Here is a 128,734-nt window from a genome sequence, read left to right on the forward strand (position 1 = left end):
CGTTCAGTCCTGTTTCTGTCCGTACCACTAGCATTTGTGTAGGTGATTAGCTTTGTTCAGTTCACATATGACACTCGGGTAAAAGCTGTTCTTTAGTCTATTTTGTCCGTGATGCAATGGACCTGAACTGTCTACCAGAGGGCAGTGGTTCAAGAAGCTGGTGTCCAGGGTGGGAAGGGTCTTTTAAGATGTTGGTGGCTCTGCTGAGGCAACAGGTGGTGTAGAGTTGCTTTAGAGGGGGCAGACAATGATCTTCTGTGCAGAGTCGATGACTCTTTGAAGGGCTTTCTTGTCTGCCACAGAGCTGTTGGTGTACCACGTAGTGATGCAGTATGTCAGCACACTCTCGATCAAGCAACAGTAGAAGCAACAGCAGTAGCAGCTGCTCATGGAGGTTGTTCTTCTTGAGGATCCTCAGGAAGTACAGTCGCTGCTGTGCCTTTTTCACTGCCACTATGGAGTTCGTGGTCCAGGTGAGGTCCTTTGCAATGTGTGTGCCCAGGAACTTGAAAGTGGGCACTCTTTCCACTCTGACCCCCCTGATTAGCAATGGAGTGTAGTCCTTGTTGTGTTTTCGGAAGTCTATTATAAGTTCTTTTGTTTTTGATGGGTTCAGGGCTAGGCTGTTTTCTTCACACCACCTTGTCAGCTTTTGGACATCATCCCTGTAAGCTGTCTCGTCATCTCTTGAGATAAGTCCAACCACAGTAGTGTCGTCCGTGAACTTGATTGTGTTGGTAGGGTGGATGGGAGTGCAGTCGTGGGTGTAGAGGGCATAGAGGAGGGGGCTCAGCACACAGCCCTATGGGGCTCCAATGCTAAGTATGAGGGTGGATGAGATGTGGGGGCCTAGTCTTACCATCTGGGAGCAGTTGGTGAGGAAGTCCTTGATCCAGTGGCAGATGGTTTGAGAGAGTCCTAGGTCAGACAGTTTGGGAATCAGTCTGTCTGGGATGACTGTATTGAATGCTAAGGCTAAGTGGATATACAAATATCCAGCTTCAAATTCCTGGGGATCCATATCTCGTAGGACCTCACCTGGACAACCGACTGCTCCAACCTAGTTAAAAAGACTCACCAGCATCTCTTTTTCTTGAGGACTCTGAAGAAAAACCACCTCTCTTCAGACATCCTGGTGAGCTTCTACTGCTGTACCATCGAGAGCATCCTAACCAACTGTATTACAGTCTGGTATGGGAACTGCTCTGTCTCGGACCGGAAGGCACTACAGAAGGTGGTGAAGATCACCCAGCATGTCGTGGGAGCCTCACTTCCTGCTATTGAGGACATCTACAGGAAGTGATGTCCTCAATAGGAAGAAGCCATAAACATCAACAAAGACTCCTGCCACCCAGCGTACAAACTGTTCACTCTCCTGCCCTCTGGAAGGCGCTACAGGAGCCTTCGGACCAAAACCACCAGGTTCAGGAACAGTTTTTTCCTTCAGCTGTTTCACTGCTGAACTCCACTCTCCGATGGCTCCCCCTCACACAAACATTCACCAACCATCCTGACCAAACTGAATTGACTTGAACTGACTTCACTGCACAATCACTGCACTATTATTATTTATTCATACCACATTTTGTATATACTGCAAATATTTATATCATACCATTGCACTATAGTACATTCATATCGCGCATTTGTACATACTGTAAATATCTATATCATGATAGCATTCCATACCCTGTAATTTCTGTACATTTATATTTATGTATATTACACTTGTGTTATTTATTGCTATGCATGTCTGGTTAGATTTCTGCATTTTGTTGCCTTGTATCTGTGACATGTGCAATGGCAAAGTTTAATCTAATCTAATCTAATCTAATCTAATCTAATCTAATCTAATCTAATCTAATCTAATCTAATCTAATCTAATCCATCCATCCATCATCTGTAGCCACTTATCCTGTCCTACAGGGTCGCAGGCAAGCTGGAGCCTATCCCAGCTAACTATGGGCGAGAGGCAGGGTACACCCTGGACGAGTCGCCAGGTCATTGCAGGGCTGACACAGAGACAAACAACCATTCACACTCACATTCACACCTACGGTCAATTCAGAGCCACCAATTAGCCTAACCTGTGTGTCTTTGAACATTAAAGGGTTCATTCATTCATTCTTTGGACTGTGGGGGAAACTGGAACACCCAGAGGAAACCCACGCAGACACGGCGAGAACATGCAAACTCCACACAGAAAGGCCCTCGTCGGCCGCTGGACTCGAATCCAGGACCTTGTTGTGAGGCGACAGCGCTAACCACTACACTACACCACCGTGCCACCCTAATCTCATCTCATCTCATTATCTCTAGCCGCTTTATCCTGTTCTACAGGGTCGCAGGCAAGCTGGAGCCTATCCCAGCTGACTACGGGCGAAAGGCGGGGTACACCCTGGACAAGTCGCCAGGTCATCACAGGGCTGACACATAGACACAGACAACCATTCACACTCACATTCACACCTACGGTCAATTTAGAGTCACCAGTTAACCTAACCTGCATGTCTTTGGACTGTGGGGGAAACCAGAGCACCCGGAGGAAACCCACGCGGACACGGGGAGAACATGCAAACTCCGCACAGAAAGGCCCTCGCCGACCCCGGGGCTCGAACCCGGACCTTCTTGCTGTGAGGCGACAGCGCCAACCACTACACCACCGTGCCGCCCCCGCCCTAATCTAATCTAATCTAATCATTTCAAAATATATAAATACAGACTGTTACATTATATTACATTATATGCACCTGTTTTTTATGAGGACATTTAATCCATGCTGTTTCTTTTCTCCACAACTATAATATTCACCATATGGACCACAAAATAAACTGCACTGTTTTTCTTTCTGTAATATGTGGCAATGCATCATTAGGTTTGAGAGCCATGCAGTTATGTACAGCTATAGCACCCCATGAACAAGGCATATAATTGGTGATTTGTTGCCACAAAGCAGCCTTCAGTGCAGTGTCACGCTTGAGATCCTTTTGCACTTCATTAATTCTTCACCCACATGAACACCCTGAAGATTTGTGCAATCATAAACCGTATATACCCAGGTCTCACTCTTGCATCAGTGTACTCTTGCATCCCCTGTAGCTGATACTGGTAGATTTGTCCTCAGGAACTGCTGCTGCACTCATAAAACACTCTCACATGCTCATCCCAGGACTGTTTTTTCATAATTTGTGCATACCGAATATCTCTTTTACACTTATTCGCCTGCTGTTTGTCTTTACTCTTCTATACCTGTTTACTGTAATGGTGTTAATCTTCCTTACATTGTCTCTGGTTTGCTCATTAGGGATCTAAATCTACAGTCGGATTTCTGTAATGCTGCTTTGTGTCACTGTGTTGTTAATGTATTGTTAAAAGCACTATACAAAGAACATATATTGTATCAAGATAAGAGTTTGTGTGTTCAAGCAGCTGGAAGTTCAAAAGTCAGGAACTAAATCTGGCTAAACTGATCATGAATGAAAGATTTAGTCATCGGCTCGAAATCTATATACAACACCAGTATTGGAAAGCCAATATTGATTAATTGTAATTGGTAGATAATTAACAGTTATTCCACCAAATTGAGTCATACAGGAGTTGACAGCCGACGAGGCGCGTAGCACCAACTTGGCTATAAGCGATGCACGATGAGATTGAGTGGAATAACGGTTTTATTATTTCCACATTCACTGGATTTTGAGAAACAGAACATTTTTTTTTGCAAACTCTATCAATAAAAACTTTATACAAAACGTCCGATAAACTCATTTCTGCTTAGAATGGAAACAAACTGGCGAAATGACAGGAGCAATTTGTGAAAAATGCTATAAAAATAATTCTTGGGGAAAAAAAAAAAGATACGTTCTTATCGTCATATACTTGCCTTCCGTATTTTGTTGCTTTTTTTGTATTTTGGGGGGTTTTGTTTTCGAGTAGAGTTTTTATTTCATCCTCTGCTGCTTCAGCAACATACTCCGCCATTTTGCTTTTCTCTCCTCGTGGTATATGAGCCAATATCCTAGTAGTAGAGTAGCCAATCAGAGCGCACGATTGCTCATATCCAGTGACTGTGGATAGAATAATACACCTTATATCATACATCATGACACACACACACAGGAACATAGTGACTAAGTGATGAGTGCTGGAGAGATAGAGGCATTAGTGCTGAGGGAACAGAGTGGTGTAATATTGTTTAGATGTTGCTCTCTGTGTCCCTGGCTAACCTTCATTCAGTTCTATCACCCAGCTGCCTATATTGATCTACACTCTCTCTCTCTCTCTCTCTCTCTCTCTCTCTCGGTAGAAAAACAGAACACAAGCTTTGTTTTGAGTCTGTGCCATCTTATTAGTGGGAGTTTCATTAAGTTATATAAGCCCATGGCACTCTCTCTCTCTCTCTCTCTCTCTCTCTCTCTCTCTCACACACACACACACACTGTACACCAGGGGCAGCTGGTATAAATGGGGTAGTTGTGCTACATGCCTCCTCTTTCAAAGATAAAAAGATATCAGTAAAGGATTTCATTTTTGGCATCCAGATTAGTTTATGTGCTGTTATTATCTGTTAACAATTGATTTAAAGTGGATCATTTCGGATTTCTGTGGAACCAAAAAGCACAACAGCTCCTCCAGAGAAGATGGGTGGTTTGCAAGAGGTGTTAAAGAGGCCATTTATATCAAAGTGGAGCGGCCCTTACTAAACAGAGGAGGGGGTTTGAGACACTACCTGTCTCCAGCTTACAATGCTGTGTTAAAAACTGTACAGTGGTGCTTGAAAGTTTGTGAATCTTTTAGTATTTTCTATATTTCTGCATAAATGTGACCTAAAACATCATCAGATTTTCACACAAGTTCTGAAAGTAGATAAAGAGAACCCAGTTAAACAAATGAGACAAAAAATTATACTTGGTGACTGAGGAAAATGATCCAATATTACATATCTGTGAGTGGCAAAAGTATGTGAACCTTTGCTTTCAGTATCTGGTGTGACCCCCTTGTGCAGCAATAACTGCTACGAAATGTTTCCGGTAACTGTTGATCAGTCCTGCACACCGGCTTGGAGGAATTTTAGCCCATTCCTCCATACAGAACAGCTTCAACTCTGGGATGTTGGTGGGTTTCCTCACATGAACTGCTCGCTTCAGGTCCTTCCACAACATTTCCATTGGATTAAGGTCAGGACTTTGACTTGGCCATTCCAAAACATTAACTTTATTCTTCTTTAACCATTCTTTGGGAGAACAATTTGTGTGCTTAGGGTCATTGTCTTGCTGCATGACCCACCTTCTCTTGAGATTCAGTTCATGGACAGATGCCCTGACATTTTCCTTTAGAATTCACTGGTATAATTCAGAATTCGTTGTTCCATCAATGATGGCAAGTCATCCTGGCCCAGATGCAGCAAAACAGGCCCAAACCATGATACTACCACCAGCTCAGCATGTTTCACAGATGGGATAAGGTTCTTATGCTGGAATGTAGTGCTTTCCTTTCTCCAAACATAACGCTTCTCATTTAAACCAAAATTCTATTTTGGTCTCATCCGTCCACAAAACATTTTTCCAATAGCCTTCTGGCTTGTCCACATGATCTTTTGCAAACTGTTCTCCTGATAGTGGACTCATGAACATTAACATTAGCAAATGTGAAAGAGGCCTTCAGTTGCTTAGAAGTTACCCTGGGGTCCTTTGTGACTTCGCCGAGTATTACACGCCTTTCTCTTGAAGTGATCTTTGTTGGTCGACCACTCCTGGGGAGGGGAACAATGGTCTTGAATTTCCTCCATTTGTACACAATCTGTCTGAGTGTGGATTGGTGGAGTCCAAACTCTTTAGAGATGGTTTTGTAACCTTTTCCAGCCTGATGAGCATCACCAACGCTTTTTCTGAGGTCCTCAGAAATCTCCTTTGTTCGTGCCATGATACACTTCCACAAACATGTGTTGTGAAGATCAGACTTTGATAGATCCCTGTTCTTTAAATAAAACAGGGTGCCCACTCACACCTGATTGTCATCCCATTGATTGAAAACACCCAACTCTAATTTCACCTTCAAATTAACTGCTAATCCTAGAGGTTCATATACTTTTGCCATTCACAGATATGTAATATTGGATCATTTTCTTCAATAAATAAATGACCAAGTTTAATATTTTTGTCTCATTTGTTTAACTGGGAAGGGCAGAACACTAGACCAGGTCTACACCAACATTTCTATAGCCTACAAAGTCTGCCCCTCCCCTCACCTCAGACCATCTTTCACTGTTCCTGACACTAGCTTACGAGCCCCTCCTCTGCAGGTCTAAGCCACAGTAAAAGTCCATGCAGTGCTGGACTGAGGAGGCCACACTATCCTTGCAGGACTGTTTTGAGGACACCATATGGGAGCTCTTTGAGGAATCAGACATTGAGCTCCACACCTCCTCTGTACTGTCATACATCAGTTTCTGCATGGACAATGTAACAACAAGGAAACGGGTGAAAATATTCCCCAACCAGAAACCCTGGTTTAACACCAATATCAGAGCATTACTCCAGGCCAGGGATTCAGCACTGAGGTCAGGAGACAGGGAGGCCTACAGGAAGGCTAGAGTGGACCTGAACAGAGGTATCAAGGCTGCTAAAACAAAACACACACTACGTTTACATGCACATAGAGAGAATCGAATTTCTGCCGTTGCTCGACTGAAATCGAAGTTCAAAATGCCATGTATACACCTTAATTCGGCTGAAATTGAACCGAACTTGATTTCTCGGAATCGAGCTACACAACCTAGTTTATGCGATTTCTGCCAAGCTACTTTGTGCATGTATACCCTATCGAGCTAGTTGTCGAGCTACTTCCGGAAATGACGAGTGACGAGACCACAAGCGGGAAACACAACAGCCTCGGTCGGCATGACAACAGTAGTAGCGAGCAGCAGAAGAGGTCAGGAGGAACAAACGAAGAAGAGAAAATGGCAATGTAGAGCTCTCTGAAGTGTGGGTGGAGCACAGAGGATGGCAGGACAAAACTTCTGGTACTAATAGGCTTTTTATTGTCAAACTTTTCAGTTTAACAGCCTACTTTTATTCTTGAGAGAAAAACACACACGCGCGCGCTGTGTTCTAGTCCCGGGATGAGCTCTCCCCTCTACTCTCCCTCTGCCTCCTTAAATAGGGCGCGGTTACTGGGAAGACACACAAACACAGGTTAATTACCGTCAGGTGTAGTTATTCTGCCACTCACCTTCCCTGGCTCCGCCCTCCTGTCACAGACCGGCGCTTGACCACGCCCCCACTGCTACAGGCAAGCAGAAATGTGCACTTCTGGAGCAATGAGGAGACAGAGTTCATGCTCATTCAGCTTAAGGAGTTGAATATATTAAAATTCATGGACGGGAGAAAAACGCGCAATGGAGAACACGGAACTGATAACTTTGTTTACACTCTTGAATAGCTCTTCTTCATGATGACAACCGGAAGTGTACCAACACGATGGGGCGTGTTGCGCCACCTGTGGCTCGGGTGCACAATGCACCTCACACAATAGCCCAATTTCAGTTGTGTGCATGTATGATTGGATTTCTCTGGCACCCTGCTGGGACCTTCAGCTCGATTACCGACAGCAGCTCGATTTGGATGTGCATGTAAACGTAGTCACAGAGAGCAGATAGAGGCCAATTTCAGGGAAAAAAAACCCCACTCCATGTGGAAAGGCATCCAGAACATTACAGACTACAAAATGCCACAACACCCCCTCCCCCACTGACATTTCTCTTCCAGACCAACTTAACACCTTTTTCTCCCGCTTTGAAGAGGACAGCAAACAGGCAGAGGACACACAGCTGACACCATCAGAGGATGACCAGCCCCCCACCATCCAACAACACCAGGTACTGCGAGTCCTGCGAGGCATCGACACCAGCAAAGCACCAGGACCGGATGGAGTACCAGGGAGGGTGCTGAAATCATGTGCCCATCAGCTTACTGCTGTATTTACTAACATCTTTAACTGTTTGCTGCAGCAAGCTACAGTCCCCACCTGCCTGAAAACTGCCACCATAATCCCCATGCCCAAATCCTCTGCCATCACAGGGTTGAATGATTACCGGCCTGTGGCCCTGACACCGGTGATTATGAAACGTATGGAGAGACTGGTGTTACAGCATGTCAAGGCCCATATTCCACCTGGCTTTGACCAACATCAGTTCGCCTACAGGTCCAACAGATCCACAGATGACTCCATCTCCATCGCCCTCCACACCGCTCTCAGCAACATTGAAAGTCCCAAAACATACATCAGGATGCTGTTTGTTGACTTCAGTTCGGCATTTAACTCCATCAGCCCCAGCCGACTGATCACCAAACTGCAGACACTGCAACTTGGAACCTCCGTCTGTCTGTGGATCAAGGACTTCCTGACTAACAGACCCCAGCATGTCAGGATGGGCACCTCCACATCCTCCACCATCATCCTCAATACTGGTGTTCCTCAGGGCTGTGTTCTGAGTCCAGTCTTGTACATGCTGTACACCTATGACTGTCACCACTCATGGCTCCAACACCCTCATTAAATTTGCAGACGATACAACCATTGTTGGATTAATCAACAATGATGATGAGGCACCATACAGGGAGGAGGTCCGAGCACTTGCAGCCTGGTGCAGTGACAACCACCTCAACCTCAACACCAAGAAGACAAAAGAACTCATCATTGACTTCCGGAAGACAAGGCCCACACATCAATGGGGAAGAAGTGGAGCGGGTCAAAAACTTCAAGTTTCTTGGACTGCACATCTCAGAGGACCTAGGCTGGACTGTGAACACCACCCACATTATTAAAAAGGCCCAGCAGCGTCTCTTTTTCCTGAGAATGCTGAAAAGGAACAAACTCCCTCCATCTCTGCTGAAAAACTTTTATCACTGCACAAAAGAGAGTGTCCTGACCTATGGATGTACGGTGTGGTATGCCAGCTGCACTGCATCTGGGAAGAAACAACTGCAGCGGGTCATCAAGACTGCTCAGTAGATCATCGGCTCCCCACTCCTACGCCTAGAGGAGATCTACTCAAGCTGGCTCCTCTGATGGGCCACAAAGATCCAGGATGACCCCACCCACCCAGGACACTATTTTCCAACCTCCCCTCTGGCAGACTCAGAGTCATGAGAGCCCGCACCAACAGACTGAAGAACAGCTTCTTCCCCATGGCTATGAAGAGATTGCTGCAGGAATCATGACCCCCCCCCCCCCCACACACAGAACTACCTCCCAGTCAATGGACAACAACTCTTGCACCTCAAATATAGACTGCAACTTTAATACAGACTATTTATATATAACATTTTATCTGCACTTTACTGTTTTTACTATTTAGTGATGCAGTGCTTGCAAAGTACAGCATGACTATTGTTCTTCTGCGTGTTTCTTCTTCTTATTCATCTTCCATACAAATTTCGATTCTTAATAACCCAATAACCGTACATCGCACACAGACAAGCAATATATCAAAATGTGCGGCTCAATCGGACTCGGTGTGCTATTACTTTGTTCATCAAGATACGATTTTTTCGCGACGTAGTTGCGAAAAAATCGTCCAAAAAACCCCATTCATTTCTATGGAATTAATTGAAAAACAACCACTTTTTCAAACATCCACTGCTCTGGCATGCTTTCACCTAAAGACATGAGTCAAACTTCAAAACGTAGGAAAACTTCTCCTCTGTGGATCTGGCATTCAACTTTTTTGCTAGGGTCTCTACTTTTGGATCAGTCCCAGCTCAAACACTATGTGGGTGCCTGGACAAAAATCAGGCTTTATAATGGGTGTCTATTGCGTTAAACACCAGTGGAGCTCAGGAATTTAGAGTGTAGGCAGCCTGAAAAAAAAAGCTCAAACTTTCTCTTTTAAACTGTGATTGCAGCCACAATTCTCACTCTACACATATAATTTTCTCAAAAGTAGTAGCCACACTTGTCCTGATTCACACAATGTGTCTACCTACACGACAGGATTTACAGTTTTTGAATGAGAAGCCTGAAAGTAAGGAGAGGACAGGCGCGCTTCCCCATTGACTACCATTATAAACGTGGCAGAAAAGTCACTCGTCTTTACCTCGCTCTAGTGACCTCATTTTTTTACACTACAGACAAAACAATTACATGTGTGTTCAGGAGAGCCTTGTGGCGCTCACTGTGAAAGAATTTTGTGAATATCTCCTTCCGTTTTCGTGTAAATCCCCGTTGTTTGGGGGGTCCCCCCTGAGGAAAAACTGCCCTTTTTGTGTGCTTCTCTGTCTCTCTGTTCGCAGCGCGCGGGTGGGGGAGGGGATGCTCACTCTCTCACACACACACACACACACACACACACACACACACACACACACGGGAGGGAGGGGCTGCTCCCTCTCAGAGAGACACAGGCTTGAAGCATAATGGCAAGTCACACATTCACACAGTACAGCTCAGCTCCAGCGACTGTGACTGCCACGCGTACTGCATCACTCTCACAATTTCCCCTGGGGGAATTGATTCTAGTTATGTTTAATATATTTTCTTGTGACTGTGACATGTAGCTGCTATAAGATATTGCCGCTTTTCCACTACCAACGCGGATGAGTCGGGCTGAGCCGTGCCGTGCTGAGTTGGGCTGAGTCAAGCTGAGCGGGGCTGTTGGAGTTGCATTTCGACTACAACCGCGCTGAACCGTGCTGGCTGGAAGTGGGTGGACACATTGGGTGGAGTTAGCGAAAGTGGGTGGACATCACATGATGTCGTTAGGCGGCGCAAACAGTGACATCAGTGACCTTTTAAGCGGTAGTCTCACGACCCGGATAGTAAACAATAAACATGGAGGACATGGTGTCGTTAGTGTTGCTGGTCTTGGTGCTGTGGCTTGTTGTCACCGACAACACCAACAGATACTGGCAAGAGCGTATAGATGAGGCGAGGCGCATAAGGCTTCATAATTCTCGTAATTCTCCTTCTTCCGGGTTTACGGTGTTTACAGATCCCAGCGTGCTCGCGGGGCGTGTGTGGGCATGTGAGGACACTCCTCCTCACCAATCAGTGCACAGGGGAGTGTCTGCTCACGCCCCTAGCCTCACTCAGCTCGGTTTGGCTCGCTTCAGCCCCACTCCAAAACAGTGCGAGTTTTGGGTGCTAAGCAGGGCTGAAGCGAGCTGAGTCGTGCTGTTCTTAGATAGTCGAAACGCGAGCCTTGTCGGGCTGAAGTGAGCTGAAGTGAGCTGAAAAAGGGTAGTGGAAAAGGGCCATATAAGACAGATGCTGCCAAACGGAATTTTGTTGTATTCTTGTACAATGACAATAAAGTTTCTTCTTCTTCATCATCTACTTTTAGGACTTGTGTGAAAATCTGATGATGTTTTAGGTCATATTTATGCAGAAATATAGAAAATTCTAAAGGGTTCACAAACTTTCAAGCACCACTGTACTTCAGCACTTTATGGACAAACCAGCTTGCTCCACCTCGCAAGTGGGAAGATGGGCACCACCATAAGTGGTTGGGAACACCATTTTTTCTGGCAGCACAACTCAGTGACATTTTAAGTAGGCATGTGCTGATCATGATCACACTCTCATCGGTATTTTTGCCAGAGTTACTTCCTGTTACACTTTTACAACTGATGATAGTTTTTGGTTGAACACTGAAACACCTGTTTTCCAAATAAACATTTATAAACACTTCCAAGAGTTGTAATAAAAAATACAGAGTGCTAGAAGAAGTGATGCTGGGGCTGATTTCATTCTAACCCAGACTGTAGCTTCATGCAGCCGATCAGTAACAGTCATCAGGTGATTACACAGAGTGACATGCCCCTGAGATTTGATCGCCATTTGGGCTGACGTTTTTCAGACAGCTTTGCTGATTTATCCATAACACGTCAATGAGAAGGCGTCATCGATGAGACCTTGAAATAGAATTCTTTGCACCAGATATCCTAAGTTTGATTGTTTAGTTGTTGATTTTTATTAGATTGTAGCCTCCTATCTAATATTACCACCAGCCGTCACTGGTGTACACTATTAGAAAAACTGTGCTCTGATGTTTCTAAAAATTCTGTGCTAGGTTTTGAGAAAGAATGCATAGAGTAGATTGTTATTACCTTCGCCAACTGTGTTGGAAGAGGTTATGTTTTCGCCTCCATTTGTTACTTGCAAAAATCAGAGATTTTCGCAAGTATGTTGATCTGTCCGTTTGTTTGTTTGTTGGTGCTCTAGTGTCGGCATTTCTTGACCAATATTCACCAAAATGCACAGGACAACTACTAGGGTCACACAAAGACATTTTGGTGGGTCAAAGTCAAAGGTCAAGGTTACCAAGGTCAAATCTTGTAAAAACACCTAATCGGCCATAACTTCTGCTTCTTTGTGATTTTCGCAAGTATTGTGCTCTGCATGACTTTTCATTTGTTTGTTCCCTATATATTATAGGGGTGGAACTCTTGTTATGGGGTGGAACTCTTGTACAAGCCCTTCGGGCTTCATTCCCTCCCTGCACCATTGTTCTTATGAGTGCTAAATAAATAAACCTAACTCAAAGTAGTGAACGGATTTTGATGAAATTTTAAGGAAAGGTGAACCATGGGACAAGGAACAGTTGATTAGATTTTGATGCAAATCCGGATATGTATGTGGATCCTGGATTTTTTTTTTGTCTGCTCCCAATGTAACTCAAAAAGTAGTGAACGGATTTTGATGAAATTTTAAGGAAAGGTGAACCATGGGGCAAGGAACAGTTGATTAGATTTTGATGCAAATCCGGATATGTATGTGGATCCTGGATTTTTTTTTTGTCTGCTCCCAACGTAACTCAAAAAGTAGTGAACGGATTTTGATGAAATTTTAAGGAAAGGTGAACCATGGGGCAAGGAACAGTTGATTAGATTTTGATGCAAATCCGGATATGTATGTGGATCCTGGATTTTTTTTTTGTCTGCTCCCAACGTAACTCAAAAAGTAGTGAACGGATTTTGATGAAATTTGGTGTACAGCTTTAGTACTATCCTAGGTTCAAGTGATTTGATCGTGATGATGATATGTGGCTTGGAGGAGGTATTCACTCTACCAAGTGCCCTTCTAGTTGAGAAAGCACATATTACACTGATCAGCCATAAAATTAAAAACACTGACAGGTGAAGTGAATAACATTGATTAATTGATTACCTCATTACTATGGCATCTGTCAAGGGGTGGGATATATTATTAGGCAGCAAGAGAACAGACAGTTCTTGAAGTTGATGTGTTGGAAGCAGGAAAAATGGGCAAGCGTAAAGTGGATCTGAGTGACTTTGACAAGGGCCAAATTGTGATGGCTAGATGACTGGGTCTGAGCATCTCCAAAACGGTACATCTTGTAGGGTGTTCCTGGTATGCAGGGGTTAGTACTGAACAAAAGTGGTCCAAGGAAGGACAACCGCTGAACCAGCAACAGGGTCATGGGTGTCGAAGGCTCATTGATTCGCATGGGGCACGAAGGCTAGCCCATATGGTCCAATCCCACAGAAGAGCTACTGTAGCACAACTTGCTGAAAAAGTTAATGCTGCCTAAAACAGAAAGATGTCAGCGTTAAAGAAGTAGCCATTAGCTCATACATCTTTCTGTCTGTGCTAATGATCAGAATGATCCCTAGTGCTCCCATTTGCATGGGATGTTGATAGTTTCAGTAAAACACCCAGAGAAACTGTAGCAGATGGTCTCATAACTGTAATAAATCACAGTCTTTTCCTATCATACTGTGAGACATATTGGTCTGAATTAATCTAGTTTATGACAGCTGACTGACAGCAGTCTTCCTTTCTGATCTTTTCTCGGTTTTTGAAGAAATGTATGATCTTAATGAATAGACTGATTTCCTTATAGGGGAAATGAATATAATTCGTACTTGATTGCGAGTTTTCTGCTGTAATCATAAGGATTTTCCTGTGCTCATCCCAGGACACTTATTCCCAATGTGTTCATAATGAACATCCTGCAAACACACTGTCTACACTGCTATACTGTAATGATTTATAATGGCACTATCCAGTGTAACCCAGAAGAGGATGGGGTCCTGTGAGTTCCTGTGATGGGTTCCCTTATGAGTTTGTTTTAGTTTTTGTTTGTTTGTACTGTAAGAAATGATAACTAGCTGACTAGAAGCGAGCAAATTAGCTTGGATTAGTCACATGTCGACCTGATGGGTATTTCAGAAGCCTATCTGACTCTCAGTGGTTTATTCAGCAGGAGCCAGACCTATTGAAATATGTCATTACAATCAAAACTATTTTTTAATAACTTATATTAGCTAGCCCATATGGTCCAATCCCACAGAAGAGCTACTGTAGCACCCTTAACGAAGAGACAGGAGGCAAAGTTGGAGGTGGCGGAGTTGTGGATGTTAAGGTTTGCGATGGGGGGTTGGACAGGATAAGGAACGAGCACATCAGAGGGACAGCACATGTGGAGAGCTTAGGAATTAAGCTAAGAGAGATGAGACTGAGATGGTGTGGGCACAGAGATGCAGAGCATGTTGGAAGGAGAATGTTGAGGATGGAGTTGCCAGGCAAACGAAAACGAGGAAGGCCAAAGAAGAGATACATGGATGTGGTGAGAGAGGACATGAAAGTGGCAGGTGTGGTAGAGAAGGATGTGGAAGACAGGGAGCAATGGAGACGAAAAATCTGCTGTGGCGACCCCTAATTGGGAGCAGCCAAAAGAAGAAGAAGACATTAGCTAGCATCAAGCGATGTGCCTTTTGTGACTGAGTCAACTCTTTAAACCAGCTCTTTTAGGTGAAGTGTGGGCCTAGAGCCCACGATGCCTCCAGAAGCACGTAGAGCCAGTTCTTCTGGTAAACGTGTGATACGCGTTTGCAGTCTGAGGGTCCGACTACAGTTGCTCCTCGTTGTAATAATTTGTTTAGCGTAGTGCTTCGGGGAGGTGAATAGCAGGTTAAATGGATAGGAATCTAATTTAATTTCTATACATTTAAGAAAACGTCCCACAGTAGCCACAAAAGGACAGTATTAATACAAGGACGCTTATTGTATTTGTCCAAGTCAGTATATAGTATTGTTCTTTTATTTTACATTCCTTTGAATAGAGTTTATAACTAACTCCATGCAAATTAGCAAATCCTTATGCTGTTTTCATAATCACAAGATAGAGAAGGGTTTCTGGGAACAATTTAAATGATTGATAGATATAGACCAATAACTGGCTATTTGTTTTAGAGCAATTAGTCAGTTGGGAAACAAAAGGTTTGACGTTTATTGATGGACAGAGCTGAGGGCATTTCATTATTATTATTATTATTATTATTATTATAAGATTCTAAAATCATGCATTGGTGTGTAGGGATATTTTCAAAGTCTTACTCAAGGGCTCAGTCACCTCTGTATATGTGTAGTCAAGGGCAATAATGTGGAAAAAGTGACAGCATTGTGATGCAGCGCCCCTCTCTGGACACTGAAATTGTGCAACTGTTAATGCAGCTCAATATTCCAAAACTCATGACTGGAAGAATCATGACAAATGCTAGTCCACCCTTGGTCCACACACACACACACACACACACACACACACACACACACACACACACACACACACACCCCTTATGCAACCTCCATCTATCCATCCATTATCCGTAACCGCTTATCCTGTACAGGGTTGTGGGCGAGCTGGAGCCTATCCCAGCTGACTATGGGCGAGAGGCAGGGTACACCCTGGACAAGTCGCCAGATCATCACAGGGCTGACACATAGAGACAAAACCATTCACACTCACATTCACACCTACGGTCAATTTAGAGCCACCGATTAGCCTAACATGCATGTCTTTGGACTGTGGGGGAAACCGGAGCACCCGGAGGAAACCCACGGGGAGAACATGCAAACTCCACACAGAAAGACCCCTGTCAGCCACTGGACTTGAACCCAGAACCTTCTTGCTGTGAGGCGACAGTGCTAACTGCTACACTACCATGCTGCCGCTTATGTAAGCTGACTAAGGTAAATGTAAGCAAAACAGGCAAAGCAGATGTGCACAGTGTTTCACTTTCAGAAAGGTTGATTATAAAGTTATCCTTCAATGGATTTGTTCTCCAGCCTAGGACATGTCATAGTATCCTTTTTATTAAAATTGATTGATCAGGTGATCAATATTTTGGCAACAAGGATGTAAAGAAACAGTCTGGGCCACATGGAAGAAAGTAAGTACAAGGTATTAAAAAGGAAGGAAGGAAGGAAGGGATGAAGTCTCTTCTTCCAGTGAGACTGAAGGCATTTTACATGTGGACTATTAAAAATCAAGACACGGCAGGACAAAGAAGCCACTGTAAAATAAACCTGCATTAATCTTCAGTAACTTCTTGTAGATCTGGAATCTATGGATCCCCTATACGTAGATACACCCTGGATAAAATTCCAGTCCATCACATGACCAAAATGACATTTCTGAAAGAAAATAATGGTTCCTTTTTCACAAATGTGGCATATTTTGTAGCTCCAGGGTTCCCAATTTGATCCTGATCTCAGGTTATTGTTAATGTGCATGTTCTTCTCATGTCCCTGTGGGTTTCCTTTGGGTTCTCCAGTTTCCTCTGATCTCCCAAAAACATACCATAAGGTGCACTGGCAACTCTAAATTGCTGCTTATGTTTGAATGTGTGTGCATGATGACCTGGTGTGTTCCCACCTCTTGTCCTGAGCCAGGCTTCAGATCCACCAAACCCTTTCCACATCATTACACACTGGCCTCCAGTAAAACCATTTTTTACTCAACAGTTTCATAAAATATCACAAAGTCTAGTGCCATTGTTCTTAACTGTTTTTCTGGGGTCCATGACGGACACATCCAGAAGGCCCCTGACAGCACTGCTTGGGAGGAAATTGATTAATCTAAAACTCAGTCTGATGCTGTGTTGGATGGCAGCAAAACAAGATGACTACTATTACTTTTTTTTTTAGCTCTGTAAAATCAATTTGGAGATAGCAGTGTTTTACAATTTGACACTTAAATACAAACATTTGCAACCAAAGTAGCTCTGTGTGTACAAACTGATTATTATTATTATTATTATTATTATTACAGAATAATCTGAATAAGTTGAATAATTATTATATCACATCTTATTTCCAGCTGAGTGAGTGAAAGAAATCTCACAATACTTCAGTTGAGTTCATTTTTAGTCTTTTCACAGACAGGAGAAGAGTTTAGCAGTTTTGTACCACTAGGTGGCAGCAGTGATAAACCTTCCTTTTTCCCCTCATTCATGTCTACTCTCTTGATTTTTATTTTTAATTTTTCTAAATATCCTTTATGCAGAAATTGACCTTTCAAATAAATGTGTATACTTTATTTTGTGTCCTGTATTTTATATATTGTATTTTTAATTGATATTTGAAACTGCATTAAATGGAACTATACGGTACATATGAGTTGACTATTTTGGGAGGAAAAAAGCAGCTCTGTTTAAATTGCATGGAAGTGAAACTCATTTCCGGTTGGAAAACTGTTTTAAGACACCTAAAATAAAGAAACACGCCAAATTCCGGTGCACTGAGGTTAATTTTTTAATCCTTTACTGTAATTATTACCAACACAAGGGCTGTACAATATAAAACAAACAATAAATACAGTATAGTGCATGGAGAGTGAAGAAAATATGGTGTAATAAACAAATGTAAAAAAGTAGATTTTTCAAGTCCAAACTATATTTAAGCAACAACTGAAAAGTCCTTAAGTGATTTAGACAGCATGGGTGATTTGTAGGATATACAGAGTTCCAGTCAAAAGTTTGTACACCCCTACTCATTCATAGGTTTTTCTGTATTATGACTATTTTCTATATTGCAGAATAATACTGAAGACATCAAAACTAATACAATAAGTAGTTTTCCGGAAGTTTTTTTTTTTTTTGAAATGCATCAATACACATCAACAACAGTAAGTTGGATTTTTTTAAATCTCAGTTTTGTTATTTATGTTTGCAGTAAGTGTAAAGTGTAAGCTCTGTCTGTCTGTGAGTGAGTGAGTGAGTGAGTGAATTACTACCTGTCCACTAGGCGCGCGCACGGTCCTGCTGAGCGACCCTGCGCTCGCGCTCTGTAATCCTCTCCCGTGAGTGACGTCGCGAGCAATGGCGGAGCGCGAGGGAGCCGCGGAGTGTCGGAGCCCCAGCCAGGGTGAGTGAGGGACGGAGGGACTGACTGAGGGAGAGAGTGACTGACGGTTAAATACTAACCTTTAGTAGGTTTTTGCTAACAAGAACAATAAACACTGTTTTAAGCTGAGCGGCTGTAAACACCGACAGAAAAACACCGAGCCAGGTGAGTTTATTCGTTTTCACCGCGCGAGCCGGCCGGTCACAGGAACCGGATTAGACCTGAAAGAGATTTATTATTATTATTATTGACCACCAACTGGTGTGAATTTCACTTAAAGTGCACTTTGTAACACTTTTCCACACTATTCCAGCTTTATTCTGCTCCAGTATGAAGCTACATCCGGGTATTTAAACTTATCGCGCGACCTGAAACACCTGTTTGAGTTTGTGTTTTTGCACTGAGAGGAAACCGGGACACTACACACACTGCTACACACACACACCATAACACACACACACAAAACACTGCAACTCACACACTACAACAACACGCACTGCAACACACTACAACCTACACACACACACCATACACACACTATACACGCACAGCAACACACACACACACACTGCAACACACACACACACACACACACACACAACACTGCAACACACACTACAACAACACGCACTGCAACACACACTACACACACACACACACTACACGCACTGCAACACACTACAACCTACACACGCACTGCAACACACACTGCAACACACTACACACTACAACAACACGCACTGCAACACACTACAACCTACACACGCACTGCAACACACACAACACTGCAACTCACACACTGCAATACACACTACACTGCAACTCACACACTGCAACACACACTACACACTACAACAACACGCACTGCAACACACTACAACCTACACACACACTGCAACACACACTACACACTACAACAACACGCACTGCAACACACTACAACCTACACACACTGCAACACACACTACACACTACAACACGCACTGCAACACACTACAACCTACACACACTGCAACACACACTACACACTACAACACGCACTGCAACACACTACAACCTACACACACTGCAACACACACTACACACTACAACAACACGCACTGCAACACACTACAACCTACACACACTGCAACACACACTACACACTACAACAACACGCACTGCAACACACTACAACCTACACACACACTGCAACACACACCATACACACACTGCAACTCACACACTGCAACACACTACAACACGCACTGCAACACACCACAACCTACACACACGCACTGCAACACACCACAACCTACACACACGCACTTTCACTTTCTTCAGTATTCAACATTAAGCAGGTGAACAGCCATTTTAAGTGTTGTTGTGTAATGTTTTGGAGTGTCTGTGCACCTGTTCTCACAGACAAATAAAGGCCTCAGTGTTGAACCCAGTGTTTGTATTGGATTAACACTGAGGGAGTCAAATAATAAGAGCTGACTCAATGATTCATTCCTAGTAGTCATGGAAATGTGTGTTTTCCAGCTTTTTCTACAGTCCTGTAGACACTAATAACCAGAGGTGGACAGTAATGAAGTACATTTACTTGAGTACTGTACTTAAGTACACTTTTTGAGTATCTGTACTGAGGGAGTCAAATAAGAGTTGACTCGATGATTCATTTCTAGTAGTCATGGAAATGTGTGTTTTCCGGCTTTTTCTACAATCCTGTAGACACTAATAACCAGATGTGGACAGTAACAAAGTACATTTACTTGAGTACTGTACTTAAGTACACTTTTTGAGTATCTGTACTGAGGGAGTCAAATAAGAGTTGACTCGATGATTCATTTCTAGTGGTCATGGAAATGTGTTTTCCGGCTTTTTCTACAGTCCTGTAGACACTAATAACCAGAGGTGGACAGTAACAAAGTACATTTATTTGAGTACTGTACTTAAGTACACTTTTTGAGTATCTGTACTTGACTTGAGTATTTATGTATTTATTTATTTTTTAAAACTTATGACTTCACTACATTTGAAAGACAAATCATACTTTTCACTCCACTGCATTTCTATCAAGGTCCTTGTTACTATGAAGCTGCTTTGAAAGTGAATGTTTTTTCTTCTTTTCTTTTCTAAAATGTGATTGTGACACTGAGAGCCTATCAGTAATCACTAGGGTCATGTTATGTCCGTAGACTGGATAAAATCAAGTTCAATGATTTCTCAACAGCATTATTTAGCACAATCAGTTGATGGTAGAATGGAAGGAGGCGGTTCTTCTGGAGAGTGAACGCACTCACGGCCCATGAACCCATGTTTCAGTTTTCTGAAAGGATTCAAGCTTCATTTCGTTTTAAATGTTTGCTTTGTTTGCTGAAAATGAACCACATCACGGCCTACAAAAACTCACCATCCAATCTGCGGAAGCATATTGAGGTCTGTAAACGGTTTATTCCAAGAGAAAGCTTGTAATGAAGTTGTCTGTGCTTTTAGAGCTAGCGATAATGTTGCAATAGCTATGCAGTCTGGTTAGTCAAATGACTTTCTATGGATTTGCCCGCCAAGTTGCTGTCGCCTTGTCCACGGCTAACATTTACACATGGCTAGTTAACTTAGACGCTGTTAGTTAGCATGTAAAAACGGAGTTACGCTAACACGAATAACGTTAACTTATCTGAAGTCCTTTCAGAAATATGTTTTAGCATAATCTTGCCAAATAAACAATGTAGAAATCTTTCTTTTCTAGTAACGGTAGCTACCCAATATGATTTGGAGTTTGAAAAGAGTTTGCTAGCATGTCAGGTGGCGCTTCACTGACTAGCTAGCTTAACGTTAAACCACCATGATGGCACAGCATGCGTTCGTTTTGTGAATTCACATTTCTGTCTTTGGTAACGGCATTAGGTTTTGTAAGCATTGTGGCAATAATACAACAATACATTGACAGAAAATGTATTTTTAATACTTAAGTATTTTTAAAAGCAAGTACTTCAGTACTTTAACTTAAGTAAAAACTTGACTGGACAACTTTCACTTGTATCGGAGTAACATTTGATCAGTGGGATTTGTACTTTGACTTAAGTAATGAAGTTGGGTACTTTGTCCACCCCTGCGAATAACAAAGTACAAATATTTAAAGTGTTTTGTGATAATTCATTTTAGAGTTTCATTTGCAAGAAAATTATGAACACTTTTTAATGATTCAACATGTATTCGTTCAATTTGTATCGAATTAAAAAAAAAAGCTCTCCAGAACACATTGGCCCCGCCCCTAAAACACCTGGGGTGTGCTGCGTTCAAGTCAGCTTCGGGAGCTCATACGGTATGTATGAGTTCAAAGGTTGTGAGGGCTCTGTGTGTGTGTGTGTTCAAGTGGTTTTGGTTAAAAAGGAAAAAAAAAAGCATGGTGTGAGGAAAATGTAGGATTTTTATTTATTTTTGTATCTTCATTGATAAATTTGTTTAGCCTCATGAAAAGCTGAACAGTTAACGTTCAAAATGACCAATTAAATATTACCTTCTGTGAATTCATATCAGGGGCTGACATGATGTAATCCTGCGTTCAAATCCTGCTGGAAATATTGTAACTGTAAGCTGAATGTGTGTACAGTTATGGTCAGAAGTTACATACTATACATGAACATGAATGTCATTGCAAAACTGGTTTCTTTGGACTTTTTTTTTTCCTTCCTGTGGGAGAATGATTGTATAACATACAGCTTTAAGAGGGGAAAAAAGCCTTCTGGAGGAAAAGTTTTATGCATAGATTGAGTCATGTGGCCACAATGACCAGAGGAACGCTACCAAATGTTAAGCATGGTGGTGGTAGCATCTTACTCTGGAGCTGTTTTGCTGTGCATTGCACAAAGTGAATGGAGTAATGAAGGCTATTGACTTCAGAATTCATCATAACTTCAATCAGTAACTTGGATACATTTGGGCTGTCCAACAGAACAGTGAGCCCAAATACACATCAAAGCTGGTTGTGGGATGGATGACGCAGGCTAGCATTAAGTTTAAAACAAGTCCTGATGTCAACCCTAATGAAAATATGTGGACTGTGATTAAAAGTTGGGTTTGTGCCAGGAAAGCACAAATTTAATCGAACTCTACTAATTCTGCCAGAAGCTTGTTGATGACCAAAAGCACCTGGTAAAGGTTAAACTTCTTAAGGGAAGTTCATGTCCATGATGAGACTTTTTTTTTTTTTTAATGAGATTGACATGTCTCAAACGATGAGTCGTGGGGGCCACCAATATGATTGTGACGTCTGTAGCAGATGGTATGGTAATTATGCATGCTAACCAGTGTTGTAGTCGAGTCACTAAACTCCAAGTCCAATCTCGAGTCCCCAGTGTTCAAGTCCAAGTCATTAAAGAAAATTTTGAGTCGAGTCCAAGTTGAGTCCACTATTGAGTCGAGTTCGAGAACAAGACTCCAACTGCACCATTTGATGGTGGCTGTTTTAGCGCCATTAACATTAGTTTGTTCCTGAACATGACGTATGAACAGGTGAATGTGCTTCTCTTTGTCAGGGAGCGTGAAGTATTCTGTGAGAGATGGTTGGGAGACGGATGTAAGTGCAGAAGGTGTGTTTATTAATACAAGTGAAGATGGTAAACAATCCAGAACAGCAGGCAAAATCGCGAAACAGGCAATAGGCCAAGCGAGAGACAAACAGCCTATCGTAGACTCAGCAGAGTCAAACACGAGAAACAGGAAATCAGGAAACCAAACAGGGAGTAAGGCTCAGTAATGTGTCATCAACGCAACTCAATACTTCGCAAAGGAAGGCGTGTGTTTTTTTACAGTTTTTATATAGGCGTGTTGATTGCACCTTAATCCTGTGCAGGTGTGAGTCGTTTCGCACTCTTGCACGAAATTAGTATAAAACTAATGCAGATATAAATATCTCATGCCAAATTATTATGGCATGTTACAAAAAATAAAGAAAAAAATCCAAGTCCTCGTCTCCAATTTACGAGTCCGAATGCAGTTAATGCACAGGTCCAAGTCCGAGCCATCAGTGCTCAAGTCCAAGTGAAGTCACGAGTCCTTAAAATTAGGGCACGAGTCAGACTCAAGTACTACAAGCCTGATGTTAATGCTTCAGTTGATTTGATGAAACAATAAATTAAAAAAAAAAAAATTCTCAAAGTTTTTCTCTGATTAAAATCACTTGAACATTGTAATTACCACCTCCAGATTGGTACACGCAAACTTCCAAGAATGACTCGAAGGCAGCATTTTTGTTATTGACGTACCCCCAAGTCAGAACATCAGAGCTCATAGAAAAATGAGTAATTGTGGCGCTCGCCTCGTATTTACAGTATTTCTGACTGGACTTGAACACGGCATTAGGCTCTACAGAAACAGTAAGTTAGCATTAAACATGGGTTTTTTTGTGTAGTCATGTTTGTGCAGATTCCAGCATGTTATTCTCTTTCTAAACCCCTGTGTGTTTTAAAAGATGGATGGAATTCCGCTTTTGTTGTCCATTTTGTGTAATTTCTGCTTTGATTGGATAAAAGGAGCTTTTTTCCTCCAAAATGGGGGGGGGGGGGGGGGAGAAAAACGTTGGTTTGAGTAAATCTGTTTTGTTCCCCATTTTAATCACAACTGCGTTTCATGTATGTTTTACAGATGTGTCTGAAAAACATCAGCCCAAATGAAGAGCATATCTAGGGTGCGTGTCACTCTGTGTAATGACACAACTTGTCATAGGCTGTAATGAATCGACAGTCGGGGCTGGAAAGAACTCAGCCCCAGTCTCGCTTCTTCACTGTCCTCTGTTTTTATCCTAACAGACAAATATTTTAATGCTTCCTGTAATGTTTTATCGTTTAATGGCCTAAAATTGCGACGTTGTAGTGGACTGTGGGGTATAATAAGACGAAATTAATTTGGGGGATTTGTGTATTTGTTGTAGGAAAGTCTAACTTTTTGTTCTTGCACTACTGAGGCAGGTTAAAGAGTAAAGTTGTGCTTAAACTTTGGGCATAGGTCAAGATTGCTCAAGTCTTAGCCCTTACTCGCTGGTGTGAATAACGAGCAACATCTTCAGTGTCATTCATTTTTTTTATACACACGCGCGCATGCATCCAGTATGTGAAAGTCATGGTATGGTTTCCTCACTACAAACGGTGTGTGTTCTGCTTTGATCATAATAACCAGTGAAAATGACGAAAGGCCCCGAAGGCTTTATTAATGTCCTCACAGTCGCCGAGCCTGCTGATGGAGAGAACATGGTGCTTCAGCAAGTACACGCTCATGATCTATACGAGATGCTCCTTGTCATGAGATGAGAGTCTCTGGAGCGACACACCGTCAAATTTGATGCCTACGCGTCCTTGATGTGTGATATGTAATGGAGCAGAGATCTGGAACACCATATGGTGTGTATTGATAAATAATGGACGTTTGCTTGTTCAGCAGGTTTATGGTTTTATGAGGGATGGTAAACTTGGGTGCATTTCCTGCATGTGCTAGGAATAGAAGTGAAGAGGAAAAGATTAATCATTTAAAAAAAAAGTGAACACCACCTTCTGGAGTATGACGGACGGGAAAAGCTTTCAACAAAAGGATGTTGTTGCATCTCTGGACATTTTGTATTTATGGTTTTATGAGAATAGCCATAATGGAGCTTTGTGTGTGTGGAATAGGGAAACTGAAAGGGATTTGTCCCAGGAGTGATTACAGGCTCCTGTGTGCTGTTGAACTGAATCCTTATTGCCCCAGTGCTTGCTTACACTGCATATCTATATTACACACCGAGACTAGGCTCTGTGTGTGAGAACACCAGGAGTAATTGCACTATTTGTGTTGCGATTGTTTCAATAACCCTGCCTTTCTTTAGTAAAACACTTTTTTTTTTTTTTTTTAAATAAGGCTGCACAAAAACTATAAATAAAGCCTATAAGTGGCTCTTATTGGTAGCTTAGTAAACTAGACCCACCCGCCTAGCGGCCAAAAATATTTTTGCCTAGCGAATGGGTCTAGCCTCGCACCATATAAACAAAAACACCCCGGGCATCAAATCGTGCCCGCCAATCACAACGCAAGGTTTTTGTTTGGATTCTTTGGGCGGGCTTTTGCAGGAGTGACGACAAGGCTGCACGACGCTGGAGAAAGCACAGCAGGAAAGATGGCTACGGGCTAGTGAACAGCGCACGTTTGACTCCGCTTTGGAATCAGTTTTAGAAGAATTAGACTTGGAGTTTTCGTTGAAACATGAGCAGGAAGAGGCTCTCCGCTCATTCCTTTTCAAGAAGGACGTTTTCGCTGTTTTGCCGACCGGCTATGGCAAAAGTCTGATCTACCAGCTGGCTCCGCTCGTAGCCAAAAGGATGGGGCTAGTTTGTGCAGTACGAAGAATTAATAAACAGCTTTGAAACATTACTTTTTGATTGTTTCTTATTTTCCCGTTATTTTAAATTTAAGGGAAATTATTTCACCAAACACCACTAAATAAAAACTCTCAGAAACAGTTTAAGCAAACCCTTGAAAAAAATAAGTGTATGTTAAGTATGTGGTACAGACTCCAAACTTGTGGTCATTATCTCCAAACTTCTTAATATCTAGAACCTGTTTATTAATTAATACGCATTTTGAAAAATTATTTATTTCAAGGCCTCCCCCACTGCGCGCTCTGACTACGTCACAGTCACTGTTGCACTGATTGGTCAGAGCGTTGGCCTATACGCACAGAGACAGTTTGAAAGACAGCAGTTTGTTCCTCCTACACCCGTCGGAAATGTCTACGGATCGAGGCCAGACTAAATATTCACATTTAGTCTGGCTTGCCAGGCTATCTTATTGGTGCTTTGTGAGAGATTAAAATGAATTTTATAATTTTGCCAGACAATATTTTTCCCATCTTTAACTATCTCGTTTTGGTGAAAATGTGCCCGTTGTGGCCACAGGACTGAAACCTGATGCGGTCTTTTGCTGTTGTAGCTGATCCTCCTCGAAGGTTGACGTGCTTTGAGATGCTTTTCTGCTCACCACAGTGGTAAAGAGTGGTCGAGTTGCTGTAATTGTCTTGCAAACACCTTTGAAAATGTTGTTCTGTTCGTTCATCAATAAGCAGCAGAACTGCGATTTCCTGGATGTTTTTTGTTTTTCGCGCCATACTGTGTAAACTCTGTGGATGGAAAATCCCAAGAGAGGCAGTTCTGCGTCAGTCTCGTGTTATTTTAGAAGGAGGCCTGCACTGCATCCGTCAGTCCGTCCGTCAAGCCGTCATTCCTCTTTTTCAGCTGTGAGATGTTATACAGCGATTGTTAGCTGCCTGGCTCACCTTGCTCGGTTTCCCTCCATACTGAATATTTCAGTAGGAAATAGAGAAGGGTGTGTGTGAGAGAGAGAGAGGGAGAGAGAGAGAGAGAGCAGTACAGTAGCAGTACAGACCTTGAGAGAAAGTGGTAGCATCTCTGTGGCTTAGAGACAGATGAAAGAGAAGAAAAGAGGAAAGTGAGGATTGTGATCTTCTGTAACGTTCAGCAGCATGTGGTATCTTCACTGAGCAGTTTACCTCTGCATTGGCAGATTTCCTTTTTTTTTGCCAATTGCTTTAGTCATCTTTCTGGATCTTTCTGATTTTAGTCACTTCTTGTCCTGCTTTCTCACTTATCGCACACTGCCTCTTTCTCTTGCTGTCTGAGTGCACTTGGATCAGATGAGCAGCCTGAGCGCTAGTAGTTAGCATTAGCGTGAGTAAGCGTACCGGACAGGAGCGCACAGAGAGAGAGAGGAAAACGACGAGGGCTGTGCAGAAGGAGGGAGGATGCTGTTGCCCCCCAGGCTGAGGAAGGGGGGCAGCAGGTCGGTCATCACCTCCCTCACCACCATCACAGAGGAAGATGAGGAGCAGTGGAGCCAGCGCAAGAAACGCAGGAGAGGAGGTGAGGAGGAGGAAGAAAGCAGGTCACAAAGTGACGGCCGGGTAGGGGACAGGAAGAGGAAATTGAGATCGGTAGTCATACAGGAATCAGTTGTGGCTCTAATCTGGGTCTGAGCCGGCTAATCAAATAGACTGATTATCTTTAGCAGGCGATATGGATTAGAGCTGCAGCTACATTCTGGAGAGCACAAGAACCGGGGTTGGGGATCAGTGGTGTAGGCTAAAGTTGGGTTGAGTAGACGGCCTTAGAGATTTGTGAAGTTGCACAACGAAACTCCAAATTTAAGCCTGTGTGTGTTTCATTGGTTTGTACAGTTGAATATGAAATATATAAATAAATTATTCCACAAAATCGAGTCGTATATGAGCTGATCACCAATGAGGCGTGTAGTGGCGAGTTGGCTATAAACCGTGTACTGCGGTTGAGTGGAATAACTGTATTACTATGTCCACATTCACTGGGTTTTGAGAAACGGGGCTTTTTTTTTTTTTTTCAAGCAAATTCGATCAATAAAAACTTTCTACAAAATGTCTGACAGTCATTTCTGCTTAGAATGTAAACAAACCGGTGAAATGGCAGTAGCAATATGTGAAAAATGCAATAATAATTCTTGAAAAAATAAAGATACGTTCTTACCATCAAATACTGATATTTCATGTTTTGTTGCCTTTTTTTTTTTGGTGTGTGTTTTGGGGTTTTGTTTTCAAGTAGTTTTTATTTCGTCCTCAGTTGGTTCAGTAACACGCCCACCATTTTCTCTTCTTTAGGGTTTTTTGGCGGTTGGCAAACCAACTTAAAGGTGCATTACTGCCACCGACTGGGTTGGATTGTGGAACAGGAGATTTTATTTATTTATTTATTTATTTATTTATTTTGGAGGGGGGAGAGAAACTATATTCTTGATCACAAAGTGATATCGCTGATGTGTGCCGCCATTTTGTTTTTCTCTACTCATAGTATATGAGCTGATAGCCTAGTTGTAGAGTAGCCAATGGGAGCGCGCGATTGCTCATATCCAGTGAATGTGGATAGAAAAAAATATATATATATATATATATATATATATATATATATATATATATATATATATATATATACTGGGTGCGATTTGATGGGAGGGGGATCATCCCCCCCCTCCCTGGTTTTTATCTCTGCTGAAAAAAAATCCTCGGAGACAACCCCGTCAATAAAACAAACAAACCAAAAAAAAAGTTGCCATGACAGGCATGTTGTGACACAGTTTTCTATGGTCTACATTGCACTCACTTTCAAAATGACCCGAAGTGGCAGCTTTGATGTTCACGAACGTCCCCAGCAAATAGATACATTGTAGATAATAACAATATCTTTGCGTTCTATGCAGGGATGCAAACAGCGCGCCTTTTGGCGGATGCCGCCTTTTTCACGGCCGTTTTTTTTTTTTTTTTTTTTTAGGGGGGGCGTTGGAGTGTCTGATTATAGTTTCAAAGTAAATTCTGTATTAAAATTACTAAATAAGCAAATCCGTTACAGTCCATGAAACAGGAAGTATAAGGATGAGAAAAAAACAGTTTAAATCGGAAAGCTGGGCACAATGTGAACTGCACCATCAGAGCAAACTGTTCATTTAGTATTCATGTATTTTAGTGATTTTCGAGTCACTGTCCATTTAATCCAGAGGGAGAGAAACATCACAGCAACGTGACAAGCAATGCGAACTTTGTTGTGTTAGTGTTCGTGTATTTAGTCAGAGAGATAGGAAGATGAATTTACTATCTCTGGTTTAGTGTTCGTTTTCATTTAGTGTTATTCATTTGATATCATCGGTAGGGATGTCCCGATCCGATCACGTGATCGGAAATCGGGCCCGATCACATGGTTTCAGACTCGATCGGAATCGGGCATTGCCTCCCGATCAGGGATCGGATATATATCTATATAATATATTCTCATTTTTAACACATCAATAGCTATGTGTTGGCACAGAGTGAGACCAGACCTCTTGTCTCAACACAGCAACATCAACGCGTGCGGCATGACATCACTTTGTAGCGGAGACGCTATTGGTTATTGGCTGCCTGTTGCCGGCAAAGTTGAACACGGAAGCAGTTCGAAGCGGAAAGCAAAGCATGAGATCATTTTTTTTTCTGTTGGATGACAAAAGAAACGGGCTCAAACCTGAAAGGGTAGAAATGCTTGTTTTCATCAAGAAAAACGTTCATTTCCTTAATTGAAATTACTGTACACCACTGTGAGATGCGTTCTTAAAAGCAAATTACCGGCACTGTGGCACTTTATTTTTTTTATTTGTTTACATTCCTGCCAGGTATTTTAAGGTTATTTTTTAAAAATTTATTTATTGTTCAAACTGCCTCACGTAAGTGCTCTGTTTGCTAACGGAGTTGTTGGATGTTAAAATAAGGTGTTAAATAAAAAATGAGGAACATCCTGGATCCGTTTCTTTCCTTGTCTTTATTTTTTATGGATTATAAGAAGTATCGGATCGGGACTCGGTATCGGCAGATACTCAAAATCAAATGATCGGTATCGGATCGGAGGGCAAAAAAACCTGATCGGGACATCCCTAATCATCGGATGTTATTGAGCTGTTAGCCTATTGTTACCTTAATTTTGTGACATTTCATGATTTAAAAAAAAACATCTCCCCCCTTCTGGTTTTTTGACAAATCGCACCCTGTGTGTGTGTGTGTGTGTGTGTGTATGCGCGCAAATGTATGTACAGTTTGAAAATTTCATCATAACCTAGTCTAAAACTGTCATAGTATTAATCAGCCATTTAAAAACACACAAGCCTGTGATAAAAATGAAAGGAAACGTGTATTACAGAATATTTGGACAGTGATGTGCTGTGTGTGAGAGATATATAAAAAGATCAAATCCTCTAATTGTTTCTTTCCCCCCTTTTTTCTTAGATAGTTTTGAGAACGACTTCTCCAATAAATCTCCTATGCAGTCAGCATTGACCACGTTGTTATTGTTGTAAGCTGAAAGAGTCAAAAACAGATCCGCAGTGCCATGTTGTGTGTATTCGATGGTCGTCGGGTATGGTAAAGTTGCCAACATGCTCAGAGTGGCAGCGAAGGTGGTCGTGTTTACCCCATAACCCTTTGATGCAAAACATATGCACACCCCTTCTAATGCACAACATGGGTCAAAAATGACCCGCATTCATTTTCCAGGTTATTTCATGCTGACTGAGTTTTTCTTTGCTCTATCTTTTGAAATCAATTTATTTTATGATTGAATATTCCAAGTATTCTTTAAATATCTTGTTTTTAATTACCACAAATCATTAATTTAATTTTTTTCTTTCCTACTTTATGAACAAAAATACTTTTTATATTACTACACATGGGTCATCCAAGTGTGATTTAAAATTAAATGTCTTAATACTATAATAATAATTTGTTTCAAGTAATTACTTTAGCAGTGAATGGGGCCAGTTATTTATTTATTAACTATGTAGTTAGCTAAGCCAACTACAGTAAAATTAGCTAACTAAAGTAGAATATGTCAACAGCTCGGTAGCTAATAGTAATTACTTGTAACTTTCTGACAAGTAATCTACTCACTCTCAAGGGAACCTAAACATAATCAATTTTTTTCTAAGGTAATGTTAGAACAATTGAAAAACATTACTTCCATGTATTAGATGGGCAAAGGGCGCTGTGCTGAGCTGTGAAATGTCTGACACAAGCACAATTCACAGTTCCCACCAAACGCTGTAGTAAATGCATGCGGGTCGTTTCTGACCCATGTGTGTAAACTTGATGTAGAATTACAAAAGCTGTGCTTGTTCATAACTTAAGAAAGGAAAAATAAAAATGATGATTTGTGCTGAACAAAAACAAGATATTTACTGCATATTTGGAAAAGTAAATGACAAAATGAATTTATTTCAAAAGTATATCATAGAAACACTCAGCCATACATGAAATAACCTGGAAAATGAATGCAGGTCGTTTTTGACCCATGTTGTGCATTAGAAGGGTAGTGATACAAAAAGGGTTTTTATTCAAAAAGTAAGAAAGGAAAAAATAAAATAAGGATGTATGATGATCAAAAAGTTAATTGAGGAATACCTTGAATACTGAATGATGGAATTAATTTATTGCAAAGATATAGAAGATAAAAACTCAGCCGGGTCACTTTTGACCCATGTTTTGCATAAAAGGGTTAATATGATGTAAGAAAGCAACTTTTCTGTCTTTAGTATTAGTTGAATGGCAATCTATTATTCTTGAGTATCCATGGTTAAATGAGCGAGGGTACATATCTTTTCTCCAGAAAGTTTCAGTGTGGTATAATTGTGAGGTTTGGCGTGTGTGCGCTCGCAGGAGTACCTGTGGGATGGCCTGAGGTTTTATCTTGCCTTTATGCCAGATGTGCATGACCGAGAACTGTTTGTTTTTGTGACCCACCCAAGTTTTGTATATGATTTCACCCTTTCAAATAAGTTTTGAGTTTATTCTTTTATTCATTGCTGCTATTGTTAAAATGATCATTGGTGTTTATTCAATTCATAAACCAACTTCCGAAGTAAAACCTGGTCCCATTTGGCTATTGGGAGTGGCAACGTGAGTCATTAATAAGTGACATGCTCACATCAGCTCACATGACCCGAGGGTGGAGGATGTCAGTAGTAATGACGTGAGATCAGGTGAACATGCCATCTCCTGGGTGGCAGACAAACTGGATTTTTCAAATCCACATGCCAAAAATATTTAAGCCTTCAAGCCATGTTACGGCATGAACTCTGAACTTGCTTTCAGCTTTAATGTAGCTGTGCATGCAGACTAGATTTTTCACATAATTAACTCCTACTGGATGTTTGCTGTTTGGTTATAATTCTTAATTTCTTATTTTTCGTTGAAACCAAGACTTTCTCAGGACTTTAAACTAAGAAGGTATGAGTGCCGTGTGTGGTGTGACGTCATCAGCTTGAGCCTATCGCGTACAACATGCAGACTATTTCATGATAAATTTCCAGGTACCATGAAGTCATTCTGGTGTTTGACATTTTGGAAACTTGCATATTCAAATGTCCGTGCATTTTAAACTGGAGTGTAAAAGTGTAGAAAGAAATTTTATTTCACTAATTTATTTTTACTGTAAATAAGTGACCATCTGCGTGGAGTTTTGCATGTTCAGCCCACGACCGTGTGGGTTTCCTCCGGGTTCTCTGGTTTCATCCCACCTCATGAAAGCATGCCAGTGAGTGGACTGGTAACTCCTTATTGCCCCTCAAGTCTGAATGTTTGCATGTTGCCCTGCAGTGGTCTGGCATCCACTCTAAGGTCTATTCCTGGACATTCCCACCACCCTGATGAGAAGTGAGTGCTTCCTAAAGACGAGATCATTGAGCACTTTGATTTTCGGCTTGGTTCAAGAGCCGAATCTTCTCCAGAAATCTGATTCTTTGAGCAAAATGATTCACAGCTGTATTTAACGGTACTCAATATCTCACTTTAGACCCTTTCGAATTAAGAGTTGTGCACTCTGAGTCATTCTCCAGGAAATAGCGTTCACAAAGTGCTTCAATGTTCTAATCATGGATTCATGGGAGAATGAAAATTGATACTTGCTCCCCCTTTTTTTTAGGAGTAAAGATTTGATATGAAGAAATCCCTGAGGGTTTGATGTGTATGTGAGCAGTCTTTTGTGCTTGATTGAGCAAGCGTTCTCTTGCATTCTTTCTCAGATTAGCATAAGGTGATGCTAAGCTGCTTAGGTCTGGACTTATCCTTCTGCTTAAACGCACGCCACGCACGTACTCACAGGTTGGTGCTCGGTAGACATGAATCTCCATCTCTGGAATGATCGCTTCTCTCTTATTAATCCATTCATAACGCACATATACACACTAATATTAACCCCGCACATTAGGGTGTGTATAAAGAATCACTTTCCAGCAGCACTGTGGTGTAGAAATTCTTGAATCTGATTGGTTAGTGTTGGTAAGCGCTGATTAATTTTTCATAATAGCAAGGCGAATCGCAATTTTATATTAATTCACGCATGTGCAATGTGCTTTTATAGTAGCAGCTACTCCCCTGTGATTTGTATGATGGAACTTGTATACCTTGTTTCAAAGATGTTTCACAACACTAAATGCAACTATAAATGGATAAAAAGTCCAAGGTGTTATTCTTTAATGCATGTTTAAAAAAAATGTTGTCGGGGATGAGTATGAGAAGAATATGGTCACTTCAGGACCATGCCATTGTAGGAAAATAATCAACTTCGCATCAGTCCATGTCACACCGCCCTGTCATATTTTATTCCCTTCTTAGCAAGTGTTAGCTGTCGAGCTTGTCATGAGAACAGTCACGATGAGATCTAGATTACTAATAATCACTAGTCAGGCCTTCTGCAGCCCTTTGGAGGTTTTATTCTGAAAGGTTGAAGACCAAAGATTTAAAATGAAAAGAACTTGTTTGTTTACATGTGAAGTATTTGGAGGCACATGATGCGAAGAAGGTTGAGCAAGAGTCGCGATATGAGAGGTTTGGTCATATGGTTGAGTTTAGTGGGCTAAACACTAGCATGGAGGCATGGCGCGGCGTAGAGATCGTCTACTCTGACCTTGTTCAGTGGTCAAAAGTCAAAGGCCGTGAGGTGAGAAATGCAGCTAAACAGCACGTTTTCAGTGAATGTACCATGAAGGTTTTAGATGAAGAAAAGAAATGCAGAAATGAATAGAGATTGTTGAGAGCAGATATCTGGGTCAATTGTGTGTTTTTTTTTTTTAATATCCATCTCAGAAACTGGTCTCTCATTTGGGACGTTATGGTCAAAAAATAAATTTTCTAATTTTACTATTTTTTTTTGCATTAACCTAACACTCAATGTTTCTTTTGTCATGTTTAATAAGAATAAAGATAGCATCTTGCTTTATCTGGCCTCCACTGTGGAAATTTTTTTTTATTACAATTCAAATGCTTTTGTAAAATTGATTTGCGTATAAAATAACTCCATCATGAAGAATTAAAGCCCCTCCTTCACAGATGAGTGAAAATATTGAATAAATTTCCTCTTTTTGAGTGCTTGGGTTAAAAATGCCAAGTTATGATGACTGAATTGATTATTCACTTAAATCTGAATATGATGATACATTTTGGGTATTTGATATGGCGAAATAGGACACAATGGAAAAATCAAGAACACACCGGAAAGATGAGAATAACGGCGGTGGTAAAAGAACAGCGACTGTACCGACTGAAGGTCGCATGGGTCTCTGCTGCGGCGCGCGAGCAACGGGACATCACTACCGCACCGGACGGAGCGCGAGGCGGGGGCGGGGCAAAATGACTGGCCGTAGATTCTATCAAAAGTTCGATCTAAATTGACCATGGTTGCAAAATATTGGCCAAAAATACGCAAACACTACGAAATGTGAAAGTAAGATGAAAAAGAAACATTCTGTTGCAGGGCTTTTCAAAGTGTGGGGCGCTCCCCCCCCTGGGGGGGCGCCAGAGTTCTTCGGGGGGGGGGCGCAACGTGAGAGACAAAATGGATCGGTTTTTAGTACCTAAAGCTACAGTGAGTGAGGAGACAAAGTCTGGGCTAAGCAAAAAAAATAGAGCTTCCAGGATGTTGCGATTTGCAACTTCAGCGCAAATTCAACCAATCCCCGCGAATTCAGGGCGGTGTTGCAATTATATCCAATCACCGCAACTTTCCCGCAAATTTGACCAATCGTTGGCGTCGTCTTGAGGTGACGTCGACAAACTACCTTCTGCCTTACTTCCGTGTGTTCAAGAGAAGCAGCATGCACGTCGTGTTGCCAGATTGGACGATTTCAAGTGCATTTTGGCGGGTTTTGAACATATTTTGGACTGGAAAACGTCAGCAGTATCTGGCAACACTGAAAGTGTGTTATGTTTACAGTGAAGGACTGTGTGCACTTTATTATTTTTTTTACTTAATACAAGAAGTTAATGGATGCCAACATTTTTGCCAAAATGGTATTTTATTTTCCATTGTTTAGGCAGCTTCAGCATCATACTGTGAGATTCTGTTCAAATTGTTTTTTTTCTTCTATGAAGCCTGAGCCATTTATTTTATTAGTTTATAATTATTGTTTAATTTAGTCTTCAGGAGAGACTGCCTGCACACAGAACTAGTATTAATAGGTTTTTTTTTCTTACATGAAAGCTGAGGCATTTATATTATATTTTAAGGTAACTTCATGTTGTGCTGTGAGGTTCTATGCACTTTAACTTTTGAACCAACAGGAGCATTTGGATAAGTAAAGCCTATTTTTCTGCATTTTTGTAGTCCTGGTAATCTTTTATATTGGTAAAGTTGTTTATAGGACCATTTCTGTTTTTTTTAATCAATAGTTTTTCAGTAATAACTTAATATTTAACATATCACTCAATTTTAATCACAAAGAGAAAATCGCAACAATTTCTCGCAACTTTCACTTCCTCCCGCAATGTAATCGCAACAAAAACCTAAAAAACACCGCAACTTTCATCGCAATTTTTTTGGAAAACCCCCGCAACATCAGACATTTTAGCCCACAACAATCACAAAAAAGGCCCGCGGAATCCTGGGGGACTGGAAAAAGAAGGAAGTATGACCACGATTATTTAAAGTTTGGATTTTCATGGACTGGATCTGAAGATGCTCCACTGCCACAGTGTGTTGTCTGCCAAGAGATGCTACCTAACGATGCTATGGGATGTTTAAAATGTGTAAAACAAGATGTTTTAAAAAGCACAGATGTTTAAAATGTGAAAAAGAAAAAAAATAATGTGTACAACAACCATTTTTTTTTTAAAATACGAATGGAACATTAAGTATAGCAACAACAAAAATTGTAAGGGGGGGGGCGCTGTTGTTTATTTGCTCTCCAAGGGGGGGCTGACTCTCCCACACTTTTTGAAAACCCCTGTTCTATTGCCTTTATACTGCAAGACTAAAACAAAATAAAACTGTCAACTCACCTTTTCAGTGATAACGTCCGAACAGATCACCCGCGTAACAGAAAGACTGCAAATGGAAGCACGATCAACTTCTAACTGTTGGAGTGGAAAATTCCATTCTACACATGCAGATTGTTAATGTGTGTCCTTCCCCGCACACAAATAGCACATTACGGTAAAAAATAGACCACAACATGGCGTAGTGATTTTAAGTTACTACTTTTGGTGAGGTAGCGACCTTGACCCCGAGGCTTTCCGTTTAGATCAAAACTCACGATCGTATTGGTTTTGGGTATGCGGAAAATGGAGTTACGACGGTGATCAAATATTTTGCATGATGTTTTATTACGGTTATGATTATTCTGTGAGTGCACCAATCCTTAGGTGTATAAAGTTACAACTTAAAATAAAATTAGTGATAACTGTAGACTTTTCAGTGGACTACAACCTTTTTAAGGGAATGCGATGTAGTCAACCATTTATCATGTCCCAGATCAAGCCGCCATTTTTCCACAAATTTCCAGAATTTTTGCCAAATTCTGAATAGAGTGTTCACATCAAAGATTTAGTTTTATCTGTATTATTTCTTTCATCATTTTATTTCAAATTAAAACCAACATCACCATTCAAAACCATATAGTTTATTGACTGTGAGTATATTTAGTGGGGTACCCCCACACTACCCAGTTTCTGAGACAGACCCAGATATATACACGAGAGAGCCCCTGAGAGTTGCAATTTTAACAACAGACATGGTCACAATGCCACTTGGCAGAAATTCTGATCACAAATAAGCAAACCAGAGGCGACAGCAGTGAGGAAAATGTCCTTGGATGATGCAAGCAAGAAACCTTGGGAAGGCACCAGCCGTCTTCTGGCTTACACAGTGGCATTAACCCCTTGGCTGCCACCCATAATTAATTGCAATGTGCCAGGCATATAGGACAAAAATAGGTCCAAGTTTCCATTAATGAAGAGTTTATAACATCAACGAAACTGACTTCATGATAAAACTGTGAATGTTATAGTCATGTTGTCTGTTGTTGTCCAGGTGAGGATGGGTTCCCTTTTGGGTCTGGTTCCTCCCTCGTGTCATCTGAGGGAGTTTTTCCTTGCCACTGTCGCCATGGGCTTGCTCATTGGGGATAGATTAGGGATAAAATTGGCTCATGTCTTGGGTCATTCAGATTCTGTAAAGCTGCTTTGGGACAATGTCTATTGTTAAAAGCGCTATACAAACAAACTTGACTTGAAAATTGGGATAGTTTGATAATCTTTCTCTAACTTGTTCAGAACTTTATATTTTTAATATTTGTACAGAAAAATCACAAAAAACACTGTTGTAGAGTAAAAATAACTTTTTAGTAATCAAAAACATCCGGAAAAAACCAAGACAACTGGTCTTGTTAATGAGAACCTGTCCATAAACATGAATTACTAGTACTTGAAAACACAATGGACACCAAGGGTCCATGTATTCCAAGTCACTGAGTGCCGTTTTTAATTATGGTCTTTAGTACGACCCGACCGTGAATAGAACTCGCAATCTCCCGATCGAGAGGCGGACACGCTAACCACTAGGCCAACTCGCGGTAATGTGCCATTTAAGGTACATAAAAGGAGGTGTTTTATTACATAGTGTATGTCATAAGGCACAGCGGTAAAAGATTTCATGACGTATGTGACTTGTCCAAGGGTATAGACCCTTTTCACTCACGTGACCTTCGTAAACGTGACCGCCATTTTGGACATGAAGAAATAATGGTTTATGGCACAGACCCTTTCGGTTCTCGCTCATCTAGCTGCTACAATGACTGCTTAGACTGCAACAATAATACCTAACACACATTTAAGTATCCGTCGTAAAGACGTGAAACTCGTCGAGTGACGAGTGTGTTCATTGATAAGCTAACACAATCTAAAAGTAGACATACCATCACACTGCCCTGGCGCTGTGTACAGTTTACCTTCTATGGTTTGTGCACTCACTATTTGCCATTACTTTCTCCAACCCAGTGTTCGAACTATGCCGATATTTTCGGGGGTCCCCTTTTTTTTTTCCCTGGGGGGGAGGGGGGTGCTTGCGCTTGTCTCAGAGCGCGGATCTCCAAACACATGAGAAGCCTATCTTACGCACATATCACGCAGACTCCACACATGCATCGCGTCTGAAGTCATAACTCATCAGGGGAAATCGTGTCCGCATTGGCATGTTCAAAAAACAACCTCGCTTCAACAATGATACCACACGCAAGAAAAAAAAAAAACAGTCAGGCTACTCAACACATCTGATCCACAGCAGCACCAAAGCATCACTGGAAATCATGTCAACAACCAATCTTCCATTTCAACACGCGTCAACAAACAAATGGCACCACAAACATGAACGAATCGCTCAGGCTACCGATTCCAAACCCACAGCAGACGAATAATTAAATGCATCTTACCTTAAAGCAGAATCGACCACTAAGGAAGTCTGTTGGCACACTTCCTTTCTACTAGTTTGTGTCCCCAACCTGGCAGCAGCAGTCGTTGTCATATCGGTTTATTTTATCTTTGATGTAAACACAACACTTCAGATATGCAAACGCTTCCCATTACACATGATTGCTATGTCAGTAAACATCATTTTGCCAATATTTTAGAGATCATCCAATTTCTCCGTCGGTCAGCATCTGTCGGGATCCGATAAAATGATAAATCTTGCCTTGTGTGTTGATGGTTACTACATCCAGGTGCACAACAATATAATGGCATGATGGAAGTCTTGCTGAAAGTAAAAACTTTCTTTGATGGCTATATTCCTTTCGATGCTTTGCCGTCGTTCCTCGTTGTTGGCTGTGGTAGACTACTGGTAGTTCATGTCCAAAATGGCGGCCGCGTTTTTCGTGACGTCACGTGGGAAGGGTCCATAGTCCACTTGCATGTGACGTCACAGCCGATCCAGATTGTAAACAGACGCCATCTTGTCGGTCAAACGCCATATTTCCGCCATCGCAATTTACCGACACTGACTTTGGTTGTTTTTCACCCAAATCTGCAAATATTACCGTGCCACAATGCCGGAGAGTTGTATGGCATATAAATGCCACAACAGGAGAGGTCAGAAATCAAGAAGAAAGTTTCATAGGCTGCCACAGGACCCTGACAGGCGTGCAAAATGGATCGCTGCTATCAGGTATACCATATATACAGTAATAGTGATAGACTACTGATACTTGATCTAACTGATAATGTAAAATATTCAACCATAATCGGCTGGTCAGTGCTATACTAGATACTACTGATATATCTAGTATCAGTACTAGTACTCAATACTTAAGTGACTTACCCGTCCAATGAGGATTGTTATTTTCTTGTTTACAAGATGCCACATCTGAGGGCGGCTGACAAATCCTGAATTTCTGTAAAGACAACTGTCCAGAGATTTATAAGCACGCAGTGCTTCACCACTGAACAGCAAGGGAAAGTTAAGGAGATAATTATACACATCTGGGTATTCCACCTCTGGCAGTTCAATATCCACTGACACGGTCGTGAAAACTACGTCCAGTAATCGATAAGGGTCACTAATCTGTAGGTCGTTTATTTTAGACATGCATCTAATTATCTGTTCATTAGAAAAATGAGCCGTGTAGTCCGTCGGTTGAAATTGATCCATTTTGTATACGAGTGCAACAATATTCAGCTGTGTTGTTGATCGACAAGATGGCGGCTGTTTACATACCAGCCGGGATTCGGTCACGTGACTGCAAGAGCTCCATTGAAGGGGTTAAAAATCATTACAGTAAATGGGTGCAACAGTTTGCGAATAAGAGTGCTGTGTTCTGTAGAGTTGGTTGGTATACTGTAAGGTTAGAGTCCCGGTGAAATTATCTCTCGAAGTACGTTTTCACTACGTCAGAATCCCTCGTTGTCAATGACCGCTAGTCGGCAATCAACAAGAACAACATCCTGGATAAGAGCTGTTTATTTTCATTCACCTAGGCTTGTCTGTGGACGCTTTTCCTACGGCTAGCAAAGAATTCCTTACAAGTTTTATGGTCATTTCACGAATAAAACAAGCATGGTGTCAGACGGATACCTGATTCTTTTATTGGCACTGATGCCTAGTTAATCTCTGGCTAGTTTATAGATACCGATAATGGACAAGCACCAAACAAACCGACTATTTTATTGTGTGCTGAATAACCGTTAGTTAGCGTTAGGGGATTAGTAGTTTATCAGCACAAGCAAGATGTATTAGATTTCTACCAATAATGGGCCTCATTTATCAAGCTGGATATTAATAGATTTATGCATAAATCGTTTGTACAAGAATTTGCACAAAAAAATCTGGTAATCATGAAAATCCTGTAAAGCAGAAGAACTTTCATATCGTACCCCTGCTCTCGAGTGTGTCTAAATTTATGCAGAAGATCACCAGCTTAATATAAATCTTGGTTTGAATCTTTGAATCTTTTCGCTTGTGATGAGTTACTGCATTTATTTCAAATATGCGCAAATTAAATATTTTTTAAAACCCATCATTTCATATTGGCTTAAATGCCATTGAGGAAACATGTAGGCATGTAACGCTTCATGATACTGGGTTCACATTTCAATTTTCCCACGATGTTTTTTTTTGGGGGAAAAAAAAAACCTGGGAAATTTTATCATCAAAAAAGTGCAACATTTTCATGTACTGTATGGCCTTGAATTGTTCTGAAATAAAAATAAAAAATCTTAACTAAAAATATTTAACCACATTTGTAAAGGTTGGAGTAAAATATATTAGCCTATTAGGCCCCCGTCACACTTATTCGGAATTGGCAGGAATCAAGCAGAACCAGACGGAATAAAATTTTTTTTTAAAAATTTGTGCCACATTTGGGCAGGAATTTCAAACTGACCAACATTCTTAGAGTTTTGTAAGAATGCCGTTCGAATACTTAGAATGCGCTTCGAACCCGCCTCGAATGATTCTTGCACATCCCGGGTGTATTAGCTTTCAAATGCAGTTCAGATGTAGTTGGAATACAGTAGGAATACCTAGAATGCAGTAAGAATATTAAGAATGCACTTCGAATGCCGTACGAGTGCGGTTCGATTGCTGCCCGAATACCACCCGAAGTCTGGTCGGAAGGCGCCTTGAATGCTGTACGAATTCACCTCAAATGCAGTCAGAGCGCTCCCGGAATCGCCGCCGAATATGTTTCGAACGTCTAAGAATTCAAAGAGAATGCAGCTCGAATACTTAGAATGTACTTCGAATATCCCGGAATATACGAAGAATTTTCATTCCAACGGCATTCCGGCACATTTGGGACATTCTGGCAGGATTTGAAGTGGCTTGCCGTTTCGATTTTTTCCCTCAAACGCCATCAGAATGTTTTGAATGCTGTTGGAATGCCGTAAGAATATTTAGAATGCAGTTAGAATACACTGCAAATGCCGTTCGATATTTCTCCTCTTCGAATGCACCTCAAATGTTTTGAGCATGAGCAAAACATTCGGGCCGGCCACAAGAATGGGCCTGAATGTTTGGAACGCACTCAGAATGCAGTCAGAATTTTTAGAATGCACTTCGAATATCCCGGAATATACAAAGAATTTTCATTCCGACGGCATTCCGGCTCATTCCGCCTCTAGTGTGACTACCCTATTAACTAAAGTATTCCTTTTTGTCAAAAATGAAAACACAAAGACCTTAAACTTTTTTATGAACATTTGTATTACTTCCATTTTCTTCTTTTCTTTAGCTTTCAGCAGTCTGTGAAGAAAGCTGACTTCTTGTTAAATCTCTTTGGACAGTCGCACAATCGCTTTCCCATTTTAGATTTTTTTTTTTTTGAGTTTTTGTAGCATTAGACCTGTGTTACTTCCACATGAGGTGGTCATGTGTTTTCTTGTTATTGTGCCCTCTGCTGTCTAGACAATGTAATTACATTTAGGAAAAACTAATCGCAGCCTGATGACGGTGATTCGTTTTGTTTTGTTTTTAATCGATTTGAATTGTCGGAGTTTGCATGTTCTCGCCGTGTCCGCGTGGGTTTCCTCCGGGTGCTCCGGTTTCCCCTGCAGTCCAAAGACATGCAGGTTAGGTTAACTGGTGACTCTAAATTGACCGTAGGTGTGAATGTGAGTGTGAATGGTTGTCTGTGTCTATGTGTCAGCCCTGTGATGACCTGGCGACTTGTCCAGGGTGTACCCCGCCTTTCGCCCGTAGTCAGCTGGGATAGGCTCCAGCTTGCCTGCGACCCTGTAGAAGGATAAAGCGGCTAGAGATAATGAGATGAGATGAGAATTTGTCACAACATATGTCTAGAAATATTATATATGAATATAGCGGCTAGTCAACCCAAGGCTAGTTGTTATCTTAAGATGAAATTCCACCATGTAAGGAGGATATATTGAGCTGGATGGTTGACTCCCAGTTCACTTCTGTAATTTCTCTCCTTTATTTTTATTATTATTATTATTTTTGATTTTATCTTCCACTTGGCCTTTTATGGAGTTTTGTGGCCGTCAGCAAGCACAAATTGTCTATGGCGTGCACAATGTTTAGTACTTTATAGGTGATTGACATTTATCAGCATATATGAATATGAAGAAAATTGGTGCTTGCATATTATTTATTTATTTATTTATTTTTTTTAAGTCCCATGTAAACATTTGGTTTGGTTAGCTTGTGCACACGTTTGCATAACTTTACTCAAAGGTTGATGAACGGGGCCCATTGATTGCTAGCTGCAAAAAAAGCAACTGACTTGTGTTTGTAAACACAGTCCTCAGCCAGAGCACTAGTTTTAACTGCGAACAGAAATCTGCGATTGTTTAGACTGAAAAGACTTAATTCAACGTTCTCTAGCAGTCCAAAAGAAGGAAAACCTAGAGAGCAACTGCTTTTTGAATATCGCAGCCCTCAGAAGCGTAAGAACGCTGCACGTGATGGTAGTTACCATCTGTAAAACTCAACATTTTTACATGTGTGTGTACAGTCACTGACAGCAATTTGAGGGCACTGAGAGAGGATGTTCTGCTAAATCCTCCTTAACCCAGTTAGCCTGCACCAGGAATAGATCCCTCAATGTAATGTAATATTGGACTACATTTTTAATCTGGCACAGTGCTAAGATCTCATGTGTAGTGTCCAGTTTGGCGCCGTTTTGAGTTCCTCGTTTCTTTCTGGCATAACTGTCTGTCCGACTATTTTTCTGCACCTTCTGCTTGTCGTAGACTCAATGGTGCATATTTAATTCTTAATCATTGGAATAAATGGTGTAATCCTAGACCCAAGCAAGTGCTGGAAAGAGGATGAGGTTGTGGCTTTTTTTTTTTTTTTAAATTGATTTTCAGTTTGTCTGAGAGAATTTGAGAGCTATTGGTTGTGGTTATCACAACCACATTTCAGCTCAAACTGAAGAATGTGTTAAGATAATATAGTGTTCATTTTGTTATTTATTCTTAGGGAAACGGAAATGTCTTAATTTAAAGCTAGTCATTATTCTAATGTGTAAAGCACAGTGTGTGTGGATTTTTTTTTTTATTTTTACTTTTCCCCAACTTACTAGCATTGAGTCAGGGGGACAAAATAACTGTCGAACCCAGGGTTATTCAACTAAAATTTCTAAAGGTCCAGTTACATACGATTCTTTGCATAAGTGACTAACAACTGAATGGCGATCGTAGCTGGGTCCGTCTCAGAAACTGGTCTCTCATTTGGGACGTTATGGTCAAAAAATACATTTTCTAATTTTACTATTTTTTTTGCATTTACCTAACACTCAATGTTTCTTTTGTCATGTTTAATAAGAATAAAGATAGCATCTTGCTTTATCTGGCCTCCACTGTGGAAATTTTTTTTTAAATTACAATTTAAATGCTTTTGTAAAATTGATTTACATATAAAATAACTCCATCATGAAGAATTAAAGCCCCTCCTTCACAGATGAGTGAAAATATTGAATAAATTTCCTCTTTTTGATTGCTTTGGTTAAAAATGCCAAGTTATGATGACTGAATTGATTATTCACTTAAATATGAATAATATGATGCATTTTGGGTATTTGATATGGCAAAACAGGACACAATGAAAAACTCAAGACCACACCGGAAAGATGAGAATAACGGCGGTGGTAAAAGAACAGCGACTGTACCGGCTGAAGGTCGCATGGGTCTCTGCTGCGGCGTGCGAGCAACGGGACATCACTACCGCACCGGACGGAGCGCGAGGCGGGGGCGGGGCAAAATGACTGGCCGTAGATTCTATCAAAAGTTCGATCTAAATTGACCATGGTTGCAAAATATTGACCAAAAATACGCAAACACTATGAAATGTGAAAGTAAGATGAAAAAGAAACATTCTATTGCCTTATACTGCAAGACTAAAACAAAATAAAACTGTCAAAACTCACCTTTTCAGTGATAACGTCCGAACAGATCACCCGCGTAACAGAAAGACCGCAAATGGAAGCATGATCAACTTCTAAATGCTGGAGTGGAAAATTCAATTCTACACATGCAGATTGTTAATGTGTGTCCTTCCCCGCACACAAATAACACGCTACGGTAAAAAATAGACCACAACTCATTTTATAGCTCAGAAATTCATACAAGACCAGCTACCATTGTAACATATTCTGTAAGAAACATATTCTATACCTAACTTTCAGCTTTCATTTTAAAAAACAAAATCGCAGATTTATAACTAAATTTTTATATGGCGTAGTGATTTTAAGTTACTACTTTTGGTGAGGTAGTGACCTTGACCCTGAGGCTTTCCGTTTAGATCAAAACACACGATCGTATTGGTTTTGGGTATGCAGAAAATGGAGTTACAATGGTGATCAGATATTTTGCATGATGTTTTATGACGGTTATGATTATTCTGTGAGCGCACCAATCCTTAGGTGGATAAACTTACAACTTAAAATACAATTAGTGATAACTGTAGACTTTTCAGTGGACTACAACCTTTTTAAGTGAATGTGGTGTAGTCAACCGTTTATCATGTCCCAGATCAAGCCGCCATTTTTCTACAAATTTGCAGAATTTTTGCCAAATTCTGAATATTCACATCAAAGGTTTAGTTTTATCTGTATTATTTCTTTCATCATTTTATTTCAAATTAAAACCAACATCACCATTCAAAACCGTATAGTTTATTGACTGTGAGTATATTTAGGGGGGTATCCCCACTGTACCCAGTTTCTGAGACAGACCCAGCTACCTTTTAATAGTTAACCTTGAATGATTAGTTTGCAATAACAATGCTGATACAGAAACATAAAGCATCAGCTCATATAGGTACTCTTATCTATAAATCAATATAGAGACTTTTTTTTTTAAAACAAAATTTCTGAAGGAATTAAAAATGCAGTAAAAATTACATACAGAGAGTGATTTGCACAAAATGTTAGGGTAGTATCTCACTGGGCTGCGACAGCCCGTGACTAGTTGGAGACACAACAATTGCAATAAAATATGCGAATTAGCAACAATTTTCACTTGGAATCACACTGAATTGATATTCGCATATTTTACCGCAATTGTTGGGTCTCCAACTAGTCACAGGCTGTCGCAGCCCGGCTTTCCCTCGGCAGGCAGGGAAGTAGACGAAGCCTAACGGAAACTGACTTGAGAAGGGTTCGCGACAGCTTTGCGACACCAGCGACGCATTTGCGGCTATTTTGAGAGAAATTTTGTGGCACGAATTTTTTGAACATGTTCAAAATTTCAGCGACGAAGGAGTGACACTTTTTTGCGACTCATGCGAGGAAATTGCGAAGCCCCGCGAATGTTTCAAGGCACTTTTGAAACTCTCTCACGAATGACGTTCGCAATTTGTCGCAAGCTGTCGCAGCCCAGTGAGATACTGGCTTTAGCGTTCACACAAAAATCACTTGCATGTATAGCAAAGTATAACATTTGTTACAGGATTGGATTGAGTTCATTCTTTTTTTTTTTTTCCTCTCCCCCCTTCTCTGATATTTCGTCCACCATTTTTCACTAATTTTTGGAGAGATACCTTATTCCAGGTATCGGATCACCACCATCTCTAGTTCAGGGCTCTAATTTTGGATTTAAAGTGTTCACGTTTTGTTTCATGGTGGTACATCATGTTGCCAATTTTATCTAACGCCATGGACTCTGAAGAGATGAGATGACCTTTGAATTAGATACAAGAATATGCATGTACTATACACACAATCATCTTTTTCATTGTTGATTTTTCTAATTTAGCTTGTTTGTTGTTATTGTTATTTAGATCCCCACGGGTGTGTGTGTGTGTGTGTGTGAGAGAGAGATACTGGTTTACCTCTGTCCGAAACACTGTTTTTCTCAGCAACCACAAATCATCGCCACTTGGTACCAAACTTCAGCTTGGGGTTCTGCCCCGTGTATACGGTTTTCAGGTCTGTCAACCATATCGACTTCCTGTTTACCAACTGAACATATTTACGAAGCACACAGGGTGGATTTTGATGCTATTTCAGAATGCCAGTTTACCACGATGCTATTTGAAATCCCTGGAGAGACTCTGCTCTTTACTTACTTGTTTCAGGGTTAATTATTTGTTGAAATCAACATTCATAATAAGTGTCCTATTCCTTCGATTGCTTGCATTCCGGTGTGAGCGAGGGGATATGTACTGTAAGTGAGCAGTAGCTCACAGTTGATCTTGTTTAGTTCGCTATTCAGACCAGGAACAATAAATAAAATGAAAATTGATGAGGTTTTCACCAAATTTAATATCTGAATTTGTGTCTCTAGCTAGTTTCCTTCAGTGAAATAATTCACACAAATGCGTGCGATTGAATAAACCAAAACCCAGGATCCGCTCTCAAAGCCAAGCTGATTCATGTTTTTTTTTTTGTTTGTTTGGGTTTTTTTTTTTCCTTCGCTTCATCTCCTGCTGCAGGATCATTTCAAATATTCAGTTCAGCTCAGCGAAATACTCCCACATCTGAACCACAGTCCGCAAATATGACGCGACGTTCATGAGAACGCTGTCAGTCTCCCTGGTAGTCCTGAAACTCAGTACCACAGTGACCCTGACATGAGGAAGCGCCGTAGGGTACGGAGTATAAAGTACTCTGTCGTATTCTACTTCAGTAGGTGTCTCTGTGGAACGAATACATTCAGATTAGGTTACACTGATGTGCTAATGAGAGCTGGGGCTTTTATTATGAATAAATTCCCCACAGGTGTTTCAGCAGTGTGACGAGATTTTTTTTTTTTTCTGCTTTTACTGTGTTTCTTGGGGGGGGGTAAAAACTATTGTTCACGGATATAAAGGTTTGGAAATCGATAGTGAGTAACTGGGTCAAGTGAAATCAGGGCTTTTTATATTTCTGGAATAGGAGTGTCCCTTAAAAGGCTTCAGGCCTTTAGGAAAAGGGAATCTGGAGCAAGCGGGGGCCATTTTGGACTGGTGAGGTCACTGAGCGTACTGTATAGACCCCTTCGCATGTTTGTAAACAAACCGGCCGTTGCCAGGATGCGCGCGCAGCCTGGACTCAGAAACAATGGCGCTGCCCATAGACCGGCATTATGAGCTGTCAGATTATGCCAAACAATTGTCGTTACAAGATCGAGAATGCTACATAAATAAGTTAACTCTAACAAGTGGACATCGCCTACCGGATCCGCATTTAATTAAAGAGTGGACGGACGATGTTAGTAAGTTCCCTGGTATACAATGGCCAGATATATACTCGTACCTTATTGACAAGACTTCAGTGTACACCCACGAAAAACTTCGTGCCTACAAGTCTTTAGACGCATATGATTATGTGCGGGCATGTACAACTTGATTAACAATGGGACATTCATATTCATTTTGTTTTAATCAAATTATGCCAGTGATGTGATGGCAATGTGGCTTTAGCTACAACAGCAAATCCCAACACTAAACAGCAATTTGCAGGAGGTAATGGCATGAAAGGAATGATAGTGTAAAGAGTGCAGCTAAGAGAAATCAGAGCTGTGTAAAAAGCGAGAGGCAGAGACCAGAAATGAAACTGAACGGGGCGGGAGCTAGGTTAGAGCAGTCAACATAAGTTGGCATTTAGAGTGAGGGCACGCAATTTTACCTTTCCATCCTTGCTTTAAAATTGTGATTTTCGGCATACACAAATAATGATGGCACAAAATCTGGACTGCTTGAGTCAAGCGAGACCTCTCCTACAAACAAAATTGCATGCAAAGCTACATTAACATGCTAACAATATTCATTACATTGTGTAACTATGACCCAGCTAATCAGACAAACGTTACCAAAGTATTTTGCTACATCAGTAAACGAAGACTAAAAAGAATAAAAAAGAAAGATTTAATAAATAGCCTGATCTTACCTGTGATGAAGTGGGCGCTGCAAACCCGCGCATTTTTGATGGTGCTTTCATCCCAGTCTACACGTTTGATGGCTTGTAGCCATAGACGTCGGCGATTTTTTTGGAATGGGTGAGATCCTGCTGGAATTCTGAACATTTTAACCCCGTCACTGCTACGATTCTGACACCCGACAACACAACAACTAGGCATTTCTGAGTCTTTTTTGGGTCCAGGCTGCGCGCGCAATTTCCGCTTACGTATGAATGACGTTTACTGCGAAGGGGTCTATTGATCGTTTCGTTTGGCCACATCTTGAATCGTTACAAACGTCTTTGCATCTCTACATGTTAAGTCAGTTTGAGCTATGCATAGTCATGGTTTTATTTCTGACGTTACTCCTAATTGCAAGAACAGTCTGCCTGTCTGCCCTGTTATTATGGGATGCATTCTGTTGTTTTTTTTGGATCGACAGCAGAGAGAGGAACCGCCAGCCTATCCACCCAGAGCTCATGCCAGAGATTGCTTTGACATCACTGTCTTACAAATTCGTGAACGCTTTCCTGTTGCAGCATTCATGAAACCAGTTTTCATAGTTTGTTAATCAGAAGCTCTGCATCAAAACAAAACGTCCGAAGAATGCTACTAGCATGATCAGTGATGATAATTACTGTATAGTGTGCACTTTAGGTAGGGAATGGCATGTGTTAATAACAGTGCAAGTCCTGAGTAGTATCAGTGTCTTAAGAGAGTTCCTGAGAGTACAACCCCGATTCCAAAAAAGTTGGGACAAAGTACAAATTGCAAATAAAAACGGAATGCAATGATGTAGAAGTTTCAAAATTCCATATTTTATTCAGAATAGAACATAGATGACATATCAAATGTTTAAACTGAGAAAATGTATCATTTAAAGAGAAAAATTAGGTGATTTTAAATTTCATGACAACAACACATCTCAAAGTTGGGACAAGGCCATGTTTACCACTGTGAGACATCCCCTTTTCTCTTTACAACAGTCTGTAAACGTCTGGGGACTGAGGAGACAAGTTGCTCAAGTTTAGGGATAGGAATGTTAACCCATTCTTGTCTAATGTAGGATTCTAGTTGCTCAACTGTCTTAGGTCTTTTTTGTCGTATCTTCCGTTTTATGATGCGCCAAATGTTTTCTGTGGGTGAAAGATCTGGACTGCAGGCTGGCCAGTTCAGTACCCGGACCCTTCTTCTACACAGCCATGATGCTGTAATTGATGCAGTATGTGGTTTGGCATTGTCATGTTGGAAAATGCAAGGTCTTCCCTGAAAGAGACGTTGTCTGGATGGGAGCATATGTTGCTCTAGAACGTGGATATACCTTTCAGCATTGATGGTGTCTTTCCAGATGTATAAGCTGCCCATGCCACACGCACTAATGCAACCCCATACCATCAGAGATGCAGGCTTCTGAACTGAGCGCTGATAACAACTTGGGTCGTCCTTCTCCTCTTTAGTCCGAATGACACGGTGTCCCTGATTTCCATAAAGAACTTCAAATTTTGATTTGTCTGACCACAGAACAGTTTTCCACTTTGCCACAGTCCATTTTAAATGAGCCTTGGCCCAGAGAAGACGTCTGCACTTCTGGATCATGTTTAGATACGGCTTCTTCTTTGAACTATAGAGTTTTAGCTGGCAACGGCGGACGGCACGGTGAACTGTGTTCACAGATAATGTTCTCTGGAAATATTCCTGAGCCCATTTTGTGATTTCCAATACAGAAGCATGCCTGTATGTGATGCAGTGCCGTCTAAGGGCCCGAAGATCACGGGCACCCAGTATGGTTTTCCGGCCTTGACCCTTACGCACAGAGATTCTTCCAGATTCTCTGAATCTTTTGATGATATTATGCACTGTAGATGATGATATGTTCAAACTCTTTGCAATTTTACACTGTCGAACTCCTTTCTGATATTGCTCCACTATTTGTCGGCGCAGAATTAGGGGGATTGGTGATCCTCTTCCCATCTTTACTTCTGAGAGCCGCTGCCACTCCAAGATGCTCTTTTTATACCCAGTCATGTTAATGACCTATTGCCAATTGACCTAATGAGTTGCAATTTGGTCCTCTGGCTGTTCCTTTTTTGTACCTTTAACTTTTCCAGCCTCTTATTGCCCCTGTCCCAACTTTTTTGAGATGTGTTGCTGTCATGAAATTTCAAATGAGCCAATATTTGGCATGAAATTTCAAAATGTCTCACTTTCGACATTTGATATGTTGTCTATGTTCTATTGTGAATACAATATCAGTTTTTGAGATTTGTAAATTATTGCATTCCGTTTTTATTTACAATTTGTACTTTGTCACAACGTTTTTGGAATCGGGGTAGTACATAGATCACCTTTTCACGGAGTTTGTGTCCTGGTTTTGGTGTTTAACCTGCTGTGCACTGTTGTGTTAAATGCAATAACGTTACTCAAGCTACAGTACTGCAGTTTATATGTGACTGGGCGCTTCCAGACTTTGGACTTGACGTGTGTGTGTGTGTGTGTGTGAGTGAGGTGACTTGTTCTCAACTTTAGCATAAGTGACTTGACACTACTAGTAGATTGCAGAAGAGAAACCTGCGAGATTTGTTGATTTATTTTACAGGATTAACACGTACTGCATGGCATTTGAACATTTTCTCAGGTTACTGTGAGCATTTGTATTATTTATTAAGTAAAGTCTGGCCTTGTAGAAGTCTTTCACATGGAAGTGTTCGTTATAATAATACTGCTCACAGTCTTCAACCGTGCCGATTCAGATACGATGGAGACGGCGTGGGTGTGACTCCGTATAGATCAGCTCGCGCATACACAAGGGATTGTTGATTGCTTTTAAAATACAAGTCAATATGAAAGTCAGCCGGACTGGCGTGACCTCTGTAACTGGTTGACAGAACATCAATATCCACTATGACTCATCAGCAGTTTCAGATCAGGATCTATGAGCAGTTCGGTGTTTTGGCTCTTGCATGCCTGTATTTCTAAGCTAGGAATCAAGTCGATCATGAGGTGGATTAAATCTGAACTGAATCGGACTCTGGTTTTCAGCAGAATCTGATTCTCGATCTGACACTTTAGTCTGCGAATCTGATCTAGAACCTGCTCCCGCTGGATATTTATGCTGATGTGGGTCCGTCTCAGAAACTGGTCTCTCATTTGGGACATTATTGTTTGACCATAAATTTTCTAATTTTACTTTTTTTTTTTTTGCATTTACCCAACACTCAATGTTTCTTTTGTCATGTTTAATAAGAATAAAGATAGCATCTTGCTTTATCTGGCCTCCACTGTGGAAATTTTTTCGATTACAATTCAAATGCTTTTGTAAAATTGATTTCCATATAAAATAACTCCATCATGAAGAATTAAAGCCCCTCCTTCACAGATGAGTGAAAATATTGAATAAATTTCCTCTTTTTGATTGCTTGGGTTAAAAATGCCAAGTTATGATGACTGAATTGATTATTCACTTAAATATGAATAATATGATACATTTTGGGTATTTGATATGGCGAAATGGGACACAATGGAAAAATCAAGAACACACCAGAAAGATGAGAAGAATGGCGGTGGTAAAAAAACAAAACAGTGACTGTACCAGTTGAAGGTCGTACGGGTCTCTGCTGCGGCGCGCGAGCAACGGGACATCACTACCGCACCGGACGGAGCGTGAGGCGGGGGCGGGGCAAAATGACTGGCCATAGATTCTATCAAAAGTTCGACCTAAATTGACCATGGTTGCAAAATATTGGCCAAAAATACGCAAACACTACGAAATGTGAAAGTAAGATGAAAAAGAAACATTCTATTGCCTTATACTGCAAGACTAAAACAAAATAAAACTGTCAAAACTCACCTTTTCAGTGATAACGTCCGAACAGATCACCCGCGTAACAGAAAGACCGCAAATGGAAGCACGATCAACTTCTAACTGTTGGAGTGGAAAATTCCATTCTATAAATTGTTAATGTGTGTCCTTCCCCGACTCTCGAACCTTGTTTCCGGTATTTTCTTGCAGAGCAAGTCTGAACTTAATGGGCGGCACGGTGGTGTAGTGGTTAGCACGGTCGCCTCACAGCAAGAAGGTTCCGGGTTCGAATCCAGCAGCCGGCGAGGGCCTTTCTGTGTGGAGTTGGCATGTTCTCCCCGTGTCTGCATGGGTTTCCTCCAGGTGCTCCGGTTTCCCCCACTATCCAAAGACATGCAGTTAGGTTGACGTGGGGTGGCCTTGGGCTGAGGTGCCCTTGAGCAAGGTACCGAACCCCTGACTGCTCCCCGGGCGCTCTGGTGTGGCTGCCCACTGCTCTCAGTGTGTGTGTGTGTGTTCACTGCTTCAGATGGGTAAATTGCAGAGGATGAATTTCACTGTGCTTGAAGTGTCCATGTGACAAAATAAAGGTGGTTTCTTCTTTCTTAAAATAACATGCTACAGTAAAAAAATAGACCACAACTCATTTTATAGCTCAGAAATTCATACAAGACCAGCTACCATCGTAACATATTCTGTAAGAAACATATTCTATACCTAACTTTCAGCTTTCGTTTTAAAAAGCAAAATTGCAGATTTGAGCGGCACGGTGGTGTAGTGGTTAGCGCTGTTGCCTCACAGCAAGAAGGTCCGGGTTCGAGCCCCGGGGCCGGCGAGGGCCTTTCTGTGTGGAGTTTGCATGTTCTCCCCGTGTCCGTGTGGGTTTCCTCCGGGTGCTCCGGTTTCCCCCACAGTCCAAAGACATGCAGGTTAGGTTAACTGGTGACTCTAAATTGAGCGTAGGTGTGAATGTGAGTGTGAATGGTTGTCTGTGTCTATGTGTCAGCCCTGTGATGACCTGGCGACTTGTCCAGGGTGTACCCCGCCTTTCGCCTGTAGTCAGCTGGGATAGGCTCCAGCTTGCCTGCGACCCTGTAGAACAGGATAAAGCGGCTAGAGATGATGAGATGAAAATCGCAGATTTATAACTAAATTTTTATATGGCGTAGTGATTTTAAGTTACTACTTTTGGTGAGGTAGTGACCTTGACCCTGAGGCTTTCCGTTTAGATCAAAACTCACGATCGTATTGGTTTTGGGTCTGCGGAAAATGGAGTTACAATGGTGATCAAATATTTTGCATGATGTTTTATTACGGTTATGATTATTCTGTGAGCGCGCCAATCCTTAGGTGGATAAAGTTGCAACTTAAAATAAAATTAGTGATAACTGTAGACTTTTCAGTGGACTACAACCTTTTTAAGGGAATGTGGTGTAGTCAACCATTTATCATGTCCCAGATCGAGCTGCCATTTTTCCACAAATTTGCAGAATTTTTGCCAAATTCTGAATAGAGTATTCACATCAAAGATTTAGTTTTATCTGTATTATTTCTTTCATCATTTTATTTCAAATTAAAACCAACATCACCATTCAAAACCGTATAGTTTATTGACTGTGAGTATATTTAGCGGGGTACCCCCACAGTACCCAGTTTCTGAGACAGACCTACTGTATATAGGAGAAACAAACCGTTCTCTGACCTGTAGGCTTGTCAGGATTGTGCACGTTTGACTATCGATTGTCGTGCATTAAGGATGATGTTTTCATGCTAGTTTTGTTATATAAGCAAAGTTTGTGTAATGTACATATCCACCATTATCTCTTTCAATTTCTGTTTGCCTTGTTAGACTAAAGAAAATTCTCCCTTCTGATTGGATTAATTTTCTATAGCTCTGCCAAGAGTGCCGACTATACATCAAGCCACAGGTTTACATTAGCACGCTTGTTCTCACTTCTCACGTTATCACTTCTATAGGACTTGTATGGCAGATGCATCACAAGTAGACAAAAACTGGGTAATCATTGACATGATGAAGTTTTCATGTGATATTTATGGAAGGTTTCATCCAGTTCATGATCTTGAGTTCATGGTTTGATTTCCCCATGATATTTATTTTTAAATAAATAAATAATAAGAAAATAAATGTTTTTTATTGTAAAGTGTGTGTGTGTGTGTGTGTGTGTATGTGTATATATATATATATATATATATATATATATATATATATATATATATATATACACATACGTGTGTGTGTGTGTGTGTGTGTGTGTGTATATATATATATATATATATATATATATATATATATATATATATATATATATATATATATAACTTTACAATAAAAAGCAACATTTATTTTCTTATTATTTATCAACATAAATATTACTTTTGGTAAGTTAAAAGTTTTAATTTTAATAACCAACAGTAATTATTTACCAACACTTGTAAAGGTTTGGCGTAAAATATAATGGCCTATTAACTAATATTCCTTTTTATTAAAAATGAAAAGTTAAATAGGCCTTTTCTTAATAAACATTTATGAACCTTTGTACTACCTCCATCTGCTTCTCTTTTCTTTAGCTTTCTGCAGTCTGTAAAAAGAGAGCCCTGATTTCTTGTTAAATCTATTTGTACAGGTTAATCACACAACAGCTCTTTCACATTTTAGATCTGTTTTTGTGTATGGGGGGGTTTATCCCCCGCTGGCCAAAACGCCCAAAGGGGGATTATGTTGTGGTGATTTCCGTCCATCCATCCTGGGAAGGGTTGCTCACCTTCTGAAATCAACTCGTCTCACAGTTTGCGGAGGAATTTCACAAAACTTGGCAGGATTCTTTGTTATATGTCAGTAGTACGTATATTGCAATTTCGTTAAATTGGGTCCCATTTTACCAGAGTTGTGGCCCTTGACTAACACCCTTGTACTTTCACAATTTCATGAAGGTGTGCTTGCCTTCTGACACCAACTCCTCTCACAATTTTTGGACGAATTTCTCGAAGCTTGACAAAAGGCCTTGTTATATGACAGTAATACGCATATTGCGATTTAATTTTGTTTGTGAAAATTTTACTAGAGTTTTGACCCTTGATTAAATAACTTGGACAATTTCATGAGGGTGTACGTTCTTCTGAAATCAACTCCTTTCACAATTTGTGGAGGAATTTCACCAAACTTGGCAAAAGGCTTTGTTATATGACAGTTATACGCAGATTGAAATTTGGTTTAATTTGGGTAAATTTTACCAGAGTTATGTCCTTGATTATTAACAAACTTTGGCAATTTCATCAAGGTATGCTTGCTTTCTGTAATCAACTTCCCTCACAATTTTTATCTCCCACTGGCCGAAAGGCCCAAAGGGTGGGGAGAGGTGCTCACCTTTTGTAATCAACTCCTCTCACAATTTTTGGAGGAATTTCACAAAACTTGACCGGATTCTTGGGTATATGTCAGTAATATGCATATTGCAATTTTGTTCAATTCAGTCGAATTTTACCAGAGTTATGGCCTAGTTGCCAGCAGGGGATATGGTGTTCCCGGAGCACTCTTGTTTTTTCGTTGCATTAGAGCTGTGTTACTTCTACCTAGGCTGAAGTCCTAAGCATTTCTGTTATTTTACATTATTGTACCCTCTGTTGTCTAAACAACACAGTTACAGCTAGGAGAAAACTAAGATTATGCAGCCTGATTGCAATTCATGTTTTATGTCATTGATTCGAATCGTCATATCGTAAGTTGATGGCATTCAAGTATTGGGAGGATTATGGGGGGACCTTCTGTGAGTAAAAATGAAATTTATTACATTCTTGACCTCAGAGCAAAACTGCACACACTGGGTCAATTTACGCAGGAGAATTTCCTACAGGCGGAAGAACGGCAATCCCAATCATATCCCGACAATCACTTATTTCATTGATTCAAATCCCGTCAACTTTTGTGACGCTAAATCATACAATATTGTTACTTGGATAGTTTCCAGTGCTTTGTACCAATCGGAGGTAAAGCTATAATTTTTTTCAGTTTTCTTTGCTTTGTAATGTGACAAACTGGGCTTTTGGGGGGTTTTTTTGGCCTTATTAACTTCACAAGAGAGAACAAAAATGAGATGTTGGTGAAGGACAGAATGTTTATAGCTGCTATAACATGAGTGATGACTAAGGAACTCACAGACTCACAAAGACTTGATTTATGACTTTCTTACGTTTAATACTATGGTTAGTGTTTGAGTGGAATAAGAAGAATAAAGTGCTTCAACTTTTGGGCGGTTACAGTAATGCGGCTCTGTGTTGGGTCACGTCACACCATGTCGTTGTTGATTACTTTCTTATACCAGCATAACATGTACATAACATTACTGCACAATGCTGTACATATACGTATATGAATGAACAAATAAAGAAACGGGTTACTGAGCAATGATGGAGTCTAGCAAAAAATATGGACTCGTATTTGTAGGCATATCAGGTGAAAATTCAATCCAAATTGCTTGAAACTGCTCTCATTGAATTCAGAATTGAATGCAGAACAACATACTTTTTACAGAATTAAAATATTTATCCGTTCTTGAGACATTACCAATCAAAGATTGAAAAAACGGCTTAATTTTTAGAAAGCTGCCGTAACGTTACGTGTGAGGATAATGTGGTCCAAAATGGGCCTCATTAACGAATGAGATCAAATGTATTTTTCTTAACTTTTTTTCATTTCTCAAGATATTTACATGGAAATTGGCAGGCACATAGAGGGTTGTATACTGAATACAAAGTTTGAAAAATTAGTAAAAACCAATTATGCAAATTAGTATGTAATTATTATTAATTAGGCTAATAAGGAAAAAACATTAAATCGGTACACTCTGTTCTTCAAAGTTTCACCAAATGGCTTTATTTGTGCAATATAAAGCTGATCTTAACTCTCATGTATACATAACAAAGAAGGAGAAATCAGTGTTAATTATAAAATGTGCATAAATAAGCATTGAATGTCATTTACATCTACCATTTCTCTATCAAAATAAAGTAATAAAAGATTATTTCTAATACCCTCTTTGTGCTCTGTACACTTTTGTATTTCTAAGTAGGGCCTACTAGTGTTTATATTAAAGAATATAAATGATTTCGATTAATATTCACAGCTTTCAAGGCGAACCTCGAAAAAACTGTGAGAGACGCATCCAATAAACAATTCCAATTAATAGAACTAAAATTGACACTCGCGTTTCTGACTTACGGTTTTATAAGTTCTGTTGTGTAGGATTAGATGTTGATATCCCTCGTTACATACATACTTGAGGCACCGATGAGACTCTATGGGGTGGTTGATTGAGTGATGGCATCCTTTGGGTTATCAATTGGGCGCCCTCTTTCATGGGTGTTTCGCTGATAGACCCACGACACCTCCAGAGGGTTCAGCAGTTAATCCCAGCATCCCAGGTTCAACCCCTAGATGCCATCAACTCATTCGAGGGCCCCAAGTGGAGTCCTTCCTCTTCATCCACAGCCACTGACTCCCCTTTTCAGCAGCCTTGGAGAGGTCTTTGACTGCCTGCTGGTGGGCCTTCCCTCACACTCCCATCTCCCTGAGTAGCCTGGATGTAGAGGTGGCTACAAACCCTCTGCAGCCTACTTCCACCGGGCATACCTTCACTTTCCATCCTTGTTGTTGCACATCGGCTGCAAGCTCAGCGTACCTCAGCTTCTTCCGTTCGTAGGCCTCCTCCACTACACTCTCCCAGGGCACAGTGAGCTCGATGATGAAGACCAGCTTGAGCGAGGCTGACCACAGCACAAGGTCTGGTTGCAGGTTGGTGGATGCGATCTCAGCTGGGAAGCAGAGATTCTGGCTCACGTCTGCCAGCATCTTCCAGTCCTGTGCACCGCCTAGCTGCCCAGAGTCTGTTCTTATGGTCGTGAGGCTTGCTTGACCTTCACCCTCCCGGACAAATGTTGTTGCCTGCCAGCAGGATGACAGGGGTGGAAGGGCGTTGACACTTGTCCGTCGACTTTCCAGCACTGCTGCAAGACATTTCAACACCTGGTTGTGCCGCCAGGTGTAACGGCCTTGGGTGAGGCTGGTCTTGCAGCCCACTAAGCTGTGCTTCAGTGTTGCTGGACTTGGACATAGAGGGCACGTGGGGTCTTCACCATACCACTGGCTTAGGTTTGTGGGAGAAGGCAGGACATCGTAGGCAGCCCTGATGGTAAAGCTCGCCCTGAATACCTCCATCTCCCAGAAAATATCATTCCGACCACTAAGATCTCAATATTTTTCATCAAAACAACTACAGGTATATTCTAAAAGTTATTTACTTCCATGAATCAGTTTTATATGAAAAAATAAGGAGGTAAAGCTATGAAAACTCACTTCAGTGTCTCCTGTGAAACATCAAAACTAGCTGATGGAAATTTTTGCTGAATACTTAATCAGAAGCCGTGAGAGCGAGAGAACATCCCTATTAAAAATTATCTGATTGATATCATGAGTAATCCAGTCGCAAACCAATCAGGAGAGGGTGAGAGCAAGAGGCAAGAGAGCAAGCGCGCGTGCCTGACCACTTTCCCGTGACTCAAAAAGCACCGGCTGTTTCCTGAAGTCCTGCGAGCAGTGTGTGTACTCTGTTGTACCAACTTCAACCTGCCGTTACGCCCAAAGTACTGAACAGATCTTAACAAGATACATTTCTTTAGAAAGCATAAATTACAAGCTTTTTAATGATGGTATTCACGATAGAAAATAGAAGTTAAGCAACGACCGATTTGGAAACCTAGATGAGCGTCTGCATGCACAGTTTTCACAGCATGGCCAGCGAGCGTCTGACACGCCTATTTATATGATATTTGTTGTCATATGTTTTTTCAGTGCTAATATGATTACATGATCTATTGTTAAAAGTGAAAATTGAATTAATTTAGATCAGCATAGCCAGAGAGTTACAACTTGATGAAATATTACTGTTTTTGAAGAGAGTTGTTTCTTCACTCAAGACTCTAATTAAAATCAAACACTTGTATTTCCTGACTACATGTATTTAGGAATCTAATGATTAATTTCTATGACCTATAATAACTCCAGGGAGTGAAAATAACGAGTACGTATTGCAAATGGGTGGTGATAATTGTACCAGATGTACAGCTCTACAGAAAATGTCCTCCAGGACACATCCCCATCCCACATCCTTCAGCTCTTCACTCCAGTGCAAACATTTCCTTTCCCATTCAAACCGGATCACACACAAAAGTAAAGTCAACATCACATGACCTGAAGTCAGCGGGCGAGGCCAAGCACACATGCAAATGGGCTGCAGAGACGGCAGTGATTTTCCTTACAGGTTTATGCTAGTTCCTGCCTGGGGTTGCACTCCGTAATCAGAAAGGTTTTAAGGATAATGTAATGAACTGAAGACGTGCTTTACTTAAGACTTTATTCTGTGTCTGTAAATCTTATGTAGGCAGAAAATCTGCTAATGCGATTGGTCGTTGTAGGCATGCTGCAGTGTTGCTGGAGACATGTTGCTTTAGAGATGCACTGATGTGAAAATTCTGGCTTGATGCCAGCAGTCGACTGTACAAACATGGCTGAAGCAGATATTCCATGTTTTTGGTGCAGATATGAACAATGTGGGTAAACATTGATGTGAAAATGCCAAATCTTTACTTTTGTATTGAAGTGGAGTCAGGTGTAATATGACGAATGTGCATTTTTATTCTGCCAAACACAAAAATAACAAAAGCAAATCCATTATTGCTCTCCAAACAGCAGGGCAGGGTCAAAATCGGAGCACAAAAAAATTGGGCAAGCAGATAAGCTGCTTGAAATGCTTTACGAAGGAAAAAGTATGTACCCATTGATGACCGTCCATCTGTCTTTTATGTAATGATTCACCCAGTTCATGATTCAGTTTCCCCACATTTTATTTCTCAAAAAATTGCATTACCAGTAAATAGTTTCCCTTTTAAAAAAAAAAAATCAACTTAAATATTCCTTTTGTTAAATAAAAAAGCATTTTTCATTTTCTTAATAACCAACAATAATTTACCCAGTTTTGTAAAGTTTGGAGTAAAATATAATAGCCTATTAACTAAAACAATCGTTTTATTAAAAATGAAAAAAATTAATAAGAAATAAGCCTGTTCTTTAAGCTTTTTTATGAACATTTGTACTACCTCCATTTGCTTCTCTGTAGCTTTCGGGGTCTGTAAAAAGAGACGTCTAATTTCTTGTTGAATCTATTTGTACAGTCAGTCAGTGCATGTGATGTGCTATGTTTTTGTAAACAGTTTATTCAAGGGTTAATTTGTTTCTTTTCTTGTCTTTTTCTCTCTTTCAGACTCTGACTCCCATCTCCGAGGCGATGAGAAGAAACCTTTAAGTCGGCCAGACTCGACCGCCTCTGGACGCATGTATGTTATATCCAGCTCTGTGGACTTGCAGAGTACAGGGAGACCAGGTGTGGGAGACACACACACACACACACACACGAAAAGCATTCATATAAATGCATTAAAACACTGAAATATATTGGACTAGTTGAACATGTACAAAAAGGAGAGAAAACAAGTTGTGCTGTATGTTGATTCACTAAATATTGGTGTGTGTGTGAGCGCAGAGCCTCTGGTGCTCAAACTTGATGAGAGACAAAGGCTGGCTCGAGAGAGGAGGGAGGAGAGAGAGAAGCAGAATGGTACGACACACACCCACGCAGATACCCATTCATACTGCATGTTTTATTTCACATACACAAAAGCATGCAGCATTTTTAAATGAGAAAATTGATTTCACTGTACGCCAGGGCAGTAAGTTCTTTCTGTCTTTCGGTTTGTCTGGCAATTAACCGTCTGGGGTCTGAGGGTATTTTCTGGCACTCTAATGATTTTGGCATGCTCTGATGTCAATTTCAACAAATATAAGCAGTATTTTCAAAGTCATGTGACTTCTTTGTATTCAGAGCAAGTTCAGCTCCAATAATATCTCTATAGTCTGTATGTCATGATTGTAATTTAAAAAAAAAAAAACAGATAAATGAAGATGTTGTAAGAAGCAGTTTTAGAACCGTGTTGGAATGTGTGAAAAACATGACCTTACCCATTGTGACAAACCATTTTGGTCACTTGAGGTGATTCTGTTCAATCTTAGGAATGTATCAAGCACAACTTAAATCTGCTCCATTGATTTGGACAATTAACTGGCCATCAAAATAATGTACGTCCTGTTGTTTTGGGATAAAGGGTTGGCAGTGGGAGGGGTATTCAATGAGAAGAGTAAAAAATTCCATTCCATTCAATGAGAAGAGTGAAAACCTCTCCCACTGCCAACTCTTAATCCCATCAGGTCAAGTCACAATGGGTAAGGTCATGTTTTTCACACATTCCAACACAGTTCTAAAACTGCTTTTTACAACATCATCTTCATTTATCTGGTATTGGACTTTATTTTGGTATTTGACTCGATTCAGTGTGTCTTGAAATTAACTCTTGTACTATTTTACTCAGTTCAAAGCCACAACCAACTCTGTTACACAATTACTCTGTCATTTTACTCCCACTCCAAATTTTACACACTAAACTCAAAATAGAGCAAAATTAACTAATTTGAGGAAAATACTTTTAACTCTGGAAAAATTGCTCAGTCATTTGTCCTGTGTATGAACTACAGCACACACACATCAACCGATCTGCTCATAATAAATAGAAGAAATATTTCCACTTACTCGAGTTGATCTTTGGCTGGATCGAGTCGAAGTAAAAAAGGCATTGCTCATCGTCAGTGGCGCAGTTCTCAAGATTGAATTGAACCGCTGTCCTGAATCATCTGAAGCACATAAAATCCGTGTGCCATCTCGCAACAAGTTTTACCTCCAAACAACCTAAACTATGTCTGACAGATTTTATCCTGTTTACAGTGGGCGTTCCCACCGCGAAAGAGAAACCAATCGAAACCGAAAGAGTGAAAGTGATTATCATGCCGTTACCATGTGAATAGTCTTTTATGAATGCGTAAGTGGGCGCTCAGCGTTCCAGTGTGACTGAGTAAGGTAATAAGTTCATCTAATTTAGGTCATTTAAAAACTATAATATTATTTGGCAGTGGGCACATAGGAAAGTATAAAGTTTGTCAATGTTTATCATGCTTGTATGATGATAAACTTGTGAAGATATTTATCTAAATACACAACCTACTTGTTCTAAACCTGTCGAGCTTCGCCAGTGAAGCTCCTAACTCCAAAGGGTTAAAAAAATAATAATAGTGCACCCCTTTGTAATAGTCACTGTACAGCATGTGCTTCTGTGCAAGTGTATGTGGTTATGCCTATTATTTAGAATGGTCATTTCCCCATCCCCACCCATTTTTCGCCCTAATTTGGTTGTGGCCGATTCCCGATCTAAGCCTGTCACATAACAGCTGCCAAACAGGCTAGCATGTGCGTCAAGTCACCTGCAACACATCAAGTCAGAGAACCTTCTTTTAGACCTGCTGTGTCAAAGGGCAGAATAGCACGTTCAGAGGAAACCGCTGTCTGCCCTCTTCTGCATACATGAGCTCACAGACGCTTGTTATAGGCTAGTGTCTCTGACAGTCGAGAGAGAGCGTATGAAATTTTGCTTTCTTGGACTCCTGGTGATGGACAGCTGTGGCATCATAGGGACTCGAACTCACAGATGATGGGATAATAAGCTCCATGTACTTGCTGCTGCTTACAGGCTCCATTTTGTTTTGTTTTTTTGCAAACCTTTGAAACTTCAAGCAACAGTAGGCATTAGGCTAGTATCTCACTGGGCTGCGACAGATTGCGACAAATTGTGAATGTCCTTCGTGAGAGAGTTTCAAAAGTGTCTTGAAACATTCGCGGGGCTTCGCAATTTCCTCGCATGAGTCGCAAAGTGTCGCTCCTTCGTCGCTGAAATTTTGAACATGTTCAAAAACTTTGTGCGGCAAAATTTCTCTCAAAATAGCCGCAAATGCGTCGCTGGTGTCGCAAAGCTGTCGCGAACCCTTCTCAAGTCGGTTTCCGTGAGGCTTCGTCTACTTCCTTGCCTGCCGAGGGAAAGCCGGTCTGCGACAGACTGCGACTAGCTGGAGGCACGACAATTGCGGTAAAATATGCGAATATCAATTCAGTGTGATTCCAAGTGAAGATTTGCATATTTTATCGCAATTGTTGCCTCCAACTAGTCGCAGGCTGTCGCAGCCCAGTGAGATACTGGCTTTAGGCATGTTGTTTATGGTTGCAAGTGAATAAAAGCTCTTGCTGTTATTTTCCAGGTTCGGGTCGTTAATTTCTTAAACAAAAATGGACAGTTCATGAATAAGCCTCTAAAATAGCATGTTGTGCAAATTCTCTCACTGCTCATCCATCCTCTACCTTGGATATAAAACCTTCTCAGTTGCTTAGATGAGAAACTTTGCTTCGATGCCAAGAATCTTTTTTTTTTTTTTTTCCCCACCTCCCATTTCACAGCCAGTAAAATCACTGGTTGGAGGATTAAGGACGTGTTCATCCTGAAATCAAAGCACTTGCTCTTGTTCCCCCGACCCCACCCAAAATTTCCATTCCAGATTATTCTTGGAGTGTGTCTTCTTTTGCGTGTGTGAGATCCTTGAGTGTAGTTAATGTGCCAAAAAGATCTCGCTGCACAAAGAAGATTGAAGTCTTTTTAAAATCACTGATTAAACTGCAAGCAAAACAGTCTTTCTGCATGATTCGGTGAAGGTGGCAGGTTGCTGTGGCGAGGTTTAGTCATTATGTAAACTTTTGGTGGCCTGGTTTCCATGGCACCCACAAAGAGTTATGTAAAGGCTCTGAGTCATGAAATGAAAGGTTAAGCCTGATGGATTTGGTTAATTTGTTTAGTTTTTAGTAACTATGTCAAAGTAGGCGGTGAAATTTTGAATGATTGCCGGACAGCAGCTTTGAGGTAGTGCTGAGTTTGTGTGTGCTATAAATAACCACATCCTAAGACTTGTTGAATCTGTCCACTTGCTGACTTTAGGCTTTATTTGTGTGTGTGTAGCTGTGCGAGAGGCTCAGTTATTGGAGCGTGAGGAGCGAGCGAGGCTGTACTACGAGAAACATCTAGAGGACAGAAAGAGGCGTCTGGAGGAGCAAAGGCTAAAGGAGGAGAAGAGGCGTGCAGCCGTGGAGGAGAAACGACGACAGAAACTAGAGGAGGAGAAGGTGATGGCTGCATCATCACCAAAAAAAACCCCCCAAAACACTTCTTACGTTTTAGTGTCATTACATATTTATCAAAATGTACACAATATTTACAAAATATCTGCCTATTATATTTACCAAAATCTTGACAAGAATATTAGCATATTTATTTTTACAAAATACCATAATGTACAGTACACGGAGGATATTACAGGATGGTGTGAAGATATGAAGTTTATCTTCATGTTAATCTTGAAGATAAAATTTACATCTCCGCACCACCGTATAATGTTCTTTATATTATATGGACACATTCACAAAAAAAAAAAACACAAATTGATCAAAAGAATTTTAATTTTGAACCGGTTCACCATTTTGACAACGCACATCCAGTCAACGGGAAAACACCGGGAGTGATGTCATCCGAGTGAAATATCGGGAAATGTTATACATACAGTACAGGACGCTTTCTCGATGGAATAAAAACGTGTTCTATTCCCTTCTCATGAGTTCCAGTCATTTGGTTTGATAGCATGCAGTATTGTTAGCATATCGCTTATCCTAGATGTATTACATCACTCTACGCAATGGAGAATGAGTGTTGGATATGGTTTACGATGTTGCATGTTGTCAAGACCAACGTGACTTCACACATCGGAGCTGACGCATGAAGTCATCACACATCAGCTCCGTCAGAATCTCATTGAGATTCAATATGAGTTTTTCCACTGCGCATGCGCAGAACCATTTCTTTGTTCCGCCGGCAGCGCCCACAGTAAACTGTTGCAGTGAATTGAAAATGCCATAAGATGTGTATTACACGTAAAACTTCTGCGCTAGCGAGCAACTGAGACAATTTGTAAACAAACATGGCTGCCAGGTTTGTTCCATCAAAATATCTCATATCTCATCTCATTATCTCTAGCCGCTTTATCCTGTTCTACAGGGTCGCAGGCAAGCTGGAGCCTATCCCAGCTGACTACGGGCGAAAGGCGGGGTACACCCTGGACAAGTCGCCAGGTCATCACAGGGCCGACACATAGACACAGACAACCATTCACACTCACATTCACACCTACGGTCAATTTAGAGTCACCAGTTAACCTAACCTGCATGTCTTTGGACTGTGGGGGAAACTGGAGCACCCGGAGGAAACCCACGCAGACACGGGGAGAACATGCAAACTCCGCACAGAAAGGCCCTCGCCGGCCCCGGGGCTCGAACCCAGACCTTCTTGCTGTGAGGTGACCGCGCTAACCACTACACCACCGTGCCACCATCAAAATGTGTATAATTATTATAATAATAATAATAATAATATTGGCTGGCTTTTTTTGTGGACTATCAGAGATATTCCACTCAACTAGCATGATACTGAACTCATCTTCAACTCGTTCAGTTTCATGTTAATTAAATAGAATATATCTGATGGATCACTCAACGTCAGCTGATGTTGTTATTTAAATATGTCACTCGGATCCGCGATATATTTCGTATGAAAAATGCGAGTTTTTCAACACGGTAAGATAAACTTCATATCTTCAAGCTGGTGTGTGATTTTTTTTTTTTCCTCCTCTTTTCATTATATAGACACATTCACAAACAAAAAGTACCCAAATTTATCAAAAACAATCCATCGATTTCCTCACGAGTGAAGGTATTGGAAAATGTTACTCAATGTCCCGGACGTAGTTCGGATGAAAAACATGAGTGGCGTATTTCCCTGTAAAACCCTCGTGTCCATATAATACAAAACAGTACAATATATGCAACTGTATCCCAATCTACAAAAGTATATTTGCATATGTATTTAATTCTACACATGCAGTATATTTGCAAATCTATCAAAATCTACAGAATATTAAAATTTTTACCAAAGTCTTTGCAGTGATATTTGAAAATCAAGTGTTTTACATTTTTGGGGAAAAGAAAATAAACAGGTAGGGGGATTATTATTATTATTATTATTATTATTATTATTATTATTGTATTAGATAGAACTTTATTGATCTCTTTGGGCGGGTTCCCTCAGGGAAATTAAAAATTCCAGCAGCATCATTACAGGATAAACAGAGAATAGAAAATAGAGAAAACTTCTAGATAAATTAAGTATTTACATATACGAATATAAAAAAAAAAGTGTCATTATTATTATTATTGTCATCAGTAGTACCGGGAGAAATTTATTTATTGATTTTAATTTTTTTTTATTTAATTTTTTTGGCGGGGGGGGGTTTAAACTAAATGTGTCGATATAATAGAAAATTCACAGTACTGCAAGGACCATGAGTGTTTTGTATACAGACTGTGTGACAAACGTGACATTTCAGCATGTGGCACAGAAACACAGCCAAGCCTGAGGTGACTGAGGACACTTTCTAACTCAGACGCATGGATCCCTCTTTTACCCTTTCCTATTCATTAAAAAAAAAAAAAACTCATTTGAACGCCGCACTTGTGTAAAAGAAAATGTGCCATTTCAGCATTCCACTCTTCTGCTCATTGTAATCATGCAGTAATTATTATTATTATTATTTTTTTGTAATTTCCAGAGAAAAGTGATTTTGCCCAATCAGCATTTTAATACAGCAAGAGCCATCCAAAAAGTTTCATGTCTGCAGAAAAGTACCCACTCTGGAGCAGGAAATGAATTGTTCCTGAAGCTGTGGGTTAGAAACTAAAATCAGTTCCTAAAATATAAATCTTGAAATATGTTCCGTGATGAAAACGTGCCTGAAGTACACACTGCAGCACACTGTTTGATAGTTTACGTCATGAATTTTAGTTTCTTCAAAATAGTTATTTCAATTCTGATTCTTGCAACACATTTAAAAAAAGTTGATAGTAAAGCATTTACCACTTTATAATGTTGCCATTCCTTCTCACAACACTAAAAAGATGTTTAGGGACTGAAGACACCAAGTGATGAAGTGTTTCAAGTGTTATTTTCTCTCATTCTTTCTGCAAACAGATCTTAATGTGTGCAACAGTACGAGGTCGTCGTTGTCCTATTTTTCCTTTCAAAACTCTCCACACATTCTCTATTGGGGACAGAAGGGACAGGCACCCTCTTCTTCCGCAGCCATGCCTTTGTAATGTGTGCAGAATGTGGTTCTGTATTGTCTTGTTGAAATTTCCCTGAGAAAGATGTCGTCTTGAAGGCAGCATATGTTGCTCCAGAATCTCAGTGTACTTTTCTGCATGAATGCTGCCGTCACAGAAGTGTAAGTTACCTTTGCTAAGGGCGCTGACACAACCTCATACCATGACACACCCTGGCTTTTGGACTTGTTCCTAGTAGCAGTCTGGATGGTCCTTTTCATCTTTGGTCTGGAGCACACAGCGTCCATTTCTTAAAAAAAAAAGACCTGGAATACTGATTCGTCTGACCACAATACACATTTCCACTGTGTGATGGTCCATCCCAGATGCCTCCAAGCCTGGAGAAATCGATGGCACTTCTGCACACAGTTAACATAAGGCTTCCTTTTTGCATAGTAAAGTTTTAACTGGCATTAACTCTGTATTTTAGTGCTTGATAAAGGTTTGCCAAAGTAATCCCGAGCCCATGTGGTTATATCGGCTACAGATGAATGGCGGTTCTTGATGTAGTGCCGTCTGAGGGATCGGAAATCGCAGATGTTCAGATTAGGCTTGCGCCCTTGCCCTTCATGCACATTCATTGAATCTTTTAATGATTGATATGCACTGTAAAGGGTGAAACATCCAAATCCCTTCAAATCTTTCTTTGAGGAACATTGTTTTTTAAATATTTCAGTAATTTTTTTTTTTTTAAACAAACTGGAGATCCTCAGCCCATCTTTGCTCCTCAAAGACTAGGCCTTTCTGGGATACTGATTTTGGAGCAAATCATGATTACGCTCACCTGTTGACATCACCTGTTTCAAACCACATCATTATTTAATTGTTTTACCTCATTACTATTCGTAAATTGCTCTCGTCTCCAACTTTTTTGGAATGTGTTGCAGGCCTGAAATGCAGGAATGGATGTATATTAACAAGGGAAATGAAGTTGATCAGACAAAACATGAAATATCTTGGGTTCATTCTGTCTGCAATGAGATACAAGTCAAAGTAAATTTAGAAACCACTACTTTAAAAAAAAATGTTCTTTAAAGGAACAGTCCACCGTACTTCCATAATGAAATGTTGTTCTCTGAATTGAGACGAGCTGCTCCGTACCTCTCTGAGCTTTGTGCGACCTCCCAGTCAGTCAGACGCGCTGTTACTCCTGTTAGCAATGTAAGGTATCAATGCGCTGCCGAAGCGCACAGAAGGTGTTAGAAGGCCTGTCATTATAGTGCGGACTTTCCATAGCATAGAAAATCGCTACGTTTCAATTTGTGTAACTGAACTTTGTTTCATGTCACTGGTCATATAAACCTATGTAAACAGGAAAAACGCGGAAGAGTTTGGTCGCATCTAACTACAGCCCCAAAAATACCATTGGCCATGCTGAGCCTAGCTACATTGCTAACAGAAGTAACAGCGCGTCTGACTGACTTGGAGGTTGCACAAAGCTCGGAGAGGTACGGATCAGTTCGTCTCAATTCAGAGAAGAACATATTTCATTATGGAAGTACGGTGGACTGTTCCTTTAAATGAAGGGTGCAATTTATTCTGAAGGCAACATATAGTATGTGTGTAAACTGAGTTTGACGTGTGTGTCTGTGTTCGTTCGTTTGTTCCAGGCTCGATGTGAGGCTGTGGTGAGAAGGACTCTGGAAAAGAGTCAGCGAGCCAGACCAAAGCAGAACCGCTGGAGCTGGGGAGGAAACCTATCCTCCAACACCTCGCACAACAGTGGTAAACGCACGGCAACAAACACCGGCACGACACTTCATGTGTGCAAAACATAAAACACTACTGTATGAAGATAAAAGCCTAAAAATGTGGTGCTTAAAACGGCTGCTGTCCTGCTGGGCTTATATGATTCTGTGCTCTAGGAGTGTGAAATGTTTGTGTGTGCATAAACCCATCTGATTTGTTCTGTGTCCATCTCTGCTCACACACACTTGCTGACTCAGGGCCCTGCTTCGATTGCCACTCCCTATTGTTTCTGTTATTTTTCCTCTCTCTCTCTCTCTCTCTCTCTCTCTCTGTCTCTCTCTCTCTCTGTGTGTCCAACTTTTTGTTTCTTTCTCATGCTGTCTCTCTCCTATCTCTCTCTCACACACACACACACACACACACACACACACACACACACACAGTGCCCTCCACAATTATTGGCACCCCTTGTAAAGATCAGTTTAAAAAAAAAAGGTTGGGAGAGAACATCCAGCTTTGGTGAAGTTGCTTCATCTCACACTTAAAAAATGAGAAAAATCCAACCTTGGATTGAAATAAATTTATTCAGAGAAAAACAGATCCCTCAAGTAATAATTACTTTCAACAAAAACACGTGCCACTATTATTGGCACTCCTGCATACTTTGTACACCCTACCTTTGCCAATAAAACGGCATCGAGTGTCTCCTATAACATCTTATAAGGTTGGAGATACAGAGCAGGGCATCTGAGACTGTTCCTCTTCACACAGTCTTTCCAGACCATCCAAGGTCCTCGGCCCTGTCTTGTGCTCTCTCCAGTTTGACTCACCCCACAGGTTTTCAATGGGGTTGAGGTCAGGGGACTGAGATGGCCAGGGCAGAAGCTTCATTCTGTGCTCAGTGAACCATTTTTGTGTTGATTTGGACAGATGCTTCAGATCATTGTCCTGCTGGAAGATCCAATGAACCCAGTTTTAGTTTCCTGACAGAGGAGCCAGATTTTGATTTAAAATGTCGTGGTGTTTCATGGAGTCCATGATGCCATGGACCCTAACAAGGTTTCCAGGGCCTTTGGATGGAAAATGGCCCCAAAACATCACAGAACTTCCACCATATTTTACAGTTGGGATCGAGTTCTTTTCATTACAGCCATCTTTCTTTTTACACCAAACCCACCTTGAGTGTTTATTGCCAAAAAGCTCCTTTTTTGTTATATCAGACCAGAGAACACGGTTCTAGTCAAAGTTGTAGTAGCGTTTCGCAAACTTCAGGTGCTTACGTTTGTGGTTATCTGACAGAAAAGGCTCCTCCCCCTTCCCTGGTAAACCTTCCAAATAATCTGTTGGCATGGAGATGGAGTCTGATGGTTGTTTTGGAGACTTGGAAACCCAAAGATTTTAGGTTTTCTTGTAATTCACCAACAGTGATCCTTGGAGAATATTTTATTTATTTATTTATTTATTTATTTATTTGCCTCACTTACCCTCCTCACTGTACTTGGGGGCAAAATAAACTTGGGTCCTCTTCCAGGCGAGTTTCTGACATTTCCAGTTGGTGTCACTTTTTTTTTAATTGCCCTAACTGCAGAAATGAACATTTTCAGGTGAGTAGCTATTTTTTTTTTTATAACATTCCCTGACTTATGAAGGCCAACATACTTCTCCCTCATTTGGTTTGTGTGTTCTCTTATCTTTCCCATGTTGATGGGTGACTAAGGGAATGTGGCCTCTGTGTCACCTCATATTTGTTCCCCAGCTAATCAGGAAATCATGAATTACAGTTTGAAAGTTCCTACACACTCCAGTCAACTCAAACACGTACAGTTCAAATTAGAAACATGCTTCAGTTATATTGTGTTCATGATCGTTTCGAGGGGTGCTAATAATAGTGGCACATGCATTTTGTCGAAAATTATTATTTATTGATGAGGGACTTGTTTGTCTCTGATTAATTTTTCAATTAAAGGTTAGACTTTTTTTTCCCCATCTTTTCAGATGAAGCTATTTCTCCAAAAGGTGCCCCCCCCCAACCCTTTTTACTGATTTTTACAAGGGGTGCCAGTAATCATGGAGGGGTGGGTGTGTTTGTGTTTTTTCATATTATAACTATAAAAAATCGCATCACTCTCTCTCAGGATTTGATGACTCTGCTTCTCTCCGCTTCATTATGGACCTGACTGGACTGGAGCGTGGTGGTGTTTTCAGTCCGGCGCGTCAGCAATGCTTGCACACACAATGTGAATATGACTCAGAGTAGAGCAGCGCACTAGCCATTCTGACTAGCTAGAATTGACGATGCATGTAGTGTAGCTCATGAATGTCACTAGTAAAATGGTGAAGAGGATTGTGTAGCATTAGTGTTTTGCCATAGTTTTAGTTGTGTGTCTTGCAGTAAATGCTAATCATGATGAGATGTATGCAAAACCATCTGAAGCGACTGTAGACTGGGGAATGAGTCTAAGGTTTTGTTCCAAATCCAACTTTCATGGGAGGCACTGAAAAGTGTGCGTATTTGAAGTAGGCAGTTTAAACAAGTCACATTTTCTATATTCAAACTCCAGTCATAGAGTTGTTAATACTGTAGGTGCATGTAGTCATCATAAGTAGTAGCTGCAGCTACATAGCAGTGGTGTAGTCTAGTCTGAAAGTGTTTCCTCCTGTAATCAGTCCCCATACCATTAACTAGCTAATCCTAGTTTCACGTAACTGACTTTGACTAGGGAGCATTACTAAGCTCTCTGTTAATTTAAGGTGCTTGGTGTTCTTTCCCAACAGCCTCATTTGCATGTAATTCTATGGGAAGCTGCTGCTGCCGCCACCATTTTTATTTATTTATTTATTTTTATTTTTGGTTGCAGTGGCGTTCCAAAATAGGTGTTAAGTTTAGCTTTTCAGAAAAGCACCAAGTGATCTGTGTGGTTTTTTTTATTTTATTTTATTATTATTTTTTTTTTAATTATTATTATTTTTTAACCTCCTGATTAATCAGTTCACATGTTGGGGAGAAACAAGTGAGAAAAACAAACGTGCTTGTAAAAGATTCGTCTTGTTAATAAGAATCGAATTAAATATATTTCATTCCCAATACTCTAACTATTTTTGAGCCGTTCTCCAATATATGAAGTGATGTCCCACTTTAACTGCGCCTACGTACAGAAATAGAACCGGCGAGTGGCCTAGTGGTTAGTGTGTCCGCCTCTCAATCAGGAGATCGCGAGTTCGACTCACGGTCGGGTCATACCAAAGACCATCGTAAAAATGGTACCTACTGCCATCTGGCAAGGCATGCTGCAATACAGATGAGAGTGGGGAGTCAAACTCTCGCGGTTACCAGAGGACTAGCCCCCCACTGTAACCCTAGCTATGTAATAGGCGAGAGGCCAAGGGCTACGGAAACTGAGATCGGCACCGCCCTACGCGCCACTTGGCGTGGGAAGGACTTTGGCTTTGACATACAGAAATATCTTGATTTCCTGCCTCCAAAGTTATTGAAGCTACCGCTCATTGGCAATTACACCAGTCTTCATTTAATCTGCATTACTGAAGAAATAATAATAATCTAGGTTGCACATTAGGTAGGTTAGTTAAGTTAGTTAGCTGCTGCTAGCTAGGACTAAGAATACTTGGGCTAAATTTCTGCATGAGCATATCCAAAAAAATTTGCAATTTGTAAAAAAAAAAAAAACCTAACCAAAAAAAAAAAAATGAAGCAATCAAAACGCTTCAGTAAGCTTCATATGAAAGTGACCCATAAATGTCTCCCATATCTCCTGCACCTTGCTTTTACCTGGGCTTAGTAGGAATACACGAGGAACTAGTGAGAAGTCGTCGGAATATGCAAACAGCCTGGTGGTGATATGGTGTATATTTGTCTGACCTTGACTCCACCACTGAAACATGCTGTAGAAAGTTTTACTGCTCTCTGTCCTTCTCTCACGCCGTCTTTTCAGTCCGCATTCTCTCTGCACTTGATTAATCCTGTCTGTTCACCTGGTCAGTGTTTCTGTACTGAGCTCTCTTGTCCTTCTGTTTGTGTCTCATGCCGTTTGTGTGCTTTTGTTTGTAGATGCTGACAGAAGGTCAGTTTCCACCATGAATCTATCCAAGCACACAGACCCAGTCATAAACAAACGTCTGTCTTCATCTTCTGCCACACTGTTAAACTCATCAGACCGAGGTAAACGCACACAAACAAACATACAAACACTCGTCCATTCCTGTTCTTAGCTAAGCACTCATTCAGACCTTCTGTCCTGGGCATCTCCTCCCCCTTCTTGTTTATATAATACAGTTGACTTACACTATATTCTATACACTAGGGCTGTGCAATATAACCAAAACTTCATATCCCAATATTATAACATTTCATATCTGGATAGCAATCCATATCATGATATAAATCTGGTATATAATGTATAACCCTTTTGTAAGTGCATATTTTGATAATTTTGTTGATAACTGTGATAAAATTGTTAGAATTAGCTCTCCAGCACTTAAAAAAAAAAAAAAAAAGGCTAGTCACCGAAACCAAAATGTTTTGATTGGAAAAAAATAACTCCTCATGTGAGTCCTTATTTCACACATGCATCCTGGTCTTAATGATGATATTCATTTCTTAGTAAACAATTTGTTTACCTGTAATTCAGCTGGGAGAAAAAAAGTCAACCGTCATTCCAGTTAAGAGCGACGGCTGCAACCCAAATAAACCATCCAAATGATGAAAAATATTGAAGTGAAGAGTAGTTTGTGACACAAGAAAACAAATGATGGTGCGTGATATGAAATGTAAACGTTTTTCTATCGTTACACATATTGCACAGCCTTACTATACACTGTTGCTCAAATAACCCTTGTACTTTTTTTGTTGTGTTACGACCTGGAACTGAAATGGATTTAATTAGGATTTGTTAGAGAATATACCCTAACCAAGAGCATCATGCAGACCAAGGAGCGATCAAAACAAAGTTCTGGAAAACTGTCAGTTTGGTTGTAAAGAAAATCAGGGTCTTTTTTTTTTTTTTTTTTAAACTTAAAGGAGACCATCAAAAGGCAGGGACTGAATAAGAAAATCACGAGTTACAGAGGAGTGGAGTATAAGGGTAGTATCTCACTGGGCTGCAACAGCTTGCGACAAATTGCGAGCGTCATTCGCGACAGAGTTTCAAAAGTGTCTTGAAACATTCGCAGGGCTTCTCAATTTCCTCGCATGAGTCGCAAAGTGTCGCTCCTTCGTTGCTGAAATTTTGAACGTGTTCAAAAAATTCGTGCGACAAAATTTCTCTCAAAATAGCCGCAAATGCGTCGCTGGTGTCGCAAAGCCGTCGCGAACCCTTCTCAAGTCAGTTTCCGTGAGGCTTTGTTTACTTCCCTGCCTGCTGAGGGAAAGCCGGGCTGCAACAGCCTGCGACTAGTTGGAGACACAACAATTGCGGTAAAATAAGTGAATATCAATTCAGTGTGATTCCAAGTGAAAATTGTCGCTAATTCGCACATTTTATCGCAATTGTTGTGTCTCCAACTAGTCGCAGGCTGTCGCAGCCCAGTGAGATACTGGCTTAACTCTGAAGGCACTGGAGAGGTCCACAGCACAAATGTGTGAATCTGTTTAAAGGGCAACCGCAATTCAGATACTCCTCCAAGCTGGGCACGAATAAGGCCAAAAGTCATGTTTGATACTTAACTGTATGAAAAAGGATATTTGGTCTAATTAGAGCACAATTGAATATTCTGGCCCAACAGTGAAGCATGATGGCGGAAGCATCATGTTGATGCTTTTCATCAGCAGGGGCTGGGAAACTGGTCAGGGATGAGGGCAGGGTAAAATCAGCTCACACTGTCCATACAAGATCTGTTTTTATATGTAGAATGTCAGTTGATCTTATGTAGTGTTTAAACGTTGCTTACATTTGTGTCAGTCTCCGTCCAACAAATAATACATGTTTAATACGTGTACGGTTTTCATTTTATGCTGCTGGTCCAAGGCTTACAGAAGCAGACGTCCCTCTCCTCCTCTTGCTTAGTAAATAAAGTTTCATCGAAAGCTCGAGCATCCAGAGAGAAGATCCTTCAGGACAAACCTGCAGGTGGATTTAGTACAAGACAAGGATTTATATCCCCACCCCCAGCAGGAAACACATTCACTGTATACTGCTACCTGGAATATGGCATATTTTTAAAATAAGTCAAAGAGTAACTTTGAATGGAACTGTACTCCAGTGCAGACTGAAATAAGCCACTAGACTTGAAATTGTTCTGTAATAGATGAACATGATCCCTGCTCCTCAGCCCAGGTCGTGTTTCAGTGAATGTGTGTGAGGAGTTACTCCGGGGCAAACTGGCATGTTTTTGAGGGCTGGTTTTGGGTGTTGAATGTTTGTGAGGAGTCTTCCCCCAAACTTCCCCCATTCTCCTTGTTATATCATCTGTAACTTTACTTCCTGTCTTTTCCAGCTTTTGGCCCAAGAGCAAGCTGTTGCAATATTTCAATCAAAGTGCATTAAATGAGCAGTTTGTAATTAGTTTCGAGCCATTGTGAAGGATGCCTTTAACAAACTCCACCCCCTCTATTAAAACCACACTTGGTTCATTATGGCCCTTTTCCACTACCCTTTTTCAGCTCACTTCAGCTCACTTCAGCCCGACACGGCTCGCGTTTCGACTATCTCTGAGCAGCTCGCTTCAGCCCTGCTTAGCACCCAAAACTCGCATCGTTTTGGAGTGGGGCTGAAGCGAACCAAACCGAGCTGAGTGGGGCTAGGGGCGTGAGCAGACACTCCCCTGTGCACTGATTGGTGAGGAGGAGTGTCCTCACATGCCCACACACGCCCCGCGAGCACGCTGGGATCTGTAAACACTGTAAACCTGGAAGAAGAAGAATTACGAATTACGAGAATTTCTGAAGCCTTATGCGCCTCGCCTCATCTGTACGCTCTTGCCAGTATCTGTTGGCGTTGTCGGTGACAACAAGCCACAGCACCAAGACCAGCAACACTAACGACTCCATGTCCTCCATGTTTATTGTTTACTATCCGGGTCGTGAGACTACCGCTTAAAAGATCACTGATGTCACTGTTTGCGCCGCCTAACGACATCATGTGACGTCCACCCACTTTCGCTAACTCCACCCAATGTGTCCACCCACTTCCAGCCAGCACGGTTCAGCGCGGTTGTAGTCGAAATGCAACTCCAACAGCCCCGCTCAGCTCGACTCAGCACGGCATGGCTCAGCCCAACTCAGCCGGGTTTGTAGTGGAAAAGCGGCATAAGTTGTCTTGGGGAAGAGATAATTTCTGAGCCAGAAAAGAGCAGCCTGAATTGAAGTGCAGCATTGTGAGTTACCTAGAACACTGCTAACTTTGTGAAATGATGTGATTATTGAAGACCTCGAGACACTTTTACAAACTTTGTCTTTAAGTGTAAACTTACAGACTGCCTCTTTAAGTGCATTCAGCTGAGCAGTGCATGTATTCCGACTGCATGTAATGACTTCAGTAGTATGGATTACTATGGGGGTGGAAATGGGGCTTCTACTGTATATGCATGCACTGTCACTCTTCTGTGCTGTTATGGCTTTGGCTCTTTCTCATATTTTCAGCTTACCAAATGCTCCTTTAACCAGGATTGGTGAACAATGATATAAACTAAAAATAACTCTTAAGGGGTGTGTGTGTGTGTGTGTGTGTTTGTTTTCAGGTCTGCGTCGTATGCCTCTAACCCAATGGGAGAACAATGTAGTCAGCCGCTTACAGACACCAACACACTCGTACCTGGCTAGAAGTCGAAGTGCTGTATCTCTGTCTGGAGATGCAGGTAAAGCAGTACACACACACACACATAATCTACTCTTTTTTACTTGAATTGAATCTATAATTTTGTTGGAAACTGAATTTTATCATTTTCCTCAATGAAGCTGTTAAGCCCAGACATTTAGGATTTGTGTGTGTGAGAGAGAGAGAGAGAATTGGATGTTGGAGAATAGAGCACTGTTTGGCTGCCTTTCCCTTTTCTCTCTGAAACAAAATGGCTCTTTCAGGGTTTTTCTCTCTCCTTAAACTGTTACCAGGGTTACTGTTGGCTTGCTTTTACAGTGTCTGTGTGTGTGTGCGCGCGCGTGCTGGTTCATTTAAATCTTGTGTACATAGGCTGCATGTGGGAGTACACATTAAATTCTTATGCTACTTTTATTCCTTTTGTTATCTTTGGGGTCTCTCTCTCTCTCTCTCTCTCTCTCTGGTCTATTCTATTCTGATCTTTAACAACTGATGCAAAACAAAGCTGCTAACACATAGAACATGATCATCACTGAGTTCTGTTTCAGGAGGAACAGGAGTTGCTAGGCCACACCCACATTTCTGAACACAATACTTTCAGGTCCTCCCCTCAGGGATGATCGTAATCATTGCGTGACCTTTGATTGCTTTGTAGATGCTGACGCACGCTTTCCCTTTCTTCTTTTCCTTCCTCTTTCTTTTTCATCTTACACTCATATTTCCTAACCCCCTCCACTCATCCCTTACCTCCCTGCTTAATAAACTCGTACTCCACACGGCCTGCTCGGCTACTTAACCTTTGACCCTGGTTCAGTGACCCGCGTTTGTCCTCGCTCAGCCTCCTGTCACCAAACGAGCTCACTGTCCTTCAAGGCTCTGCAGTCACGCAGTGCCGAGCGCCCAATCAGAGCCGGGCTCAGCCTGGAGCGAGCCGTCAGACCTGGCCTGGACAGCAACCTATGCAAGAAGGCATCCCAGAACATGCTGGTAAGAAGATGCACGAGAGGGCTGGGGGGGAATTCAGATATATGAAGGGGGGAACCCTCGAAGACCCTTAAAGAGTACAGTACTTTAACTTTCACAGTGTTCACTTGGAATTGGACTCTTTAAAGTGGTAGAACAGCTGTTGCGTTAAATAGCTGTAGCGTTTATGATTACTGATACTTTGCCACAGCGATGCAGCAAACACATGAAAACTACGCTTTGGTTCTTTTTCATCTAAGACTCTGAGGAAAATCCAGTTCACTGAAGGGGAAAGGCACATTTGCACTTAGGTTTTTTTTTTTTTTAAACAGCAACTTGACCTAGATGCCTCTTTTCCCTTTAGAGAATTGAATTTTCCACCAAGGTAACACAGATAAAGTAAATTTGACCTTTTGAAATGAAAGTAAAAGGCTTTGAGCCTTGTAAGCCTGTAGAAAACACAATGGCGAGTTTTTTTTTTTTGCGTTTCTGTACTGACACGTCTTTCAGTAATAAAAGTGTAGGTTAAATTGTGCTCTGCATCATCATTTAAAGGAGCTGTGCCAAATGACAAATCGCCATTTTTATCCCCCACTGGCCGAAAGGCCTGAAATGGGATTATGTCATGGCAATTTCTGTCCGTCCCAGGAAGGGTGCTCACCTTCTGAAATCAACTCCTCTCACAGTTTTTGGAGGAATTTCACGAAACTTGGCAGGATTCTTTTTTTTTTTTAAGTGTCGGTAATACACATTGTAATTTCATTCAGTTGGGTCACATTTTACCAGAGTTACAACCTTTGATTAACAAAATTATAATTTGACAATTTCATGAGTATGTTTTCCTTCTGACATCAACTCCTCTCAGAATTTTTGGAGGAATTTCACAAAACTTGGCAAAAGGCCTTGTAATATGTCGGTACTACGCATATTGTTTTGTTCAATTCGGTCGTATTTTACCAGAGTTGTGGCCCTTGGTTAACAACCTTGTACTTTCACAATTTCATGAAGGTGTGCTTGCCTTCTGACATCAACTCTTCTCACAATTTTTGGACGAGTTTCTCGAAGCTTAGCAAAAGGCCTTGTTATATGACAGTAATACGCATATTACGAATTAATTTCGTTTGTGAAAATTGTACCAGAGTTTTGATCCTTGATTAAATAACTTCATGAGGGTGTACCGGTACGTTCTTCTGAAATCAGCTCCTCTCACAATTTGGAGGAATTTCACCAAACTTGGCAAAAGACTTTGTTATATGACCGTTATACACACACATTGAAATTTTGTTTAATTTGGGCAAATTTTACCAGAGTCATGCCCTTGATTATTAACAAACTTGTACTTTGGCAATTTCATCAAGGTGTGCTTGCTTTCTGAAATCAACTTCCCCCAGTTTTTATTATCCCCCACTGGCCGAAAGGCCCGAAGGAGGATTATGTCGTGGCAATGTCCGTCAGTCCATCCTGGGAAGAGTACTCACCTTCTGAAATCAACTCCTCTCACAGTTTTTGGAGGAATTTCATGAAACTTGGCAGGATTCTTTATTATATGTCAGTAATACGTATACTGCAGTTTCGTTCAATTCGGTTGCATTTTACCAGAGTTATAGCAGAGTTGCCAGCAGGGGGATAATGTGTTCTCCAAGCACTCTTGTTCATGCTAACGATATACCAAAAATGATCCGCAACAATTTGGCAGCATCCTAAGCCACAGATATTAAATTGTAATGTGAAATTGACGATATAGAAGTATCTATATTTTTAAAATTATTTCGATCAATCTATTCCGTTTCTCATATGGACCCTTTGTAATGGACTCAAACTGACCTCAGCCATCTCGCAGGCAGTAGTGAAGGAAAGAAAAGATGAGGCATATTTTGTTCAAAGCTTCCAAGTATGGCGCGTAGATGAAAGGAAAAAGTTCAAGATGAGTTTTGAAGGGGTCATGAACAGTGAATCTGTGCAGCAAAGTCTCCACAGAGAGCTAACAGGTAGCAGTCATGTGCTTTCAAAACAAAATCAAATAATTGTATTCTGGGAAGGATGAGCCAGCCCCTTAATATTTTATTTCAGTATGTATTATATACACCATGGATTATTGTCCCCTCTCATATCTTAAGGTTTTTGTTATTTTATTCTCTCTGTTAGATGTTAGACCTCTTAGTGTATTATACTGTCAAGTATGATCAGGCCAATATGTTGTATCCTATGTCGTGAGAATATACAGTGTAATTCAAGATAAGCGATTCACAATTCAGTCCTGTTTAGTTTTGTGTAAAGAATAGAATGAGGACTTTGTAAAAAATATCCCATAAATATAAAATTATTATACGACATGCCTTTTTTTTTTTCTTTCTCTCTCTCTGGGAAAAACCTTTCACAGTTATGTGGTACAAACACATGACATTAATGGGTGGCATGGTGGTGTAAGTGGTTAGCACTGTCACCTCACAACAAGAAGGTTCTGGGTTCGAGCCCAGCAGCCGGCGAGGGCCTTTCTGTGTGGAGTTTGCATGTTCTCTCCGTGTCTGCGTGGGTTTCCCCCACAGTTCAAAGACCTGCGGTTAGGTTAATATGGGACGGCCTTGGGCTGAGGTGCCCTTGAGCGAGGCACCGAACTCCCAACTGCTCCCCGGGTGCTGTTAGCATGGCTGCCCACTGCTCTGGGTGTGTGTGTGCTCACTGCTTCAGATGGGTTAAATGCAGAGAGGAATTTCACAAGCGTGTGATGAATAAAGTTGTTCTGCGACATGCCTTTTTTTTTCTCTCTCTGGGAAAAACTTTCACAGTTATGTGGTACAAACACATGGCATTAATGTGTGCTGCTAATGTAGCAGTATAAAAAAAAATTTGATTCATAAAAATTAGTGTTGTCAAGCGATTAAAATATTTAATCGTGATTAATGTCGCGACTGTCATAGTTAACTCGCGATTAATCGCAATTTAATCGCACATGTTTGTCACATGAAAAACCATTGTAATTCTTTTATCAGCATAAAAAAGTGAATGGGCTTGCTCACCGTTCGAACTACGGGGGTACACGGGGGATCCGAGATCCCCTGAAACAGACATGAGATCCCTTGAAAACATGATTTGGGAAATGCTGGGGGGTCTCTAAAATATTGGCAAAATGATGTTTATTGACATAGCAATCGTGTGTCATGGGAAGCATTTGCATATCCAAAGTGAGCGCGCGATGGAGATCCGTGCTCTGAGACAAGCGCAAGCACCCCCCCCCCCCCAAGGGAAAAAAGGGACCCCCCCGAAAATATCGGCATAGTTCGAACACTGGTTGTACCAATGTTTGTTTGGTTTTTTTTTATTGCAGAGCATAACACGTCTTGTCACAGCCACTGCAAAGTGGGGCTGGAGCCGCCGATGGGAAAACGAAGCTCAAGCCGAGCACCGTGGCTCTTCGGGGGAGGGCAGAGGACTCTGGCTGTGCGGGGCGTGGCATCATGTCACAGAGCGTTAATCTCGCGATAAAAAAATTATCGCCGTTAAAATTGAGTCAAGTTAACACGTTAATAACGCGACATTTTTGACAGCACTAATAAAAATGCAAATCCGGTAAACTGCATTTCATGTTATTTAAAAAGGTAAAGGACCATTTGGTGTCTTTGTTGTGTACAAGCTCTTGGATTAGAGTTTAAGCTCCACAGGAAGTACACCAGCTTGATTGGTCTTGTTTGACCTGATGGTATCACATGTGTACACACACACACACACACACACACACACACACCAGCCTTTGGATGTGTGCAGTTTGCCAGGGGCTTACAGTATTAAGGACTTATGTCTGAGACCCAAAGCCACTGACGTGCATCAGACTAATTCAGTTTGTTACACAGGCGTCGGTGCCGAGCCACTTGTTACTCCAAGTCTTATCATTTCTTCCCACACATGCACGTTATTCTAAGGAACTGGATCAGAATAGGACTGAATCGTTTTTCTCTACAGAAAATCATCCATTATGAAATGTTCACTTTTTTTTTTTTTTTAATAAAAACACCAGCTCAAGGTTATAAACTTTGTCCACCGAGAAAGGAAAAGATTGTGTTGAATAAATGTGTACATTGCCACTACATCATTTATTTGTAGCTTTTTGGTCTCAATAGTGCCATCTGCTGGACACAAGCATCAACGTGTTGAAGGTTAAAATACAAAAGATCTGTAATGCCAAATTAAGTTCCTCCCACATACACGAGCACTTCCTATTGCATCTACTCATCATTATTAACACTCATTAGTCATTATTATTGCTGGTCATCTTTGAGTGATGTATCCAAGCCCAATGCTAGCAGTGGAACAGTAATGGTTATGAGAGAGGTTCAAGATTCTTCTTTTCTTAAGGTTTTCCTTATGTGTTTTTTTTCCTTCTTTTTTTTAAGGTTGATAGGAAGGATAAGGATTATGTACGCAAGTCCTGGAGTAATCTATCCTGTCCTGTGCCACCTCTGAACCTCACCATCACCAAGAGAGCACCCTCTCCTGGCAGCCAGCGCATTAAAGTCAGCCAGCCGTCATCTGCCAGGTACGGACACTTGACCATTTATGAACTTTTTTTAGTAAAGTTTTCTCGGCAAATGTTTTCATAGTTGATGCAGAAGTTTAAAAAAAAAAATCCTGCCACATGTGCAAAAGTTTCAGTTACACTGATTTTCTTTGTACTCACATGTACATGTTTATGCCAGTCAGCTATCTGTAGTCACAGTGCAGCTGGTTTACTTTTAGTGACTCCCACAAAATTCCATAAAAGACAAACCTCCCAGAGAGCTGAAAATGGCAAACACCGCGAGTGCTAAATCTTCAAGTAAATCTTTGTAATACAGTGCATCAGCTACCACAGGCGCACAATAACGCCGCCTCCTTTTATAGGGTGCCTAATTGTATGGCTAATGGATTTGTTTTAGACTGCTTTCTTTCAAATATCGAATACTAAACCATGGACTTTCACCAAATTTTCAGTGTTTGTGCATCTCATCTCATCATCTCTAGCCGCTTTATCCTTCTACAGGGTCGCAGGCAAGCTGGAGCCTATCCCAGCTGACTACGGGCGAAAGGCGGGGTACACCCTGGACAAGTCGCCAGGTCATCACAGGGCTGACACATAGACACAGACAACCATTCACACTCACATTCACACCTACGCTCAATTTAGAGTCACCAGTTAACCTAACCTGCATGTCTTTGGACTGTGGGGGAAACCGGAGCACCCGGAGGAAACCCACGCGGACACGGGGAGAACATGCAAACTCCACACAGAAAGGCCCTCGCCGGCCCTGGGGCTCGAACCCAGGACCTTCTTGCTGTGAGGCGACAGCGCTAACCACTACACCACCATGCCGCCGTGTTTGTGCATGTGATTGAAATAAATAAGAGATTTTAAAGTTGACGGTGTAAATAAAATTACATAACTCATTATAGTTAGACGAATTGAAGCTGCGCAATCAGGGTTTATATTTATATAGTGAGTAAATTTATACAAACTTACTGGATTTTCTCTTTTCTTCTTTATTCCTTCTCACTGATTTCTTGCTGTGACATTAGGAGTTCCACAAAAAAACCTCCGAAGTCTCCTGTGTCCAAAAAATCCAGGTCTCCTGTTCCTCCTCCTCCATCTTCCATGCCCTTATCTCCTAGCAACCCTTCCCTGTTACCTGGTAACCTACGACCGAGCCGGGTGACAACAGAGCGTCTGAGAGATGAGGAGAACCTAACGGAGGAAGAGAAGGCCAAAAGAGAAGAGGCAGAGGGCAGCAGAGAAGAGGATGAGGAGGCAGGGCAAGAGAAGAGGGAGCAAAGTGAAAGTCCTGCTAAAGCAGCAGCTGAAATCTCCACACGTAAAGCAGAGTCCAGTGGTTCCAGCTACTGCTAATGTCCTATATACACACGAGCATGGTGTAGATCATTCTGAACATTTCCCATTTGTCTCAGGTGTAGAGAGGGTGGTGAGTCCACCAGCGGTCAGACCCAGCGCTGGAACCACAGACCCAGAGGAGGCATCACGGCTGCTGGCTGAGAAACGACGGCAGGCCAGAGAGCAGAGGGAGAGAGAGGAAGAGGAGAAGAGGCAGCAGGAGGAGGCAGAGAGGTTTGTATCCACTGATTATAGTGCTTTATTATAATTGCTTAATGAAGCATAGGCGCTCTAGGAGTTTTTAACGTGCATTGATGAACAGGCGCCACAGAGAGGAGATGGCACGGAGGATGGCTGAGGAGAGAGTGAAAAGAGAAGAGGAGGCCCAGCGTCTGGCTGAAGAGAAGAAACGCAAGGAGGAAGAAGAGAGACGCTTGGAAGAGGAGAGACTGCAAAGAGAGCAAGAAGAAGAAGCAGAGCGCCTGCAGAGACAGGTCACACACGTACACGTTTATAATAATAAAGGCCACCCAGGTGAATGCGTCATGCATGCATATTGCACACACACAACTCTAACACAAGGGTGTGTGTACAGAAAGAGGGAGAGGAGGTTCGTCAGCGTGAAGAGGCAGAGCGTTTGCGTCAGGAGAGAGAGAAACACTTCCAGAAAGAGGAGGCTGAGAGACTTGAGAGGAAAAAGGTACCTTTTTCTCTTTTTATTGGGGGGGTGTGTGTGTGTGTGTGAATGTGGTCATCAGTGACTGAAACACACTTCACTTCCGTAGCGTCTCGAGGAGATCATGAAACGCACACGCCGTTCAGATCAGGTACTGTAACTAACACACACACACACGCACACCCCTCTTGTATAAAATGATGTTTTAATGATCTGTGTGCGATGCGTTTATTAGAAAAGCTCTGGTCAGAGTCCAAGGAACGGGGACGAGAGTCAGCAGAACTCTCAGGACACAGGTAAGACCCAGTTCATGTGCGTTTCTACTTTTGCACCCAACTTGAGCCAGCTTTGTTTCATTCAGAACAGGATTATGAAGCTTTGGAAAGGTTGGTAAAATGGTGGAATGCAGAGAAGAGGCAGTTTGGTAACAGGTCCCCCCCCCCCAAACAGGTCACCCCACTGTGCAGCATTTGTAATGGTGTGAAAGAGATGTTTTCACATACTATGTCCTGTTTCCTGCTACACACAGGATGGACAGCTAAGAACCTCCTACTATGTTTTTTTTTAAGCATGAGCTGTTCTTTCTTTCTGATCTTCTCTCTCTCTCTCACATTCAAAAACAGTTTTATTGGAATGAATTGCGGTTAAGAAATGTTGCCAATGTATCTCTCTCTCACTCACTGTCTTTGACTTCCTCTTCTGACTTCTCTCTCTCTCTCACACACACTGACTCTCTCGCTTCTTGGACTTTTTCTCTCACTGTCTTTGACGTCCTCTTCTGACTTCTGTCTGTCTCACTCTCTCACTGACTCTCTCTTCTTGGACTATCTCTCTCACTGTCTTTGACGTCCTCTTCTGACTTCTCTCTCTCTCTCTCTCTCTCTCTCTCACTGACACTCTCTTCTTGGACTTTCTCTCTCACTGTCTTTGATGTCCACTTCTGTCTCTCTCACTGACTCTCTCTTCTTGGACTATCTCTCTCACTGTCTTTGACGTCCTCTTCCGACTTCTGTCTCTCTCACTGACACTCTCTTCTTGGACTTTCTCTCTCACTGTCTTTGATGTCCTCTTCTGACTTCTGTCTGTCTCTCTCTCTCACTGACTCTCTTCTTGGACTTTCTCTCTCACTGTCTTTGATGTCCTCTTCTGACACTCTCTCTCTCTCTCTCTCTCTCTCTCTCTCTCTCTCTCTCTCTCTCTCTCTGTACCTGTCTCTTCTGATTCCCTCTGTCTCTCTTTCACATTTGAATTATACGTAGAGCATCTGCACTGTTATTTATTTACACAAATATGTTTAGATTCTGTTCTTCTGTCTCAATGTGTGACAGTTCTGCACATAATGACAAACTGCTGATCTTTAGTATTCCCCCTGTGTGCATTATATCCTGATATTTCTGTACCTGGATTCTCTCTCTCTCTCTCTCTCTCTCTCTCTCTCTCTCTCTCTCTCTCTCTCAGTGAATGTCGTCCCTGGTATCCCCTCAATCACTGTATCTGCTCCACAAATCCCTCACACCATACAGCACAGTGACCGCAACGGGCACACAAACCCTGACCTCATTTTGCACACACTGCCCCCTGTTGGACACGAGTAAGTACTGCACCTACAGTTCCACTTCACTCCTCAGGTCAGTAGAGTTAGAAAAGCCCTTTTTACACAGGCATTCCATAATATTGGCATAAAGGAGGCACCTCAATATTCTGGCTTTAGTGATTTACACTGAACCAAATAAAGCTGGCATGAATCCGGGCCAGTGTATTTTTACAGTGTGAGCCGGTGTTCCACAACCAGAGGCTTGACGTGTCACAATAGATAGTCGGTGTCTAGGGTGACGCATGTACGCATTGGAAATATAAATATCCCGAGAATAGTGGCATTGCTTTAAAATAAATGGTGGGTGAGCAGAGTGCTGAGGTGCTTTAGTTAGCCGTGCGCATTTATTCCAAAGAAAGAAAGCACAACTTTATTCATCACACACTTGTGAAATTTCCTCTCTGCATTTAACCCATCTGAAGCAGTGAACACACACATGCACAATGAGCAAACACACATACCCAGAGCAGTGGGCAGCCATGCTAACAGCAGCCGGGGAGCAGTTGGGAGTTAGGTGCTTCGCTCAAGGGCACCTCAGCCCAAGGCCGTCCCATATTAACCTAACCACAGGTCTTTGGACTGTGGGGGAAACCCACGCAGACACGGAGAGAACATGCAAACTCCACACAGAAAGGCCCTCGCCGGCTGCCGTGGCCGGTGAGGGCCTTTCTGTGTGGAGTTTGCATGTTCTCCCCGTGTCCGCGTGGGTTTCCTCCGGGTGCTCCGGTTTCCCCCACAGTCCAAAGACATGCAGGTTAGGTTAACTGGTGACTCTAAAGTGGTGTTTACATTAGACCGTATCCGTCTCATTTTCGTCGCGGATGCACTGTCCGTTCACATTAAAACGCCGGGAAACGACTCCACAGGCGGAACAACTTGAATCCGCCAGGGCCCACGTATTCAATCCATTACGTATCTGATCTGGTGCTGTGTAAACATTGAGGAACGAGGATACGCTGTGCTGAGCTCTAGCTAACATCATCATTGGACAACGTCACTGTGACATCCACCTTCCTGATTCGCTGGCGTTGGTCATGCCACGTTGGTCATGTGACGCGACTGCTGAAAAACGGCGCGGACTTTCACTTCCTGCTATTTGTCCCGACTCACTGCTCGTGCGCTTCACTCGCGCGCTCTGTGAGCTGCCCAGGGCCGGAGTGCGCACCCTCCAGAAGGCACTCGCTGTTCAGGGCGGAGTGATTTGGAGCGCAGGATGCCTGCGGAGCCGAGCGTATCCGTGTATTGGCGTTGCTGTGTGCACGCGAATTGTTTTAAAAACGTTAATCTGATGATCCGCTGATATGGTCTAATGTAAACCCCACCTAAATTGACCGTAGGTGTGAATGTGAGTGTGAATGGTTGTCTGTGTCTATGTGTCAGCCCTGTGATGACCTGGCGACTTGTCCAGGGTGTACCCCGCCTTTCGCCTGTAGTCAGCTGGGATAGGCTCCAGCTTGCCTGCGACCCTGTAGAACAGGATAAAGCGGCTAGAGATAATAAGATAAGATGAGATTTGGGTATAGTTTAGCTCAGGGGTGTCAAACCTGATCCATAAAGGGCCTTATGGCTGCAGGTTTTCATTCCAGCCATGCAGCAGCACACCTGACTTGGCTCATTCAATCAACTGAACTGTCTTCACACAGTCAAATACTTGCAGCCACACCCACCCTTGATTAAAGGGTGGGTGTGTCAGTTGATTGAATAAGCCAAATCAGGGTGCTGCTGCATGGCTGGAATGAAAACCTGCAGCCACATGGCCCTTTATGGATCAGGTTTGACACCCCTGGTTTAGCTAGTCTGCTCCTGGAGAGGTGAAGTCTGTGAAATATCTTGAACTGAATTAGACCATGTCGAATACAAATGGAGGATGTGTTCACTCTACTCATTGCCAATTGCCAGGTCACATCTGGCATCTGCAAGTTGAGATCCCTCTCCCATCTGGTCTTTATATGGTGAAGAGAAGGAGAGGCTACAGTTTGAATCATGTCATATACAAATGAAACAAAGCCTTTTGTTTGTGGATCCCTGTTAACACAATCATGAATCCGGTCTTCCTCTATGGCTGCTAAGGAAGGTGAAAAGCATGTCTTAATATAATTTCGAATCTGCAAATATCTGAAGAAGTGAGTGTTTGGAATGTTGTAATGCGCCTTTAAAAAGTCAAATGAAACGAAAAGGCCATCTTTAAAGAAATCCTTTACACACATAAGACCTCTACTTTTCCACAGTTTAAATGCTGGATCTATGAGAGAGGGAGGAAAGAAGGGGTTGGCTAGAATAGGACTTGACAAAATCGCTTTCTTGTGTCCAAAATGTACTCTAAATTGTGACCAAATTCGGAGAGAGCCCCCAATTACCGGATTATTTGTATATCGCTTACTAATCGGCATCGGAGCACACGCCAAGGCAGCCAATGAGTTAGGTGAACTAGTGTTGTTCCATGAGTAACCACACTGGTGCCTCATGTTCATGGATGTCAGATGTCCAATATGCGAGGGCATGAAGGTTAGCTGCCCAGTAATAATGCATCAGGTTTGGTAACGCCAGACCTCCATTTGCCCTCGGCCTCTCCAAAAATGGCTTCCTAATTCGTGGCACAGTTCTATTCCATATAAAGGTGGATATGTATTTGGTATTTTCAGTTCTGTAAAAAATGCTTTAGGAATGAATGTGGGGATCGTCTGAAAAAGAAACAAGAATCGTGGCATTATAGTCATTTTAATAGAGTTAATTCTTCCTGCTAAAGTATTATCAGATTCTTTAATTATAGATGTAATTAACATTGTGAAATGTATACGCAGTTAGAGCTGTGCTACGTTTTTGTCAGAGTGGACAACGAAGCCCAGCTTCAAGAGAACGGTGTCGTCATGGAGACCCCAACCTTTGAGGAAGTGATCGAGGTGCCCATGGTGACAAAGCTGTCCCGTCAAGAGGGAGATGGAGAGGAAGAGGACGAGAGGAAGACTCCGCTGCTGGCTTTCACAGAGAACGGTAGTACACATGACCTGAGCACATGGGACCAAAGCCAAGTCCAGGGCCATGCAGGTGAGCCGACATGCCGGCCTTCATCCTCCTCCTCCTCCTCACTTTACACTTTATAACTCTGTCTTGTAATCATAACTTCACTAGCTAGCCAACTGGGCAATTAAAAACCCCAATGTGCTGCCCAGTCTTATGTTTTGGGGCTAAAAAAGGCATAACACACTTTGAGAGTGTTCTAAGGAAAGAATAAAAAACAAATTGTCCCAGAAGTCTGATACTTTTTACAGAATTTAAAAATGTCAAAGAATGACAAACTATCAGGTTTTTTTTTAAATAAATAATTCTGTTTTCTGTTATCACAGGTGATGTCTGAATCCCTCAAAGAGAATGCTGGGAAACAAACTTCACCTGATACTTGCTTGGTTTCTTCTCCCTTTACATTTCTCCACATACTGTAGACGCCTGGTTATGTGAGGAGAAAGTAACTACTGTATAACACACTCTTCTCAAGTTGTGGACAGCTGTCTGCAGTCGTCCATGCGTTTCCTGTAATGCAGCTCCTATCTTCTGATCCCCCCCCCCCCCCCCCCCCCCCCCCAAAGTGGTATGTTCCAGGAACATGGCTGATTAATGTGCTGTCAGTGTGTACGTGGGTTTAAATCAGCTGTAAAGTCTGATCTAATACTTGAAGTTTTTTGGTTTGTGTTTGTGTCGAGGTACAGTTTATGAGGGCGATGGATGACTGTCTTTTGAAACGTTTAGAAACCTCTGGGACTCGTTTTGCTCGGAGTAAACTAGAAAAGGCATAACTTTTGCTAGAAGGAAGAGAAAGGATGAAAAAATAGTATTTTCCTACTTCTTTATAAAGCTTTAATGTACATTTGCGTCATTTTGACACTTGCACTGGGGATGAGTCTTCTTAATAGAGATGCACCAAAATTTGGAGTGGAAATTCTTGGCCAGATAAAGGTCACAATTTTTCCACAACTCTCTTCCTGAAGGAGTTAAAAATGCCAAAACTTTTGACCAAGAAAGTTCTTGTTTCACCAAGAATACTCGGACATAAAATAGTTTCATGTTATTTTATGTTCTTTGCTCGAATATTTGGAGTAATGGCCTGTTGAAAGCACAAACTAATTATCGTCATTACAACGCTGTTTCCAAAAAAGTTGGGATGCTGTATAATCTGTACATAAAAACACAGTGTAATGATTTGAAAATCATGGAAACCCTGTATTTCATTGAAAATAGTACAAAGACAACATATCAAATGTTGAAACTGAGTTTTTTGTTTTTGTTTGTTTGTTTAATATGCTCAACAGCACATTTCAGAAAAGTTGGGACAGGGATGACAGACTGCAAAAGTTGTGTAATGTTTAAAAAAAAGTTAACTGGTAACAGTTCAGAAACATGATTGGGCCGAAAGAGTATCCAAAGTGGTGGAGTCTCTCAAAAGTAAAGATGGGGAGGGGTTCTCTGATCTGAAGGACTGCAGGCAAATAGTGCAACAACTTAAGAATAATGTTCCTCAATGTACAATTGCTTTAAATGGGAGACAGGTCTGGACTGCAGGCAGGCCAGTTTAGCACCCAGACTCTCTTATTACAGAGCCATGCAGTTTTAATATGTGCAGAAAGCAGTTTGACATTGTCTTGCTGAAAGAAGGAAGGCCTTCCCTGAAAAAGATTTTGTCTGGATGGCAGCATATTGCTCTGAAACGTGTATATATCATTCAGCCTTCCCAGATGTACAAGCTACCCATGTCATGTGCACTAATGCACCCTCGTACCATCACAGAGGCCGGCTTTTGAACTGTGTACTGATGACAAGCCGGATGGTCCCTCTCCTCTTTAGCCTGGAGGACGTGGTGTCCATGATTTCTGAAAAGAATTTCTACTTTTGATTCGTCAGACCTCGGGACAATTTTCCACTTCGCCTCAGTCCATCGTAAAACAGCTCAGGCCCAGAGAAGGTGGTGGTGGTGTTTCTGGATATTGTTTATATCTGGTGTTAACTTGCATTTGTGGATGCAGTAATGAACTGTTTTCACAGACGATGGTTTTCTGAAGTGTTCCTGAACCCATACAGTGATTTCCACTACAGACACGTGTCTGCTTTTAATGCAGTGTCTCCTGAGGGCCTGAAGATCACAGGCATCCAATGTCAGTTTTCAGCCTTGTCTCTTGCATACAGAGATTTCCCCAGATTTTCTGAATCTTTTAATGATCTTATGTACCATAGATGATGTGATCCCCAAATTCTTTGCAATTTTACATTGAGGAATGTTATTCTTAAATTGTTGCACTGTTTTGCCAAGCAGTCTTTCACAGAGTAGTGAACCCCTCCCCATCTTTACTTCTGAGAGACTCCGCCTCTCTGGGATGCTCTTTTTATACCAAATCATCTTACTAACATGTTGCCAATTAACCACATTAGTTTTTTTAACATTACACAACTTTTTCAGTCTTTTGTTGCCCCGTCCCAACTTTTCTGAAATGTGTTGCTGACATCAAATTAAAAAAAATAAACGGTGAGCACACATTTTTCAAAGAACAATACAATTTCTCAGTTTCGACATTTGATATGTTGTCTTTGTACTGTTTTCAATGAATTATAGGGTTTTCATGATTCACAAATCTTCATTCTGTTTTTATATACAGTTTACACAGTATCCAAACTTTTTTCCTTTTTGGAAATGGAGCATTATTATTATTATTATTATAGGTTATCAATGTTTTTGAGTAATTTGTTGACTTTTTTTTGGTAAGATGTTTAAGTTCAGAGGTAAAGTTGTAACTTTACATTTTTTTCATTCCTTAATAATTAAAAAAAAAAAGAGCAAACATTGGCAACTTGCTGTTGTATAAAAAGAAACCCCTGATGGTTTTTGATTTCTGGGCCAAGAATTTATTTTGGTGCATCACTACCTCTGACCTGAGTGGAGTCTCAGTCCAAAGAGCTCACCCATGAAACACTGTCTAAGCTACTGTCTAATGCTCAGGTTTATGAGCTTCAGATATCATTTGGCTGCCACGTTTGTAGAGGATCGTAGCGTCACTCAGGAGCAGAAACGGTGGATGTTGAAGAGCGCAGCGTTTCTCTGCTGCACAATGATACAATCACTACATTAATAGTACGTAAAATAATAAGTGAAGACAATAAAATGAAGAAAGTTGAAATGCTGCTGTGTGTAAGTTCCCTATGCCTTATCAGATCAGGACACATGTTTGGGTATTAAGGGCTGATTATCACCCTCCACACCATATTTCATACATTTAACAGCCAGATTAGATCTTTGAGGCTTCATTTTGATTTGCTGACTGTGTATAACTGCTCTAAAACCCCTGGATTGAGGATCTGCTCCAGATTTGCTTTAGCTCTGAAAGCGTTTGATTGACAGCAAATCCTCAAGCTGTTGTAATGTAATGCTAAAACACAGAGCTAAGCTACTGTATAATGTGTTCAGTGGAAATACTGTAAATCTAGATTTGTGTACAGTAAATACAGATAGGACTATTGTACAAAGAGACTAAATTAATCTTAAAAACAAGACGAGCACGACAGCTATGCGATGATATAAAAGTGTAACCTGGCATCTGTACCAGCTAGAACAGAGAACTCCTCATATCCCAGTCACATAACGCGTAGTTTTAGTTTGGTTCAGTTTCTAAACTCATTTACTCATGCGCATTCATACTTTATCCAGACTTCTTTTTTTTTTCACATCTCTTTACAAAGTCCTCATTCTCATTTCCCTCCCAGTCACATCTGTATAGCATGTAAAAAAAATAAATAAATAAAATCAATAAGTTTGTTTGAAAAAAGTCTGCTTTATTTTTTATTATTCTCTTTCTGTAGAGAGACAAAACCCAGTACAAATCACAATGCTCCTATACATGTACTGTTATGCTGCATATCAGCGATTTCCTCTTTTATTTTGGGGGAAAAAAAGGTTTAAATATATCCAGAGCTGAATCCTATTTTAGCAATCAAAAAGGGAAGAAAATGTATTAATATTTTGGCAATAAATCCTAACATGCATCACGCTGTAATCGTTTCTGGTGTGTGTGGCTTTTTTAAGGAACCTCTTGATATCCTGTGTGTCGAGATGGTAAGTGATGAGAATCAAATAGATCTGGGATTACTACTCATTTACTACTCATTCACACACTCCAGGCTTTGATTTTATTTTTTTTTTAATTGCACTGTGTTTGAGGTTGTTTTTTTTTTATTAATCTTTTGCAATGTCTTCTGGCACATCTGGCATGGGGAGGGTTAGTTGAAAGGGTAGACGATGTTTACTGAGTTTGGGGTGGGTAGTGCTGTGAAAATTGGACCCGCCCAGTTCGTTAATCATTAACTGTTCAAATGGTGAGTTACCAGGTTTAATACAGGGCTCTATTTAACAGAAATTGTTTTACACACAACAAATAAGTTTTATTTTGTAATGTCAGTAAGGTCACTGGTCACCACTGAATCAGAGACACAACACTGGACAACAAATACATTGCTCTCTGAAAAGTTCTGGGTGTATCTTTGGGCTGCTGAGCTCAAAAATCCCCCTTCAGTGCTTTCAGTATCCGGTATGACCCCCTTGTGCAGCAATAACTGCAACTAAACGTTTCCGGTAACTGTTGATCAGTCCTGCACACCGGCTTGGAGGAATTTTAGCCCATTCCTCCATACAGAACAGCTTCAACTCTGGGATGTTGGTGGGTTTCCTCACATGAACTGCTCGCTTCAGGTCCTTCCACAACATTTCGATTGGATTAAGGTCAGGCCTTTGACTTGGCCATTCCAAAATATTAACTTTATTCTTCTTTAACCATTCTTTGGTAGAACGACTTGTGTGCTCAGGGTCGTTGTCTTGCTGCATGATCCACCTTCTCTTGAGAGTCAGTTCATGGACAGATGTCCTGACATTTTCCTTTAAAATTCGCTGGTATAATTCAGAATTCATTGTTCAATCAATGATGGCAAGCCGTCCTGGCCCAGATGCAGCAAAACAGGCCCAAACCATGATACTACCACCACCATGTTTCACAGATGAGATAAGGTTCTTATGCTGGAATGCATTGTTTTCCTTTCTCCAAACATAACACTTCTCCTTTAAAACAAAAAGTTCTATTTTGGTCTCATCTGTCCACAAAACATTTTTCCAATAGCCTTCTGGCTTGTCCACGTGATCTTTAGCAAACTGCAGACAGGCAGCAATGTTCTTTTTGGAGAGCAGTGGCTTTCTCCTTGCAACCCTGCCATGCATACCATTTGTATTTCAGTGTTCTCCTGAGGTGCACTCAAACATTATTAGCCAATGTGAGAGAGGCCTTCAGTTGCTTAGAAGGTACCCTGGGGTCCTTTGTGACCTCGCCGACTATTGCACGCCTTGCTCTTGGAGTGATCTTTGTTGGTCGACCACTCCTGGGGAGGGGAACAATGGTCTTGAATTTCCTCCATTTGTACATAATCTGTCTGACTGTGGATTGGTGGAGTCCAAACTCTTTAGAGATGGTTTTGTAACCTTTTCCAGCCTGATGAGCATCAACAACGCTTTTTCTGAGGTCCTCAGAAATCTCCTTTGTTCGTGCCATGATACACTTCCACAAACGTGTTGTGAAGATCAGACTTTGATAGATCCCTGTTCTTTAAATAAAACAGGGTGCCCACTCATACCTGATTGTCATCCCATTGATTGAAAACACCTGACTCTAATTTCACCTTCAAATTAACTGCTAATCCTGGAGGTGTGAGTGGGCACCCTGTTTTATTTAAAGAACAGGGATCTATCAAAGTCTGATCTTCACAACACATGTTTGTGGAAGTGTATCATGGCACGAACAAAGGAGATTTCTGAGGAGCTCAGAAAAAGCGTTGCTGATGCTCATCAGGCTGGAAAAGGTTCCAAAACCATCTCTAAAGAGTTTGGACTCCACCAATCCACAGTCAGACAGATTGTGTACAAATGGAGGAAATTCAAGACCATTGAATGAGTGGTCGACCAACAAAGATCACTCCAAGAGCAAGGCGTGTAATAGTCAGCGAGGTCACAAAGGACCCCAGGGTAACTTCTAAGCAACTGAAGGCCTCTCTCACATTGGTGAATGTTAATGTTCATGAGTCCACCATCAGGAGAACACTGAACAACAATGGTGTGCATGGCAGGGTTGCAAGGAGAAAGCCACTGCTCTCCAAATAGAACATTGCTGCTCATCTGCAGTTTGCTAAAGATCACATGGACAAGCCAGAAGGCTATTGGAAAAATGTTTTGTGAATGGATGAGACCAAAATAGAACTTTTTGGTTTAAATGAGAAGAGTTATGTTTGGAGAAAGGAAAACACTGCATTCCAGCATAAGAACCTTATCCCATCTGTGAAACATGGTGGTGGTAGTATCATGGTTTGGGCCTGTTTTGCTGCATCTGGGCCAGGACGGCTTGCCATCATTGATTGAACAATGAATTCTGAATTATACCAGCGAATTCTAAAGGAAAATGTCAGGACATCTGTCCATGAACTGAATCTCAAGAGAAGGTGGGTCATGCAGCAAGACAACGACCCTAAGCCCACAAGTCATTCTACCAAAGAATGGTTAAAGAAGAATAAAGTTAATGTTTTGGAATGGCCAAGTCAAAGTCCTGACCTTAATCCAATCGAAATGTTGTGGAAGGACCTGAAGTGAGCAGTTCATGTGAGGAAACCCACCAACATCCCAGAGTTGAAGCTGTTCTGTATGGAGGAATGGGCTAAAATTCCTCCAAGCCGGTGTGCAGGACTGATCAACAGTTACCGGAAACGTTTAGTTGCAGTTATTGCTGCACAAGGGGGTCACACCAGATACTGAAAGCAAAGGTTCACATACTTTTGCCACTCACAGATATGTAATATTGGATCATTTTCCTCAATAAATAAATGACCAAGTATAATATTTTTGTCTCATTTGTTTAACTGGGTTCTCTTTATCTACTTTTAGGACTTGTGTGAAAATCTGATGTTGTTTTAGGCCATATTTATGCAGAAATGTAGAAAATTCTAAAGGGTTCACAAACTTTCAAGCACAACTGTACACATGTGATCAAAGTCATGCTAACATGAGGTGAGCATAATTTTCCTGTTATTGACCTTCAGAAGCAAAACAAGACACATTAAATTAGGCCCAAGTAGACTTAATCTGTAGACCTACTTTTCAGAGTTATTAGTCTACCCTATTAATGATACTGAAGTGGGAAGAAATGTCAATATATTTTCCTAAATTATGTACGAAACACACAAAACCTGTCATTTGCATTGATATTCACCCCTATTGGAATGGAAACCCTAGATTTCTTTCTTGATTACCAATTTGCAATCAGAAAGCAGAAATAAACGGAGCCCAGAGTTGGTTAGAGAAGTTAACTCACAGGATCATGAAGAGGAACGAGCTATCAAAACACATCCAGGACAAAATTCTATAAAAACATAATTGGCATTCTGCAGTCCATTATAATCGACCCTAATAAGTTTACGGATAAAAACCAGATATCAGAAATACAAGTCGTGATGATTTCTTATAAGTTTTCTTCAAAAACTCCTTTGGGTGAATCTGTTGCTTTCCTGCTAGATGTACAAGTGTGATTTTGAAGATTAAATTTTATTTCTATTCACCCAAAGCAAAGATGATACAGAAATGTTTTATTGATGTCACTACAATTAGAGAAACCTTGTTTGTAAGTGTTAAACTTTGGAATAAAATTCAACCAACTATGAGGTGTGTGTGTGTGATTATATAATATTGTGTGTGGAAAGAAAAGTGAAAATATTCTTTGACATTCTAAAGATCTGAAGCCAAGTCTCCAGAGTGAGAAGATTCAATTCACAAAACATCATGACTTACACCCACCTCTGGGATTTGATTAATTAAACTGCTGCAACTGATGATGTTCTGTCGTTCCCATTTCTGCAGAGTTTGGAATCACTTCCCTTTGAAAGATCTCTCTCATTTCCTTACGATATTTTATACCAAATAAACCATAAATTACTGGATTGAGGCAGCATCGGGTGTAAGCCAGAAATTGACAAATGTACCAGGCGTAAATGAAACGTTCCATGTTGTAGGTAGAAATTATCTGATGACAACGTAAGATGCCTAGAAAAGACATTATGTTAAAAGGAGCCCAACAAATAAAGTAAGTAGCTACCAGAAAGAAGGCAAGTCCAGTAATTCTGTGTGTCTGATTTGTTGGTGACTTGAAGATGGTTTGTAGAATCCTGATGTAGAAACAACCCATGATCAACAATGCCCACACAAAAATAACGTGTTTATATATAGCAAGAATCCTTACAGTAATGCTGATGCATGTACAGTATCGTGCATCAAGAACTGCTTCGATATTCAGCAGGGCTGGCAATGCTGCCAAGATGCTCACTGCCCATGCACAGTGTGTGAAGTAACGTCCTTTTTTCCAGCTTGATTGAACACACACTACAGACATGTATTGCTGAACACTCATCCACACCAGGAACACCAGGGTATTGTAAAATCCCGCTGCGAAAATAAAGTGAGCTGCTTTCCACCCTCCATTTCCAAGAGTGAAACCCCAGATATGGTCATAGGCCCAGAACATCAAATGGACAGTGAACAGCAGGTCTGACACAGCCAAGTTGAGTATGATGATGATGATCAGTGACTGAAGCTTCATATAGAAGACACTGATCGCAACAACCAGGACATTACCAATGAGACTGAGGAGGATCACAATGATGAGAATTGAAATGTGTGAATCTGACACCTTGTATTCTGTGTTGTCCACTTCATATGCATCATCTTTGTTCTCGAATACAGTTGTAGTCTCCATCAGTGTGCTGATTTCTGAAAAGCAAATCCATGATTTGTTAAACAAATAAATAAAACATCTTTGCCATCCTGTTTCACTCACATGAAATCCATTTGATTACTGAGTGAGCTGGACTCAAGAGTTATGCAATATGGCCTGAGCCCAAATGTCATTTTGACATTTTCTACTAAATAGAGTTCCAAATTATGAATTGAATTTTTTTCTTTTGGTGAATGTATCTGAAACGGAAGTAAACTTCTAGCATTTTAAAATCTCATTAACTCCAAAAGTGTAAAGGCAGAAAAACTGAATGTAAATATTTAATTACTTTCCATTGAACGATGCTCCGCCTACCACTACATTCATAAAATCATCTACTAATAGCAAAACATGCTTTCAAACAAATATTAAAGAATGATGTTTACCACAGGAAATGAAAAATAAGTTCTCGTTTTGCACCATCCACAGAATCAGCCTTTTTCCATTTCATCACGGGTTCAAATCTGAGGTGCGTTTAATATCGTGGTCCGGTCACAAAACAAGCTCTAATTATCACTTACATTATAGCAGCAATAAACACTCAGTCTCTCACAGGCCATTTTTCACTCTTACTCTTTCTTGAAGTGAACAAGACAAAATAAACGCAGCATGTCCTTTCATCAATAAAATTAAAAATCCAGCCACTGGAGGTGCATAAGCGTACTCTTGGCGCCGATCCCAAGCCCGGATAAATTGGAGAAGGTTGCGTCAGGAAGGGCATCCGGCGTAAAATCGTGCCAAATCTAACATGTGGATTGAAAAGAGAAATACCATACTGGATCGGTCGGGGCCCGGGTTAACAACGACCGCCTCTGGTACTGTTGGTCAACAGGGTGTTGGTCGAAAGTATGCTACTGTTGCGTCAAAACGGAGAAGGAGAAAGAGAGGGAGGAAGCGTGTTAGGAGAGAGCGTGAAAGATGGAAGGGAAGGAGCTTGGAATTAAGGGTAGGAACACTGAATGTGGGAACATTGGCAGAGCAAGAGAGTTAGCAGGCATGATGGAAAGAAGGAAGTTGGACATTTTGTGTGTGCAGGAGATGAGGTGGAAAGGCAGCAAGGCCAAGAGCATTGGAGATGGATGCAAGTTGTTTTATAATGGAGCTGATGGAAAGAGAAATGGTGTTGGTATTGTTTTGAGGGGAGAGTTGGTCAACAGTGTGATTGATGTGAAGAGGGTGTCAGATAGAGTGATAGGCATGAAGTTGGAGATTCAAGGAGTGGTAATCAATGTTGCATGTGCGTACCCCACAGGTTGGATGTGAGAATGAAGAGAAAGGGTCTTTCTGGGAAAAGATGCATGAAGTGGTAGAAAGTATACCGAGGGAGGAGCGCGTGCTGATAGGAGCAGATTTCAATGAACATGTTGGCGAGGGAAACAGAGGTGATGAGGGTGTGATGGGCAGATACGATGTAAGAGAGAGAAATGTGGAAGGGCAAATGGTGGTTGATTTTTCAAAGAGGATGAATTTGGCAATAGTCAATACATACTTCGAGAAGAAAGTGCAGCACAGGGTGACGTTTAAGAGTGGAGGAAGATCTACACAGGTGGACTACATACTCTGCAGAAGGGGTAACCTGAAGGAGATTGGAGACTGTAAAGTGATGGCAGGGGAGAGTGTAGCTAGAAAACATCGAGTGGTCGTGTGCAGGATGAGATTGAAAGTGAAAAAGAGGAAGCGTGAAATAGTGGAGCCGAAGATTAAGTGGTGTAAACTAAAAGAGATTGATCATCAGAAGGAGTTTAGGGAAGAAATGAGACGAGCATTGAGTGGTAATGGAAGTCTGGCAGAAGATTGGGATACTACTGCTATACTAGTAAGAGAGGCAGCAAGGAAGGTGCTAAGGTGGTCATCGGGAAGGAGGAAGGAAGACAAGGAGACATGGTGTTGGAACAAAGAAGTGCAGGAAATTATAAAAGAGAAGAGGCTAGCAAAGAAGAATTGGGATGATCAGAGAGATGAGGAAAGCAGGCGGTTGGTTATACAGAGAGACAAGACAGAAGGCAAAAAGAGCGGTAGCGAAGGCGAAAGCAGATGCATACCAGGAGTTGTACAAAAGACTGGAGACCAAAGGAGGAGAGAAAGACCTGTACAGAGTAGCTAGGCAGAGAAACGAAGGATCTACAGCAGGTAAGAGTGATGAAAGATGTAAATAGAAATGTGCTGACAAACAAACAGAGTGTATTAAGAAGGTGGAAAGAGTACTTTGAGGATTTATTAAATGAGGAGAATCCAAGAGAGAAAAGGTCAGATTCGTTGGAGACAGCAAATCAGGAAGCAGAGTTGGTTAGTAAGGATGAGGTGAGGGCAGCCATGAAAAGAATGAAGACTGGGAAAGCAGTCGGACCAGATGGTCAGGGCCGTTGACAGCTTTGGCTGGGCCCGGGACAAAATAATCTGAGTGGGCCTCCCCCCCCCCCCCCCCCACACACACACACACAGCAACCACCCACACCCAACCCCTCTTTTCACAGTCTCCATTCACTCCAACCCTTAAATAACAGGTATTCCAAGCCCATTATAACAGTCAACCATTTTATTTCAACATTTCAACATATTTACAGTTTGAACATTTCCTTAGTCTGCAACTATTCAGGTGCGAAATGCAATGCGCCGGACTTTTGCTGTGGCAAAGTCGTCAATAAGGTCATTGAAGTCCAGCTTCTTTGCAAGCTCGCGCTCTATAGAGAGCATAGCCAGCCCATTGAGCCTCTCCTGTGACATGTTTGAACGCAGGTAGTTGATAAACCAAAATGATTGTTTACGGGATGGAACTGGGCCTCAATGAGAACGGAGTTATGGCTTTCCCAAAATCTGAACATAGAAGCAGCACCACTAGTGATGTGTACAGTGAGTTTTTCAGTGTATTTTTTTGTCTTGTTTTTCATAAACGTCCTTTCCGTACTCGATTTAGAATTTTACAAAAAAAATTGACACCCTCCCAACCACGTAACATTAGCCTATCTGACCTGGGGGCTGACACGTTTATTACAGATAAACCAAAAGGATTACAATGTTCCCTGGATATAGAACTGGACCGAGAAGATTTCAAAATCTTAACGTGTAAGCAACAACAATAAAACAGAGGTTGTTTTATTCATTTAGGGCTTATTAGGCTACTTTCATTAATTGCGCTTTTCATACAGGCCTATCATTTTTCACTTGAGCAAGGGAATTGTTTGAAGAGTATCCAGTCTAAGCGAAAGTTTAATGTTTTGCAACAGACTAACCTCAAAACACCCCATTTATAGCCCATTCGTTACATTAAACTCTATCTAGCTGGCAATTTCACATGCCGTCGTATCTACACGGGATGATTTCCAACAAAATAAGGTTTAATTAACAAGAGGCAGCATTCCACGGGCTTTCAGCTAACCGGAGTCCAGCTCAGAGCAGCTCAGCAAGCGTGCCTAAAACATTTGGATATGATTGCGGGCCAATGTGCTATTCTTTGCTTCATTGAGATATATGCAACACAGTGTTATTAAACCGATATGTTTATGAAATAATTCAATGCCCTGTGCATTTCAGTGTTCACTCAGTGTACCCTGCTATCCCCTACTTTATAATTATGAATGGCGCGTCGCGCGTGCTGGGGTTACATTACGGGGCTGGAAAAAAGTTATCTGTGTCTTACCTGGCTCAGCTGCCCCACTGCCTTCACCACCTGCTGCATCATCTGAATATTTTCTAAAATATCTATGCAGTGAGCCCCTGAGGCTCTTGGCTTCTTCATCTCTTTTTCTCTTTTCTTTTCTTTGCTCCTGACTTGTGCATGTTGGCAAACGGGCTCGCACGCTTATTGTCGAAGCGTTATGATGGAATAGTGCCGTGTTATTTGGCGCCTTAATCAAAGACCAAACCATTTCTGCATTAGGGGTGGTAGGTGGGTTCTTGAATCTATTTTCGAAGACAATAAAGGCAAAAGAACCAGAAATCATTCATTGAATGCAAATATAGCACATTTTTCTCCCCCAAATCAACACATTTTGAAATGAAACAGAATGATTAATGGCATCTTCATGAGGGACCAGTTCTGGGCCCCCCCTCATGCCTGGGCCCGGGACAAAATACCCGGTTGTCCCCCCCTGTCGACGGCCCTGCAGATGGTATCCCAATTGAGGCTTGGAGATGTTTGGGTGAGACGGCTGCGGAGTTCCTAACGAGATTGTTTAATAAGAGCCTAGAGCAGGGGTCTTCAATCCTATCCACAAAGGGCCAGTGTGGCTGCAGGCTTTCATTCCAACCAAGCAGGAGCTACACCTGATTTCACTTGTTTAATCATTTCACCCTCGTCTCCAGTCAACAATCAAGTGAGCCTCCATTTTGGCTGTAATGAAAGCCTGCAGCTACACCGGCCCTTTGCAGATAGGATTGAAGACCCCTGGCCTAGAGAATGAGAAAATGCCAAATGGATGGAGAAAGAGTGTGCTAGTCCCAATATACAAGAATAAGGGAGATGTACAGAGCTGCAGTAATTACAGAGGAATAAAATTGATGAGCCACATCATGAAGTTATGGGAAAAGGTATTGGAGGTGAGATTGAGAAGAGAAGTAGCAATCTGTGAACAGCAGTACAGGTTTATGCCAAGGAAGAGCATGTCGGATGCAATTTTTGCTTTAAGAATGTTAATGGAGAAGTACAGGGAAGGCCAGAGAAAGCTACATTGTGTGTTTGTAGACCTGGAGAAGGCATACGATAGAGTGCCGAGAGATGAGTTATGGTATTGTATGAGAAAGTGTGGAGTGAATGAGAAGTATATTAGAGTGGTGCAAGACATGAGAACAGTGAAACAGCAGTGAGATGTGCAGTTGGAACGACTGAATGGTTCAAGGTGAAGGTGGGACTTCATCAAGGATCTGCTTTGAGTCCTTTCTTGTTTGCCATAATGATGGACAGCCTGATGGACGAAGTGAGGCAAGAGTCACCATGGAACATGATGTTTGTGGATGATATTGTGAAATGTGGTGAAAGTAGAAAGGAGGTTGAGTTGGGTTTGGAGAGATGGAGGGATGCATTGGAATGAAGAGGAATGAAGGGGAGCAGTAGCAAAACAGAATACATGTGCATCAGTGAGAATGGGGATGAGAGTGTAGTGAAAATGCAAGGAGTAGACGTAAAGAAAGTTGGTGAATTCAAGTACTTGGGGTCAACTGTGCAGGAAAATGGGGGCTGCGACAGTGAGGTGAGAAAGAGAGTACAGGCAGGGTGGAGCAGTTGGAGAAGGATTTCGGGAGTCATTTGTGATCAGAAAGTCCCAGCAAAAGTGAAAGGTAAGATGTATAAAACAGTAGTGAGACCAGCTGTGATGTATGGATTGGAGACTGTACCCTTAACGAAGATGCAGGAGGCAAAGTTGGAGGTGGCGGAGTTGAGGATGTTAAGGTTTGCGATGGGAGTGACATGGTTGGACAGGATAAGGAACGAGCACATCAGAAGGACAGCACATGTGGAGAGCTTGGGAATTAAGCTAAGAGAGATGAGACTGAGGTGGTACAGGCACATCCTGAGAAGAGATGCAGAGCATGTTCGAAGGAGAATGTTGAGGATGGAGCTGCCAGGCACACACTGTAAAAAGCAACCTATAGAATTTACTCAATAAAATTAGTGCAAGTATTTACACTCACCTAAATAGAGTATTATTTACCCCTACATTTTCAGTAAAGATTAACCGATTCCAGTATACTAAAATATACTAAAAAAATCACTAAAAAATATACTAAAAAAAATCACTTGGTCTTACTGAGTACAGGGTTCCTACACATTTTCAAATTTAAAATTCCAGACTTTTTCCATACTCAAATTCTCAGGTTTGGAGACTTCAGCGAACAAACTACTCATATATTTAAAAGAATTACTTGAAAATCAAACAGGTACTCACATTATGACATACCACCAAAATGCATACCATATTTAGCTTGGCCTAAAATTTGTATCAGTGCCCTGTTTTTGTCATAAATATATATACACATTACACAAAATACAGGATGCCACTCTGACGCACACGTATCTGATGCACACTTCAAGACATTAAAACACAGGTGTGTGAAGATGTCAAGCACATACAGGATGTCCCGAAAAAAAATGTATACACACTTTTAATCACTGTAAAGTATTGTATGTGTTTATTAAAATCCATGTAATTTTCAAAGAGTAATAGAATTTACAGACATTTTATTATTTAGTCACCGCCTGTTCTCAAACTGACATCCATTCTGGTCCAGTCACTGCTGACAATGCAAATCACATTCAATTCTCTTGGTATTTTTGGACATTCACTTTCAGTGACTGTTGCAGGTCTCATAGCGTAGACTATAAACATCAGTTAGAGGCAGTGATAAAACAATAAAGTGATGTCTGTAAATTCTATTACACCTTGAAAATGAAATGAATTTTAATAAACACCTACTTCACAATGATTCAAAGTGTGTATACATTTTTTCGGGACACCCTGTATGTTGTGCACACACAGAAGTTTACTGAAGCTTCTAATTTGAAAACAGTCATTATGGCATTTTTTGTATTTACTATTGTGTTTTATGAAGGCCCTGTCTTAGTTCCACTGTAGATCACATTTTGTCCACATACCAAGAGATGGCAGACGTGGCCGAGACGTGGCCACCCTAACCAGTATGTAATGGCTGCAGTGCCCTTGAGCAAGGCATTTAACCCCACATTGCTCCAGGTTGTAACCATGTTGTACCCTGTAATAACTGTAAGTGGCTTTGGATAAAAGCGACAACTAAATGTAATCAGAGATGCCTACCCCAAATTTTGAATTTCAGTATTCTTGAAAACATTTTTCAGTATTTTGGAATGACTTTCAGTAACATTAATTTATGCGCATTTCCATTATAAAGAGGTGTATATACCAATATGTTTAACATTTAAATTATTAAAAAGTATTGTTTTGTGTGAATTGAATAAACAAAACGCGAGCAGCTATCTCAACTGAATTTCCACTCGACAAATTTCTAGAGCATACAATATATCACATTTTTATAAATACAACAGTGTTCCCTGTTTGCAGACATTACGGTTGACTACCAATCATTGGTATTGAATGTAACTCCTCAAAAGTATTATATTATATTGCCTGGCAAAATGTTCTACCTGTTAACGGATTCTAATAAAATTTTTAAAAAAATTTCTTATTTCGTGCCAAAGAGAGTCCGACATTGTTATCTTAATGTCCCAATATATAAATACTTCAGCATAATGCTTCAGAAGAGACATTGAATAAAATGACATTTATAACTGTATTTAAAACAGTGGAATGATCAATTTTTTGCCACAATCCCAACAGCACTAATCATAAAATTCTGTTTTTGATCATACTACATGTACATTTGCACTTGCAACACTGAAAAGACTTTGAATTAAAGAAGTACAGCCAGTGTTTGATATTTCAGTGAATAAAAATCAGACATGTAAAAAGAAACTGAATAAGTTTAACTCACATTTCATGGCACTAATTGGCAAGTTCAACTCCAAGCACAGGTCAACCATCGCCGCTTCAGCACGGGTCACGTTCCGTGTCTTTTCATCCACAGATTTCGTAAAAACTGCTGGATACCCCCAGATTTACTTTCCGCCTGACTCGCCATTTCAGCATACTCCATATGCTTTTTTCTGTAGTTGACATGCCGCGTGCAGTCATCGCGACCACCATGAGTGATGTTAATGTCAGTTCTACACAGTTTGCAGTGCGCGTATCCATTGCCCTTTTGACTGGTTGTAATGCATGGCCATTCTACCGTATCGAAAATAGCGCGAACAAATGTGCGGAATCTGCGCATGTCACGCACAGCATGTGTGGTTGTCGTAAAAATAAATAGCCGTGAATCGCGCATGGATTGAAAAAGTCGCTTGGACATTTAAAAACAACTCACTGGAATTTTTTAAGACTTTATAATAATTCCGTACAGAATAACACTGTTTGCCATAACATCGTATTCACGTAACTTTTCCATACAAAATACGGCCAATCCGTACTAGTAGGCATCTCTGTGTAATGTAATTATAATAATAATGTAATAACAGCATTGTTCAGTTTATATGTATGTTTGCGTACACATCCTTCATATTTTTGTTGGCAGTTTTTTTTTGTCTTGGGTCGCTTGTTTTCAGGGTCCATGTGCCTTATTTTTCTAGCAAATTCTGGCAACACTGCCAAATAAGCCATAAGCATTTTTACACTGACTGGAGCTATGATGTGTGTTCACGCGTGTTCAAGAGGCGTTTTGTAGCAGGGGGTTTTCCTGCGTCTTGTCCAAAGTCTTGCAAGAAGCAAGCAGGTTCAGGGGGTGTGGCGGAGCGCATGCCAGTACAACAGAACACCCGTTTCCCTCCCTCCGCATTTCAACACATTTCTTTGGCAAAATTCAACTGAATGTCGGAATGTTGAGCTTCATTTTACTATGTAGCGGCAAAGGTCTGGAAACACAAATATTTCTCCATACCCTAATTTCCATTTTCCATACTTTTCCAGACCTGGAAAATACTAAAATCAAATTCCATACTTTTCCATACTGAGTAGGAACCCTGTGAGTATATCAAAGTAACAATTACTGATAAAAATGGGGTAACATTTATTTTTTTTATTTATTCTGATTCTTTTACTTTTATATTATTCTTATTCCTATTAACTAGCCATATCTTAACAGAATGAAATAATTTAACAGACACAGAAGAAATCAACTGTAATTCGGTATTTTTATTAACCGTCCAGAGAACAAGGCAAGACGAGAGAAAAAGCCCCCCGTACTGTTCTCCATCCCTGTTTGAGACTGTTTATGTATGAAACACATAGGAGTGGAGGGCACAGTGTAGATATAAAACAATAAAAGCTGTTACAAAAATAGAAAAAAAATACACCACACAACTGTTTTTCCCCTTAGAGAAGTTTGCACATGTATTCATACAAATGAGAATAACTAAGAACAATTTAAGAAAAATATGAACACCTGCGGGCGGCACGGTGGTGTAGTGGTTAGCGCTGTCGCCTCACAGCAAGAAGGTCCGGGTTCGAGCCCCGGGGCCGGCGAGGGCCTTTCTGTGTGGAGTTTGCATGTTCTCCCCGTGTCCGCGTGGGTTTCCTCTGGGTGCTCCGGTTTCCCCCACAGTCCAAAGACATGCAGGTTAGGTTAACTGGTGACTCTAAATTGACCGTAGGTGTGAATGTGAGTGTGAATGGTTGTCTGTGTCTATGTGTCAGCCCTGTGATGACCTGGCGACTTGTCCAGGGTGTACCCCGCCTTTCGCCCGTGGTCAGCTGGGATAGGCTCCAGCTTGCCTGCGACCCTGAAGAAGGATAAAGCGGCTAGAGATAATGAGATGAGATGAACGCCTGCAGCACTCACCCAACAGTGCGTTTTACCAATTATTCAGATTAAGCCACTGACACAACACAAGCTCTGTGTGTGTGTGTGTGTTCAAAAAAGACAAGAGAAATCTGTGTTTGTGTGTAGCTTAACCTGAGTAAAAGCAGTTCACTCTCTCTCTGCTGTGCCAAAGGTAAAAACCTTCCAAAAAAAAAACAGTTAGTGCCAAGATAAAAGTTTAAGAAAAGGTTATTCTTGTACATATTTAGCACTCTTCCCCCCAAGACAAGTTTAGACAGTATTCACATAACTTAGAATGTGGAGTGATGCTACATGTGTTCATATCTCTTAAATGGTTCTCTTTTCTGCCAGACATTCAGGTCAACTGACACACACACACAACAAAAAAACAAAATAAATCCTGCTCAACTGTTTGCATCCTTGTAAATGTTAATTCGCAATTCCCTTCGAGACGCAGACTCGCTCCAGTCTCTTCTTCTGGGAGCGCTGCATGCACGAGTGCTGTTTTCTGCTGAATCATGAGCACGGTACGAGCATGCTCCCATGAATCATTGCACGTAGAATCGAGTAGGCTATATTTTAGTCATTTTAGGTAGTTATAGAGGGCTCCGAGATTATGCTAAAAATAGTAACACTGCGCGTGCGCAGCCATCTTGGAAGTCACTCGCTCCAGAGTGCTCATAGAGTACACATCATAGAGTACACATCATAGAGTACACATTTAGCGATTCGTTTCCGCGTTAGAGGGCTTAGAAGCTTTGATTTTTTTAAGAATTTAGACATCTGAAGTGATGGAGCACTACTGTGAAAGTTTGGATAAGCAGGCAAGGGAGCGTTATGCTGAGAAGGTACGTTTCATTGGGAATGTAGATCCATACACTGTTAGTGAGAAGGAATGGAAAGCTGACCCCAGCTTGTTGCCGCATTTAACATACATAGATCTTGTGAACTATCTAGTGTTTCACCCAAGTCCATTTTGTGAACTAAAGGATTTCCAGAACTACAAGAGCATGGAAGCATACGATAGATTTGTGTCCGGTTGGGTCCGCGATGTGTCGGTGTTTACTGCTGAAGACGGAGAGACAAAAGTGATCAGAGGGAAAGTGTTACACTCGCAGAGTCTATCCCAGCCTAGTCTACACCCCTGGATAATATTTGACAAGAGACATGCTATTTTGCGTGCACATTGCAACTGCATTGCTGGACTTGGGGAATGTTGCTCCCATGTTGCTTCCCTGTTGTTTTATGTTGAAGCGGCCACGAGACTGAGGGAAAGAACGACGGTCACACAACAGCCGGCATACTGGATGCTACCGGTAACTATGAAATTAAAATAACTATTTTAGTAACTATGAAATTCAAGACAATATTAACCTACCTGTCACAAAGTGATCAGAACAAATCCGGATACAGTCAAGTTGTCCTAAATTTGATCGATTAATGACAGCCAGCCACTGTCGTCTCCTCCGCTCGCTTTTCTCCTGTGCTGCAATTCCCGGGTTAGTCACGACTTTAGGGAGTCTGTGGAAGCTTTTGCCACCCTTTTCCCCTCGGTTACTACAGCCAACAATGACGCACGTATTCGGCATTGTCACCCCTTTTTGCTTCGCTGGACAACAACAATGCACTGACACAGCGACCTTTGACTTCCAATATGGCCGCCGCCGGGTTCGCGCTGATCTCGAAGCACTCTATACCCTACCTATTGCGTTATATTATTTCCTGCCTAATATTTCTGATTATTATTTAATCCATTTTCATCAGTTCAATTGGGTGTAGTTTACTCATTTCTCACCATCAGAAGTTTATACTCTATATTAATAGGTAGTGCCTGTATGATCTACCCCTTGCAATCGATTACCTTTGCTTACCTATTTTTTTTTGTGGAAAAAATAATCATTTTTTATCAGTAAAATATACAACCCTACAAAATCATTTTTTACAGTGCATGAAAATGAGGAAGGCCAAAGAAGAGACACATGGATGTGGTGAGAGAGGACATGAAAGTGGCAGGTGTGGTAGAGAAGGATGTGGAAGACAGGGAGCAATGGAGACAAAAGATCTGCTGTGGCGACCCCTAATCGGGAGCAGCCAAAAGAAGAAGAAGAAAAAGCTGTCCTTTCATCAATGACTCATAAAGTCATCTGTCCTGTAAACTTTCACATGACAGAAAACTTGTAACTGTTACAAAGCTCGGACCCTGGAGACTTCTCTCATAAATAGTCAATGAACATCTTCCAGAAAACTTTATGTTAACAATTCTTGGTTCTTGTTACTTTAATTAAACACACATTTAATAAAATACAATAAATAAAACGGTTTATTATCAGGTTTAGATTATGTGGAGTGAGTGTAGTATTAGAAAGAGCACATTCGTATAATGACTGTATTCGAACAAACACATCAATATAAATCTGGAAGTTGAATTTCAGCCAGAATTACTGTCCGAGCTGCAAAGTTAAACAACCAGTCGTTCAGATTAGACAATTTGAGTGTGTTTGTTATAAAGAAAAACACTTAAAATTAATGGCTTTGTTGTTTGTGTGCAACAAACAAGAGTTTTATTCGATAATGTCAGTAAGGTTATAATTTAATAAGATAGTGATAGTAGAAATGATCACTACTGAATCAGAGACAAATATACATTCAAGTCTGTTAATAATCACTGATGAGGAAAAAAATAGTTGAAATAAGAGTTCTTACCGGTGTTCCTTTGCTGAATTATGACTTGGTTTACTGAATGAAATCAAATGTATCAGGAACTTAAGTCACTGGAGTCCTTTTATTTGTACTGAGTGTCTGTAAGATGATCAGTGTCGGTGGTGTTCTCCTTTGTCGAGCTTTTTTCACACTGTGCTTCACACAGCTGCATTTGCAACTGTTAACAACAAAAAGTGTAACTACAGACACTGAAAACATGTTTGAACCAACAGCAATTTTTTTGGAAGTGTGAGGTTTTGAGGTTCAAGTAACTGGGACTCAAAGCCCCCAAAACCACCACCACCATCACCACCACTCCCAGTTCCTGTTAACAAGAATGCTTCTCAGTAGAATCAAGATCAGAGCAAAACAAATCCTTACAGTGCTGTCAGGGCCGGATTAACATGGCCAGGGGCCCCTAGGCTACAAGTTGCTGTAGCCCCCCCGGCCACCACCATCTTATCCCATCTACCTGTAAAGAACTGTCTATTTTCTACATTTTAAAGTTTTTTTTTATAAAGCTCAAAATGAAATTTTATAAAGCTCAATAGAGCTTTGTCACGTTGGGCTTTTTGTCACTGCACCTTGCGCTTTTGAGCACCGCTCACGTATTTTCTGTCACACATGTTCACTGTTCAACTGTGGAGTGATGTCGTGCGTGACGTCTAACGTTTATATATGGAAGGCGGATTTGCCTCACCCAATCAGCGTCCGTTTATTTAAATATTCATTTTGAGCCAATGAATATGAAGGTTTTTTTTTTCTTTTGACCAATTGGGGGCCCCCCTGTGAGGCGAGGGGCGTGGGGGCCCCTAGGCTGAAGCCATATGAAGCCTGTGCGGTGATCCAGGCGTGAGTGCTGTACCATATATGCAAATGTATCCTATTCTACAAAAGTATATTTACCTCCACCAAGGAGGTTATGTTTTTGGTAGCGTTGGTTTGTTTGTTTGTTGGTTTGTCTGTTAGCAACATTACGGAAAAAGTTATGAACGGATTGCTCTGAAATTTTTTCCAGAGGTGTGACTGGGCACAAGTAACAATCCATTAAATTTTGGCGGTGATCCGGATCACCTTCTGGATCCAGGATTTTTTTAAAGGATTCTTTATTATTGCGAGATGAGCTGCTTGGCGGAGGTCTGCGCTCTCCGAGTGCTTTTCTAGTTGCTACTTGTTTCATATGTATTCAGATCTACACATACAGTATATCTGCAAATTTTCAAAATCTATGCAAGAATATCTGCATTTATACCAAAATCTATGCAGTGATATTTGAAAATAATTTTAATGAAGTGTATTACATTTTGAAAAAAAAAAGAAACAAAAGGTTGGGGTTAATAATAATAATAATAATAATAATAATGCCAGAAATAAATTGCTTCAGGGCGGCACGGTGGTGTAGTGGTTAGCGCTGTCGCCTCACAGCAAGAAGGTCCTGGGTTCGAGCCCCGGGGCCGGCGAGGGCCTTTCTGTGTGGAGTTTGCATGTTCTCCCCGTGTCCGCGTGGGTTTCCTCCGGGTGCTCCGGTTTCCCCCACAGTCCAAAGACATGCAGGTTAGGTTAACTGGTGACTCTAAATTGACCGTAGGTGTGAATGTGAGTGTGAATGGTTGTCTGTGTCTATGTGTCAGCCCTGTGATGACCTGGCGACTTGTCCAGGGTGTACCCCGCCTTTCGCCCGTAGTCAGCTGGGATAGGCTCCAGCTTGCCTGCGACCCTGTAGAAGGATAAAGCGGCTAGAGATAATGAGATGAGATGAGATAAATTGCTTCAAAAAGTAAGCTAAATATGTGTGTCAATAAAGTATAAAATTTCCACAGCACTGCAGGGACCATGAGTGTTTTGTACACAGACTGTGTGACAGACATGACATTTCAGCTTGTGGTACAGAAACACAACCAACACTGAGGTGACTGAGGACACTGTCTCACCCAGATACATGTACATGATCAGTCTTCTACCCGTTACTATTGGTTAGAAAGAAAAAAAAACCCACATGCGGGCTTCCGGGCGGCATGGTGGTGTAGTTCGAGCCCAGCGGCCGGCGAGGGCCTTTCTGTGTGGAGTTTGCATGTTCTCCCCGTGTCCGCGTGGGTTTCCTCCAGGTGCTCCGGTTTCCCCCACAGTCCAAAGACATGCAGGTTAGGTTAACTGGTGACTCTAAATTGACTGTAGGTGTGAATGTGAGTGTGAATGGTTGTCTGTGTCTATGTGTCAGCCCTGTGATGACCTGGTGACTTGTCCAGGGTGTACCCTGCCTCTTGCACAAAGTCAGCTGGGATAGGCTCCAGCTTGCCTGCGACCCTGTAGAACAGGATAAGCGGCTACAGATAATGGATGTATGGATGGATACAAGAATATCTGCATTTATACCAAAATCTATGCAGTGATATTTGAAAATAATTTTAATGAAGTGTATTACTTACTTACTTACTTCCTTACTTACTTATTCCTCTTTGTCCCGGATGGGACATAAGGCTTCCACAAGCTCTCTCCACCTTGCCCTGTCTTGTGCGACCTTGTGTGCCTCACCCCATGTGAGCCCCATCTCATCCAGCTCTGCCAAAACTGTCCTGCACCAGGTGGCTTTTGGGCGTCCTGGTTTTCTTTTTCCTGGTGGTGTCCATCTTAGGGTGATCTTTGGGATGAGCTGACTGTCCATCCTCAGAGTGTGCCCAAGCCAGGTCAGCCTTCTCTTTCTGATTTCTGTGATGATGCTACGACAGCCAGTCTTTCTGTACAGCTCTTTATTCTTGATTTTGTTGGGCCAGAATATGCGGCAGATTTTACGGAGGCATCCATTATGGAAGGCTTGGATCTTGTTCATGTCTGTTTTCACGACTCGCCAGCATTCTGATCCATATAGCAGAACAGATTTAACATTGCTATTGTACAGACGGAGCTTGGTTTTGAGGGAATACTGTTTGGATTTCCAGATGGGACCAAGTCTAGCAAATGAACTACGAGCTTTACCAAGTCTTGCCTTGATGTCTTTCTGGGCTCCATTGTCCTTACTGATAAGACTACCAAGATATGTGAAGTCTTCCACACACTCTAGTGGTTGGTCATTCACTGTGATAGTGGATGTAGGTTTGGCATTGATACACATAACTTGAGTTTTGGTGGTACTGATGTTGAGTCCCACTTGTTTGGCACTGCCCTCCAGTCTGTTTGTCTTCTCTTGGAGTTGGAGCTGCGTAGTAGACAATGCAGCAATATCATGGGCAAAGTCCACATCTTCCAAATTTGTGAAAAGGGTTCACTGGATTCCTCTGGGTTTGTCTGATGTTGTCTGCCTCATAATCCAGTCTATGGCTACAAGGAAGAGGATAGGAGATAGGATGCACCCCTGCCTTACTCCAGACTCTACTGGGAACCATTGTGAGAGCGTGTTATCCACAATGACACTGCATTCAAAGTGCTTGTATAACTGTTTAATGAGAGTGATGACTTTCATTGGAATCCCATATGACTGCAGGATCTTCCATAGGGTGTCACGGTGAACACTGTCAAATGCTTTCTTGAAGTCTATGAAGTTGATGAATAAGGGGGTGTTCCACTCCAGGCACTGTTCAATGATGTTTCTTAGTGCAAAGATCTGATCGATACATCCTCTTCCCTTCCTGAATCCAGCCTGTTCCTCTCTCAGTTTGGTGTCTATGGCCTTTTCAATTCTCTTTAGAAGGATTCTGCAGAAAATCTTGCTGGGGATTGATAGTAGTGTTATGACCCTCCAGTTGTCACAGTTATACAGGTCACCTTTCTTTGGGAGTTTAACAATGAGTCCCTTCATCCAGTCTTTGGGGATTTTGTCCTCTGACCAGATTGCCCTGAAGAGATCTGCTAATACTTTTGTGCTGGTATTGATATCAGCTTTCAACATCTCGGCATGAATGGAATCAATGCCTGATGCCTTGCCATTCTTCATAGCCTTGATTGCAGCAACAATTTCTTCTTTAGTAGGCTGGCTGGTGTCAATGTTGAGGACTTCGTCCATGAGCAGAGGTCTAGCTGGCTCATCTGGCTCTGGGCGATTCAGTACTTCTTGAAAGTGTTGGACTCATCTGGCTGCTTGTTCACGCTCAGTTGTTATTATTTTTTCTTCTTTGTCTTTGATGGGTGACGACTTGGTGCTGTATCCACAGAGGCGTTTGGTCACCTTGTAGACTGTGCCCATCTCACCCCTCAATGCTGCTCTCTCTGCCTCACCAGCCAGTTCCTCGATGAAAGTTCTCTTGTCACTCCTGTCACTCCTTTTCACTTCCTTGTCTTTCAACTTGTAGGCTTCTTGTGCTTTTTCTCTCGGTCTTTGAGATTTGGTGTTGAGCAACTTCTCCTTTAGATTATTTTTCTTCTATTCTGTGCCATGTTTCAGGTCTTAGCCATTCCTTGTTCTTTTTCTGCCGGTAGCCCAATATTTTCTTGGCCAATTCACAGTACATCTCTTTGATGTTATTCCATCTATCCTCTATGTCTAGTTGTTCTTCCACATTTAGGCCTGACAGAACACTGAATCTGTTCCTGACCTCTGTGACAAATTCCTTCTTGACGCTAGGGCACTTTAGTTTTGCAATGTCAAGTTGTCTCCTGTGCTGAGTGAGTGTTTTCGCCTGTCTCAGTTTTAGTTTGACTGTTGCTGTGAGCAGGTAGTGATCACTGTTTATATCAGCGCCACGGTAGACTTTAACGTCCAAGAGGTATCTGCGCCACTTGCCAATTGACTATTGTCAATTTGGTTGACTGTGTGATCATCAGGTGACTTCCATGTTAGTTTGTGGATGTTCTTATGTTGGAAGAGGGTACCACCGATGACAAAGTTATTATTCATGCAGAAGCCCACTAGACGGGCGGCACGGTGGTGTAGTGGTTAGCGCTGTCGCCTCACAGCAAGAAGGTCCTGGGTTCGAGCCCCGGGGCCGGCGAGGGCCTTTCTGTGTGGAGTTTGCATGTTCTCCCCGTGTCCGCGTGGGTTTCCTCCGGGTGCTCCGGTTTCCCCCACAGTCCAAAGACATGCAGGTTAGGTTAACTGGTGACTCTAAATTGACCGTAGGTGTGAATGAGGGTGTGAATGGTTGTCTGTGTCTATGTGTCAGCCCTGTGATGACCTGGCGACTTGTCCAGGGTGTACCCCGCCTTTCGCCCATAGTCAGCTGGGATAGGCTCCAGCTTGCCTGCGACCCTGTAGAAGGATAAAGCGGCTAGAGATAATGAGATGAGATGAGATGAAGCCCACTAGACGTTCGCCATTGTCATTGATGTCACCACAACCCTGTGTTCCCATTGCTCTTTCACTGTCGGTGTTATCTGAACCCACTTTGGCATTCATATCTCCCATTAGCATAAGCATGTCGTGTCGGGGGACTTTGGATATAGCATGTTGTAATTGCTTATACCAGTTGTTTTTGTCTTCCTCTTCAGTATCATTAGTTGGTGCGTAGCACTGAATGATGGTCAGCTTACAGTGCTTGGAGTTAAAGCATGCTCTAATCATCCTCTCACTGATGAGATGGGAATTCTAACAGGGTCTTAGCCTTCTCCTTTGACACTATAATAGCTACACCATGAATATGTGCACTTCCATGCAGGGCCGTTGACAGCTTTGGCTGGGCCCGGGACAAAATAATCTGAGTGCCCCCCCCACACACACACATACGTGCGCACGCACATCGCCACACAGCAACCACCCACACCCAACCCCTCTTTTCACAGTCTCCATTCACTCCAACCCTTAAATAACAGGTATTCCAAGCCCATTATAACAGTCAACCATTTTATTTCAACATTTCAACATATTTACAGTTTGAACATTTCCTTAGTCTGCAACTATTCAGGTGCGAAATGCAATGCGCCGGACTTTTGCTGTGGCAAAGTCGTCAATATGAATGGCACGCGCAACGCGCCATTCATATTGACGACTTTGCCACAGCAAAAGGGCGGGCCCACATGAGTCTCAGGGCGGGCACGGCCCCCTAAGGCCCGCGCCCGCCCTGAGACTCATGTGGGCCCGCCCTGCTGGAACCCAGAGCAGAGACTTTTTTTTCATAGGAGACAGGTCACTGAAGAAATCGTCCATAGAAATGAATGGGGACAGTTCGTAACGGCAGCAAACATTCTAATCAACCGTCTCTGACGGCAGTACGGGTCTGCAAATATCCCGCCTGTTCCGCTGCCAACAACCAATCATATGTCGATCTGAACCAACAGCTTTCCAATCATCTTGCAGCTTCGTGCTCCGCTGTCCCTCTCCTGCCGTTATAGAAGTACTGCGCCTGCGCAGTGTCAAAATAATCCACGAGAAAAGTGGATTTTAAAGCTTTTTCTGAGTCATGAGAACCAACCTAACACTCAAGTATAATCAACTTTTCATGGCGATTTCAATCATATGCTCTTCGCGACCGTTAGTTTTCACAGAGTCCAGTATTGATATCTCCCCATTCATGTTCAGAGGGTCTGGTCTCACTAATCCGAAAAAGATGCCTGAAAGTGGCCGGCGAGTGACCGCACTTGGCCTGATAGGAGCCCGTCACAGCTGCTTCTTCTTTGTTTTGTTTTTTTCCCCCTCAAAAAAAAAACAAAAAAACGTAAACTACAAGTCAAAGTTTTTCAGTATAACAATAATAAAGAAAAATGTGCTCAATTTAAAATGTATTGAAACTATTCGAAATCGGCTGATCGGTTCATTCATTATTATCCGTGAGTACAGAAACACTAGTAATAATTTCTGGATCATTGCTATAAACGTGGACTAATATTTCTTGGGAACCAATGGGTTAATGTCATGGAATGAACCAACCGACCAATCGCATTTTTCCTTCAAATGGTATCTGGGTAAATCAGCAGCTGTCTCAGCCAATCACATTTTATTGCTGGACGGGATCATATCACGACATCTTCCGGTAGATACCCGAAATCAGCTTTGTGTATTGTGAGGCCAGCGGAGCAAAAAAAAAAAAAAAACTTTTAATATGCTGAGCAATGTTTGATACATTTTGGAAAGTTGTTTTGGTTGCTTTATAGGTTTCTTAGAATATTTAACTCGTCACGTCTGTGCTGCTCTCCTGGGTTGCTAGAAACAGTTGTGTTGCCCTGGCTTGGCGTATAAAATGTGTGCCCCCCCCCAAAGCAATTCAAGGCCCGTCCGTCAGTCCGTGTCTGGCGCGGGTCTGCAGTGAGCCCCTGAGGCTCTTGGCTTCTTCATCTCTTTTTCTCTTTTCTTTGCTCCTGACTTGTGCATGTTAGCAAACGGGCTCGCGCGCTTATTCTCGAAGCCTTATGATGGAATAGTGCCGTGTTATTTGGCGCCTTAATCAAAGACCAAACCATTTCTGCATTAGGGGTGGTAGGTGGATTCTTGAATCTATTTTCGAAGACAATAAAGGCAAAAGAACCAGAAATCATTAATTGAATGCAAATATAGCACATTTTTCTCCCCCAAATCAACACATTTTGAAATGAAACAGAATGATTAATGGCATCTTCATGAGGGACCAGTTCTGGGCCCCCCTCATGCCTGGGCCCGGGACAAAATACCCGGTTGTCCCCCCCTGTCGACGGCCCTGCTTCCATGTCCTGAGTATAGGGTGATGGATCCATCGCTTGCCACTTGGCGGCCTGCTCCTGTCCAGCGACACTCGCTGATGCCTAGGATGTCCAGATTGTATCGTTTCATCTCTTTGATAAGTGAGCCGTCTTCGATGTTTCAAACATGGTGCGGACATTCCATGCACCCAGGCGGATCTTTGCTTTAGGCCCGAGCAGACCATCTTTCACACTCCTAACGTCCCAAGGGCTTTGGTCAAGAGCGGTCATACTGCCATGATGTTGGCTCAAGTCTACTGTAGGGTTATTGGTAGAAATGCTTGTTGAAGTTTCCATAACATGATTATTTTTATGGGGTGGAGTTGTTAGCACCACGGCCAACCCCCAGCCTGGAGGACCAGGGTACCAGTCTTCGTCTGACCTCTACCCTTTGACCTGTCTGGCATGGGTGACCCTACCAGGAGTATGAAACTCCAGCCAGCCTAGCTCGCCGGGTTGCTGAGGCACACAAGCTCTTCCACCACAGCAAGGTGGGGTACCACAGAAGAAAATCTATGCAAGAATATCTGCATTTATACCAAAATCTATGCAGTGATATTTGAAAATAATTTTAATGAAGTGTATTACATTTTGAAAAAAAAAGAAACAAAAGGTTGGGGTTAATAATAATAATAATACCAGAAAAAAATTGCTTCAAAAAGTAAGCTAAATATGTGTGTCAATAAAGTATAAAATTTCCACAACACTGCAGGGACCATGAGTGTTTTGTACACAGACTGTGTGACAGACATGACATTTCTGCATGTGGTACAGAAACACAACCAAGACTGAGGTGACTGAGGACACTGTCTCACCCAGATACGTGTACATGATCAGTCTTCTACCAGTTACTGTTCATCTCATCTCATTATCTCTCATTACAGGGTCACAGGCAAGCTGGAGCCTATCCCAGCTGACTACAGGCGAAAGGCGGGGTACAACCTGGACAAGTTGCCAGGTCATCACAGGGCCCCGTTCCAATTGGTTAGAAAGAAAAAAAACATATGCGGGCTTCCGGCTGGCATGGTGGTGTAGTTCAAGCCCAGTGGCCGGCAAGGGCCTTTCTATGTGGAGTTTGCATGTTCTCCCCGTGTCCGCGTTGGTTTCCTCTGGGCAGGGCTGGACTGGGACAAAAAAAACGGGCAGGGAATTTTTGACTTAGGCAGGCCAATATTAAGACTTTGACAGGCTCATAATTACCGGAGTACAAATGACTAGTAACCTGCCCCCCCAGAGGAGGTTTGGCCAGGTATTGCAATGACCCCGTCTGTCTGTCTGTCTGTCTGTCCCCCTGCAGTGTGTGTGTGTGTGTGTGTGTGTGTGTGTGTGTACCGTCTTTACAGGGAGCCAAACACACTGGTTGGGGCCAGGTTGCTATCTCTCATTGCACTTGTTTAAGTATGTTTTCCGTGAAGCAATGTACATTTTTTTTACGGTTGTTACATCCTGGCCAAGGGGAAATGGTGCAACATTTAAAGCAAGAATTCCCGGCCCCCCAAAAACACCAACAAATGCACAGTAACTATGCAGTCAATGATTTATTTAAAATGCTTCTTGCACACAATGGGGCATGGTTGGAAGAGAGCCCCCAATTACTCGGACAACTTCAACAACACACTCTAAGACCTGGCGCCTCCTCTTGATCTGCTCTCTGTGACCAGTGAGCTGTCTTCCCCTAAGCAGACTGTTTATGTCAGCTTCTGAACAGTTTAAGAAATAAGCTTCAGCACAGGCTCTATGTGCCATGCTTTTTTCATGCTCTATAGCTCTCTGGTGGGCACGTCTCCAGTCTGACATCCCAGTTATGAATATGCTGGAATCAGTACTCTTGCTAAAAGCCAAGCATACAAAACAGAATAAAGCATGACGTTAATTACAGTACGTCAGCCACTTCCTGCTTGTGCCATCTTTGTTAGTGAACACCCTCTTTACAATTGCGTTTGTAGCATCTTGTTTGGGATGATGCATTAAAAACGCTTGCATCCTACCAAGCTCTGATCGTGAAAAGTAATCTACTGTGTCTTCACTCTCTTCAACCTCACCTGCCACAAGAGCCTGGCTTGACTAGACAGGAAGAGAGGGATAGAATATTGCAATTTATAAACTACTCCATAAATAATGAATTCATCTCATCTCATCTCATTATCTCTAGCCGCTTTATCCTTCTACAGGGTCGCAGGCAAGCTGGAGCCTATCCCAGCTGACTACGGGCGAAAGGCGGGGTACACCCTGGACAAGTCGCCAGGTCATCACAGGGCTGACACATAGACACAGACAACCATTCACACTCACATTCACACCTACGGTCAATTTAGAGTCACCAGTTAACCTAACCTGCATGTCTTTGGACTGTGGGGGAAACCGGAGCACCCGGAGGAAACCCACGCGGACACGGGGAGAACATGCAAACTCCGCACAGAAAGGCCCTCGCCGGCCCCGGGGCTCGAACCCAGGACCTTCTTGCTGTGAGGCGACAGCGCTAACCACTACACCACCGTGCCGCCTAAATAATGAATTGATTAAATAAATCTATTTGGAACAACCTAGAAAAACTGGGCAAAAACCTTAACCATCAACACATACACTCCACTCTATTCAGTAATCTCTCAGTATTCAGTTACCCTTATGAAAAAAATGCAATGTATAACATGAAAACTGCCGTTTTTCTGTAGTGCTGTAATATTCCCACGTCTAAAATATTGCATTATGCAGTGTAATGCTGTAAAGTGCAGTATTTTTGTAGTCCAATTTTTCCGTGTGCAAAATATTGCTTTTACTGCAGAAGGCATGATAGTATACTGCAATACTACTGCAGAATAAAAACGGCAGATAGGCCTACTGCAGTACAACGCAGGGTGTTTTTCATAAGGGTACACATTTTTTAATACGCCCTAATGATAAGATAAACGTCTCATACTTGTGTACATGACACCATAGACATCCTATTACGTAGACGGAGCATCCAATGTAAATTCTAAAAGCGCTGACGAGACGCGGGGCCGCCATCTTGGAGTGGTGATACGCTGCACTCAGTGTAATGAGCTGGCAGCGCTGGCTCGCATTTTTTTGTCATACACAGAAGCGCGCACACACACACACACACACACACACACACACACACACACACACATCATTAACCTTATCATTTTAATGGCTAAATATCACATACACAGAGGTAAATTCCTGGGCAGCAAGCCATCATTCTGTGCCTTTCAGAATGAAATGAGCCAATAATATGTGTATTCTATACTGTGTTCCTCCAATTTGAAAGCTAATAGGACTATCAATGCTTGCGCTGAACTCTGTATATATATATATATATATATTTTAACTTGCCTGTAAATCTGTAACCCCCTGATAGCAATAGCAATTACAATTTTATTAATGTGCTTATTTGTAATTACTAGTAATGACATTGTCATTGATCTTTTTTGTTACTGTGTAATGTACTGCCAATTGATTTTTCTTTAATAAAAAAAAAAATTTTGTCATACATGTAGCTATGATAAAGGATAGCGGCGGGGTTATTATTCATAGTTGGCTTCACGTTAATAGAATATCCTGATATTAAGTGAACAGACGTCAGAGATTGTTGAAGTTGAGGAAACGGTGATTAATATCCTACAAAAAATGTGTGAATACTAAATACAGTAGATATAAACAGCTTAACGTTTTTCTATCGGCTACAGCCACCAATCTGTTGCAATGGATAGGGTAAATTCAGGTAAAGTGGGACACTTTTTTAAATAAAATGCGGTTTTAACAATCTAAATCCATTATAATGATTCAAATGTGTGTATGTTTTCTTTAAATAGATTGTTAAGAACATATCAAAGGGGAAATTAATCTAGTCAGTGAATTTATAAGAGCCTTTTACATCCTTCAACACAATCTGACCCCCCCTTCTGCAAAGCTGATGTGTTCAGGTTGAGTGGGGCACTTTGTTTGGTATGTAGGACAACGTGTGATGACCATATATTGACCACAAACATTTTTTTGTTTGTTTTAAAGCATATCAAAACATTTATTTATAACAAATTAATGTCAAACATAAAAAAATATAACAATGTAGTAAATGAATAAACTAGTAAATAAATAAAAAAGGTAGTATATGAATAAACATTTAATAACAATATATATAATATTAGCATACGGCATTAAAACATAACTCGTGAAACCACTTATCACACTTACAGCAGGCCACCCATTCCTCCATTGCCTTTCGGTCACTTGCATCCCCCATACACCCCCTTGCAGACAGTATAATAATAATAGGATGTCTATGATCTCGCGCTTATCTCACCACTCCAAGATGGCGACTGTATTTCTCGCGTCAGAACAGCCAACTCTTCGTCTATGTAATAATAGGATGTCTATGCATGACACCAACCAAGGTTACCAAAAAGAAAGGACTGGAGTTGGTTTCGGGCATGCTTGTACAGTAAAAACATGGTCCTCACGACCTCGCCTGTTCTGGAACTCGCATGGTGGAGCAGAAACGAAAGCAGTGGCGCCACCAGGGGGTGGCCAGGGGGGGCTGTGGCCACCCCTACAAATTTACTGGCCACCCCACTGGCCAGTATAGATTGTAGTAGCCTCAGTTATGCAGTTCATCCCAAATGCACAGCCAGCCAGGCAAGACGCTCTTGATCTTCGGTGAGTGAGGGAAGATCATCTTCCCTCACTCACAGCAGCCCCTCCCCCCCTCCGCTTTTGCGCGCTCCTACAGCAACGGCTCAGCGTGTGCGCGTGACCGCCGCTTGTACCTACACAGGTAAATAATGACCTCAAAAGGAGTTAAGAGAGAAGATGGAGAAGACTACCAGTAAGTAAATAAGTCAAAATATTCTTTAGTAAAAGAAGAGGGGGAAGTATGCGTCGTAACGTGTGCTTTTTAAGTGCTAAATAGTGCTGTTACACCTTATTCCTTATATATTCATTACACAATTAAACATAATTATTGTGGAACTCAAAATCTTAACTGTACTGTTATTAGTCTGTGCACATTAGATCATTAGTAACATTAAATATAACACAATAAACCAAAGTATATCAGTAGGCATTTCCTTAAGTCTTTCTGATAGTTTTCTACTGGCCAGTTTACTACAAAAGTATAATGATATCCTGAAATTATGGCTTTTAGTTTTGGTGTGCCACCCCAAGATTTTAAGTGTCCCCATCTGGCCACCCCTATGAAATATTTCTGGAGGCGCCACTGAACGAAAGCAAAGCACTATTTAATGCAACTGCTACGACATGTAAAAATAACAGTTGCTCATGATTCTCGTGTGATATAGAGCTAACGTTGCTTACGTCCATCACCTTAAAGTCCCTATTATCCTAAGGCCAAGTTTACATTAGACCGTATCAGTGGATCATCAGATTAACGTTTTTAAAATAATTAGTGTGCACACAGCAACACCAACACACGATTTGCGTGCACACAGCAACACCAATACACGGATACGCTCGGCTCTGCAGGCATCCTGCGCTCCAAATCACTCCGCCCTGAACAGCAAGTGCCCTCTGGAGGGTGCGCACTCCGGCCCTGCGCAGCTCACAGAGCGCGCGAGTGAAGTGCACAAGCAGTGATTCGGGACTGAGCCGCTGTGTGTGTGATCCCAGCGCATATCACTTACTACTTGCAAGTGGAAGGATGGCAAGCCTAAAGACAATCATAACTACACAATGGGCAGTATTTGCATCAGTATTTGCAGTATTTTCATACTTTTATACTCTTTAATGAAAGGTGATACAAGGCGGAAGTCCACACCGTATTTCAGCAGTCGCGTCACATGACCAACGCCAGCGAATCAGGAAGGTGGATGTCACAGTGACGTTGTCCAATGACGACGCCAGCTAGAGCTCAGCACAGCGTATCCGCGTATTCTCAATGTTTACACAGCACCGGACCAGACACGATCTGGATTGAATACGTGGACCCTGGCGGATTCTCGTTTCCCAGCGTTTCCAGGCGGTTTAATGTAAACGGACAGTGCATCCGCGAAGAAAACGAGACAGATACGGTCTAATGTAAACTTGGCCTATGTGTCAGCCCTGTGATGATCGATCTGCATGTGAGTATTGCTTTGTGTTAGTCATAGTGGGTTATGCAATGCGATGCCCAGAAGCAGTGGCTCTTCACATAGTGTTGCAAGGCAAGGCCAGTTTATTTGTATAGCACATTTCATACACAGTGGCAGTTCAATGTGCTTTACAGAAGTAAAAGCAAAACAGTAAACAATAGAAAATAAAATTACATAAAATAAATGGGGAAGAAAAATAATAAGAATTAAACAATAGTAGAAATAAAATAATAAAATGAAGTAAAAGTTCAGTTAAAAAACAACAAAAAAACAGCAGAATAAAATAGAATAAAAGTTAAGTAAAGTTTAAAACATGCAGAGACTATAAAAGTTAAGAAAGTTTAAAACATGTAAAGATGATGATATTTATCAGTTAGCAGAAAGCATCTGAAAACAACTTGGTCTTTAGTCTAGATTTGAAGCTGCCAACAGCAGGAGCATTTTTGATGTCCTCTGGCAGTTGGTTCCATAGCTGTACAGCATAGTAGCTAAAAGCTGCTTCACCACACTTTGTTTTAACAACAGGTTTTACCAGTAAATTTTGCTGCTGCGATCTGGTAGATCTGATTGGGTTAGGCCGCTGCAACATATCAGAGAGGTAATTGGGCCCTGTACCATTTAGAGATTTGTACACCAGCAGCAATGTTAAAGTCAATTCTGTAGCTTACTGGAGGCCAGTGAAGGGACCTTAGAATTGGAGTAATGTGCTCTGTTCTTTTTGTTCATGTGAGAACCCTAGCCGCTGCATTTTGAACCAGCTGAAGTCGTTTGATGGTCTTTTTTGGCAGGTCTGTGAAAAGGCCATTGCAGTAGTCAACCCTACTAGAGATGAAGGCATGTATTAGTTTTTCCAGATCATTTTTTGACATAAGTCCTCTTAGTTTGGAAATGTTTTTTAGGTGATAGTGATTGCTTTCATGTGACTGTCAAAGTTTAGCTCGCTGTCAATGAAAACACCAAGATTTTTAACCATATCTTTTGTTTTAATCCCCTTTGTGTCAAGAATAGTGGTAATCCTGAGTCTTTCATCTTTTTTTCCCAAATAGAATTACTTCTGTTTTATCTGTGTTCAGATGAAGAAAATTTTGTGACATCCAGTTGTTGATTTGGTCGATACACTGGTAGAGACATTCAAGGGGGGCATAATCATTAGGTGATAGAGCAAAATAAATGTGGGTGTCATCTGCATAGCAGTGATACAAAATTGAGTTGTTCTTGATAATTTGTCCAAGTGGGAGCATATAAAGGTTGAATAGTAATGGTCCAAGAATTGACCCCTGGGGGACACCACAGGTCAAGGACATTGATGTTGAGGTACAATTTCCCATGGTAACAAAGAAGCTTCTATCTTTTAAGTATGATTTTAACCAATCGATAACTTTACCAGTCAACCCAACCCAGTGTTCAAGTCGATATAGCAGTATGTTGTGATCAACAGTATCAAAAGCTGCACTGAGGTCCAGTAACACCAGGACCGATGTTTTGCCTGCATCAGTATTAAGACGTATGTCATTTATAACTTTAATCAGTGCTGTTTCAGTGCTATGATTGGCACGAAATCCTGACTGAAAGTTATCAAAACAGCTGTCTGATATCAAGAAGGCAGTTAATTGATTGAAGACAATTTTTTCAAGGATTTTCCTGATGAATGGTAGATTTGATATTGGCCTGTAGTTGTTTAATACTGAAGCATCCAGATTATTCTTTTTAAGTAGGGGCTTTACAACGGCTTTTTTCAGGGACACAGGAACAATGCCAGTCTCAAGGGATGTATTTATGATCTGAAGCACATCTGTAATTATAAGGTGAAGAACAGACTTAAAAAAGTTGGTGGGCAGAATGTCCAATTCAGATGTTGAGGAACTGAGATTTTGTACAGTTTTTTCAAGAGTCTCGTAATCAATTAAACAAAATTCTGACATTGTGTTGAAGTTGTCTGTCTGTGTCACTGGTGATTGCAGCTTTTCAATTATTTACAACTGAGATATATTATGAGCAATATTCTGCCGTATTTTATCAATTTTACCTTTGAAGAAGGATGCAAACTCATTGCATTTATTAACTGAGAGAAGTTCAGGTGCTAATTGTGGTGGGGGATTAGTTAGCTTCTCTACTGTTGAAAATAGCACACGGGCATTGTTCATATTCCTGTTGATGATGTTGGAGAAGAAAGACTGTCTTGCTTTACCAATTTCATAATAATATTTACAAAGCATCTCTTTATGGATTTGATAATGGATGTGTAGTTTAAATTTACGCCATTTTCTTTCAGTCTTTCTACATTCTCTCTTAAGCAATTTAACAGCTGGGTATTGCTTCCATGGTGCTTTCTGCTTGTCATTAATTCTTTTGATTTTGAATGGAGCAATATCATCCATAATTTGGGTCATATTTAAATAAAAAATTTCCAGTAAATCATCTACAGAGTCTGACATTTTGGTTGGGATCCGAGAGAGAGCTTGCAGACGCACTTGTCCGCATTATCTCCTGAGTTGGGATTCTGAAAGAAATCCTGAATGATCAAAGCACTACTCTAATGTCATGCACATGCGAATTGTATGAATTATTGCTGATTAAATTGATTCGGGTTTACCATCTGCAAATGGACAGGATGGTCGAAAGAGTTAAAGGTGAACCAAAGTCATTTTTAAACTTGCTTTATTTCTTAATTAACGTGTTATTCAATTACGTTTTCTGTTTTAGTAACCTTATATCGTGACTCGTATCGGCAACTAATTGCAATTAAATATTATACTTATCGGCCTATTCGGTTTTTAGCCGTGTTGAATTTAGTTCGTTTGGTCCACGGCAGGCGTCGCTTATCCGCACGATCTTCACGAGACTTGTGCGAGACTTCGAAATGTGAAGTGTCAGCCAGGTGTCCTCGGCATCTTGTGTCACATTTGTTCCACCAAATGAACTGTTTTCCAAATGAAATATTGCACAAAAACAAGTTTAAATGACGATTACTTCCTACTTCAAACTTTCCTGATTGCTATCAAAACAAACAAAACTCGTGTGTGTGCGTGTGTTTTAAATAAATACATTATATAATTAGTTGTGTCCTTAGCCTAGCTGTCTTTTCATGGAAAAAGTGTCACAGAAAACTGCACTGGCAAATGGGGAGAGAGAAAGGGATAGAGAGTCAGAGTAAAAGGTAATGAGGAAGAGAGGAGTGGAGAGACTTGTGCAACCAATGTTTTTGCAGATCAGAAATATGTTTAAGAGAAGTCAGAAGTGATTTGAGGCAGAAAGGCATGTGGATCTTGGATGCCATAAACAGAGATGTTTGAATTCGTGCCGATCTCAGGAAGAAGAATGTTAGCATGAAAAACGCCCCGCCGTTCTGCATTCGGACATTTTATATAGAACATGAGGCAGAATAAAGGTGTAATATTCCCGCCTTGGACAGGCCGTGGGAAAACCCCTTATACCATCACAGATGCCGGCGTTTGAACTGTGCACTGATAACAAGCCGGATGGTCCCTCTCCTCTTTAGCCTGGAGGATGTGGTGTCCATGATTTGTAAAAAGAATTTCTACTTTTGATTCATCAGAACTCGGGACAATTTTCCACTTCACCTCAGTCCATCATAAAAGAGCTCAGGCCCAGAGAAGGTGGTGGTGTTTCTGGATATTGTTTATATCTGGTGTTAACTTGCATTTGTGGATGCAGTAATGAACTGTTTTCACAGACGATGGTTTTCTGAAATGTTCCTGAGCCCATACAGTGATTTCCACTACAGACACGTGTCTGCTTTTAATGCAGTGTTGCCTGAGGGACTGAAGATCACAGGCATCCAGTGTGTTTTCAGCCTTGTCTCTTGCAGACAGAGATTTCCCCAGATTTTCTGAATCTTTTAATGATATTATGTACCATAGATGATGTGATCCCCAAATTCTTTGCAATTTTACATTGAGGAACGTTATTCTTAAATTGTTGCACTGTTTTGCCAAGCAGTCTTTCACAGAGCGGTGAACTCCTCCCCATCTTTACTTCTGAGAGACTCCGCCTGTCTGGGATGCTCTTTTTATACCAAATCATCTTACTGACCTGTTGCCAATTAACCAAATTAGTTTTTTTTAACATTACACAACTTTTTCAGTCTTTTGTTGCTCCTGTCCCAACTTTTCTGAAACGTGTTGCTGACATCAAATTAAAAAAAAAAATGGTGAGCACATTTTTCAAAGAACAATACAAGTTCTCAGTTTCAATATTTGGTATGTTGTCTTTGTACTGTTTTCAATGAATTATAGGGTTTTCATGATTCACAAATCTTCATTCTGTTTTTATATACAGTTTACACAGTATCCAAACTTTTTTCCTTTTTGGAAATGGAGCATTATTATTATTATTATTATTATTATTATTATTATTATTATTATTATAGGTTATCAAAGTTTTTGAGTGATTTGTTGACTTTTTTTTGGTAAGATGTTTGAGTTCAGAGGTAAAGCTGTAACGTTAATTTTTTTTTCATTCCTTAATAATTAAAAAAAAAGAGAGCAAACATTGGCAACTTGCTGTTGTATAAAAAGAAACCCCTGATGGTTTTTGATTTTCTGGGCCAAGAATTTATTTTGGTGCATCACTACCTCTGACCTGAGTGGAGTCTCAGTCCAAAGAGCTCACCCATGAAACACTGTCTAAGCTACTGTCTAACGCTCAGGTTTATGAGCTTCAGATATTATTTGGCCGCCACGTTTGTAGAGGATCGTAGCGTCACTCAGGAGCAGAAACGGTGGATGTTGAAGAGCGCAGCGTTTCTCTGCTGCACAATGATACAATCACTACATTAATAGTACCTAAAATAATAAGTGAAGACAAAATGAAGAAAGTTAAAATGCTGCTGTGTGTAAGTTCCCTATGCCTTATCAGATCAGGACACATGTTTGGGTATTAAGGGCTGATTATCACCCTCCACACCATATTTCATACATTCAACAGCCAGATTAGATCTTTGAGGCTTCATCTTGATTTGCTGACTGTGTATAACCGCACTAAAACCCCTGGATTGAGGATCTGCTCCAGATTTGCTTTAGCTCTGAAAGCGTTTGATTGACAGCAAATCCTCAAGCTGTTGTAATGTAATGCTAAAACACAGAGCTAAGCTACTGTATAATGTGTTCAATGGAAATACTGTAAATCTAGATTTGTGTACAGTAAATACAGGTAGGACTATTGTACAAAGAGACTAAATTAATCTTAAAAACAAGACGAGCACGACAGCTATGCGATGATATAAAAGTGTAACCTGGCATCTGTACCAGC

General features: G+C 41.4%; 2 protein-coding genes across 4 annotated transcripts; one reads left to right on the plus strand and one right to left on the minus strand.

Moving 5' to 3' along the window:
• Positions 1–18,078: 18,078 nt before the first annotated feature.
• map7b (microtubule-associated protein 7b) lies at positions 18,079–89,481 on the plus strand. 3 transcript variants are annotated; one of them, XM_060937620.1, is made up of 19 exons: positions 18,079–18,168; positions 60,449–60,568; positions 60,728–60,802; positions 64,131–64,294; positions 68,986–69,100; positions 73,131–73,241; positions 75,046–75,147; positions 76,757–76,873; positions 77,648–77,820; positions 82,185–82,327; positions 83,344–83,636; positions 83,731–83,887; positions 83,976–84,147; positions 84,249–84,353; positions 84,439–84,480; positions 84,565–84,625; positions 85,788–85,920; positions 88,751–88,968; positions 89,268–89,481. In XM_060937620.1, the coding sequence occupies exons 1-19, from the start codon at positions 18,123–18,125 to the stop codon at positions 89,276–89,278; spliced, it is 2,358 nt and encodes a 785-aa protein (XP_060793603.1). In that variant the 5' UTR covers positions 18,079–18,122; the 3' UTR covers positions 89,279–89,481. The 3 variants fall into 3 exon arrangements, with proteins under 3 accessions (XP_060793603.1, XP_060793604.1, XP_060793605.1); XM_060937621.1 differs by having other exon boundaries at positions 77,672–77,820; XM_060937622.1 differs by lacking the exon at positions 75,046–75,147.
• Positions 89,482–96,712: 7,231 nt separating this feature from the next.
• Positions 96,713–97,736, minus strand: LOC132895898 (chemokine XC receptor 1-like). Its single transcript, XM_060936646.1, has one exon. It carries the CDS (start codon positions 97,734–97,736, stop codon positions 96,795–96,797), a length of 942 nt encoding a protein of 313 aa, XP_060792629.1. The 3' UTR covers positions 96,713–96,794.
• Between the last annotated feature and the right edge of the window lie 30,998 nt (positions 97,737–128,734).

This window comes from Neoarius graeffei, chromosome 13 (genome assembly GCF_027579695.1).
Source record: "Neoarius graeffei isolate fNeoGra1 chromosome 13, fNeoGra1.pri, whole genome shotgun sequence".
Taxonomy (NCBI): domain Eukaryota; kingdom Metazoa; phylum Chordata; class Actinopteri; order Siluriformes; family Ariidae; genus Neoarius; species Neoarius graeffei.

Coding starts and splice junctions, on each gene's coding strand:
- map7b (XM_060937620.1), top strand. CDS start 18,123: ATGGCGGAGCGCGAGGGAGCCGCGGAGTGTCGGAGCCCCAGCCAGG. Junction 77,821..82,184: donor AGGCATCCCAGAACATGCTG/GTAAGAAGATGC, acceptor CTTTTTTTTAAG/GTTGATAGGAAGGATAAGGA. Junction 84,626..85,787: donor GCAGAACTCTCAGGACACAG/GTAAGACCCAGT, acceptor TCTCTCTCTCAG/TGAATGTCGTCCCTGGTATC.
- LOC132895898 (XM_060936646.1), bottom strand. CDS start 97,736: ATGGAGACTACAACTGTATTCGAGAACAAAGATGATGCATATGAAGTG.